This window comes from Dermacentor andersoni, chromosome 5 (genome assembly GCF_023375885.2).
Source record: "Dermacentor andersoni chromosome 5, qqDerAnde1_hic_scaffold, whole genome shotgun sequence".
Lineage (NCBI taxonomy): Eukaryota > Metazoa > Arthropoda > Arachnida > Ixodida > Ixodidae > Dermacentor > Dermacentor andersoni.
The window spans coordinates 95,488,386-95,632,564 of NC_092818.1; the positions used below are offsets into that span (position 1 = coordinate 95,488,386).

The 144,179-nt window shown below is 46.3% G+C and overlaps 1 protein-coding gene across 2 annotated transcripts; it reads right to left on the reverse strand.

Moving 5' to 3' along the window:
• Positions 1–13,967: 13,967 nt before the first annotated feature.
• On the reverse strand, positions 13,968–119,284 carry LOC126530907 (uncharacterized). 2 transcript variants are annotated; one of them, XM_050178233.3, is made up of 8 exons: positions 119,061–119,284; positions 43,904–46,953; positions 40,906–40,937; positions 36,675–36,807; positions 25,314–25,432; positions 23,159–23,338; positions 21,778–21,972; positions 13,968–19,207 (listed from the first exon to the last, which is right to left on the reverse strand). In XM_050178233.3, the coding sequence occupies exons 2-8, from the start codon at positions 46,938–46,940 to the stop codon at positions 19,031–19,033; spliced, it is 3,873 nt and encodes a 1,290-aa protein (XP_050034190.1). In that variant the 5' UTR covers positions 46,941–46,953; positions 119,061–119,284; the 3' UTR covers positions 13,968–19,030. The 2 variants fall into 2 exon arrangements, with proteins under 2 accessions (XP_050034190.1, XP_054926832.1); XM_055070857.2 differs by lacking the exons at positions 13,968–19,207; positions 21,778–21,972; positions 23,159–23,338; positions 25,314–25,432 and having other exon boundaries at positions 36,677–36,807; positions 40,906–40,939; positions 43,905–46,953.
• Positions 119,285–144,179: the final 24,895 nt, after the last annotated feature.

The window sequence follows — 144,179 nt, forward strand, 5'->3', positions numbered from 1 at the left end:
TGGGTTCTTCCTCGGGAACGTACCCCCTCGGTTTTCTACCCCTTCTTCTGTTCTTGAGTACAAGGAGTTCAGACTTATTAGCAGAGCATTTGAGTCCCATGCCTTCTAAAATAGACTCTACCTCATAAATGCTCTTCTGAAGTCTGCTTTCCGCATGTCCCATACTTCCTTCAGCGGTCCATATAGTCACATCGTCTGCATAAATGGTAAAGTGAATGCCCTCTATCCCTTTTAGTCCCTTTGCCACTTTTGACATGGCCAGGTTGAAAAGCATAGGTGACAAGACCGACCCTTGTGGCGTCCCTCTGTCACCGAGATCCATCTTCTTTGATTTAATATCCCCGAATCTAAGCTGAGCTGAACGATTGCCAAGAAAGGTTTTGACCACTTCATAGAGTTTTCTCCCCAATCCCAGTTCGGAAATCACTTCAAGTATTGCTCTATGCTTAATTCTGTCAAAAGCTTTTTCGACAACCAACCCCAAGAGAGCTCGAGTGTTTTTTGGTTTAGCTAATAGCAGTTGATGTTTGATTAACAACATGGCATCTTGTGTGGACAAGCCTGATCTGAAACCAATCAGATTGTACGGTAGGATGTCATTGTCCTCCACATATTTTGTTAACCTGTTCAATATGACATGCTCCATTGTCTTCCCTAGACATGATGTTAACGAAATTGGCCTCAGATTATCCAAGTTGAGTTGCTTGCCCGGCTTTGGTATTAAGATAGTACTGGCCGTCCTCCATGCATAAAAAAGCATTTTGGTAGAAAAGTAAGTGGCACAGCAGGGCATTTTTATCGCAACTTTGATGGCGTATATCTCTAAACGCTCGCCCTCCTCAATATTTGTGGCTAGTGGACATGCCTCGCAAACTAACCGGCTACAATTCGTGAATTGCAATATATGCCGCAAAGTAAGTAGTTAGAAAGTTAATTAGGGAATTTTCATGAATTAGCTGATTATGTGTTCCGATTTCTCGTGCAAGTACTGCGAGTCTATTTGAATATTCCAGCTCAAGGAGTGGAATTATGTTATCTGCCACAAGTGGTTTTTAAGATATCGTAAAACTTAGCAATGATTACGTCGTATACAACTAAGTGTCGTAGGAACGAGAACACGCTATTTGCTCACATCAGTGTGAAACCTCAGCAACAAAGTCCGCGCTTGTTTCTCTACCAAAATGCTAGGTGTTCTTGATGCTTGTGAAAAGCTGCTGGGCTATGGACTCCCGTTTACACTTCTGTGTGCTGCTGTCTTCGATCACTTGTTCCCACTTCTGTTATAGTTCGAAAAGCTCACAGTACGTGGCTCGACCACAAATGGTCCCATTCGAAAACGCGTCTCGGCAAAGCGCTTCTTGAAATGCACATCCCTTTCCGAACGTACAGTGGCGGCGTTCTTCGTACCTTGGTTGCAAAGGGAGTCATCCGTAACATTTTGTGAGCTTAATAGTTTTCGAGCTTTTAGACGGGCGAAATGCTTTTCTCTTGTACATTCGATGTGACCGTTGGCTGTGAATGCTCTCGTTATATAATTAACGGCCGCGGCAATGAAATATATTCTTTTACCACCAAATAAACGCCGTGAACGCTACGGCTGAGATACATAACAGCCTGGCTTGATTTGAAGTGCCGAAATGTCATTAGGTAACAGAAAACTCACCATTTTGTTTGTATTGATTGGACCCAACGTCATAATATAGACACTTACGCGCACTGGCGTCGGCGTATCTGGGGAGAAATAAAGAAATATATATATACAAAAATATTCGGCGTACAATCATGCAAGCCTGTTTGCAGCTTGTGGGTGCGCGCGTGCTGGCCGTCATGAGGATAGTATAGATCAAAGCACGCAGCACCACCACTCGGCCACCTAGTTTAGACGTTAAATGATAGGCGCCCAAGTTTAAAATAGTGCTGGTTGAACTTAGCGGTCAAGTCCCAGCAACACCCCATACCTGCGCCTGGCATATAAAGTGCACGCATATGCATTCATTGCCGCACTACTTCTTCGTTCACCATTCGGTGTAAACAAAATTAGAGTTATTATATGCGACGTTTAGAGCTTTATTAGACGCTTTCGTACTTTATTAGATGCTTTCGCACTTTAGTAGATTGAAAGGCGTTAAGCTAGGCTCAGCTTGCTACATCACAGCGGGGCTTATAAAAGCGTGCACTTGTGCGACCTAAGCCTCTTTTACGTGAACACGGTGTACTGTCGGTCCAGTGAGAGGTCGGGCTAACCCAGACAGATTCGGCTGCGTTTGCGTGCATTTAACTTGAGAAGGGCCAGCGAATCAACCCACTACTCGTCGTCGCGCTGACCTAATTAAGGAGGTCTGAAATAACATTTTATTTTAGAACCTCCTTGACCAAAACTACCCTGTATCTTCCTCAGCCCTACATCAGCGAACGTTCATATTATTGTGAAACAACGCTGCAAATGTCTACTAGACACATAGCAAGCACGCGAGCATTAGCGATGAAGAGCCGTCCCTGCAGTCCACCCCATTTCCCCCTCTCTCTCTTTGCCGTTACGTCCGTCTCGTTACCCCGTTATCTCGGTCGCGGAGTGGCAGGCAGGAGACGTATTCCTCCCACTAAGGCTTCCAACTTACGCACGATTAAACTCCTTTCTCTCTCCCTCTAGCTGGCTATATTTCTCTCAAGATAATTGGATTTCAGCCCGGAAAGCCGACTCATCGCAGTTTCATCGGGTGCACGTAAACATAGCCACAAGGATCGGTCGAGGACGTTGCGCGTCCCTTTACAGAATTGCGGGTAGCAACGGCGCGGCACGTGACAACATAATCCAACGCGTCGAACGTCTGCTGCACCGCACTTTCGAAAGTGAGCAGAACCTTCGTGTTTGCTTTGTTCTGATTAATTTTTATTTCGAGACATTTTAGCTGACGCTTTGAGTTCAACAAATTACGTTAAGCGGCATGATTAAATAACGATTTTTGCTTATCGAAGTCTACTTCATTCACTGAAGAAACTCGCGGTCGCACCTTAACCATTCGAGGTCTGGAATGTTGAAGTAAAACATGGCAGGGGAGATGTTCATTAGACAATGCGGTAACACCGAGGACTGAGTATTACTAACGGTGAAAGCAAAATTTCGTTTTTGTCACATTGGAGGTATTGCACGGTGCAGTGAGGCACTTTCTCGTTTTGTGTCGCATTATCAGTGCATTCACAATAATCTCTAGGAAATGAGCATTTTCTTCTATCACTCACCTTTATTGTACATAGGCCAAGCAGTGGAGTCGTAATCTTCGAAGATTTTGTCAAGATAAGGGAGCCTATAGAGCTTGTCACCCGTTGGCTTGGCTTCTTTGGTGACTTGCCTTTCCTTGTTCCAGAAGTTTTTCGAAACCAGTGCATTGCTGAAACATAAACAAAGAAAGATGCAGCACGCGGCGACGTTTTAGCGCGCTTCGATCATCCTATGCACATGTTGATGTTAATGAAGTTTCAAATGCACGTAGCTCACTGCCTAAATTTACCAGTTATTTAGAAGCCATGCCGGTCGAACGCAATGCTAAAATCTAAATAACGCGATGCTTATTTGAGTTAGCAACGTAGCACCGTTAGCAGATGACACGCACACGGCCGTATTGTCTGTGTAGCTGTTATGAGAGAGAGAGCAAATGATAAGTGAAAGGCAGGGAGGTTAACCAGGACTGAGCCCGGTTGGCTACCCTACACTGGGGAAAGGGAAAGGGGGACGGGAAGATTAAAAGAAGAGAAAGTCCACTGGGGATATCAGTCGGTCACTCAGTCCGGATCACAGACGCTGACTCAATCCGGTAGTTTTCAAATATCACAGCAGCGCTTTTGTGGCCTTTTGTAGCTGCGATATGCGAGACCATGGTCCCAAGACCTTGTTCAAGGTGAACGGCTTTCCATCTAGCTGATTGAGAGCTGTTATGTGTCACCGATAGAGGAAGGAGATGATGTATGATACTTATTGAGAGAAGAATGTTACCGAGAGGTACATGCACATAGAAGTACGACAATGTGCAAATGAATTTATTGAATTGTTTATTTGCTTCCGAAAACAGAAAATAAAGAACAAAAGGCAAAGTTTGATGGTAGTTCCTTGTTTCAAATACACTTCTGTAGGTCTTTAAACTACTGGTGGAAACCTAGCCGTTCTGGACGATGGCTTTAGAATGCACACATACCCGGTGGTAGGCACACACACCCTGGCACATGTCAAAGGTCCAAGAAAGGGGTAGACCAAATATAGTAAGTATAATAGTTATTGTGCACGAGCATGGTAGAACCCGCCGTGGTTGCTCAGTGGCTATGGTGTTAGGCTGCTGAGCACGAGGTCGCGGGATCGAATCCCGGCCACTGCGGCCGCATTTCGATGGGGGCGAAATGCGAAAACACCCGTGTACTTAGATTTAGGTGCACGTTAAAGAACCCCAGGTGGAGTCCTCCACTACGGCGTGCCTCATAATCAGAAAGTGCTTTTGGCACGTAAAACCCCATAATTTAATTATTTTTTGAACATGATAGCCACCATGATTTGAAGAACGCTGCTACTCAGTGAGAGCAGAAAGTACAACGTGCAAGCAACGGACTCGCAGCATTTTTGAATCAACACCAAACTGCGGCTATTTCATTCTCTCCCAAATGGCTTGTGACCTCATAGGCTAACCCATAGCTTGGTTATGACTACGTGCAGTGGGCACTTCTATATGACGAATTTCTTGCCTTCCGACTCTCAGAACGTCCTTTCCGGGTACGATTTATCACATGAATTGGTAGAATATCCAGCGTAAGCACAGTACAATATTTGCCGTGCAACTGCAATGTGACCATAATACTTGCAGTAACAGTGGTGCTATGTCAGTATGCAGGGATCGTACGAGCTCTGCCCACCAAATTCAATGTCTGTTAACAATGCATTAGAAAGCATTCCATACAAGGAATAAAGTAGATGCAGTTGGAACGAGTAATGTACCCGCAAGCGTCATATCTCGCAAATTCTGTGCCATAAATTACTCTAGTTAAATAGAAGCATCATTCCCATCTCCACTCTCCATTGCAACAGCGTAAATATGTATTTGTACACAATAAGAGTGGTTTTAACGGAGTCTTTATAGCGTTGTGTTGTTGGGACTGTTGTGTAAAGGAGCGCATGTCACGTAAACATTCAGTGGATATGTATCATGTTGGTATGTATGGTATGTGATGTCTTTCCGGGAACTGTACCTTTGATATAAAATAATGGCAAAATTACTTCGCTGGAGCAAGAACTTGGTCTGATTTCAATGGTAGTTGGTCATTTTATTTCGGTATTGGCAAAAGAACGAGAAGAAAGCTTGGTAGGACAGCAGTTCCAGTGAAGCAGAGTTAGCAGAACACCGTCAACGGGGATACACCTTTTCTTTTATGCTTCTCTATTGCGAATGCAAAACACGGCAAGCTGATCGGCTTTTGGTACAAAGATCCACGTAACAATGTCATAGTTGCCGATCCACTAATCAGGAAGCAGCCTTACACGAGTGTGCGTACGCGCACAGAATACTTATCAGATTTTTGAAAAGATGTTGAGCTTAGCTTAGTGCATCGTCTTACGAGGGGCACGACAGCGCTGGGGGCTCCGGATTCATTTCGACCGTCTGGCCCCCGCACTTTAACCTTCGCATAAACCTGAGTACAGAAACGTCTTTTTTTCTTTTTTTTTGCATGGTACCTTTTTCGGCAGGCGCCTGGAGCGACGGGGAACCTAACCGTCGCCTTGGCGATGCAGCGTGTTTTGGAACACCAAATGGCTGGCCTCGGCGCAAGTGTCATACGTCTGTAGTGCGCAAACTGTAATGGTGCCTAGTGCTGATAAAATGCTAATTCGAACATCAGTACACTTCATCATAGAAATTAAGTCCATATTTTTACTTTCTTTCTATTGCCGTTGCAAAGCATATAACTTCATCTAGACGGAGGTGACTTCATTAGTGGTCTATTTGGATTCCACATCCGGTACAGGCGCCGTAAATGCAATAAAAAGAAAGGTAATCATTGATAATTTGTTTATTAGTCGACTAACCATAGGAATTGTCGTGCAAGGAGTGCCTGTCTATTCAAGTAATTGAGCTAATGTGACAAATTAGCGCTATTTCCCCCGAAATACATTTAATAACTCTGTTTCCACTGAGAACGTACATTTTCGAGACAAATGTTCTTAGCGAATAGAGATGTGGGTAAGAAATATGCAGTAATCTAAAACACGCAGCGACGCTGAGTTCCAGTTTCGTTAGAAAGCTGGAGGAACTGCGTAAGCTTGATTACTAAATTTGCTTCTTCTGTAAGCTGAACACGTCCCTCAGCGAGAGCTAACAAGTCCAAACCAAGATTCTACTCATCTTTTCTTTTTAGTATACCAGTTGTTGCTAGAAGCTATCCACAGTTTAAAAAGGGAGCGTGGTAGATTGTACTAAGTACTTCAGGCTACGTGCCGGAATGTTTCCATTGAAGGCGATCATTTTCGAGTCCCGTCCATTCAGCAGAAATCTCGAGACCAACCAGCACGGATTTTGGTGTATCCAAATTCACATTATGCCACTTTGGTGTTTCGTGTATGGTAGTGGGGGCATATTATTGCGCAAGGACGGATTTCTGGGGAAATAACGCGTAAAACGTTACTGGGTGCTGCGCTGGTTTCGGTGTCTGATTATTCGTAACCGGCTCTGTCTGTAGTCTCTCAGTTTTCCTAATGGGCATGCCTTGAGCACAGAGCGGTTTCAATTTCACAATTTTGAGCATGTGGCTACGACCATACGTTACAAAGTTAATACAATCTTGATAATTAGCTAAATGCACATAGCGAGTATTCATACAAAGGAAAGTGAACTCAGCCCTATTTACTTGCGGCTCTTTTTTCGAGCCGTCGGCGCTCGTATGATGTTGTCGTAAGGCCTACCGTTGTTCATGTATTCCATCTGAAGTGGCATAATTGCGCAATCTGTTGAAAATAAATATTTAATAGCTTGCTCAGCCCCATCTGCGCGAACAACATACAAGAACAGGTGTTACGTATGGTCCCATGGCTTTCGCGCGTTGTTCACTAATAGTCATCGCAGTTCAGAATTTTCGCCGGCCGACGCACAGAAATGCGCTGATTATGTAATTAATAATCAACGCCGAAAAGCGCACGCAGGTTTACTCATTATACAAAACCGGGAAATGTGACGCCGAGAAAAATATTGCAATGCGGTGGAATAGCGTTTCAACTTTACTCTTACGTGCCGCACCTTCAGCTAATTTAACAAACAAAATTTGCCCATAATGACATTCTACAGCTGTTTTACTGATTGCTTTCGATATGGCGCGGGGAAAGGAAGGGGGGATATTCTAGAACGAGCACTTTTGAGGGCACGATCACTTTCTCGAGATTTCTCCTGACTCGGAGTTCGGCCGCGTCGACGTGTATGGCCGACAGCGTTCCTGGCACTGCGACAAACTCGCTGTCCTGGCACGATGTTGGTCGTATACTTCGACGCGTCTGGTGCCGACTCGCACAAAATCTCGCGGAAGTGATCGCTCAAGACTACCACACCTGCATTGGTCAGCGCACCATGTGGCATGTTAGATTGGCCCCATAGCCGCACTGTTTTCTTGGTTTTCTTGAATAAGCTAGATAGGTTGATGCAATGGAGAAATAAATAAATAAATAAATAAATAAATAAATAAATAAATAAATAAATAAATAAATAAATAAAGTACTCACTAATTGATGCTATTTCCTTCTGTGAGTACCATGGTTGTAAGAAAGGCAAGGACGCCAATGCTAGACCCATGAGGCAGCTGCAGCATCCTAAAGGCGCTTGCCAACGCCAGAACCAATAAATGACTCGCACTACTTGCCACACGTCGTATGTCAAGAAACTGTGAAGTGACGTAGGTTCCATCATCCCCACGTGTCGCTTCTTTATTTGCCTTAACGAGACGTGCATCCTTTGATTGTTTAGCCGCTCAAGGCTAGAAGGGATGTAGGTTAAAAGGCAGTGCGCCTATTCAGAGCGAACTGGAGCGTGTAATCGAGGGCTTTGATCAAGGAAAATCTCAGTTTGCTTGCAAGCGGCATGGGCTTCTTGCCTAAAGTTGTGTCTCAAATGCGCTAGAGGTAACCCAGACGAGCACTTTAACGATAAACCAGCTCAAGAAGACGTAGGCTGAGTAATGTAATTTCGGATATGCGGAATCTCTCATTATAGTAGAGTACTTTAGTTACAAGTTACTGCACGAAAATACATCCATGGAATCCTTTAGACGCACGAAATTGAGTACTTGTAACATCAACAGTAGAGCCCGTTTGCCCCGTCGTTTACGCTGTCTGTTGTACGGTCGTTGAAGACCACGAACCGTGATTTGGTGACAAACGTGATTTGGTGACAAACGCCCGTTCTAAACGGCCCACTTCAAAATTAATTGTGCCCGGGAATTCTACGTTTTGTCTGATCCGTAGATTCGTAAACATTTATCGCAGGTTGTACTTTGGAGGCGCCGTCGTAGATAACCATATTTGTGCAAATTGGGGTTCTCCTCAACGCTTTCTCGACGACTAGGGCGTTTATAGTTTGGGGACTGCTACGCGTATCGGGACAAAACCTAGAAGTAGGAGTAGAAGTTTATTTCATGTGCAATACAGAAAATGAGGAGTGAGAAAAAAAGTTGCTTTTAGGCAGCTTGACGAAGTTCTCACCCTTCTCACCACTGGAGTAAAGCGTGCTTTTGTGGAAACATGCTATAGAAATTTATATGTTGTGTGTGCACTGCGGGTGCTTTAGAACTTTACAAATTGCCTAGGGAGGCTTATTTATTACTTTATGAATTCAGGGGTTTTACGTGCTAGAACCACGATATGATTATGAGGCACGCCGTGGAGGGATACTCCGGATTAATTTTGACCAGCTGGGGTTCTTTAACATGCACCTAAATCTAAGTACACGGGTGTTTTTGCATTTCGCCCGCATCGAAATGCGCCCACCGTGGCCGGGATTTGATCGCTCGACTTTGCGCTTAACAGCGCAACACCAAAGCCACTAAGCAACTGTGTATACGGCCGCGGGAGCCTTGAAAATGCTCCTTGGAACAGTGCTTTATGTTCTAGAACTGATGCTGCAAGCACAAATTCTACAGCCTATTTCTGCTTGAAAACTCTCAACACATATGAAGCAACACTCAACGTACCTCCACTATTAGAATAACTCTTATAGAGAGTGTTTTATTCGAGAGCGTGGATGTAAGCGGTTGCAAGTTTAACGCTCCCGGTGCCTGCTCGACAGCCCTGGTTCGGCGCCGAGCTATAAGAAGGCGAGAAAGGTGCACAAGTGTTGGGGAATATTTTTACTCGAATCTAAATCACCCGCCGTGGTTGCTCAGTGGCTATGGTGTTAGGCTGCTGAGCACGAGGTCGCGGGATCGAATCCCGGCCACGGCGGCCGCATTTCGATGGGGGCGAAATGCGAAAACACCCGTGTACTTAGATTTAGGTGCACGTTAAAGAACCCCAGGTGGTCGAAATTTCTGGAGTCCTCCACTACGGCGTGCCTCATAATCAGAAAGTGGTTTTGGCACGTAAAACCCCATAATTAAAAAAAAAGAAATTAATTAAAAAAAATCTAAATCGCGCATCGGATGAGAAGATTCTGAGAGGTTATATCATTAAGCGTGCCGGGAACCGTTTCGACTTATTATTAAAGATCTCTGCTCCGCTGGAGTTGCAGCTGTCATCCTGAAAGGGTGGCACAATTCTGTTGGTCTTCTTTACTGAGTCAGCAGTTAAGCACCCTAAAGTTGGTTTGCAATGTCTATTCTTATTATTTTTGTTATGCTGACGGCAGTCGTCGTCATCGTTACTTAATGATGTGATATTTTCTCCCAAAGGGCGAAGCGTCTACACTGACAGGAAGGTTTAGCATTGCGCTCGAATGCCTCGGACGGTGTTGTAGATACTCATATATATATATATATATATATATATATATATATATATATATATATATATATATATATATATATATATATATATATATATATATATATATATATATATATATATATATATATATATATATATATATATACGCGGGTGTGACACGTTGGCGTTACGCAGCGGACGGGCAAGTCAACTTCAGAAGGAACGGTGTCGTCGCAGCTACCAGGCGTCCCACAACGTTGGCGCGACGATGAACGCCAGTTGTAGCGGATGCAGGCGTCACAACTTAGAGTGAAAAACTTGCACAGTATACCTGATTAAACCACGCAGGCTAGACTGTTTGTGACTACGCCGTTTCAAAGGCAATGCCAATCAGTCATGATGATCATCATCGAAACCACCCGATGGTGCATGCGAAGAGACCCACCGAAAACAAACCATCAAACCTGCCACCTCGCGCTCGTTAATCAGGTCACTTCCTCATCCTCAGTTTTAGAGACTCGTAGTGCCAAGAAAAGCAAAACTTTGCTCACAGGCAGCTCCTTTGAGATTGAAGCTCATGCCCCAGTGGCAGTGTGCAGTTTGAAGCTGGACTTATTAATGCCTAGTCGTAGTGTTTAGTCATAGTAATTTGTTCAGCGTTTCGTGGTCCACACAGATTATGGGTAGGGTGACGTCTGTATGCGTGTATTTCAGAGGCTACAACAGGTACTTATAGGGAACCAGAAAGATGTCGTGTGCATCGCAATTACGTTTTCGCCCAACGCGCACTCTGTGAATGGTGCTGTTTATGCGTATGGACGACTTGCACTATGTGACGTTATCCTAGCCGCTATGTTGGAGGGCTGGCTCGGTGAGAAGCAGCGCCTGCTGGCACCTCGCGCGGTGGTTTTGCCATGGTTTATACTCCGTTCCATACATGGTATTCAACGCTGTGGAAGCTACGCAAGAGGTTCGGTCAAGAAAAGTTATCACTCCGGGCGCTCCGTCTATGTTTCGAGCATGTACGTGAGGTTCCTCGCGACAGGTTGCAAAAAAAAAAAACCTCAAAATAACAACAAAATGAAAAATGATCTAAAGCAACGCATTATATAGCAGCCGCATACCACAGTGTGTCTGTTTCCAAGGGTTAAATCTTGTTTCATTCAACACTGAGCCTATACAAAAAGAAAAAAAACGTCGAACTATGTCCAAGTGCTTACGAAGCCACTGCAAGAAGTATCTCTAGCCTCCACAACATTGACTGCTATGTGTGGAAGGAGTATAGACACAGAAGGCAGCAGTATTCCGACCGCTTATGTACAAAACTGAAGTAGGTTACCCATGACACTAAATATGGCACACTGAGGTCATCCTAAACGCCATGTTGGAGGACCAACATGGGGAGAAGCTGCGTCTGTGACGTCACGTTCAAGCTACGCATACGTATTTCGGAGGCCACAACAGCCAATATCGCAGCAGCTGATTAAGGCCGTGAATATCGGAGATATGTTTTCGAGGAGATGACAGTGTACGCCGCGAGAGCCTGCTACCGTCGCAGCAAATGAATACCGAGCCGTGTGAATGGCTGAAGTTTACTGTTTTTTTCTACATTAAATGTTATGCTAGGATGAGGCGATATCTTAGTTCGTGCTGATGATTAGGCGGAGGCTAAAGCAACTTGCGATTCGCTGATGATATTGCCTTGCTTAGTAACTCAGGAGACCAATTGCAATGCATGCTCACTGACCTGGAGAGGCAAAGCAGAAGGGTGGGTCTGAAAATTAATCTGCAGAAAACTAAAGTAATGTTTAACAGTCTCGGAAGAGAACAGCAGTTTACGATAGGTAGCGAGGCACTGGAAGTGGTAAGGGAATACATCTACTTAGGGCAGGTAGTGACCACGGATCCGGATCACGAGACTGAAATAACCAGAAGCATAAGAATGGGCTGGGGTGCGTTTGGCAGGCATTCTCAAATCATGAACAGCAGGTTGCCACTATCACTCAAGAGGAAAGTGTATAACAGCTGTTTGTTACCAGTATTCATGTATGGGGCAGAAACCTGGAGGCTTACGAAAAGGGTTCTGCTGAAATTGAGGACGACGCAACGAGCTATGGAAAGAAGAATGAGGGGTGTAACGTTAAGGGATAAGAAAAGAGCAGATTGAGTGAGGGATCAAACGTGGGTAAATGGCATCTTAGTTGAAATCAAGAAAAAGAAATGGGCATGGGCCGGACATGTAATGAGGAGGGAAGATAACCGATGGTCATTAAGGGTTACGGACTGGATTCCAAGGGAAGGGAAGCGTAGCAGGGGGCGGCAGAAAGTTAGATGGGCGGACGACATTAAGACGTTTGCAGGGACAACATCGCCACAATTAGTACATGACCGGGGTAGTTGGAGAAGTATGGGAGAGGCCTTTGCCCTGCAGTGGGCGTAACTAGGCTGCTGCTGCTGATGATGATGACTGTGGCTGAAACTGCGGCCACCGTACATCTGCATGAATTAGTTCTGCTTGGAATGGAGCAGTGGGGAAAGCAGCCGATCAGAAAAAGAAGAAAGAAATGCGCCTTTATCAAACTACTTAAGGTTTTAACTTCACCACCGCGAGCCGAAGGAAGCAGTCTTTGCACATTGGACACGAACACTGCCATAATCGAGTCGCTGCTTGATGCTATAAAAATGCGGTACGTCACAAGGCCACAAGTGCTCCCCTGTGTCGCGTCTGCTGCTCTTCGGTTTTCGCCTTTGTTAAAACCGCAGAGACAGTTTGTTCATTACCTGTATTAATGAAAATTTAAAAAAAAAGTTTCAATCAACCCTGATGCTGGACATATCATTTGTGAAGCTGGTCGATGGCCAATAGCCCTTTCAAATGAAAACATTTACGAGTTTGGCCTCCGGCTTTGCTTGGCTGCTTTACTATATGTAACGTCACTCTCGTCTGAAGAGCACACACGCCCAAGAACTTGCGCACACGAAACAGAAGCACTAGCTTGCTGCTGATTCCATAGACTTTGTGCCCTGCAAGTGGCTGTATGCAGTATGTGGATACTTACACATGACAATGCTGGTGGTGAACAAGCCGCTTCAATGTAGCGAACGTCTTCTGTAAGTATATATTCCCTAAGGAAAGACGCAGATCCAACGCAATGTTGCAATCCAAATGACGCGACGATTGTTTGAGTTAGCGAAGTAGCAGTGGTTGTGGAGGACACGGTCTCGTCGACTGTAAGCGTTAGCCATATGCGTCACGATGAAATTGGAAATATTATCCCTTGTCGCAGAGGAATGTTTGTGTGAGATATGCGGAAGGATATGTATGACACATACCAAAATATGTTTAAGGCTTCTTTACCCCATTTGTCACAGTAGCGTATTTCACTTCTGGTCGTGTGTGTATGTAGGTTTTTTTATTTTTTAAATACTTTTCTTTCTTTCACCTATCGAATTCCTCTGCCCCTACCCCAGTACAGGGTAGCCAACCAGAGTAATCTCTGATTAACCTCCCTGTCTTTCCTTGGTCTTTCTCTCTCTTTCTCTCACTTCTGGTGGATTGTACAGGACTGGACACGTGCCCAGCAGAAGCTACTTAGTGGTCCAAGAATGTAGTAGTTCACATATGAGAAATATCGGGGAAAAAAGAAATGGTGACATATAGGTTGTCTGTTCGGCAAGAAACGCTGCCTATACTTACACTGACAACCCCCGTCCCCCTATTGTGAGGGAGCGGGGAAGAGAGAGAAATAGACGAGGGTATGGAAAGGAAGCGTCACTTTCAATATGGCAGAGGGCTACCTAAAGAACAATTCCGACAGAATCAACGCCACGATGAACGCCACCATTAATGTGATTAACATTAAAGCAATGTAGCGATACCCATATTTCCACCATATAGGCAGTGTGCCTGGTATAAAACCTGGCAGAGAAACTGCGGTATTCTATTAGTGCAAGAGGTACGTTGTTGGTAAAACACAAGCGCAGCTGTACCAGTGATGGTAGTAAAAACACAGACAGCAGATTCGCAGGGATAGGTTAATGCCTATGGTTTATTGGGCCTACAAAATACAGTTCCCGTTTAGAAGCAGGTAGAGTGGTGGTGTACCAACACGTTCGATTTGGCAAACAATGCATAGCATGCCATCAAATTCAAAAACGACCCGATCATCACAAGAGAGCCTGAGTGGCAAATCAAAAGAAGAAGAAAGCACGCCGTGAAACGAGACAGGGGCCAAACTGAAGAGTAGCTTCACTGCCTTTACTTGTGTTAATATTAGACCACGCTGTTGGGGCGCCAAGTTACAAAGGGGCGAAACACATCTTATATGGGGTTGTCGGGGACTGCAGTAGCATCAACCTGATATTCATTATCGTTTTTTTATTACGTGCTTTATTGTATCTTGGCAGTTTTCGTCCATTTGCACTTCTCGCTCTCAAACCGCGGCAAATCTTGGCGACAGTGAACCAGCACAATGATTCGTGCAACAACACTCCATTCCTTAGAACGTAAATGAACAAATGCGCTTGTCACTTACTCGTGCTGCTTTCATCTTGTGATAAAAGCAAGCAAACATGTGACAGTGATAATGCATGCAACGATCGTTTTCAACCAGGGCCTGTATAGACTCTTTGTAGTTATTAAACGAAATAAACATATAACTAAAGTTGGTCGGTAGTTAGGCACAGTGAAGTTAATGCTACATTTGGCTATTTAAAAAGTGTATATCAAGCATGTCTTTTTCTTGGAATTTAGCTAATGCTTTGACGTCACCGAAGAGACAGTCGACAGCATGCGTAAACTACGTATTACCCTGAAATACATTTCCTTGCAAATAAATTAAGCTATACATGAATAAAACGCAACCTTGTCAACAACAGTACTGTCGTGCCCAAGTGAACGCAGGGGAAGCATACTACAGTGCACTGTGCACAATTCTTATAAAAAATTTGGTACAAAATGGCACATGAACTCCGCTGAGGGGCAGACTCTATATGTATATGTATAGTATGGGTATGCTGGTCACTTCAATACATTACGTTCGCTGTTCCATACGTTGCAAAGCACATGACACAAAAGGACGTAGCCTTCTTGTACAAACAGAAACAACTCGAAGCCCATCGTGCAAAGAGTATTGTATTATGAATGCTGCCCTGGACAGCTTAGTTTTGTAGTGTGACTGCAAAGCTGCAGATGCAGAGAACTAAATGAAAGAATTATCACGCAGGCAGCATTTCGCCAGCCGACGCAGAATTGAAGCATTGGTTTGAATTTTAACGAAAAAGACAATATGGCAGTCGCCTTTTCGGCTCATTCTATTGCTCGCTATTGCCGCGTCTTTTGCGACACTTTAGGCTTTTAAGCAGATCATCGAAATTAAACGACTGAGCAGGGCAATGTTCATAATGTTGTCCACCTTGCTCGGTGGGATTCGTGATCCTTTTCCATTACAATTACCATTCGTTTCACTTTCACCTAGTCGCAGAACCGTTTACAAGAATGGCAAAACGTGCCCGCTGCTCTCCGAGAACCAACATGCTTAATGATACGGCCAAAGGAATGTAGCTCGATTTTGGAACAGCCACGACATATAAACGTGTAGCTGTGCTGCGGAGAAATCAGCAACAATGCAGCCTTTCCTTTTTTCTTTTTTTTTTTTTGACATCACACAAGACACAAACAGAAGGGCAGGTTCGCAACTTAGCAGACCGCCAGATCGCACACTTCAACAGGAAAGAGTCACGCTGGTTACATTTACAATATTCTGATAGTGGCAGACAATTTAGGCAGCGTCGGCAGCATTCAGGCGCGCTTACGATTGTGACCTGGGTGAGGGGGAAAATTTTTTTTTTTGCAAGGAGGAGAAGCCCATAATATACTTCGGGTAGATGCTTCCAAGCTGTACGCCCTAAAATATTCGCCAGTGGTTCTTATATTTACAAGCGAATTCGTGCAGCTCTCTTCAATTGCGACACGCGGTGCCAAATAGTGACGTCATAAAAACGTCAAGGAGGTGATATAATAGGGTCACAACTGGTAGAACAGGCCGCATAAGCGTAAGGGAAACGCAAGCGTGATGGGAATCGACGACCGCGCTTTGACGTCGAAAGCGAGCGTCGCACCAAGAGTTACCTCTGCCATTTGCTTAGGGCCGCGTTGTGTCAGCGCGTTTGTCGCGTACGCGTGGCAAGAGGTGGGAGCACGGTCGCGACGTTAGAGCGAGGTGCGATATTTTTTTTCTTTTTTTTTTTGCGAGAGAGATTTGTTTGTCGAGTCTGGTGTTGGAGCAGCACTCGGTTGCAGCTCTTACAGCGAGGAGAGACTGAAGGGCGACATATTACGGGGAGTGAAGAGCCTCTTAGTGTATTCTGTTAACCGAAGGACACTTTAAAATAAAGTAGTAACTCGATAATGTTTGGCGACTCTCGCCATGTTCAGCAGGAACGGCCATTGCACTAAAGCTCTCAACAGATAGCTCATCACGCTAAACGCACACGTGAAGTATAGATAGCAGCGTAGGCGTCAAATAATCTCTTTTATTATCACACCTAGGGGAAAAACAATGCGCGTTACGAAAATAAACAGAGAAAATAGCATGCTTAGTGCTAGGTTGGTTAATGCCCATGTACACTTTCACAATATTTGTTTCCTAGCGACAACGACGCAGTCTTCTATGCCTCAAAAAATCCTCTAGCACGTCCTTTACAGAGCAAGCCACAGCGGTCAGCTAGACTTACACAGGCACTCTTTTCGCAAAACGTATCAGCCGAGCGACCGACTCCATATGCAACCGATCTCTCGTCAAAAGTATCGCTTACCACTGTGAACAAACCAGCAAGCGCCTCGCACTGTTTCCGAAAGTCTGAAGCAGCGCACGTCCTGCCTTCCGACACGTCTAAACGAAAGGACGAAAGGCTACGGGGTCGGGGTTGCCGCTCGACAAGCCACGGGAAAACAAAGCGGGCTCGCGGGCGGCGTTTGAACCCTGGATAACCAACGGGCGCTTAAGCGAGTACCGGTATAAGCTATCATAGAAAGGCAGTCACAGTACAACATCTGTTACGGTATGTTAGTGCTCCAAAAGAGAACAAAGACGAGAAAAAAGAAAGGCAGGACAACTTGTGCTGCATCTTTTACGTCCCGAGTTTCCTACATGTGACGTCATAACTTAACACACAAACTTCCGCTGTCACACGGGACGACGACCTGACGGTATCACCAACAGACCATCTTGCCGCTGTAGCCGTCGCAGTAGCGCCTTCTCCATCTCCAGAGTGCCAACGAGTGGTTTACATTGCCCTAGACAAGTTACTGTGACTATGGTATTTCGGCAACGACTACCTACGTCACAGTTACACAGAATTTGTAGGGAAGGGAGTTTGTAGGGTCTGGGGGCAGGGGGCTGCAATAGGAAAGTACGACACGTTACTAATATGCTTCGTGGAAACGAGTAACCGTTCAAGTAAGCGGGTATCCAGAGGATACGTTGCATTTATCAGGGAACACGAGGAACCACGTGAGGTGTCAAGCCCTTGAAAATTACTGAAAGTCTGAAACTATAGCATGAGACACTCAGTTCATACGAAGCGCCTCTCGGCAAATTACACCGTAGTACACGCTAGGAGTTTCGGCTGCGTTTTCTGCTAATAGTATGCCAGCTCGCCGAAAGCGTGCGCTAGCCGTCATCCGAGTGCACTGTTATATCATCAGGAGGAGGTGAAACAGTATAGCGCTTCCTTTCAATTCTCAAGTATGCAAGCCACACCACCTTTTAACATTACGGCACCTTAAAAAGGTTGTGCACCTTAAAAATCAGGTAAATACAGAACTATTCACGGAAATACAGCAGGAAGAGAAAGAAGAACGCATGTGGAAGCAGTGGGGGAGAAGGTGTTCAAGACCTTGACATACATGGAACACGAAGTTATGTTTCCTATATATAAATACGAGAAATTAGTACCGCTTATCTGACTCATGGAGACGGGGAAAAAATGGTGTACTTTGTTATATAGAATGGCGCTTGTCTGTTCGGCTATGTCCAGCATCCAGTTGCTTATCCAGAAATGCTCGCGGCCACACGTTCTAGGCAGTTTCTTACTTATCTCACTGTTCGTTCGCGCATGGTCATGTCACCATTCTTCGCGTAGTTGTTTTGTTCCCAGTGAATTTGCTAGGCTAAGCATCACAAGAAGCCAGGTGTGCGAATGCAGCGATTAAAAAAAAATCCGGTTCTCTAGGTGGATTAACACTTCGAGAACTCGAAACCATCATGACTACACATACGAACAATGCATGCTTGTTGTAACCTCTACGCTTTTGTTTCGAGAGAATCCTGGCAAACCTTGAAATCCTTCCTGGTCCTGCGTTACCCCCAGTTTTTTACTATGCGACTGTTATAGAGCCCATTCTTGTGAGTTCGAAAGTTATTTTCAGGGCATCTTCCCTAGATACACTGCCACCTTTATTCTCACAGAGGTTCTCACTTAATGTAGCGATGTGCTGCGCGTAGGACGTATACGTTGATGCGCAATATCTATGCAGTAATCCGCCTTCATTCTCACCTACACTCTGAAGGCCAACCGAATTTTGCAGACTTCTCGCCAAGTTGCACTGCAGACCGATGGCCTACAGCCATCAGTACCGGTAGGCATTCGTTCTTTCAGAACAATATTCTCGGCCAATGTCATTTCTTCAACGACGTTTCCTTCGTTCACTCACTTTCAGTATGACCTTCAGCCATACGTGCTCTTCATCAGCAATTGTAACACCATTCTTAATCACTGGGAAAAACGTCGTCGCGACCATTTTCTTACGCCATTCGATTAGTTCCTGCAACGCACTGACAGACAATGGCTGTGCTCGACGCCCGAAAAAGTGCAGCCTGTCGTCGGGTTCGCCCCATGCATTCGCGTGCGAGTAGCTGCTATCCCTAACGTCTGCAACGAGGAGTATCACCTGGCAGAAGGGCTTTGGCAAATGACGGCACGCCTGTTTAGCGAACAATGGTACAGATGGGAAAACCGCTAGCTTCCGTGGCCACGAGCAATTTCCGCGCGGGCTACATAGTCTCCCCCTGCGGGTCACTCGATGGCGGATCAACACTGGGCCACTTCAGGGGGCGGCGCCGTCGCAGGGACGCCACTGGATGGCGCTGCCACTTCATCCTTGGTGGGAGAGATGTCCGACTCGTGGCCATTGGCTGCTGCCGCAACGTCGTCTTCCTGGCTCTGCTGCGACTGCGCCGGGAGGGGACTGGTCAGGTTTGTGGGACTCTGCGGGCGAGAGGAAAGCGCCACTAGTTAGGAAGGTTGCACGCCACGAAACTACACCGAAAAAGAAGAAAAACCTGACGCTCCGATTGTTCAAATACTGGAGGCATTATTGGTAGCACATGACTTCTTTTTCTTCAATTCTGCACGGATTCATTGAGACAGCACAATGCGTTTCTTTTAATGTTGTTTGTGGTTTACGTTTATTTGTTTGGTACTAGCCTCGACATTTACTTGGATGCTTGCCTTTCCAATTTCTTTCACAGACTAGTCGGCACACTTGGAAAAGCTTTAGACATTGTAACTAAGCGCCGACAGTCAAACAAATAAGGCAAACAATACAAAGGCACACCGCAAGGCTGGAGGTAGCGTTGCGTCCAGTTACATTTCTTGTTGTTTTGACCTTCTTACGCTAAACACACACCATGCAACGGGCATCACGCAAGCCTTCCTTACGGAGCGGAATTCACCAGATGCATAACCATCTGCACTGTCTTAGATGTTTAGATTGTACATATAAAAGAAAAATAAAGAAGAAGTTCGCATGGTCGAAGCAGTGCATTTAGTTATATTGGTAATACGTATATGCAGCCCTCGAGGCGATAAGTCCTTTTTCCTAGTTCTTCAGAACAGAGAGAGAAAAAAAAAAGAAAACGTTGATTTTTAATGCTGACAACTCATCTGCTGTTTCAACACAACCATCGCAAGAGGAAAGATAGCGCCCCTCAGAATGTTTATTAGCGCCATAATTAGTTAAAATTTATGAAACCGTAAAAATATTTTTATTCGCTGACAGCACCGCTAAAATCCATATCTAACTCTTTTCCTTGTGAGAAAACCTTGTCATCATTCAATCAAGGCTTCCCTACATCACAGAGTCCCTATATTTAGCTCGGCGTACTTCATGGCTTCAAATGTCGTTCGATTGTATCGAAAATAGAAGGATAATCTCACGCGTGTGGCTGTTTTATACTTCTTGTGGTCTACTGATGTGCTGATGGAACTGGTGATGAAAACTTGTCGCTACGCATTTGTGCAAGAAAAAGTTATTAAAACACCCAGATTGAACGCAGTGTTGGAATCTAATTGACGTAAAGCCTGTACGAACGAGTGAAAGAGGTAGCATCAGTAGATAACACGAGCACTACCGCGTCGCCCGTAGCTGTTAGCAGTATAAACACACATAGACAAATACATTTAAGGCTTCATACCCTCTGTGTCACAGTGGGACATGCATTCTCGGGGATTGACCAAGAATGATACCCTGTGGCACTGACCCACTAACCAAGTTGTTTATTAGTACAGGACAGCAACCAGCAGCACCTTGCTTTCAACGATACGCACCAAACTCCAGGGGCAGAGGTAAATAAATTTTTGCTTTTAAATGTCATTCTATGCAAGAAGTCATCAAACTAATGACAAACTATGGCATCCGATTTTGGTGAATCTGCTGGAGATATTGCGTCTGGTGTATATAAATAAAGACACTTTGTTTTAATGTAGGTGGAAGAGATTTTTTGTCCTAAGTGCCATAATAGCCAGGCATGCCTTTTTTATTTAGTGTACTAACTCTCACGTATTACCTTAGGGCTCTATAATTTTAAACACTTGGGAAGCAACTAGAGCAAATTTGTTTTTCGACTCCCTCCAGGCATACTGTGAGAAAGAAAGACTTAAAACCGCTACTTATGTTCCGACACTACTGGGGCAGTGTGAAAATAGACTACGAGTACGACAGAAGTGAACACTGAAAAGAAACACTCGGTGTATACGGAGTAAAGACTGCTTAAGTTAAGCCGTGATCTGGGGCCGACGTTTACGTAGACCATTTCAGCACTTAGTGAAGAGCATCGGCAGAAATTAAATCCGCTACTCAATCGCTGACAATGATTTGAAAGTGTAAACGAATGCAGTTCTCTGAGAGGTACATCGATAGGAGGTACACCGCACGCCTTTGCATGCGGTGAGCCAGTGGATAGTAGAATGTAATGCAAGCCAGCGCACTGGCGTTTCTCAAACAATACAGTTTACGTCGCCGTAATGATGTAGGTGCCGAGTGAAGGTAATGCGTCCAAAGTAATCTAGCTACCGAGTATTAGTTACTTTGTTCAATAAAAGCGAGTTCAGAAGCCGCAGAAGTTACAGCGTATGTTCGAACTAATTTATCACTTAAGAGAATAACAGCGCAAGCAAAATGAAAGATAAAAAAATAATAAAAGAACATAATAAGCGACACTACGAGGCGTTGCGTAGACATACACGTGGATGTTACTGCGCTTCATAAGTCGCATTAGTCATACAAGCGCCGTCAAGGAATACAGACAAGTGACAGTCACCTGTCATTAGAATACCTGTCAGATTCAATACCGTCTTGTACAGGCAAGCAAGTGATTAATAATAAAGCTTAGTCCTCCGTATGGAGCAGCCAAACCGAAAACAGCAAACCTTCCAGAACTACGATTGGAACATGCACTCGCTCACCAAGGAAAGCTGCTACAAAGCGTTAATGAAAATTTGCCACGTTGCTCACTCGCACTAGGTGGCTGGTATAGAGCGAAATGCAAGGCACGTACTAGCGATTCCGAGCCTCGTGTGCTGCCGGCATCCGAGGCTGGTAAGGAGCCAATCTTCGAAGCTGCCCTTTCCTTGAACTCGAGCTTCTCGGACAAGATCTTTACATTGCCGCCGCCCGCTTTGTGCTTGACGTTGTCCAAGGAGCCAACCTTGGACGACGCCTTGTCCTTGAAGTCCAGCTTCTGGGTCTCCACCTGTACGGTACGACACGCGATAATGGGACAGGTGAAAAAGTGAGGTTTGATGAGAGCCGCACTTTCAATTCTTCAGTTTGGCTGAAATTAGTTTTGCTGCTCGCTGATTGGTCAAAAACCAGTGTAAGTGGACGGGATGCGAGATATTTTGTGAGTGGTAAAAATTTGACATCGGCAATGCTTTCAGTTCAGTGCTTCTTGAGTGAACTGGGGGTGACGTATTCACAGATGATCACTTTCAGAGTTAGTATTACTTTCGCAAGATTTCGCGACAGTCGGTAACTGAACGCATGAGAACAGGAGTCGGTCAACGCGAGACAGAAACTCGCTTTGGGTCTTGTGGACTGAGTTTCGAGAAATATCGCGAAAGTTACGCAATCACCGAAAGTGATCGCTCGAGGTTACCGCCCCTAGTAGGAGAGGTGATGAAAAGATAGGCCGAGCTAACGGACGGGGGATACCACGGCAGTGACGCGTCGTACTGTACGTTACATTGCATAATACTGCGAATGTCACTGACAGTTCTCAACGGAAAGCACCACCGTACATTACTGCGGCATGTGGCTGTCACGTTGGAAACTACGTCGCGAGATGGGGATCGTGGTCGTTTTCAAAACTGCACATCTATACAAAACAGAACCTTACATGTATGTACCGTCGTCCGAGTTTTGTGATGTCGGCATTGGCATCATTCTATGGGTAGTAGTCCATTCTGTATTTGTAAATAAAGGTTAATTCAAAGTTGTTATTACTTTGACGAAGGCTGTGCCACGGCCGAAATGTAAAAAAACGTTACGTTTCTTCAACTACCTATCCACCGGACCTACAGAACATTTCCTTGAATTATATATATATATATATATATATTTATATTAGTCATAAGAAGCCAACGAACACTGACACCAAGGACAACATAGGGGAAATTACTTGTGCTTAATAAATGAAATAAAGAAACATTAAATGAATGGAAAATTAAAGTGGATGAAAAAACAACTTGCCGCAGGTGGGAACCGAACCCACAACCTTCGCATTATACATAGGGGTTTCTTCGAAGTTCAGCACGCAGGATCCGACGTAACGTACGCAGGGAAGAGACGACTTCAAAAAAGTTTGTCGTCTCTTTCCTGCGTATATATTAAATTGACAAGGAGTGGACAGGTTACGCTTCTATCATTCGCAAACTTGCCTTCACTTGGCCACCGGTCGGCTTGTGGTCGACGTTGTCCAGCGACCCGACCTTTGACTGCGCCTTGAAGTCAAGCTTTTGCGAGAGGATCTTCTTGTCTCCGCCTCCAGGCTTGTGTGCCGCGTTGTCCAAGGAGCCCACCTTGGGCGCGGCTCGCCACTCCAGCTTCTGCGTCGTCACCTGGGGTGGGAAGAAGGACCACAACGTGAGGAAACGCGCAGGCGGTTTTCAGGCCGCAATTATTATTTCAGGCTCCTTGCAAGTTCGCAAGAACGTAAAGTGATGGAATACGAAGGAAAATAACGTACGGATAGCTGCCCGACTCACAACTTACTTTATCTTGCAAAAAAACATGAATATATATAGGAATATGCATAAAGAATATAGGTGTACAAATGTATAGAGAGTGCAAAAAGGAAGCTATGAACATCAAATAAAAAACGAAGTTCTAGCATGCGTTGGACAGAGGTGCAAGGTATCACAGTAAAAGCAAGTTAGGTGTTGACAAAATCGCATTTCTTTGCCAGGCCACGCCAGTGATTAGCAAGTTGCTCAACTCTCAGTACTTTGTGTATCGATTTATTATACTAAAAGTTTCATCCGTAAGTTCACGTGTGAAAAGACTTTTGTGAGTGAGCGAAGCTACGCAATTAGAGCTTCTGTCCGTCTCTTCTTTGCCTTCGGTGTAATGCTACTTAGCACGCCAAATTGCACAGGTATACAAATCGGCACCAACACGTCGAACTGGCTGTTCTACTGCTCCCTCGTTGGCGCATGCCGGCACTCAGTCCCGACATTCAGTCCACACTGGCGGTGTCCTTTCAAGTAAGTTTGTTGTTGCTTCCGTAGAAGCTGCGTATAAAATTCCAGAGGACACCGGCGCAACGATGTAGCAGTTAGCTTATAGCTTTCCAGGCACTTCAAAATGTGAAACACAGATTAGGCAAACGTATCTAAATGAGATAAAGACTTTGTAAAATGCAGAGCTTTTCGCTTGTTCCACGTGGCTGCAGCACCGTAAGGGATTTGACTTTCCCCATCCCGTCACATCCTGAAAAAGGCTAATATTATTTGGAAACAAAACAAAATTTGCGCCATTCCGCTGCGAATTCCTTAACCGGTGATGGACATCAAAGCTACCGTTGAAGTATAAGCGGATAAAAAGCAATGAAACTTGCAAAACGTCTTACGGGCTATTTTGTGACCTTTTCAACAGTTGCCCGTAATATTGAATGAATTTCTAAACTTTGTTCATTTATTGGCTACTTTTATTCATGGCTAAACTTTAGTTGATGTCAGCAATGCTAGTTTTGGCTTTAGGCCGCTTTCTGTTTGTTTTGGTGGTTTTCTTAAAGGAAATTGGTTACTGCAGTTAGTTTTCGTACATCCTACCTTTTTTTTTTTTCTCGCCGCGTTCATTTATATTTCCGACATGTTAAGGTTTTCGCTTGAGTTAAGCTTCTAGTTTTAGTGGTAATTATATTACTTTGGGCTTTTCGTGCATTTCCTTATTGCTCTACGATTCCCATGTTGGCGCTGGAGATTTGATTCCCACTGAAATATTCATTGGCTTTTCTTTTTTTCAACGCCTTCGCTCCATCCTATCGATTTTTGTGTATGCGTCGTTGGGAAGCAGATTAATATAGGTTACATACAGAACAACAAATTTACAGACATAAGACGTGCTCCTTTGACATAGGTCAAATTGTATTACAGAGACATCTAGGAGCGCCTTTTCTAGTGTATAGTGGAGCGAAAATAGAGATATTGTTATTTTCAATGTAGCACATGTCGAAATTAACATTAAGTTCCTTGAAGAATGACCGGCTTCGGCTAAGCAATGTGCAGCTTATGCGCAGAAGGTATTTGATAAACATTGAATTAGTAAAATTCGGTTGACTGAGTGGCTCGATGGAGACTGCCACACAATTCTTGGTACTCGATACTGTCAGACGTCTTGGCCACAACAAAAACGCATAATTTTATTTAGAATTTTATAATTTCTTTATAATTCATTATTAATTGAATAAAGTTGTCTCTAAAACACTCGCAATATCTGATAGAGAAATCACAGTTTAGCTGAAGGCAAGACGTCTCTCTGGGCGCGATTCGACAATATTCGCTGCGCAGTAGGGTTGGGAGTGTGTTTTCTCACCTTGACTTCTCCGCCCTTAGGCTTGTGCTTGATGTTGTCCAGAGAGCCGATCTTGGAGCGCACGTTCTTCAGGTCGGGCTTGGGTGCCTGGCCCACAGGAGCCTTGATCGGAGGTAGTTCTGCAGGCACAGAGTAAAATCTCGAGTCGCTGTCACGTTTTTAAGAAGCAGGTGTACAGAGAATTATCAGGAGCAGGTGGTGTGTTTGATTCTCGAAGAGAGAAGAAAAAATTAGAGGAATCTGCGCAGTCTTTTGCGAGACATGCATCAAGAACAACGTCAAAGGGAAATGAGTGCTTGAAGGTCGGCAAGGCACTTCGTCACAGAGGTCTCAAAGATCAGGAGTTTTTATGAAGACTACGTTAACTGAGAGGGTCACCTATTGGGCGCCGTTGCACTCAGTGGCACTCCTATCGTTTGCCTAAATTTTGTCATTTACGAGATTTCAGATTTCATTAGACGGCCTTTAGGACTCTTACCTGCATCTGCAGCTGCTATATATCCTAAATTTCACCTCGATTCTGCAGTTATTATGCTAGTGATGATTAGATGCTAGACGAAAGTTAAGTTTGGTGGCGCCCGAATTGAGACTTCACCGAAGGCGTTTTTTGTCGGCCTGCATTTACCCACTCACGCTTACAGTGCTCCTTGCACATTTATCGGTTAATTGTGGGCACTAGAGTTCTACCACGCTAAAATGAAGGGACTCCTTATTGCTTATTATACTCATCGTCCTTTCACTGTATGCAGAGTTTCAAATCGATACCTTTATCCAGTTTATCCACCTGTCGCTGCGCATTGTTCTCTCTCTGTCTTTGTATTGGAAATAGCCTTTGCATGCACAAAAGACACGTCAGTAAACGCACAGTCGGCGTAAAAAGTTCGCGGACCGCTGCATCTCGGGAAACAATTCTGCAGGTCCAAACCACAAGTTGGAATTTGGGAAGCGAAGCTTGCGTGAAGCCGTTAAATAAATACCACACAACTGATTATATAATTTTTATTCTGCGCAGTGATTTGCACTATAGCGATTACACTTGCCTGCTAATGAAGACAGCAAGACGCGGAGACTCCCCCCCCCCCCAAGTGACCCAAGTGACCGCGCGTTATGCTGTCTCCGGGATTGACTCCCTTGCTATGACACTCTATCGAGAATCGACGCGCCGCGTAGAGTGGGCCGATCCGGGAGCTAGTGCTACGATAAACTGCACTTAAATCGGCGGGAGACCAACCACGCAGTAGCGTCAAACCCCAAATGCTGGGAAAGTAGGCCTGGGAAGGTTTGCTTCGCAGAAGGGTTGAAATCCGGGCCAGTTGGCACATAGTTGAAGAAAAAAAACAAGTAAAAAAACACAAAGGACAAGAGGAGAGGGTCACACCACAGCGACTGGGTTTGCTTCATTTAAACGAAAGTTGGGAACTATAGTGACGGCAGGAAGTATGTCTTAATGCGATTAGCATTCTTAACATACTTCCGCCACTTTATATATATATAGCCTCTTTGAATCGCTTTCTAATCATAAACAACAAAAAAGAAGCTAAAATTTCTCCCGAGCTGGGCGGATTCAAACCCATGTCACACGAGTTCCCCAAACGCCGCAACCCGATGCTTTTGCTCTGCGGGCAGCACCGGTGCACTAGCACGCACCGGTGCACCACCGGTGCACCACCGGCGCACCACCGGCGCAATCTCGCAGGTCAAGCAAAATATGAAAAAAGGGTCTACGCACTCCTGCCGCTAGATGTGACATGGTGTATAGATAGGATAGCTCTGACGTGAAATCGGATTTCTTGTAGGGGTTGGAAGTTAAGCGAACGAAAATCGGTAGGCCGGTTGTCTTTGGGAGCCCACGGTAAAACCACAAATGAGGCAGCGCAAGGTGACATGGGTTTGGGCCTCTTTTTGAAGTCAGAGAAGCGCAGAGCAAGATTAGTTGTGAACAGAGGTTCAGGAACATGGATGAAAAGAAATGGGCGTGGACACAGAATGGAGGAAAAAGTTAAGAAAGTTGACAATCAAGTACAGGGTAATTGAAAGTAGACATCCAGGTGTCATCAAAAAGAAAGTGAGACGACAAACTGGACGCAAAGAATGGAAACAGAAATGACCACGTAGATTTGCGAGAATGGGAAGAAACAAATTAGAAGGGAACCTCTGTACGATAACACAAAAGGCAGTGCCTTGCTATTTGAGGCTCGGGCTGGTTGCTTAAGGATAAAAACATACCGAAGCAAATATTCGCAACAAGACCGGTCATGTGTCTGCTGCAGCAAAAAAAAAAAACGCGGAGACCACTCTGCGCACCCTAACAGAATCCGGAGGTATTCCTTCAACGAGACCCGTAGGCAAAGTACACCATACAGAAGCACTTGGCTTTAAAGTGGGCGTAAGCATCAACCGGCCTGCAGTCCAAATAAGCAACAGTGGTTTAGAATATTGGTGAAAAAGAAAAGCAGGGGAGAGACTAATACAACCGGATCCGTTACGGGAGTACGCAACGGTACAAAGTAGATATAGAAGTTTGGAGGAAGAGAAAATAAAGATTTGTGGGATGCACAAAAATGCTAGAATGAAAAGCATGTATAGCAAACGTGAATAACTCAAGCAGGCTGGGTAACTGTGTGTCACGGCACGGTTTCGAAGGGAATGTAAATAAATCATCATCACCATCATCGAAACGCCAGAAAAGAGGCTGGCTGCAGCAGACGGCTTATAAATGACGCGTTTCAGCAGTGGCAATGCGGTGCGGTGTGTCGCTTGAATGGTAGACGCATTAACGTTGACAGTAATTTTTAGATGACTTCTGCTGAATTTTTAAAAATTAAATTCATCAGGTTTCTTGCAAAATTGTTTTAAATGATTACATTATGTGGTGAACTAAAGTTTTGTTAACTCCGTAAATCAGTGATCATGGTATATTTCTGTAAACTGCACGTATGTGGACATCTGAAGCGAGAAAATATGTCGTATTGCACAGCACTCTGTATTATAACAGTACCTTGAGTAAGACTTGCAAGTCCCTCGTAAATATTCTCACAATTTCACGTAAATTGTGAAATCATATATCGCCTTTGTCCACTTAAGCTGCTCTAACAGATGTAGTTTTACAAAAGCGCGATATCTGGCTTTGGTACAGAGTTACGGTTTCGTAGACGCTATGATCGAATATTTTTAAAACTTACAATTTTTGGCAATTTCTATAAAATATTTGACGCCCTAAATCAAAATTCTGCTCATTAAGGTTGATAGAACTTAACTTTTTTTTCCATGCAATAAAAATTATTCATATCGGTCCATCGGCTTTCTCATATGAGCTTTTCTGCGTTTCACATAAACTTAAATGGGCAAATTCGAGTTCGCCCCGAGCTAAACGTTTCTCTTAAGCAGTAACGTGGTGCGGTTGTCGCAGTTTACATTGGGGTGCATGGTATATCTAAGTCCCATGCGCAGCAATTTTCTGAAGACGCGGGAATCAAGTGCAGAGAAGGCGCAAAGCCACGTAGTGTTTACTGCGGGCACGAAATGTTCATTGACGTGGCGTTTGCACGCGTAATCCGCTGTGAAAATGTTTACACCCTTATAGGTGTTTTCTTGTCGCACTGGCAACGCCTTTACCGTTAGGGCTTTGCAAAAATTTATAGAGACTGACAACGGAGCTCCAACTAGACGTGCGATGACAAAATACTTAGTTGAAAACTATGTCATCATTCTGACAGCTTTGAGCGCACAGAAATATCCGACACAGTAGTCTCATTTCTCTCCCTGTGAAATTTTATTGTCGGATATTTCCGCGCCCAAGGCTGTCAGAATGATTACACAGTTTTCAACTACGCCTTTCATCATCGTACGTCCAGTTAGAGCTCCGATGCCGGCCTCTATAAATTTTTTAAGGCCTTAACGGTAAGGGTGCTACCAGTGCGATAAGAAAACACCCTTAAGGGTGTAAATATTTTTACAGTGTGGCATGACGGACAGACTACCAGCTGTAGTTCTCAGAATACTGGGGACGAATCTCCAGCATCAACACAATATAGTATGGGCCCCCAAGGTTAAGGTGACTAGAGGGAAATGAAGAGACGGATCTCACAGCTCGCGGAATCGTAAACTGAGCGACCCCCCTCCACCCCATCTCTCACTCAAATTCAGGACATCTTGGAACACCAGAGGCTCGAAAGAAGATTATACTCGCCCCCTCATCCGGGTTTAGATGGGAGGCACATGGTAGATTTAAGAAAAAAGTGCTAACAGGGATCTTCCCAAATCTACCAAGGTTACAGGCAATTGCGCCCACCAAATATTAGGATATATGCCCTTGGTGCAATGGAAGGCCGGCTTTAACCCACATTTCGTGGGAGTGCGCTAGTCGTTCTTTTGCAAACGAGCCAACACTAGCACACCGGATTTTCAAAACTGATCAGTGGAGGTTCAGCTGACCTGCCAAGACCGAGAGGAGCAGCTAGCACTTCTCGCCCAGGTCCGGTGGGCGGCAAGGGATATATATATATATATATATATATATATATCAGCAGCCTGGTTACGCCAAAGGCCTCTCCCATACTTCTCTAACTACCCTGGTCATATATATACATATATATAAGAAGAACGTCGAAAGAACAGTAGTAAATGTAGTAAATAATAAAAAAAGGCTAGACCATGACATTTCGTCACTACAAAGCTGCGCGCTAATGTCAAGGTCACTGGGCGTGGCCGCGCGACAGTGAAAGTCCCGTACGGGACCTTCATGGATGTCAAAGGCTTCGTTATTACCCGGCTCTTTAAGCTCCGCATGTAGGGTTTGTCGCACGGCACGCCGCACGACTGTCATTAGCCCCCGAGATCTTTGACATGGAGCCCTCCTGCGTGTGACGTCTGCGGTAAGGTGGGGTGACTTTGCTGCTAAACCAGGCGTGCGCGCTCACTATGTGAAGGCAATGTGACGTTGTCGGCTGATCTGCCCTGCTCTAGTCTTTGAAATATGAGCTTGCAGGTTTGTAAAACAGTATGTACAGAATGTTCCGGAACAGAACACTATTTCTTGCGAGACAGAGTCGCCGTCGTCACCACGGTTAGTGTGGATTGCTCCTGGGGCGCGATCGGAGACCTTTGTTCGATACGCGTTCTGTTCGGTTGCTGGAACGTCGCAAAGTGGCAGTATGCGAAATTTGTGAAAACGGGGTGGAGAGACCAGCCAATCGGCAAGCGGTGAACTCCCCGGAAGTTTCCTCCCGTTCGTCGTCTGCTTGCAGACAGTATACTACAAAACGAGATGTTTCTAGTCTTCCAATGAATGAAATATTTATCTAAAAAATGTTTTCTTTCTCAGGCTTCAAAACGTTTTCAAATAGTAAAACGTGTGACTACTACAATTTTTAACTATTAGTTTCTCTGCGTTGTCCCTAGGTGGTGTCGCGCACAGGGAGAAAAAAAAAGAAAGAGAGAAACGACGGGAACAGTGGCGCACTTTTCAAGAGGCAAGAACAACATTCCAGTGGCTCGATGGCAGCCAATGATAGGGTCGAGTTCGCCGCACAACCAACGCACAATTTGTTTCAAGAAACGAAAGGGACGCCGGAATTCGCTTTCTGCCATTTCTTCTTAGGCGTTTCGCACCTCCACTGCTCTCGTTCCTCCTCAAGCAACGCCAATGCAACAACCGAAGTTCCAATCGCAAGCGCCATTTTCTCGAACTAAACTATGGATTGGATTCTAACGTGCCATTCCGCTGTCGAAGCCACCGTTTGAATCCAATCTAATATACCAGACGCGCTATGCGAAGCCGGTCTTGTAATAAACGTATGATCGCTCCAAACTTCCCAACTCCCGTCACGTTCGGCGCCTAGCAGATGACGTGCTCGTTTGCAAGATGATTGACAGGAGCGTGCCGTCGTTTCGACGTCACCAAAAATGTGGCCGCACCCCGCGGCTGGCGAGGTCAGCGCGGAGTAGGCCAATCGCGCACGCTGGTAACCGAACGAACGCGCCGAACAACGATATCCGATCGCACCCCAGGGGTGCCGTCTCAGGGGTGTCGACAAACGCCGTCGCCGAGCCGAGGATCCCGAGTTTCGAGCCAGAGACAACGAACGCTGCCGACTGAATGCTCGACGCCTCCGGGAATCGGTTCCGGGCCTGCGCGTCACCGAGAACTTCCAATGCCTATAGCCGGCGAATCCATGGGAGGTGCTAAAGGCTGCTTTCAGCGTGAATTCTTCGTCGTAGAGTTCGGGAACAGCTGCCGCGTCTGTGACCAGGTTCGACATCAATCTCTTCACGGTGAGCTCGGTGCGGGACTGAACACAAGAGTCCTGCTTTTCAAGTGCTTCGCGAAACCTTCCCCGACGCCACCGACGACGACGACCACGACGACGGTCGGGCGTCGAGGACAAGGACCGGATCTACGATGATGACGACTGGTACAGAAGCGCTGTACATAATAATTGTGACGCACGTACTGTGACTTGTATGCATGTGACTTGCTGGGGCTTGCGTGGCTTATTGGCCTGGCCATGTATGACCTCGCAAAAACTTGATGGCCCTTAGTATGAGCATAGTTAAGCTATGCATAAACTCGTAAAACTTAGCAAAACCTAGCAACGTTTGGTATCAGCCTAGCCAAGCCATGCATAACCTCGCAAAACTTAGCAAAACCTAGCTATACTTAGCAAAAGGTGGAAATAGCTCCGCTGTGACCCAGCCTTGCACCACTAGTACCAACTGTCCACATTTTTTTTCCTTTTCCGCTAAAACTAAAAAGTTTTGCATTTAAATGAACTTATACTTTGCGACTTATTTTTCTTGCATCACTTAGCAACAAGCTAGCGGCACGCCAGACGTGCCATACGCATACGGCATGCGCCAGACACGCCACCGAAGCGAGCGAAAGCGGCTGCGCATGTGGAGTTCGCCTGTTCAACGACCACTTTCTTTTGGACGTAGGGTGTTTGTTGGGCTCCCGGCGTATTCTTGCATACCTTGTGCCCATCGACACGGCGAACCCGCACTTCTGGACTACATCAAGATGAGGAATTTTGTTTGACAGTCTGCGACGCGTTTCAACCAATTTTAGGCTTACGGCACAGAAGCGAGACTTGTGATGGAGTTAGCGAAAAGCAGTTCGGTCGTCCTGGCGTAGTTAATTTGAGTTAATGACTCGCACTGGGAGATGTCTGCGACGCTTTCTATGAGCCCCAATATTACTTTTTTTTTTGGTAGTTTTTGGGGCACGCTCGCCGCACCCGGCCTTGTGACGCAGTTTCGCGTGTACTGAATCTTACTGGGACAAGTTTTGGCGCTTTCTCTGACCGCCAACATCACTGTAATAATTTCGCTACTTTCGCTGGCACGCCAAGCACGCTTTTGCCAGGCACGCTGACCGCGCCTGGCATTGTGACGCAGTTAGCGAAAAGCAGCTCGGCCGTATGACGCAGTTAGTTTCGCGTGTACTGAATCTTGGTGCATGGGACAAGTTCGTGACGCATTCGCTGACCCCCAACATCATTGCAATTTCGTTACTTTTTCGTATACTTTTGAAGTACGCTTACCGCACCTGGCGTTGTGACGCAGTTAGCGAAAAGCAACTTGGTCGTGGTGAGAAAGTAAATTTGGTCTGGTACTGAATCTCAGTGAAATAGGTTTGCGACAGTTTTTGTGGCCCCGCAACAACAATACCTTCTTTTGGTACTCACGCTTGCAAAAAAGCGACGAGCGATTGCCGGGAGTGATAACACCGGTGTGTGTTGCGTGCGCCGGCAGAACGCGCAAAAGATAACGCCGAGGGGCTCAAAAACCAACAAGTTGAAAATTCAGTCTTCTGAACGACTGAAAACAGGCTTTGCACACACACATTTGTCTTGAGTGCTAGTAGAAGGAATTCTGCGAGCGTATAGCTTGGTCTGGCTGAGAGCCTGTGTTGCCGCCATTTCTGTATACGCAGCTTTTTTTTGCAAACAGGCCAAGTTTTTTGGAAACGCGCAGTCGCCCGCGTATTTGTGCTATTGAAGTGCAGGAAATAATGACCGGGAATGGGGGAATGCTTGAGAATCAGACGTTTTCATATTTTACGGTATTGTTCGGGATGAGTCGGGTATTTTCTACGCCATGTGTACGTAGAAGCGAATTGCTTCGGTTTGTGATGCCACCCATTCGCGACTTTCGCACGCTTCGCCTCTGCACGCAGTAGCCCTTAAAGGTATGAACAGCAAAATGACGCATGTCCGTAAATTTTTGTTCAACTGATGCCGTCTGGTGGGGCTCCGTGCAACTACTATTGCTTACCTGGTGCCGCATCGTTGGGTCAAAGCACAAAAAGAGCCCGAAACGAGCATTCGTATAGAGCAAAATAAACATTTCCTCATCTACAAGGCGTCTTGCGTCTGCTTTATGAAATTGCACGTGGCACAGATTCGATAGAGGCTTGTAAAGATTGTTCGCAATAATTTGTACTAAATAAAACGATTTCGTACCAAGAACACCAGCGCTTGAGCAGCAGAAGCAAAAAAAAAAGAAAGAAAGGAAAAAAAAAATGACGCTCCGATTAGCGCAGCCGGCCCAAGGCGTGCCAGCTAGCGTTGAAAACGTGCGCGGTCAAAACCGAAATTGGAGGATGTTTCTCCCATGCGCTTGTGCGCTTTATGGGAGTGTCCGCTCTAATTGAATGTCGCGTGCTTTGATTAGATGGACACGAAATACCATGATAACGTTTTCTGCGCGTCCCCGTTCGTGCATCACTGACTACTTGCCAGCCTTTTACCCTTCATGTTTACCTCAATGTCGCTGCGTAATCTAGACACCTAAAGTGGCATACAAGTAGCAGAATACTTAGCAATAATTTTGACGTATATTGTATCTATAGACGCAGGAAACTGTTAAATTAGTGTATAGTTAGTAGCAACGGTTCATTTCCAGGCGCTACGCTATAGGCCGAAGGAGTGAAGCACGTCGACTCCAGAATTGTAAGCATGCAGAGATATTTTACTACGGAATGGCGGATTCAGAAAGCATGTTCTTATTTTACGCACTTTCTGCGTTCTCTTAAACAACGGGAAAATAAGTAGGGCCACGACAGTACGCCAGCCTGTCCCTAAGCTCCGCTGAACCAACGGTGGCACGAAAATGCCTTTCGGATGTGTATGCCAATTAAGGCAACGCATACACCAAAGACATCTAACACGTTTTAGGCGTCTTTCCAAATGCTTCGCGATATCCAAACTTTGTGCAGTGACCTGCATTTCTCGTTTGGAAACCACGAATGACATCTTTATTGAAAAGGCTGGCGCTATGTCCTATGATGGGGGGTCTAGGGGAATTCTGGGATAAAATGAGAAGAACGGTAGGTCACGAAAGTACTCATGAAAACAGAATCGACTTCGGCTGAATATTCCAGGCACGATACGGTCAATTCGCGCTCCTCCTATATAGCTGACCTCAGTCGTGGAGATGGTGAAACGCGGCGTAAAAATTCCCCGACAATTACGATACTCCCTAATACGAAATTCGAGCGCAGCTCTATACGTGTTTTCACTTCGCTACATATTGGCTGGCGCGGACAATCTGTCTCGTGCGGCAGGTTTCAAACGGAACGAAGTGTGGCGCGACTGCCTCGCTAAACGGGAGATCGCGAGAGGCAGCCCTTGAAAGGCGCGTGGGCGCGATTTACAGCAACCGCCACTCATGCAGTGCGTTGTTTCCATATATGGTATCGGTGGCGTCTTGTCGGTGAACAGACGATGCGCTAAAGCCCCGTAAAGGGCTTTACGATGCGCGCTACTCTGCCGCCATCTCGTAGCCATCGTCGCCGCAGAGCACTTCTTGCGCGGTACTATACTTTTCTTCTCTCGCGTTCGCTACACCCTCGTCCTCCGCTTTGCGCTTCATAGTTCTGCTGCTCCCTCCTCCGCCGCTTTTTTCCTTGCGTTCTCTTCGCTATCGCCGTCTTTCACCCTCCACTGCACTACGCGTTCGCTCTTTCATCCTTCGCTGTGCTCGTTAACTCGGTTATGCCGAGGGACGCCGACGTCGACGCTCGCCACCGGAACGGGCTCTAAAAACGCTCTAAACGTGCGCTCTAAAAACAAAATTACGGACTACTGGCTAAGATAAACCACGCAACGAAGTTATTGTGTATTCGAATGACGTATATAGGGAAGGTAACTTTTATAGCCAGTGATAATTACGTTCCAAAACAAATTCGAAGCTCGCTATTAGTTGATTGACACTTGATATCGACCACGCTGCCGCACGCCCGTCTTTGACAGCATTCACCATCACCTTACGAAACACAGGGCGGAAACTGCCTTCTAACAGCTTCACTATGGCGCCGAGACGTGCCGCCTAAAGGGTTGCAGAAAATAGCGCCTCTTCCTCTCTCCAGTCACACTCTCTAACAGCGTCGCTTTAAAGTCTCGCTATAAGGATCGATTTGGAGTCAAGCTGAGCGCTGTCCAACGTGTTCCAGTAGGATCAATAAGTCGGCAGTTCAATGCACTGTCCAATGTGTCCAATAGGTTCACATACGTCGGGACTTGTTTGCGCTTCTCTGGCGACACCAATGGAATATGCAGTAAGCTGCCAGTTGTAGGATAATATAATAATACAATCTGGGGCTTTACATGCCGGAACCACATCTGATTATGAGGCACGTCGTATGTGGAAAGTGCCGGATTAATTTCGACCATCTGGGATTCCTTTAACGTGCACCCGATGCACGGAACACGAGTGCTTTTTGCGTTTCTCTGCCATCGAAATGCGGCAGCCGCAGCAGGGAATCGAAACCACCACTTCGTATACTGAACAGCTTGACGCCATAGCCGCTAAGCCACCACAGCAGCTTTCAAGCGGCAGTGCTTGAAAGGCAGTTAATTTCAACTTTCATCGCGATGCAAACTATTTGGTAAATGCAGATTTTTTTCAGTATATATAAAGTCATGCACTATCTATCAGCTGTTCTATAATGTACTCATTATGCTCTCTTTTGTTGCGGTACTTAATTATTCTCAAATTTTTCATTTGTAGATTTGTTTGAAGAATAGCTTCATCTGTGCTATATACGACTGCTTTCTCATTCTTTTTCTTTTTTTTTTGCATATTGTTGCCCATTTTGGCATGGGGAAAATGGGGGAATATGCTGTATTTGTATTCCCCGTATTCCTATGCTGTATTCATTCGTAATAAAGAATTTTCTTCGCATTTTCTCTGTAATCCGCAAGCGCTTCGACATGTGTGATTTATATAATCGGTTACATAAGAAGTCCCACACCAGCCTTGGGCTGTACTGGACCTCTTTCTGTATAGATACTTGCGATGTGCCTATCACTTTGCTGTTATCAATAAATTTCAACGTCAAAACATGGAACCAGCGCTCACTTTTCTGCTCGGAGCCAGGTGTCCTCGCCGTCTTCGACGGGGAGGTGACGCCATTCTTGGTGGGCGCAGTCTTCTTAGGCGACGGTCCGCCTTTTTCGTGAATGCTGCTGGGCTTCTTGGGAGAGCTGGGCGTCTGCAATAGAGTGCCGATGGGTTATTTCAAGCGAACAGTGGTTTCCATAGCTACCGCATGAACGTTCAGCGCTTCTTTCAGGCTTTCCGCCCGGGCCTCGACAATGGGTGTTCGATTATATCGAAGTAGTCCACACGCATTGATTTGGTGGAATGTGTCGATAGGAGCCCCTGAAAGGCCTCTGTATCAGCACATGCCACTTGGAATAGCTCGAGTTAGGGCCCAGAAGACACAATGCGTTTTCGGCCCGCATTTATATGAACAGCATACGCTGGAGCTCTTTCCACGAACACGCATAGGCCAATCAGTTTAGCGAATGCGGGAACGACACGCAGTTCGTATAAACGAAAAAGTACTGCGAAATAGCCATGTCGGAATCAAGAACGTTTTCTAAGACCACAGGGCAGCGTTTTTACATACCCTAGATTCACTGTCTCAGCTCTCTACAGCTCCAACAGTTTCTTAACGGGGTCTTACTTCCTGAACGTACGGCCATGTTTTAATGTACTACGCTGTTGTATAAGGCTACAAAGTACTAATTTCGACCACATTGAGTCATTTCATTGGCGCACAAAATTACTATAATGCAATACCTTGGTTTGGGCGAGCTGGTTCATCTTGACAGTTTTCCTAAATACCCGTTAAAGATGAAAACGAAAGGAACACATACGACAGGCCAGGCGCTGAACTCCCAACTGGTGTTTCCTTCAAGCAATCATCTGCATTACGCACTCTGCATCAGGTACGTCATGCAGGCATTATTACATAAAAGATTGTATGATCAATCAGTCCACCTGCCTAGATACCTCGAAGGAAATGTCACTTCTTTTTCCTGCAACGCCAAAGACAGATAACTGACGCACGTATCATCTGCCTTCCTTACAAAATACGCTTCAGCTATTTCGCGCTGTTTTTTTTTTCTTTGCTGAAGAAAGTTGTGTCGCCAAAGACGGGTGAATGTCGCAAACCGACACAATGCCAATACAGTTTTTTTCAGCACCTTGTAAATTGTAAGCAGGGTGTAACCTTCAAACCAAAAAGCACCAGAAACGCATGCGATGCCATACTAATCGCGGGACCAATTACACCAAATGTACTTCAGATATTGTGTATGAGATACCCTTAGATTGCGGATGCGTTTATATAAGACAAACTGAGTTCTTCAACAGGACTAGACAGCACTAATGACGTTGGAAAAGGATACGGTAGCCACTTGGCTGAACACTGCAAAAAGTGCGCATGCACACCCATGTTTGGTGACACAACTTTCTTCAGGAAAAAAAAAAAAAAGAAAAACAGACCGCGAAATTGTTCAAGCGTATTTTATAAGGAAGGCAGGTGACAAGTGTGTCAGCTGTCCGTCTTTAGCATTGCAAGAAAAAGAAGTGACATTTCTTTTGCGGTATCTAGGCACGGGAACTGACTGAGCATACAATCTTTTATATGATGATGCGTGCGTGATGCACCCGATGCGCAGTGCAGAAAACGGATGATAGTTTGAAATAAACGCCACTTGGAAGTTCAGCGCCCCGTCCTGTCGTATGCGTTCCCTTCGTTTTCGTCTTTAGCGGGTATTTACGAAAACTGTTACTACATTTCGTTTCCACACGGAGTCTTGTAATATGGTATGCGCACCATACATTCTCTAAATTTTCATTTACGCAAGTGTAGCGACTAAGGCACGTGGAATTGTCCGACTTCGTACGGAACGCTTTACTGAAGCATAACGCAAGCGCTTTTTTTTTTCTGCATTCCTGTCATTTCGCTGCTGCTGTGCTCTCCCGTCGTCCTTGAAACTGAAGGACCTCGTCATACGTCCTTCTCCCGCACTTAGAGACGCTACTTTGCGCGTGCCTAATTCGGCTGTTTCGCTTTTCTCGACCCGCGCCGTGCATTTAAACGCGTCGCTTCTCTTTCCTCGAAACGACCATCCGCGGTGGTCCGCGGCTGAGACGTTCCTCAGCTGAGTACGAGGTCGCGCGCGCGAATCCCGATTGCGGCGCCCTCTTGCTATAGGGGCGCTCAATGGGAGAATAGTCATGCGTTTAGATTTAGGTTCACGTTAAACAGAGCCGAATTATCAGAAATGAATTCGGAGCTTCCCGCTTTCATGTGTCCCACAATTCACTGTACAGTCGAACGAAGTTTTAACGAACATACGTATGCGCTAAAGTATTAGCGATATAAAGTATTATCGCTAAAGTATTACCGATATATCGGATGATTCGGTATACCCACATTCAGCCTATCACAAACTTAAATTAGCTTTTTGATGCGTTCGTCATAAGGTGGATTATTATCTCCAGTGGAGAAAAGAAGCACGCAAGGAACCCATTTACTGATAACAAAGCTACACGTGTAACCCAGGTTGTTTTTTCCTGCGTCTTGATCTGCTCCTTCGGGTCAGTGAGAATGGCCTTCCTGGTGAGCGATATTGTGAACGCTTCCGTAGTGCACTTCCCCCAATGACGGCACTACTGGAGCAGCACATCTGATGCAAAAGTGTGCAGCTGCACAAAAGTCACTCTCTCAAGGCTGCGCTTGAGGCATTCAAGCGCCTTAGCTGCGTTGGCAGCGATTCGAGGCCAGGAGTTCGATATAATCAATGTCCAGTTCATTAAGAGGAAGACGCTTCACATGAGTACCGGTCAGTGAATTTCGCATGTTCGATGCAAATAATAATGAATACTTTGCGTTATCCGGGCTCATTATGTTTGGTTTTGTCTGTGCACCAATTCGGAACATAAACCTTTACCAATAATTTCTCAGTACTTGTACTCATACCTGACGCGTACTGCTCGCACTGTTTTTTTTTTTTTCTTGGCGAGCGAGCCCTCGTTAATATTTCTACGCTATTTCTTACTTCAAGGCATACAGGAAGTGACTGCTTTGATCTTTTCACTGCCTCGGAAAAGTCCACTAAAAACTTGCTTCATGAATTATTGCCTGACAGCACGTTGTATGGAAGCATGAGGAAAGAAGGAGACTAAAGAAAAAGTGCTCAGCAAATACAACGGAAAACTATTACCTTGCCGCATGAGGTTCTTTCTGTCGTCTCTTCGTTCAGACGAAACTGCGCTCTTAATTTTAATTAGCAGTACACCACGTATTATCACAGTAGCAGATTCCGCTTAACGCAAAAGTTAAAGCCAACGAGTACAAGGTTATATGGGTTTGATTTGCGAACTTTTTTGGTTAATGTATGCTTGTGAAACAAAATTCTTTAGTGCTTGCTAAAAAAAAAAAAAAAAAGCCTTCGTTGCTAGAGGCATTACTGCTGTTGGCAGGACATTTTCTTTGGAACCTCCATCCACTGACAATGAATTTCACTTGTAATTGGTTCTAAGAAAAATATTTATGTTTAGAAAAATGATTGTAGAATATAAGTGAACTCTAAAACATTTGTGGTCTAATATAGGTGATCGGTAGTGAGGAACACCAATCTATTGTGCAAACGTAAATTTGATAATAGAAAAACATGAGTTTTTTTTTCGGTTGCCCAAAAAGCATGCAGCCCATTTTCTTCTTTACATGAGTTGTTCTTAATAATCCGGGCCCATATTCACGAAAAGATCTTACGTTAGGATTGTTCGCAAGATAAAATTTCAGCCAATCCTGATGCTGGACTTATTATCGGCGAAGGCGACTGGTCAACAACAAGACACTTATTAACGGAACACTTTGTTAATTCGGCCCCTGGTCGCTTGAGCAGTAGTAGTCTTCGAAGGGCCGCATTTTGAGAATGATGAAGTTAATTTAAGAATGTTCGTTCACCTATAAACAAAAATTGCACTGTAAGGCTAACATGTAAGAAGAGAACGTTTGAGTAGAGTCCAGACGTGAAAAGTCAAATGTAAGCGCAGAAGCAGCGACACGCCTCTACGAAACTGTCACCACTTGTCAAGCCTGCCCACATCCATGACGTTAATTAGTTAAAGTTCGTCCAAGCGAGCATAAATTTATAGTTTCCCAAGCGAAGGAGCAGGTGGGAGCCGCTTTCCCGTCAAACGGAAGAAATAATTGTATTCCTCTGGCGTAGCTTCTACTTTCTCTACTCACGCTAGGGGTCGCACAAAAGTACGAAGGAGCAGTACAAACCTTTGCCTTTGCGTCTGCTGCTGCGGAAGTCTCTGCAAAAGTGAGAAAGAAACAAAAACCATATTGTTAGTTTCCGTCTTGCTTCGGATAGCGTAGCGCGCGGCATTCAAGAGTCATTTGGGAATGAGCTCTCTCGCCGAGCTAATGCCTTTCTCCACGTTTCAGTCTCTTGATAACCAAACCAAGAAACGCTTAACTTAATGTGATATTAAGCTTTACGGGAATACAATGCTTGATTACAATCACGGCAAAATTGAAAAGAAGATTGCTTTGATGGCCTAGACGCTCAAACACAAAAAGGATCAGAGCCGCCTCTTCCAGCGAATGCGCCGGAAACGGAATGAAGTAGAGAAAACCGGGAGGTAATCAGAAACATTAACAGGATCTGAAATTTCTGTTTTGTTTCTTGAACTAATCCTTCTCCCTTGTGATGATGCCTAGAAGTGCTTAATGCGAGAACATTTTTTTCTCTTTTCACCTGTTGTCAAAATGAATGAGCGTATTATGCCTCCCAAGGTAAAAGTCTGTCGGCCTAATCGCTTGTGCTTTCAAGTATCATTAGGATGATTCGTTCTAAATATGGTAAAATAAGAAAAAAAGAGAAAGAAACGGGACACCAGAACAGCCAACTGATGCGAATGGTATTGTGGTTATATTTGCACTCTGTACCAGCTTAAAGGAAGTTTTCAAGGGAAGGAACGCGGAATTCCGAGCACATTGAAAGGGAGCGTCCCAGCTGCGAAATAATTAATTTTCCCACGCTGTGTTCCACGAACAGCTGCAAATTTGAACCGGTGAACTGAATGAAAGTGTGATTATAGCAGTAATTAAATCCGCAACAAATTCAAAATGCCGTGCTGTCATATTTTAGGAAGCCGATTGTTTCAAAGACACATAGAAATTTCAGTTCACAAGTGTGCCATCCTGTCTTTGTGAAGTCAAAGTAAACTACAATGGTGAGCTGCGCAACAAAACGAGGAGTGTAGCCGATCACTGAGGTAATATGCCGTAAAAAATGAGTAATGCCAGTAAAACTCTTATTCTTCGCGTATGGAAACTTGGCATATTTCCCTTAGCTGCAATACTTTCTCTTATTCAGTCACTCCGGGCAACGGATTTTTTTGGCCAGTACTGCTGGCAAGTCACGACTTCCTACATGACTTCCATATATAGATAAGCAGAAATACTTGTAGATGTGAGGTAATTTCAAAAAGAGTAATACAGTGCCAATTCCTTGCTGCGCATTGAAATAATTCTTAACAGTATGTCGGGAGAAATAGGATTCTTGAACCAGATACATAGGGTGACCTGCATTACTTTTTCTTTTCAAGATCAACGTTCGCTATAGTGAATTTTAGTTTTGTCAAATACCTTCGCAATGATCTTTGTGGTAATACTGTTCTTCATTAATGAGATATAGAGGTCACTTCACTTAACCTGCAGCCTACCGTAAAGGAATGCTTGGAGGGTGAAGGCGCATGAGATCATCCATGTAGTCTTGCAATAACAAAAAGTCCCTCTTCAAATGCCGTTGCCTTTCAAAATTGGTCAAACCTGATCACGAAAATTTCTAGTATTCACTGAAAGATTCCATGCTGTACTTCCACTTTCGTAGCCGTCATTTAATTTTCCGTATAAATAGCTGGTTTGCAGAAGTTAACGCTCACCACGGGAGTTTTCTTCAGGCTAAGTAAAATTCAGGCTAAATAAAGCTAGCATTTGTGGCAGGTGACCATCTATGACGGCTCTACGCTTAAAGCAATAGATGGAACGTGGATGAGCTTATAGTTAACAGAGAAAAGTATTTTTCCGAAGGTTGATCACCGTAACGGTCGTCTAAACCACAGAGCTCGATTCCCGGCAGTTGAGCGTGCAATGCATACAGCTAAGCCGTTTGACGACGGGCGCCAACAACATTACTCGGCGACTCCTCGCAGTTGCTGTAAACCCTTAAAAAGTTTCTCAAACGACGCGGCAGAAGGTGGAGAAAGCATTCAGGAAAAACAAGTTTGGATCTTCGGAACGAAGCCAAACACTGACCTTTCGTCAGCCATCTTTGAAACGGAAACGCCAGCAAATAGGGCAGTCCACGCGCCGCAGCGTCCTGCATTTTGTTTCCTTTTCCGCTGCACCAATGACCAGCGCCCAGTGAGGAACTTCGCGAGAACTCTCGTCGGTCTCTCGGAGGCACGAGAAGAAAAAGGAAAGTGGCGCAGCGCTGCCGTCGTGTTTACGTGGACCGTACGCAAACGCGGTGCTGGTGCCGGAACACGTGCCGCGCCATTCTCCACCCACGAGCGCGCTTTCTGCTCGGAAGCCAGAACTCGGACGCGTCCGGCACGAGCGAGGACCGCACGTCAAGGGCAAATTCGTGAGCGGGCCGCATTGGCTACGCGTCTGCCACCGGGCGTGACCCTCGCCGCTAACAGAGGCGAGGCCACGCTAAAATTTGTCTTGCAGGCCACGCCCAGTCGAATACAGTCCACGGGAAGAAGCGCTAATATGCCTTTAAGCTTTCACTCACACCGTGTTTCACAGCAGGTACGTGTTTTGGAAGCACCTCCACCCAACAGTGACAGTTTTGCACTGTGTCGAGGGAGTGATTGAAATAATCAGCTGAAACAAGAAATGCCCAACCTATTTTCCTTGTGCATTTTTTCGGTATATAAGCCCGTAAGTTGTACGTGAGCAGTAACCAGCAGTAAAGCGTCCGGCGTTATCGTGTAGTAACGAGAAGACGCAATTGGCTGCCGCTACAATCCTGACGCCTTTCTCCATCGAATCTGGAAGCGTATAGCTGGGGCTGCTACGTAAAGCCTCAGTGCTTTCTTTCTCAGAAATGCCAAAACTGAGGATGTGTCACTGCACCGGCATTGTATGGAGATAACGCACCAGGCATGCCGTAAGCCATCCACGCTGTCTTAGCAGTAGAGTGTACGTTAAGATGTCTAATTACCATTAGCCGAGAATTGGCGAACGGGGTACGGTGTGGGCCCACCTTTTTTGTCAAGAGTCCTGGGCGGACCTTTGCCCGTCGCGCGCTTGGACGGCGACTTTGGCAAGCCGGTTTTCTTTTTCACTGCTTCCGCAGGTGGCGTCGGTTCAAGTTCGGAAGGAGCTGCCCCGTCGGTGGCCTCTTCGGTCTTTTCCTCGGACACTGTTTCGGCCATCGGCTTTTCACTTTCTTCGGCAGCCTCGGAAGCTCTCTTGCTTTCGTCTCCAGCCTCTGGCTCAGCTTCGGCGGCAGTGGCTGCTTCTTCACCACCTTGGTCTTCAGATGCCTGTTCCGCCGTCTCGTCCGCACCCACTGGCATGTCAGTGCCAGGCTCCTCAGCTTCTTTTTGAGCAGCTTCAACCATTGTTGTTGCTTCTTCACTTGCCTTGTCGCCAGACTCAGGTGCTTCGTCTTCTACCTTTTCTGGTGTGGCTTCATCTGTAGGCTCCGGCTGGGCTGCTTCTTCTTTGACTGCTGTGGTAACGGGGACTTCATCTGTCTTTACGACTTCTTCCTCGGACGCTTCCGCTTTGTCTTTGGTTACTTCTGGAACGCTTTCCTGGGGCTCAACTGCGGTGGGGGCTTCTTCTTGAGTAGCCGGTTCTGGAGCGCCGGACACTTCAGAGTCCCCGGGTGGCGCCTTCGACGGCTCTTCTTCAGATTTACTTATTATTTCTTTGTTCTCTGGCTCTGCAACAGCGTCCGAAAGTTTCGGCGCCGCAGTTTCTTCGTTTGTTTTAATTTTGTCTGGCTTTCCTGGCTCCTGAGGAGGGAGCTCTTGAACGTCGAGTTCCTCTGGTCCCCCCTCTGCCTCCTTTGGCACGTTCTGACCCACTTCTTTTTCTTTCGGCAAGGTTTCCTCGGTTGTCTGTGACGGTTCTTTCTCACCGACACCCGGCTCAGGAGAAGCCGCGGCTTTGGACGTATCTTTTGCTGAGTCGACTTCGTGGGTGCGCTCCGCTTCCTTTGACGGCTTGTCACTCTCTGCGGTGACGTCGCGAACTTGCGTGGTTTCTTCCTTAGCCGGTGAAGGCTCGCTGGGTTCCTGCGTCGCGTCGTGAGGGGCAACCTCTTTGGCGTCATCTTCCTTGGCGACACGCTCGACCTTTTCTTCAGTCTTTTCGTCTTGCTTGTTGGGACTGGCGGCAGCTTTCGCCTTCTCGTCCTCTCGTTCTGCACTATCCTCTCGTGGAGCCGTTTCGGCGACCTTGCTTTCTTGTGGAGGACCTTCAGTCTTTACACTTGGCGTCGTGTCCACTTGCTTCTCGAGCTCATCGGCCTTTTCGACTTTGTCAGCTGGTTTCTCTACTTTTTCGGGTGCTTCTGCTTGTTTCGTAGTAGGAGCGGAGGGAGGTGCTTCTTTCGCTACTTTCTCTGGCTTCTCTTCTTTGGTGACCTCTTCGCTAGGTATAGCCGTGTCTTTCTCGGGAACTTGCGCCCCTGGTGGTTCTGCCCGCTCGCCTGCTTTCACATCGGCGTCGAGAACATCCCGCGATTCGTCATGGGCTTCTTCGCGCTCGACGTCCGGCTGCGGCGTTTTGGCACCCGGTTCGAGTTTTGTTTCACTGGAGCTCGGAAGGCCGCTCGCGGCGCTCTTCTCGGTCTCTTTAGCGACAGACTGCGGTTCACTGGCTTCCGGTTCTTTCACTTCTGCCCTTTTCGGTGGAGCCAAGCCCTCCACCTCGGCGGGGTACAACTGCGCCCTGATTGCTTCCTCGTCTAATACGTCGTCTAGCGCGGCGCTGCTGGAATACGCTTCCTTGGGTGCGGACTCCTTTCGTATCGCGTCGGGGCGCACCGTGTCAGTCGTGCCAGTGTGGCACGCCGTAGCTGGCATAATTGATTCGGTCACTTCTTGCAGCCTCGCTGCCTCCACGGGTCCGTTTCCTTTTATCGTTTCCGCCGGTTGTTCGGCCATTTGCGTCTTTTGCTTGTCTTCCTCGGCTTGTTTCGGTTCACCCTTTCCCGAGCTAGTCCGCGATGGCACCTCGTACACTGGCGGTGGCGGAATGGAAGATTTTGGCCTCGTGTCGTCAGGTGTGGGCTGTTTAGCATCTCCAGCGCCATTCGCGGAGGGCTGTAAACTCGCGCCGTCCCCGCCGGGACTCGCGTGTTCCTGCGGAACTTTAGTGCCGGCGTCCGCGACAGATTTACACGTCTCCTGGGGCAACACTGCCCCGTTAGATGGCTTCCCATTCTCCGCTTTGCCTTCGCCAGCCTCAGCAGCGCTCGAGGTTACTTTTGTCGATTCGCTGGGAGCCGCTTCCGAAACTTCGCTACTAGCTTCCTCCGGCCGCTTTTCTTCCCGAGTTGCACCTGCTGTCGGGGAAGCGACTGCGTCGGCAGTTTTGGCACCGGGCTTCTCTTCCGCCATTCCTTGGGGCTCTTGGTCGGTTTGCGTGGACGCGCCCTTCGCGCCACCTTCTTTCGCTGCTTCCACTTCTTTGGCAGGTTGCTTGGCCACGCTGCTATCACTCTCGGGCCGCTGTTGCTGCTGTTTCTCTTGCGAAGGCACTGCACCGTCTCGATCGGCCGCCGGGGCCGACGGAGGCACCTCACGTGATTCCTTTTCTGGTCCCGTTCGTTCTGTCTTGTCCTCCATCACAGGCTTCTTTTCTGGCACTTCGGTGGAGATTCTCTCTGGCTCGGGATATGTGCTCGGGGCGGCGCCGGACGGCTGCTTCTCGTCCGATGGAGGGGGTTGACTCTTCGCGGGAGGCACAGGCTTTTCGCCACCTCCGGCGTCGCTCACTGAGGGCACCGGCGCAGTCCGCTCAGATTCGACGCCGGCCTCCCTTGCTGGCGCGACGCCGCCTTCACGAGGCTTCGCCGGTTCCTGAGTCGCTGAATGTCCGTTTGCGGCGCCGCGCGCCGCAGCAGGGTCCACTGTCTTCGGGAGGAGGTCATGATGTCTCTGTGCTTGGTCGTCCGCAGTCGTCGAAGGCTTGGCACTGGCGTCGGCGGACGCTGTATCGTCGCTTCTCGCTGCTGTCTGGGCGGCACTCGGCTGGGACACTTCCGCGGCGCTAGCCTTGTCCATGCGGCAGTGGTGTCTGCGCGCAATGAGGACACGGGATACTTTTCAGAGCCCGAAGCTGCAAATGACAAACGCGGGACACACTTGGCGGAAGTCGAAGAAAGTGGCACAGGCTTTGCTGTTTTATACAAGAAAAGAAGGAAACATCTGGAAACAGTTTTCTTTTCTATATATAGCGTTTGTTGCTCCGCATACCTCTCTGACAAAATGACAGGTTCTTGGCTACTTGACATGCGTTTCAAAAATGCTCGCTTTCTCTATAGCTCCCCTGTTATCACTTTGAATATATGGTGTTCCTTGTTTTATTTTTGCCTAGACACCGTACGTGACTTTACGGCGTTGAGGTTTGAATTCACCGAATTGGTGATTTTGTAACGCACGCTTGTTGGTTTCGTCTCTACCTCTCTCACTCTTTCACGCTATGGTGATTGACCAGATCGCGTTTCAAGCAGGTTCGCCTCCCCGCACCTATAGAAAGCACGCGGAACGCGTCAAACTCGTTGTAATGAATTAATTGAATTATGAGGCTTTACATGCCAAAACCACGATCTGATTATGAAGCATGCCGTAGTGGGTCACTCTGGAATAATTTAGGCCACCTGGGGTTCCTTAACATGCGCCTAAATCTAAGTACACGGGTGTTCTCGCATTTCGCCCGCCTCGGAAGTCGAACCCATCGTAATAGATCACGACGCAGACGACGATGAAAAGTGTTGTCCAACATTGAGTTCATGCTCGACAAAAATAAAACCTGCTGAAACGCTCTTGAAGAGGCAAGGAATGTTTGCAAATTGCGTTACAATTGTTAGACAGAAAAAAATGAAATCATTGGACCGTATACGGGAAGGTTTCACTAGCTTGTAGACGCTTTTAACCAAAGATTGCACGAAATGCCTTGGCGATTTACTATCCACCAAGCCTCCACGTGTAAGGCTAGTTCGCGACTGAGCGCAGTTCATAGTATCTCGACCCTGATTGCGGAAACATCGCCGATAGTTAACATGGTAGCTACCACTACATAACGAACACTTTTTCCAATTGTAAAGCTGGCCTAATTAAACGGAAGGCATTTTCTACCCACGGCTATGGCGTTGTGGCTGTCGAGCTCAAGGTTGCGGGTTGGATCTCGCCCGTGGTGGCCTCGTTCCAATGTGGGTGGAATGCCAAAACTCCTCATGCACCGTGGATAGGGTGCACGTTAAAGAACTTCAGGTGGTCAGAAATAATTCGGAGTCCCCATCATTGCATGCCTCATAATCATATCGTAGTTTTGGCACGTTTTGGCACACCAGCAGTTAGTTTCTGATTTCCTAAATGACTGACGGTGCAGCCACTTTTTAAACCTAACACACACACTTAATTCGTTGTGTGAGACGGAAAATGTATAGACGTGACTCGAGCTGTAAAATACCGTTCAACATTCAGATGATGATGATAATGCTGACAACGATGAAAACTTCGATGTAATGATAATCATGACGACGATGATGATCACAAAAAAGTGGTATTAAATCACCATATAGGATAGGCCAATAATCAGCTGGCAGTTTGATAATAAGAAGTTGAGTGAACAAAGAAAGAAAACTGATCATTAGTGAAACAAAGGAGTGTGCACGTGACATAGTAGTCAGCCTTGTTAAGCGTAAAATAAAATGTAGAAGTGGGGGGAACTATGAGAAAATATGAGGACAGCATCCCAAATCTTGAGCGCGAATTTTCAATTCGTTTGAGAATTATGATTTCAGAATTTTAGGAAGAGAAAGAACTTATGTGGGATATGATAGGGAGTCATTGAACAGGTAACGTGTGGCAGTTTCCTTGCTTCGCAGAAGTAATCGCAGATGGCTAGGCTAACGTTCCCATGGCCAAAAACCAGTACTGACTGCTAGCATGCACGGTTCAGAAAGTGGTTTCCGGTGATACCGTTAGTAGGACATACTTGTGGCGCAGCGAAGCACACTTAATTTTGGTTAACTCACTCAATTATGCTTCTTGGAGTCTGTGGATTTCTGAGAAAAGGTAATAAAAAACGAACAATAAAACTGTATAAGTTGATAACTTTTTTCCCGTACTCTGCCCTTATAATTAAGGCTCACAAACCAAGTGGTCGAAAATTAGATTAATTCATTGCGAGAGGTTTGGTTGATTTGATATAGCCAGCCCGCCCGGCGGTCCAGCAAGCTACCAGGTGTAACTATTAGGCGTAACGCTGAAGTCGAAAGTTTGACGAAATCGTACATGTTCGGGAAGGATCATAACGAAGACAAAGAAGTCGATCAAGGTGAAGAAATTGTTAAAAAATTAACGTTTCGTTCCTCAAATGGGAGTCTTGTTGTAATCGATGAACGTGGCTCCCTTGTGAGAGCCTAAATATGAAGTTTTTTAATAATTCTTGATCTTAATCAGCGTCCGTTTCGTTTTATTCTTGTTACCCTTACGTTCGCCGTTTATAGTTTTTGGCAACCTGGTTTACGCTCTGACAAATAATTCAGAGTATCTTTAGAGAGCCTGTATATTAAAGAGTGCGGAGGGAGCATAGTGCATGAAAAAATAGCCAAACAAAAGACAAAAAAAAAATAATCATTGATACATAATGTCAAACAGCTGGACTGAGCGATTCATTTTCAGCAGGCGCTCAGCCACGGACTCTCCGAACGTGTTATTGAAGACAAAAGGGATTTACCGACTACAACTTCAAAAAAAGAAAAGAACAGCTGAAAATTTTCACGACTTTCAGGTAGCTAGGTGGCCTTAGATTCCGCATTATATTTATTACCCTTTATAACCATGGCAACTCACACCACCACTCTCATTGCCTTGCAGAAATTTTTGTGAGATCAGAAATATTAAAGCGTTTCGTTCCCCACGAACGCTATAGCAGATTGAAATCAATTCACCGAAACATAGTCGCATAACCTGTAACACACTTGAATCTATTCTTATTGGTGCAGTGTATTGCTCAATTCTTATCAAGAATATGTATCTGTTGACGTCCAGCCTGCTTAGGCTTCGTGTCTGCAGTATTTTATAAATAAATGAATATTAATGATAGAATGAGCGATGAAATTTGAATGTGTTCATGATAAATTTCCAGAGTACCATTTTCCTACGCTTTCCCGCGTATTGAGGCTTTGAATACGCTGTGAAAGAAAATTGGTTCAAGTAACACTAAGAATGGGAACACCGCTCAATGTGTTTCGTCACATAGAATTCTGCGCTCATCCGCAGTTTATCAGGGTCGCACTTCCACACAACCATTTACCCATCTTTATCGAAATTAAATGTGTGCCTTCTGTATTTTTTCTTTTCGTTCGAGTTCACTGCCGACGAGAGATGAAGATACAAGCTTTGATGATATACTGGAGATGTTAGCCTGGCTGTTCGCCTGGGATGCTACTCGAGTTTATATATGAGGTATTCAGATCCACGCCCCTATACGACAATTGCCTAAGGTTGGTAATATCGATCACTGATTAATCGATTAAACGCATCCCGCAGAACGATTAATCTTCATCGACGTCCTCCTTTCATACAATGGGCCTAATCGACTGGACCTGTTCGGCTATTCGTTTTCGAGAATTTGACAGGGCTGGCGCGAAAATTTTGAAATCGTACTGGTGTGGCGGCGTACGAGTGATGACCGTGCGACTGCAGTAGAGCGGCTGTCGACTGCATTTTTTCGAGTCCGGAGTGATGCCGAGCCGAGCGATTCCCCTTTCTTACCCCACACCGCACACACCACCCCGCCGCCCGAAGCCGGAGGCTTAAAATGCCCTCGCTATTCAAGGCGTACTATAGAAACCCAGTCGTTGATCATCGCGCCACTCCCAGTCTACCAAAGATGTGTCCCAATATGCGCTCCGGCTTGAAGTATGTATTTCGCATAGCGATGGAGTTCATGTCGCGCTGTAAGCGTACCCTCTGAAACGTGGCGGTGGATTGCGCCACTAACCTCTTCTTATATTACTTTGCCAAATGTCCCACCTATCTTTAAATAACACCAAGAATTCCCAGCATCACGCTTTTTTAACCACTATTGGGAACTTTGTTTTTGTACGCATCCGTTTCTCGTCTTCACATATTCTACCACCAAATTTCCAATCGCCTCTTACTAATCTCTATTGCGGACATGTTTACTTTCCCTCTGCTATCGCTGAACCCATGGGCTCTTGGGAGGCCAGAGGAGCCTAAACAGATCACTGGGCAGATATATTCAGTTTCTAATAAAACACGTTCCATCGTTTCCCTCGTCGAAGAAATGATCTGATTGTTTTCGGTGTTCCGGCGAGCATTAACGAAACAAGACAGGATATTGAAGAAAACGTGTTGAAGGGAATATTTTCTGATACTCTTGGCGTCACTATTTCATAGGGGGAGCGCATTCACAGGATTGGTCATAAGAAAAAAGAGGGACACAGACCAGTTATTATGAAGTTATATGACTATAATGAAAAAGCAGTCATATTCAAACAATGCAGCAAACTGAAATGGACCAATTACAGTGTCTCTGACGACTACTCTCGGGAAACGGCGCGAAAAAGGACATTGCTTTGGCGGTCAGCGCAAGAAGAAAAGCGCAATGGGGCAAAGATTAAGCTGCTCCGCGATAAACTTTTTATCGATCGTGCCGCTTATACGTGGGATTCGCAGTCTAACACGCGTGTGAGGCTTGCGAGCAACCAAGATGGTGAATCGCTCCACCGGGACAGACGTGACCAGTGTTAGACCAGATTACTGAACGAAAATGCTCGAAGAAAAATACCTTGCCTCACGCTTTTAAATGTGAATTCTCGCAGTTTACTCAACAAAATTGGTAATTTTAACTGGCTTATAGAAACTCACCACCCTTCTATAATTTGTGTGACCGAAACTTGGCTCAATAACTCAATCTTAGATGAAGAATTTGTACCACCTGGTTATTGCGTCTTGAGAAAAGATAGATCGTCCGGTCGCGGTGGCGGTGTGGCCTTATTTATTAAAGACGGCATCGACTTTTCTTTGCTACCCGAGCTTCCAGAAACTGAGTCAGTTTGGTGCAAAGTTAATATTTCCTTCTCAACGTTAGTTATAGGTGTTATATATCGTCCTCCAAATGCCGATTACAATGTGTTTCCTGCTCTGAATGATGATATCGCAGCACATAGATTACATAACTACAAAATGGTCTTGTGTGGGGACTTCAATTTGCCATGCATAAATTGGGCTTCACTCGTATCGACTGGTCACGACAAGGTGCAGTGTGACTTGCTCATTGACATAGTAGTTTCTTTCGATTTCTCACAAGTTGTCCACTCTCCTACGCGTGATGACTCTTTACTGGATCTTGTGCTTTTGAATGAGCAGTTGGTTAAATGTGGGTTCGAATGTGAAGTCGGTGATGGTCTGTCTGATCACAAAGCAGTCGTTCTTAAATTTAATATTGCACCTGAACGCAAAAGACCAGAATACAGGATGATTACTGACATCACTCGTGATACTTGGTGCTTTGGCGTCACATTTTGATGATGATTTATTTAGTAGTGAACACTGTAATATTGACATGTTGGTCGAGCGATATTATAAAGTTGGGCATGACTGTCTGTGTAACTTTGTGCCCAAGAAGTGTGTTAAAAGAAATCCCAAACATATCTGGCACCAGCAGGGAAATTATCCAACTTATCCGTCGCATAAAGAGACTTCGCAAGCGATGTAAGTCACAACATATAAGTGATGGTGCGCTTCTAGTTTCCTTGAAAACGGCTCTACGAACCAAAATGCATGACGCTAGAAAATTTTATTATGAGAACACACTGACAACATTCATGAAAACCAACCCACACAAATTCCGGAAAACAATTACTCCGCATGGTCGCTGTTCTTCATCCTTTGTTGTTAATGGTAAACCATGTTCTAATCCTCCTGTTATCTCTGAAGCTTTTAATAAATATTTTAAATCGGTATTTGACAGCGACAACGACACTAGGCCGGTGTTTAGTCTAGTTACTGAATTGCCATCCCTCCCGAAGTTGGATATAAGTTATAACGAAGTTCTGAATCTTTTGTTACAAATTGACACAACCAAAAGTGCTGGAGCCGATAATAAACCTAACATGTTCCTAAAAAAGTATTCTGAGTGGTGTGCCTGGTACTTGACTGTTATTTTCCAAAAATCCCTCCAAACTGAAACCGTTCCACAAACTTGGAAAATAGCTAATGTAGTACCAGTGTTTAAGTCTGGTAACAAACAAAGCCTCTCCAATTATAGACCGATTTCGTTAATATGCACTTGCTCCAAGGTATTGGAACACGTTATTCATAAACATATTGTCTTGTGCTTGTCTAACAATAATCTTCTGTCTAATAATCAGCATGGTTTTCGGGCTGGGTTTTCTACTCTCACGCAGGTAATTGAATTCACACACGACATTGCATCATGGCTAAATCATCGCGGTCAGATGGACGCCATTTTTATCGACTACTCAACAGCATTCGATTTGGTTTGTCATAGTAAGCTCATTACTAAACTTGGCGCCTTTTTCAAGGGAACTCACGGTGTCCGACTACGAGGCTGGATTAAGGACTACTTGCGATTAAGATCACAGTTTGTCACGTTTATTCACTCTCAATCAACGTCTGTTTATATAACATCTGGCGTCCCGGTGGGATCAGTTCTAGGGCCGCTTTTATTTCTCATTTACATTAATGACGTCGTCCAGATAACTAATAACACGTTTATTAAAATCCGTTTATATGCAGATGACTGCATCCTGTATTCAAATATACATAATGCATGCAACCAGCTTACTCTAAATAATGTGTTTTCTTCTTTCTGTGATTGGAGCAACACATGGCAGATGAGGTTAAATTTTAGCAAAACTGTATCGATGACATTCACTAACAAGAAAAATCCTTATCGTTTTTCGTACACTAACAACACACATCAACTAACGCACGTGAAAGAGTTGAAGTACCTAGGTGTAACGTTCTGTTCAAACTTGAATTGGTCTAAGCATGTAGATTTAACTTGCTCCAAGGAACTCAGGAAACTTGGGTCCTTAAAACGTACATTAAAAGATGCAACCAAAAACTGCCAGCTGACGGTGTACAAATCTTTAATAAGGCCTGTACTTGAATATGCATCGGCGGTCTGGTCGCCGCACTTCGCCAAAGACATCATTAAACTTGAAAATGTGCAGAAAAAAGCAATAAGATTTATATATATGCGTTATGACCGTCACTTCTCTCCCACAGTTCACGCCCGCACGTTATCACTTGACACACTTGAACACAGACGCATATGTGATCGCATTATCCTACTTCACAAGATTATCAACAAGCGTATTTATGTTGACGCCCCCTTTTCTTTTGCCAGTTCTTCAGCACGTGTCACGCGCCGTTCCAACCCGCTTAACATCGTGCCGTTTTTAGACAGCTTAAAATTTTCATATTTTCCTTTCACAGTCGAATTGTGGAACGATTTAGATGGCACATTACGTGAAATGTCTGTTGATCATTTTGTGCGAAAATTGCCAAATCATGTATTTTCTTCATGATACTGTACTGTTTTCTCTGTAAATCTTTGCACTCACGTTTGTAATCATGCACTTTCCTAATATTGTTTATGTATAATCTTCTGTACCACTCCTGCAATGTCCCAACTCATGGGATAGCAGTATTTGTAAATAAATAATAAATAAAATAAATAAATTTACGACAGCAAGCACATGCTTCTTTTTCCTTGTTGTACCTCGCTTTATCAGTACGTGTTCTTAGACATCCTGATCTCGCTACGAATAGTAAAGAGCTTTCCTTTGAGTTACCATGAATTGCTTCTTTCCTGATTTCGTTTTTTTTTCCTCTCTGGTAGTTACTCGTAACAGGTTGCGACTCCATGTAAATACGCGCTGTCTGGCGGCTGCGCCGAGAAACAGCCGATCCAGATTTAGGCCTGAAGCGACAGAGGGTGCCATATCACGGCTCGCGCTGAATGCCTCTTAGTGCTCAAGTCGTCGGGATACCGTCTCGCACAAGCCAGAAAAAAAAAATGGATGCCGAAAGACTTTTGTGGCATACCATTATGCGTGTCAACACGCTGAAAAGAACGCAATGTAGGATTTCATCGTTTCCAGAAAGAAGCAGACGGCGCACACCGGAGACCGACTTGGACAAGAAACTTTCACCACTAGGAAAAAAAGTTACTAATAGTACACATGTTTGTTCGAAACACTGCACTTGGAACTACTTTCTTGCCGGCGAGCAGGCCATTGCTTTCGTTTTATCTGTTTTAGGTATCTTACTGGTGTGTCAAACCGCGGAGTGCACTTTGTTTAGGGAGGTTGCTTTGATAAATCACAGTGACGCACGCTTAGGCTTCACTTCGTTTTCTTCATTTATAGTTTACTGCCTCAGCATTAGCGTTACATAGCACTTTAAGCAGCCAGAATATTCTCGCTAGAGTACTTTTGTCCGCAGGCATGGTAGGAGGAATGATAACTACCTCGGAAGCTCTGAACTTGATCATGACATACGTTTTGCCGGGAGGCGACAAATCGTTTTCAAGCTTTAGGTTCGCAGTGCAAGCATAAGGTCCTGTTTTATCATTGAACGCAGTGAGGCGTAAGTTTATTTGCTCGCAAGAAATTTAGAAGCAACAGTAAACAGCGCTTGTTCCAGCCTTGCAGAGTTCGACCTGTGCACAACGCCGTTAGTTTGCTTTCGGACACTGTGCACACAGCTAAATTCCATTACAGCTGGTTCACTTCGTTTCCGATTCATGCAGTTAGAACAATACAACTGACTTTGCCAAAGGAAAAAACCTCACTAAGTATTGGAACCCTGTTGAAGGAAACTCAACCTGGTCCGTTTGGTTATTAGTTCTCACGTATCACCGGATTTGAGAATTTATACAGGCGGCAGGTGGCCGCTGTGTGTTCCCAAGCCTGGGCTCTACATAGAAAGCGGCGAATTGAGTACACGAACAGGCGCCAGTCATCAGGCACCTTATCCTTATACCGTATCCTTGTCCTTATGCTTATCTTTATCCTTATCCTCATACCTTATCACACAGGTCAGCATATTATGCGAGAGAGGTGCACTCCGACTCACTAATGAAACTCTTATCCCTTTTTATACAAACATACGCTCACCGGGTAACTTAAGTAATTTTATTGGCTCGGTCTATAAGTGCACAATATCTATATTTAGCTTCTGAAAGCACCCCAGACGTTACTGCTTATATATATTGTGGGATGCTACTTTATATTCTGCAGCACGAGTAACGGATTCTGGAGTTGCAAATAGCGTCCGAGCATTTATTCTTGCACGCTGGTAATGTGGCCTTTCCAAGGAGGTGTTGATTTTACCCAAACATACCAGCTATTTGACATTGTTTCGCTTTGTCGAAAAGAGAATGTGGCATAAAAACCTACATAAACAATTTTATTTTGCCTGCGCTGATTGCAATTTCTTGCATATTTCAGTTGTCATTTTTCTTATTTCTTGTTTAACTGTACTGCACAGAGATTCCCTAGTGTCATGTAGCTTATTTTATTCTAAATTAAGTGCCATTTTATAACATGCATTGTTTATCTCTTCAAAAGCCACTAGTGTGGACTGTAATTAGTTTTTAAAATATTAAAGATTATCCTTTATCAAACGTTTGTAACTTGTGTTTTAAACTTGATTTCATCTCTCAAACACGTTAAGTATGGTCCTACAGAAATATATAATTGTGTTTCCACCTTTTTAAAAGACCCCGGCGAAAACTTCTGTTAATCAAGTAATCGACGAAATAATAAAAAAAAAAGAAACCTGCATCGAATGCGATTAATCGATTAAAGGCTAGAATGATGAACGATCAGGCGTTAATCGAATAAAAAAGTTAATCGTCCATCCTTACGATTGCTTCTGAGTGAGAAACAAAACAGATCTCGAAGGCTACGCTTTCTTTTGCAGACTACATGCACCCAAGAAGGTTTCACAGCCGGAAGTGCGTTTTGGCCGCCACGTTTTACACACCACGAGATACGTGCGTTAGCCAGTGCGGACGCCGTGCTGCGCTTTCTCTCCTGCATGCATCGTCGGCTACGCTATCTGTGTATATTTCTCTCCTGCTACGAGAAATTTAAAATTTTTCACGGTGGTTTGATGTGACGTCTATATAGGTGGCACCGGATACTTCCTTTCCCATAACATGATTGCGCAAAAAAGTAATAAACATGAAGTAAAAATATATCCCTATCGGTGATGCGAACTCGCAACAACTGATACGTGTAAATGTATGCGATTTGTTTCAATTTCTGGTGGTTTAGGAGACACGGACGCAAACGGCTTAGCGTACCACAGAAATCTTCTGGCGCCGAAATCATCAAGCCTTTCGTCCGTAAGTGCTTTTTGCCATTAATCTGCTGCCTGCGCTAATAATATCTCCAGCACCTGGATTTATCAGAATTTGCTCCTAAAAGATTGTTTGTTATTACTGGCTCTAGTGATGTACATGCGCGGAAAGCCAACTTTGCTCGGGTCCTCTTGCACGCAGAGCTGACACTACCCGGAGAGTTTGGGCCCACAATATATGTTCCCTGTTATTTTCGGGCAAATTCAACAGCATTACAGGCAGTTTTTTGTTTCATTACGATTATGTAATTATATTGTGTTCTTACTGTGGATGATCACTGAATTAATGCGCCTTTACTGACCACTACGTGTCGCTCGAATGTGTTTTTCTTCTTTATTATTAGTCATCGCATTTATTGAGTGTCTTCTCTTTGAAGATTGCTGTCTTATTTATTGTATAATTTGAATAGGGGCATATGTGACAACGGTGAAGCGCGATAGACGGGACAAAGGAAGACGAAACAGACACGACAAGCGCTACTAACAACTGTTAGTAGTGCTTGCAACCAGTAAAACTGGAATCAGCTAGAGCATAGCCCTCGAGATCTACTATTGTTATCGAGCAGGAGCCACAACTATTTCGATACAACATTTCGATACAAAATTATTTCGATACATAAAAGTGGCGGAAAGCTCAGCGTCACGAATTATCTATTTCTGTTCTTGTGGTCGTAACCAGCAATATGTTGTAGCATATTCTTTTGAAACATTTAAGCAGCTTTTTAGAACACAGTTTTTTTTTCGAAACAGAGAGCTCGGATTAAGACGTAGTCTCTTTACAGTGGAGTAGTTACTTCGCATTACTAATGATCTAAACTTTTTGACAACGTCGGCCAGGCCACTATAACTTTTTTAGACTTAGCAAAAACCTTAGACCACGTGTCAAATTCTAAACTAAAATTAAAACTAACGAATCTCTTTAGGAATGAGCGTATATTGCGTTAGCTTGACTCTTAACGCAACACCATTAGTATGTTCAAAGAGGCGACCCTATGTCATCAATGGCTGCGGTTCTTTCTGGGGTTCCACAGGAATCCGTCCCTGTACCCATACTTTATCATCTGGGCATAAATGGTCTGTTGTTTGAGGCTTACGTACAATGCTGATTCTTGACAAACGACAACGTCGTTTATCGTACGATTTAGTCTAAAGATGGCTACTCGACCTTAATGAGTTTTCTAACATCACTTTCTAGCCGGGGCTAAACCTGGAAGATGAGTTGGTGAATTATATTCCTAAGTGCTGCCAAACAACTATAACAAGAAAAAAGAGCCCCCTGTCGCATGCATACAGAATTAACAACGTTGGGGCCATGTCTGTTGATGCGTCTAAATATCTGGGAATTTAAACAAGTCATGATTTAAAATGGTGTGCGCAAATTAAGTACGTAGTTTTGTCAGCATCTAAAAGACTCTGGTTGCTTCGACGCCCGTCTGAAGCACTGCACAAGTAAAACAAAACTGGCTGGTTATGCATAATTGGTGCGTCCTCTACTTCAATATGGCGATGTTCTTTGGAGCCCTCAGGCAAAGAGATATAAATAAGCTAGAAAAAGCTCAGAATAGAGAACTTAATTGCCTTTAATTATAATTCCCACGAAAGATAAGTATCAATATCTCCTATTTCTTCCCAGTCTGGTCTCTCAATACTGGAGGAACAACATAATTTACAGCCTGTGAAGATTCTCTACACAATAGCAACGACGAACCAAAAGAGAAAGGAACATGCTTCAAATCGAAGTCACCAACATGCACTCGGTCGACTGTTTCCTATACGCTATGGTTTGTCATTTATTAGGGACGTGTGTGATTCCTTTCGTACCACTTGTAATAGCGTCATCTTTTCAAGTCATGTACCGTTGATCTTATCTTCCTACGTGTCCTTTTAAAGCGAAAGCTTTACTAACCACGTCGAGCCGAGTTTCGCCGTGTTACGTTTCGCCTACAACGCGCGGTAATGCCGGCGCGGATGCAACGGACGCCGGGGCTTCGTTCAAAGCGGCGGACATTTTGGCCCGTTCGACGCCGCCGCAACGCCTACCCGCCAAGCGTGTCCAGGCGTGTTTCAGTGCCACGTGTCTTCGTGTGTGCGTGTGTGTGTGTGTGCCCTCGCTTGTCAAAGCGCGGCAGCCGGGGAGCGGAGTTCCCCGAATGAGGAGCCTGGAGGTCTCTCGGCTCAACCGTTCGCGCCGTCGTGTGGGCGGGTTGGCGATGCGTCACTGCACTCGGTTCAGCAGGTCTCTCGGCTCGACCGTGCGCGCCGTCGTGGGCTCATGCTCCGCCGTCCCGTAACCTTCATCCCGTGACCTTCATCCCGTGACCTTCCCTTTTGGACCGCGACGCCGAGAGTATAAGAGCAGCTGCCCCCGGACGCCAGGAGGGAGGCTCCGATTTGTACTGTTGAGTTACGTGCTCTCCCGTCTCTCCACTTCGGTCGACCTGACCGGCCGCTCTTTTGCTATGTTAGAATAAACAAGTTGTTCTGTTACCAGTCTTCTCATGCTTTGCCGGGACCTTCGGACGCTTCCAGTGCCCCAGGCCGCCAGGCCAACGCTACCCTTGGGGCTTGCGACCCATTGGCAATAACGGGCGTCAGCACCGAGACCCCAACAACTCGTGCCAGCGGTGCGATTCCAACATCTGGTTGCCAGCGGTGAGATCGCGACAACGGAGGCCAGCAGCGAAGAGATGCGGTTGACTGTATGCTGAGCAGCACAACGACCATCCGGGAGCAGTGCAACGAGCCCTGTGTGATGACTGGTTGCCTGCAGCGGAACGACTGCGCTGAAGTCTTGGCTGCAAGGTTTGGTGAGTGCGGGACTTTCTTCTTCTGAGTTTTGCCAGGCTTTTGTTAGTGTTAGAAACAGAGCTGGTAATTGTGGTTGTCGTTGCTACCGGGTTAGTTTGCGGCAAGACAATAGTAGGCAGTAGAGAAAGCAGCATTCGGAGCAGCCATGGATTTGAAGTCGTTGCGCAAACCGAAATTGCTGGAGCTTGCGAGAGAGTTGGGTCTGGATGTCTCAGACAAACTCAGAAAACCAGAACTGCTAAGGGCTATTCTTGAGTTAGAAGCTGAGGATGACGAGCTGTCGGAATGCCTTGAGACCATTGAGGAGAGGGAGACGGCAAAAAGACAGGAGCGTGAACTTAAAGAACAGAAAGAGAAAGATGAGCGTGAACTTAAAGAACAGAAAGAGAAAGATGAGCCTGAACGAAAAGAACAGAAAGAAAAAGAAGAGCGCGAACACGCTTTGGAAATGAAGCGTCTCGAGTTAGAGATGGAACGCGCTCGTAATGGAAGTCAGGCACACGGTGCAGGAGAACGAGTATTGTTCAAAACGACTGACCTGATGCGGCCGTTTAAGCTTGGAGAGGACATTGGTTTGTTCCTGGTTAACTTTGAGCGAACGTGCGAGAAGCAGGGGTTCTCTCGGGAAACGTGGCCACAGCGCTTGCTCACTTTGCTACCCGGCGAGGCGGCCGACGTAGTCGCTCGCTTGGAGAGAGAGGAGGCAGAGGATTTCGACAAAGTGAAATCGAGTCTGCTAAAAAAGTACCGGCTGTCAGCGGAGGCGTTCCGTCGGAAGTTTCGGGAAAATGAGAAAGGCAGAAGTGAGTCATATACAGAGTTTGCGTACAGGCTTATGTCAAACATGCAGGAGTGGCTCAAAGAAGAGAAAGCGTTTGGTGACCACGAGAAAGTTCTGCAGTGTTTCGGGCTAGAACAGTTTTATAGTCGGTTACCTGAGAACGTGCGGTACTGGGTCTTAGATAGGCCAGACGTTAGTACGGTGGCTAGAGCCGCTGAGTTAGCCGAGGAGTTTGTGACGCGTCGGGCTCGTGGAGCTAAGGACGGTCAAAAGGGTGAATTTGGCTCCAAGTTTGAGAGGCCAAAGTTCACGCCCATGAGAGCAAAGGGGGACACACGTAGTTCGGATGCGAGTGAAAGCAGTCCGACCGAACGTAAGGAGACGGCGGCAACCGAAGCCGAACGCAGAAAGCGGTTCGAGACGAGGCAAGCGCGCGTTTGTTATACGTGCCAGAAGCCGGGTCACTTTTCGGCGCAGTGCCCAGAAACAAAACCAAAAGTCGTGTTTTTTTCATTAGGCAGCACTGACGAGAACATGAAGCTTCTCGAGCCTTACATGCGAGACCTCCTCGTGAACGGGAAAGAGTGCCGAGTGCTTCGCGATACCGCAGCTACGATGGATGTCGTTCACCCCTCTTACGTAGAACCCGATATGTTCACGGGCGAGTGCGCATGGATCAAGCAAGCAGTGGAAGCTCATAGCGTGTGTCTGCCGGTAGCAAAAGTGCTTATTGAAGGACCTTTCGGAGCACTTGAGACGGAGGCCGCAGTGTCATCTATGCTGCCCCCCCAGTACCCGTACCTATTTTCGAACAGGTCCGATCACCTCCTGCGCGAGAAGGGGCTTTTGTTTGGTGAGGCTAGCGTTCAGGCCTTAACCAGATCGAAGGTTCGGTAGCTCGCTGCAAAGGCGGTAGTTGCGGGGCCGACGTTGTTGAACGATGAAAAAGGGTCAGAGGCGCAGCAAGCTGGTATTCAGGGCACGCCCGAACGGGATAAAATTGAGCCTGTAGCGTTAAAGGCACCAGATACTGGAGAGGAAATTCCCGATGCGGGAAAGTTAGAAGAGCTTCCGGTCGAGCTTCCGGGACTAGGCTCAGTGACGAACAGGAAAGACACCGATCAAGTCATTAGTGACTTAATAAGTAAAGCATCGCTGTCGCCTGAGCAGAAAACCGAACTACACCAGCTCTTACAAGAGTTTCAAGGTCTGTTCTCTGAGAGGCCTGGTAGGACTTCTGTCCTTACTCATGACATAGAACTTACCTCCCCAGAGCCAGTACGATCCAAGGCGTACCGGGTGTCACCCCGCCAGAGCGATATTATGGAGGCTGAGGTAAAGAAAATGCTACAGCTCGGTGTTATTGAAGCGGGTGAGAGTGATTATACCTCCCCTTTGATTTTAGTTGAGGTACCGGGCAAGGAACCTCGTCCTTGCGTCGACTACCGCAGGCTTAATTCCATCACTAAGGATCAAATTTATCCGATCCCTAACATCGAGGAGCGCCTTGAGAGAGTGAGTAGCGCTCAGTTTATTTCCACCCTAGATCTTGTCAGGGGTTATTGGCAGGTTCCACTTACAGAAGAGGCTAGTAGGTATGCGGCGTTCATTTCACCAATGGGGACATTCCGTCCTAAAGTTTTGAGTTTTGGTTTGAAGAACGCGCCATACTGCTTTTCAAGCCTCATGGATAAAGTGTTGCGGGGACAGCAAGAATTCGCTTTACCGTATCTAGACGACGTAGCGATATTCTCCGCATCCTGGCCGGAACATATGGCGCACTTGCGGGCAGTGCTAACCCGCCTGCGCGATGCGGGCTTGACAGTCAAGGCTCCCAAGTGCCAGTTAGCACAGGCCGAGGTTGTCTACCTTGGACACGTGATTGGTCGGGGTCGTCGCCGCCCCTCTGAAATAAAGGTGGCCGCTGTGCGAGACTTCCCGCAACCGCGCACGAAGACCGATATTCGGTCGTTCTTAGGTGTCGCCGGCTACTATCAGAGGTACATCCCCAGGTACTCTGATATCGCGGCTCCCTTGACGGATGCTCTAAGAAAGACAGAGCCGCAAACAGTCGTCTGGGATGAGACGAAGGAAAGAGCTTTTAGCGCCCTAAAGAGCGCCCTAACAAGCCAGCCTGTGCTACGATCGCCCGACTACACAAAAGGGTTCGTTGTTCAGTGTGATGCTAGTGAGCGAGGCATGGGCGTTGTACTGTGCCAACGGGAAAATGGAGAAGTAGAACACCCCGTCCTGTATGCTAGTCGTAAGCTGACGAGTCGTGAGCAGGCGTATAGCGCCACCGAGAAAGAGTGTGCGTGTATCGTGTGGGCCGTTCAGAAATTGTCATGTTACCTAGCTGGCTCGAGGTTTATCATTGAAACGGATCACTGCCCTCTCCAATGGCTGCAGACCATCTCTCCCAAAAATGGCCGCCTCCTGCGCTGGAGCCTCGCTTTGCAACAATATTCCTTTGAGGTGCGTTACAAAAAGGGGAGTCTCAACGGTAACGCCGATGGCTTAAGTCGAAGCCCCTAACGTGGGAATCAGCCTCAAAATTGCTTGTTACTGATGTTTTTCTTCCTGAGGCAGGATTTTTAACTTATTGGTTTTGTGTAGTGTTTCAAAGTGATGATGTGCTTTCTAGTGCAATTTTCCGATTTGTGGACGCGTTCTGAGTGCTGCTAAACTACTGTAAGGAACTAGGCAGCAGTATAAAAGGGGAAAGAGCCTGGCAGGGCTTAGTGAGGGTTGTGCCGTGCTTGCTGACTGAGCGGTTGACTTTCGGCGTAGTTCTAACGCTTGCCGGGAACGAGAACAAAAATGTCAACTCTCCCGAAGTCACATTGCAGTGTCCTGTGTGAACCTGAACGTGAGAACGAGGCCTTCTCTGTGCGCTGCGCTCAAGAAACGCCAAAGGACGCCCGACTTCGGTTATGAGCATCATCGAGCGACATCCCTCCGGACAGCGGATGCAGTCCCCTGACCATCGGGATCTCCTTCCCCCGGCGGGGCGGTCTGTTACGTTTCGCCTACAACGCGCGGTAATGCCGGCGCGGATGCAACGGACGCCGGGGCTTCGTTCAAAGCGGCGGACATTTTGGCCCGTTCGACGCCGCCGCAACGCCTACCCGCCAAGCGTGTCCAGGCGTGTTTCAGTGCCACGTGTCTTCGTGTGTGCGTGTGTGTGTGTGTGCCCTCGCTTGTCAAAGCGCGGCAGCCGGGGAGCGGAGTTCCCCGAATGAGGAGCCTGGAGGTCTCTCGGCTCAACCGTTCGCGCCGTCGTGTGGGCGGGTTGGCGATGCGTCACTGCACTCGGTTCAGCAGGTCTCTCGGCTCGACCGTGCGCGCCGTCGTGGGCTCATGCTCCGCCGTCCCGTGACCTTCATCCCGTGACCTTCATCCCGTGACCTTCATCCCGTGACCTTCCCTTTTGGACCGCGACGCCGAGAGTATAAGAGCAGCTGCTCCCGGACGCCAGGAGGGAGGCTCCGATTTGTACTGTTGAGTTACGTGCTCTCCCGTCTCTCCACTTCGGTCGACCTGACCGGCCGCTCTTTTGCTATGTTAGAATAAACAAGTTGTTCTGTTACCAGTCTTCTCATGCTTTGCCGGGACCTTCGGATGCTTCCAGTGCCCCAGGCCGCCAGGCCAACGCTACCCTTGGGGCTTGCGACCCATTGGCAATAACGGGCGTCAGCACCGAGACCCCAACAACTCGTGCCAGCGGTGCGATTACTACAGCCGTCACACGCAATTTGACATTCATTTGACCGCAGCTGTGCTGTACCCTTGGCAACGCATCACGTGACTCGCCGCGACGAGCTCCGCTGCCACCGCGGGCTTGACGCATGCACTCTCCGCAGCTGGGTCGCCGCCTGACCACGTGACTCGCCGCGCGCCTGTCTAAGAGGAGCGCCGCGCTCGCCTAGTCAGCGCGAGCTGGGGCATGGATGAGGGCGAGGCCGGGCCGTCTTCTCTGAGCGTTGCGCGGAAGCGGGAGGCTTTATAAGCCGTCATCGCCAAGCGGCGTCTGACCACCCCGCGGATATCGGCCGGCGAGCTGCTTCACTGGAGAGCAACAGGCGTCCCACCGTCGAGATCAATGTAGCGACCGCGTTCGTGCCCTGTCCGTTTGTGCTTCGACGCTGCACATGTTCGTGACGTCTCTTTGCATGTGTAGTACTTGCGCTTTCCCTGTGGCACAACAGGCGTCTCACCGTTGAACGATGCGTGTCTACCCAAGCCTAATCACAGTCATGTCTAGCCACCGGCCTAGGCACAGCCGTCATACCTGGCCTAACAATAATGGTGTACCTAAGTATAATAATTACAGCTAAATCAAAGGTTAACCAAGTGAAACCAAGTCTTAACCACGCTAAACCAAGCTTTCGCTTTGCATTTTCAGGGCTAGCTGAGCTAAGCCGCAGCCAATCTTTTGTTTGTTTTATTGAATTGGTTCCATTAGTAACCGTCGCTGTTGTTCTGCGCAGTTGCGTATGTCTCCTAAGTTAGATTCTTTTTTCTTCTTTTCCTTCTTTTTTTCTTTTTGCTGTATTTGAATTGCCTTTCGACATTACTTAACCTAATATTCCTGAATGCCAAGCAATGACATTCTGCATTCGGAAGCGTAAAAATGAAATGCTCCTTGACCACCGTTTTAATCTAACCACCGATCCTGTGAAGCCCTGCAAAGAGGCAGAGCTGAAGATTGACACTGTCGGAGCAACTACAGAACGCCTGTAGATCAATTAACTCCTGTGCAATTATCCACGCTAAAAAAAACATAAGGATAGCTTTAGTGAAGCACAAATTGAGCACAACGCCGGAGTAACACGTTTAGAAGGCAAGAATTTACCGGTATACTTGCAGCAAGGGAAAATGTCGTGCGTGTGTCCTTATTCAGTAGCAAAACGCTATAACCAATAGGGATCGGTGCTGGTACTAAAGGCATGGTTTAAGTGTTCCGCAGTGATTTACTTCACTTGCGAGCGCAAACGATAATCGTTAGAAGGCAGCAAACTGCATCCACACAATGCCCCATCAGCGACGTGACTGAATCTGAGGACGTGCAATGCGGAAGCAAGTTTAGATTAGAGGCAATCAACCGAGCTGAAAGGACAGATTTATGTTCCCAATAGACGGTCTAGACTCTAAAGGATTGCCGAGAAATTGAAATTTGCTGCGGTGTGCGCAACGCCGCAACGGTCTCCTTTCCTTTCCCTTCTTCACGGCCTACGCACATCAGAGAAAGTGTCTACGTCTCCTCTCCGCATCCCTTTACCCCCGTTTCCCACGTGCAGCTACTACGACGCAATTCCATCGGTTTCTTTTATTTATTCTATCGTTTCGCGGCAGAAAGTACTCTGAGCGCCGGCAGCAAAGTTTCGCGCCGACTTAGCGCCTCTCAGGAACGCGCTCGTTAAAGCATGAAAAGCGGTAACGCGACGCGAACTTAACCAGCGCTTTGTGTTTGATGTGCAGGCGTCCCTGGAACTCACGCACGGCATGCGTCGAGTCGCGTACGGCATACGCAACTATGCGTCACCGAACCACGGCAGAGTCATTAGCAAGCGTCAGTGGCGTTAATGGCTGGCTGCACGGCAACGCGACGACCGCAGCGAGGCGCAGGCAGGCGTGTTCGCCCGAGCGTCCATTCTAGGAACGGAGTCAATGCTCGCCACTGAAAGCGTGCCTCGTCTGCAGGTTAACGTCACACGCGGCTTGTGTACGCTCCTCTAAACAATGCAGAAGGCTTTAGGGCGAAGCACCTTAAAGGATTTCATCGAGCGACGTATGGTTAAGGAGTCAGAGTTGTTATGGATGGCGCAAATTCTTGATTTCTTATACAAGGAGCGTCAGAAAGGTTCTTTTTATTCTTGATTTCATGAACACAACAGTAAAGGTGAGCTGAGGACTACAGACCTATGGAAAGGTGGATTGTGGAGCGGTGTGGCAGTAATTCACCGCTTTTCGTTGGCAGTGAACACGTCAGAAGGCAAGCCCCTCACAGGTGCAGTCACGTTTACAGCGTAAGGGTTACTCTTGATTCGCACGGTTTCTACATGAGGTGGTCATTTTGAAGTTTTCCTCCGGAATTTATGAAAAATTACCTGCGGCAGATAGCGTAATTCTTGTTCTTGAGATGGATTAATCGAAGAGGCGGACATCACTAGCACGAGAAAACAAAACAGATGTTCAGCCAATTGACAAACATCTACTATTTTACTTCTCAGTTATCTTACGGCACATATTGCAATTTCCTAATTGTAGCCAGTGAGTTTGCAAAACGTACCCACTTGAAATGAGTCTCCAGGATCCACACAAACACACACACGCACTCGCGCACGCACACGGTAATGGTATAAGCTGTAAAAGGAGGATTAGGTCAGTGCGTATGCGTCAAAGGAATTCTCGGTCGGAGTCTTCTTTCACTTGGAATGCGTGCATTGGGTTTCCAAAGGCCGCCTTTATCGCCGAAAGTCGGCACCTGCCGCCGGCACCGTTCCGGCCTCATAATTATACGAGCGTCGCACTAAGCTACATAGGCGCACTCCTGCATGCTGTCCCCTTCCGAACACGTCATTCGCTTTGCTAGGTGATTCAGGGAAGGCGTCTAAAATTGCTGGTGAAGAGGAGCACGTGCGGCGAAGAAGCGAGGGAGCGCAAGAGAAAGTGGCGAAGCTCAAGTTTTCGCCGCGCTATCGCCAGTGTTTGCAGTCGAGGGCGGCGCCAGCATTGAGGGGCTGGAATTTGCTTAATGAGCTGCTCAGTGCGCATACCTCGCGCACCTCGTAAAAAAAACCTGACGTGCGCCCGGTTTTATGACTGCGCCTCGGGCGCGCGAAAGGCGGCGCATCGCAGACGCGGAGCCGGCGCCGCCGCAAACAGTCTAGCTCGTCTCAGAATAAGGCGCCATTAACGGGTCAGGTGCGCGGACGTGTCCGAGTTCCTCGGCTACATTATCAATGAACCACGGCTCAGGCGCTCCATGCCCCCCCCCCCCTCCCCTCCCCCGTCCCAACCCCTTGAAGCGGCTCGATAACCGTAAAACCGGACTTCTCACGAAGGCGGGTACTTCGTTTTGAGAGATGCCCACGTTTGCGAATGCGCGACGTGCTCCATACTGGAGATTGTCTCTCGAGGCTGTGGCCGCGGGCCTGTTGAAAGTGTGGCGTACACATTTCGGCGAGATTGAAAGCGGCATTCTCGGAGCTCGTAAACTGCTTGTTTGTGGCAGCTCGCGAAATTATTGACGGCTCCGACGATTGTTCGTATTGCTAAGATAATACGAGATGCGTCGTCCCTCATTGTCCTCGCTTGAACAGGTATCTCCTTTTAGAGTGCAAAAGGGAGCATAGTTTGGACAAGTTGACCAGCACAGAAACGGGGTGTCGACAGACCCGAGTGAGTCAGCAAATAGTAGGGAGCAAATGCGCCACTCTCAAGAGCGACGGTAATAAAAACGCACGTAGGAGGCAGACGCAAGGAAACAAAGTCATTGTGACAGCCATAGTGAGATAGGCTCTGTTGATTTATTTAAGTAGAGGTGTCCCCCAGTGGAAACATGTGCAACGGTTTCTCTCAGTGGTGAAATTTTCACGAGCCACTGTCGCAACGCTTGATGAGTACTTTGTTGATTCATGTTCATCACGGATTCACAAAGCTCCTGACTGTAGTTACGTGCTCGTAATGGAAAACGTGGTTTTCTTTTTCTTCTTTTTCTTTCTCTCTCTGCTGTTGAGGCCATGAGTCAAAAGGGAGTTTAACTAGTGTTTCTTTATAATTGAAATGCTTATTTTTAATTTATAAAACTTTTTATTGAAATACACGTAAAACGCTTAAATGCTTTCATTATAAAAGCGTTTGAGCAACTTTAATGTTGAAATTTGTTGCACTTGACAGATAAAGCTAAATTATAATAACTGTAGCACCTCATACATTTTACAAAGATGACTGAATATCTGTAAGGTAAATCGGTCCGCAACTCTGCAACAAAACTAGATGTAGTTTTGTATACTGCATCTGTTCGAGCTTCAAAAGCGGGCAAATTTGATATACACGAGTTTCGCAGCTTATATAAGATTAATACAGTATTTACGCGAGTTTCGAGAAAGTTTTAGTAACTAATTATTGGTACATACGAGAGCGGTGTATATTTCATCAATTTTGTTCGCTGAGCGTCTCAATAAGTTGTTTACAAAACTGTGATATATTTATTTATAACAGAGTTTAATGTTGAAAACTTTGTTCATGAGTTTCCTTTCTTGTTTCATTTTTAACAATTCTTATAAAAACATTACCGTCTTACATAAAAGGAAGTCTTCTTGCGGTTACTGAACTTAAGCTTTTCTTTAACTCCACTAACCCGATCAAATTTGGCGTTGTGTAGGACGAGTAAAACAAAACGATTTCTGCGTTCCCATTTGTTTAGGTCAGAGTTCCCGAGCTAAAACTTCTTCTTAGATGTGCCCAAGAATAATTGACCAATGTCAGTAGGCAGCTGTGTAGCATAGCTGGCGTCCAGCAACATACGTCGTGATTAAGGATTCCAAATGCGTTCCCGAGTTCGGCATCAGTGACCCGTGCCGGTCGATTCAGAGAAGCGACCAGCAGCTCGAATGATGAGTCCTAGTGTGTACACGTATGGCATGTCCCAGTTCGTTGAACGTAGATTCGACGAAGTCCTTGCTAAAGGAGAGGTCGTTAATACTGTTGAGCTGCTGCTAGAATCAGGTTTGGCTAGAACGCGCAAAAAAGAAATATCGAGAAGGTTCTCTGGAAGTTAGCTCAGGATATTGGTTCTTCAAAGTTTCATGTCCGCAGTATCATGTTTTTGCTGAGCTTGTGCTTTCAGCTGTTTTCTTCGTCCCTGCACGGTCTGAGCTCGGTCGATCGTCGGTCTGGTGCTTGAACTCAAGGAGTGTCCACTGTTGCTGAACTATTCAAGCACCACTGATTTGTGCCTCTGCAATCTGTAAGATGACTATTATTAACCATTAGAGTGTAGCGTTGGAAATTAGGCGGATATAGGTTTTGTAGGAGGTGTGTATAGGAGGAGCATTGGATCGTTTTGCAAAGAAGGCGAGGGACTCTCCATAACTTCAGGAGAGCATGTATCATGCAAGATGTCACGTTGTCAATGAAAATGTCATTGTTTAGATTGAGATATGGAGAGAGAGAGAGAGAGAGCGAGAGAGAGAGAAACAGGAAAGGTGAGAACTTTACGGTTGGTGGCAACATGCAATATCAGTGCTTACTTTTATTTGTTTGACGTCTTGTAACAGGCACTAAATGTCACCACGAAGCGTTCCCCTTTGCGACTGAACTGGTACACGTATCCAGAATTGACCATGACAGTCAGAGCATTCGCTTTTTGCGAATCGTTGTCTAAACACACAACGAAAATAAAAGAAAAGAAAGGCCGCGGTGGGGAAGGCCGCGCGGGTTGTCGACCCCGTTCGACCTGGGGTGGGCCTGGGCTCGGTCACGCCGCAGACATCGAGTGCTGCGACCCCCCGAATCACGCCGAAATTGGCCCGCGGGTGGTCGATAGCGAAAGTCCCTCTCAGCCCGAGGTTTCCACAGTGCGCAACGGCCAATCGAAAGCTTTCCTGCTGCGTACGCGGTGGACAACGATTAGTGCGCTGAACGGTGGCACAGTTTTTGCCTCACGAAAACAGTTGAAGTGACGATGCATGTACACAGCCGGCCATAAAGTTTTGCGGGATACGGGTTACACGACAATTTAGAGTTTCTGCTCTGTTAAGGCATGGCGCTTCTCTTGTAATAGTTAAAAGTATATGTCGAATTTTATACCTTGTAACTTTGAATACGAAACTACGGCGCCCAGGGTTCGCAGTAATGCAACGTTTTCGCCGATCCAATGTCCCACAAGCTTTTGTGGCCGACTGTGTACTAAACGTGACATTAGGCCGTTTCGCAAGCGTTACTTCGCAACAGAGGCGACGACAAACAAAAAAAGAATGACAGGCGATTGCGAAGATAAATGGTTATCAAATGTAATATTTAGTTTTGATGTTACTGTTACATCTGTTAATTACTCTGTTACTGTTACATCTTTTTATGCATGTAAGAATTGTGCAATAAAGCCAGTTAAAGTCCAGTGCCTGCTCTGTAATGATCACGTTTTTATCCTCATCCTCCTTTGCCCTGTAACCTTGTTTCGAAATGCCAGTAAACAACTAGCGTAACTTCCAGCATAAGGAACAGTCAAAATCGCACTCTTTCAAACGCGTTTTGTTTTTTTTTGTTCAGTAATGCACAAAGCCGATGACAGTGCAGAAACAGAAATTCAGCCAGAGCCTTATTGAAAATGCCGTAACTTCATCCCTCAGACGACACAACCTATTAAGCTTGAGAAATTCTATCCCTCTAGTTGCAGACTCGTTCGAAACAATGCAGTTGCTTTCTCTTCCCAAAATTGATTATTAACCCAAAATCTTGTAATCAGGACTGTGACAGCTGATTCTCCTTCTCATTGTTGGGCTTCGCTAAACACATTTAAAATCTCGTCACTGTGCGCAGAACATATTACTGTTAGCATTTCATTTTCATTGCGCGCTGCGTAATCTTTTATATAAACGAACATTATATAGTAGACTACTAGCCATTCCATATTTGTAAGGTCCAGGTGTGGCGCATCGCGTTCACTAAGTGAGCTGTATAAGTGTGATGGTCGATGGAACAAAAAAATGTTAGGCGTAACGTTAAGCGAGAGGAAGACAGCGCTTTGAATTGAAGAGCAAGAAGGGCAAGCCGATTTAGTAAGGGAGCTGGGCAGCCCATCTGAAGCGCCGAGAAGGTAACCGCTGGTCTGTTAGAGGCACAGAATGGTTGCCAAGGAAAAGAATGTGGAGATGTGCAGTCCATGATGGCAGAGAATTTGGTGGTGTAATGAAATTAGGGAAATTTCGATGCATAAGATGTGATCAACTGACAAAAGACGGGTAAATGAAGACCGTTGAAAAAGGCCTTCTTCCCGCAGATATGTTAGGCCGATGATTATAATGATGAGTACGTGACTGTTGCCATTAGCGACGTTCTTACTTAATATTGTTGATACCTCGGGCTTGCTCGCCTTGTCCTTACGTTTACTTTACCGAGTCTCGACTTTACCTTCTTCGGTCAGCGGTTCGGCAAAAAAAAAAAAGAAAAAATAAGGCCCCTTCTTGGGCAGCGCACAAGAAAAGCGAGAAAGGAAGCAGGACAATCGCTTGTCTAACAACTGAACATAATTATTTGGAAGAAAAAGATTATATAGGCAGTGATTATAAAAGTCATGTGGGTGACGTGTAACAAACTCGTCACATATTCATGAGCAATTAACGAACGCGATCTCTTCGAATTTGATACGGAATCTGACGGTTGATTTATGCACATGTTCTTGTTCTTGACTGTGTTGTATGCCCCGGCAATTTCACGTATACGTCGACCATGGTGTTTCGGGATGACTGAGGTATCCTCAGAAGAAGGCGCGCGGCCGCAATCCCGAAATTGGCTCAAGAATGGACAATCAAGAATGGATGCCCGCTCAATGGAGTCAATACCGAATATTCATCGCTTCGCATGGATGCCAAACGGACATATGTTAACTAAGGTGCACGTCTCGACTGCTAGAACGCCCCAGAGCTGTTGTATTTGTCAGCATCTCCGTAGCTGAAGTTGTATTCTGTGTCAATTAAACAACTGGGGGCAATGTCCAAGGATCATATATAAACAGTAGCGTGCCGCGATGCTTCAATGTTCAAGACACCGTAACCCGAGAAAGCTGGACTTCGTGTAGCGTGGGTTACTAAAAAGTGCTCGAAATAAGTGCAGAAAGAAAATGTTTTAAAAACGAGGATGTCTGCTCATACCTTCAAACGTTGCCACTTTGCACTGTACACGCGCACTCAAGCGTTCACCATCAATTATAAGTGGTCATAGCAATTTAATTAGCAATTTAATTAATTAATTATCCGGAAGCTTGAACGCTACGGTGTCCGCGGGCGCGCATATTCAAATTGAGTCTAAATTATCGACGGAAAACTGTTAGTGTAAATGGCTTCGTGTCACAAACTTTCCCTGTTCGCTGCGGTGTTCTGCAAGGACGTACCCTCGGTCCTTTTCTTTTCAGTCTTAATAGAAACGACATCGTCAATGTATTTTCCGTCGCAAAATTGATTATATACGCAGATGACACAAGCATATTCTTAGCTGGTGAAAATTCCAATGATTTGATAGATGCAGCAAACTGCATGTTCAAACACCTAGACAAACGAACACACAAAAAGAAATAAATTGAAAAATATACAATGTAAACAAAACAAAAGCAGTTATTTTTTGGGCGCGAAATAAACAAGTTACTTTGAGGAAACAAATATGCTTTAGATCTCATCCGCTGGAAACAGTACCACAGTTAAAAACATTGGCCTTTCTGTTTAACCAGCATATGCCCTGGATTGATCATGTAGCCCACATTACACCTAAGTCGTCGCAAATAATTGGTCTGCTCTATCGCAACCGTGAAATCTTACCGTCTTGTGCTATGTTGTTTATCACTTTGTTCCAGTCTCGCTTTAACTTTTGTAGGCTTATCTGGGGAACTACAACACAGGAAAATCTGAACAAATTACTTGCATTACAAAAAAGAAGGACCTATGAAGATTGTTTAGAAATTACCAAGGTTACATCACACAAGATAAATATTTTTGAACACAAAAATATTGCAGTACCAAAAATATGTGACCATCGCCTACGCCAAACACCTAAACAGGAACATCTCAATAAAATATATTTTGTTCAAAATCTTTCAGGCTTGAAAAGGCGCGAACGAAGCTTCTTCTTTAAAACATATGTACCAGATGCAGCCTTTATGTAACATGTTTATATAACCTTCTTAGTGCAGTGTGATCCATTGCTCCGTCAAGCTGTTGAAAGACTTTTTACTTCGGTTTCCCTGAATCATCATGTATGAAGTGATGGTAAAATAAACTTTTCGTTATTGTTATCATTTTTATCATAGAGGCTGGTGCTTTTCAAGAACCGTAGGAAGCATTTTCTTGGCTTTATACATTTCAGACGCAAGATGCCCCAGTCCCAAGATATCTTCTGCGAAAGGCTTTCCTCCAAGTGCCTTGAAGCTGTCTGATGGGCAATCCTCTCATCCGTTCTAGGGGAACTCAGGCATCGGAGCCAGCAGTCGAGCAAGTAAAGGACAATGTATGTCGGGCAGTCACACAGATGTTTTATTGCTTATTCTGTGCCGCATGTGCTGCAATTGGCACTGTCCGCCGTTTCAATAAGAAATGAGTAGGTGTTCGTGAAATAAACTCCAAGTCGCAGGTGGCATAGTAGCGCTTCTTCCCGACTGGTAAAAGCAGGCTAAAGTTCTAATTTCTTATGTGCGTCCATGACATATAGGCGGCGGTGGCTGAACTCTGGTGTATTTCATTTTCTCAGGGTAATAATGTGGGTATGGCCACTGAGGTGCCGCGCTGCATCCGTTCTCGACAGCGAGGTTGAGATGCTTTCGCATTCTCCATGTGGACTTCTTACTTCTTCTCGTCTTTAGTCATCTTTCGCCCTTCCCCAGTGCAGGGTAGCCTACCGGGCTCAGCCTGGTTAACCTCCCTGCCTTTGTCTTGAGACATCTCTCTCTCTCTCAAACATTGCCCAATTAAAAATAAGATTACAATTAACCAATTGCAGTGGCATTACAAGTGTTCCTCTTGCCATGTTTCATAGCACATCACATCTACCCTCTTAAGTGGTAGTCCCCTTCTCCCAGTTCAAAATTTCCGTTTTTTTAGGAAAGGCGGATATCCTGGCTACGGGCATCTCAGAAAAGCACATGTCACATTTCGCTGCGCTAAAAGAGACTCGCCTCTAGTGTAGCACCCGTTTGGAATGGATCCGCGTTAAACACACGACACAATAAAGGAGTCCGGAGATGCCTCCGCAAACAAGTCGAAAGTACATGCAATGAAGTGGCGTTTTTAAGACTGAGTATTCTCGACTGAAACTTATTTTGCTCTTGGAGCACTCGTCTTGTTTACTTCCCTTGTGTACGCATCTGCTTTGCTGCTTTCCTGTTCACAAGTATGTGTTAGTATGCACTAACATGCACCAAGAAACACTGCCGAACTTATTTTTCTCATCTTCGTGCTCGCTTACGGGCTTTACTTCGTTAACGCAACGTAACTCAATAATTCCAGCTAAATATATTTCTCGGTTTGCAGTCTGGAAAAAACACGTTCATGTGGCTGTTTCTTTTATTGTTCCTAACACGTTTATTCTCTCATCTATATTTAGTTGTCTTTTTCTGTGATATTACACTTTTGTGACCTTATTCATCAAGTTCAGGACCGCCTATGCCTCCTGCTGCAAACTACATTATTCGTTCTTTTCTTTTTTGTTGCCCGTATCAGGTAAGATAACAAAAGAAGCACTCAGGTGGGTGACAGGCACACGAAGTTCGCACTTAGCGAGTTTCCTCGCGCGAGTCGGCAAGAAAGAAAAACAGTAGTCACCACCGGAGAGCTTTTGTGAATTTTTTTCGTTTTGTTTCTGCATGACGGGCTCTTTTCTACCTAGAGAAACTTAATTGACATAACTTTGTGGGGCCTCGCAGCGACTGAGAGAGCCCGGCCTTCGCCCTTGCATATGAGGCGTAACCAAACTGGCCCCTGGTTCTCACCCCTCCGACACCGACGTGTACACCGCTTCAGAAAGGTCTCCTGTGGCGCCATTGTTAATAGGGCGCGGATGGTGATGGGAAGTCGTTCGCGTTATGCGCCCACAATTATACCTCCGAGAGGTAGTTTAATGTGTTCGTGTCTAGGGAGAAAAAAAATAAAGAAGTGAGAGAACAAAATGAAGAACTGGTGCCTGATCACGGCACTCATGCGTAGAGGAAAGTGACAAAGCAAAATTAAATTATGGGGTTTTACGTGCCAAAACCACTATCTGATTATGAGGAACGCTGTAGGATTAATTTTTTTCTACCTGGGGTTCTTTAGCGTGCACCTAAACCTAAGCAGACGGGTGTGTTTTTAATTTGACCCCCATCGAAATGCGGCCGCCGTGGCCGGGATTTGATCCCACGACCTCGTGCTTAGCAGTGCAACACGAAAGCCAATGAGAAACCACGACAGGTGAAAGTGCCAGACCAGAACACCAGTAAAAAAAGCCGCGCTGAGATAAAGTTACACGAACTGCAGCAGCGTACGTGTCACGTGCTTAGTAAAGACAGGGGAGTCCTTAGAACTCGAAGTGCCTTAACCTGAGCATGTCGAGACGGCAAGACGGTGCCTGGATTCGCGAAACTTTCGCTACGTCCTCTAACAACCCTCGATTCTCGTCCGTTTCCGCTTTCGACATTCGTTGTTTATTATCTTCTTCTTTTTTTAAGCTCACTCGTAGTTCTCTGAGCGACGAAAGCAAGCGCCACACCGTGATCCTTGCCGCAGCGTTTCTTGATGACGCGAAGGGTAAGTTTCGCTCGTTAGATAATTGGCCTCGTAATACCCGTTTTAGGCACGCGTTCCTTCAAACATCACCGCATGTGGGGCCGTTGTTGAGAGCTTGCAAAAACATGAACAGCTCTGCCACTGTTTCATTCGTACCAGCGATGTGGTTTTACTTGTGGAGCATCACCCTTGGCTTGTGCCTTGAGCGTTTGTTTTTAGCACTATCAGAACAATGTAACGTTGGCTCGTGAGGGCATAATAGTTGTTTTAGTCTGTAATTGGCATGAATCTCTATTCATTAACGCGGGCGCATATAGTAAGCTTCTTTCGGTTAGTTTATTGCATTGTTGATACTTGCTGTTCTTATCTAGACTTGATACCTTGTTGTGTCTGTGGAATTTGTGCTGTTACTTAATGTATTTTATGGCGTGGTGTAGGGGTAGTTTCAATTTCTCAACTGTGTATGGGATAGCCGGCTTCTACTTCGCCGTTCCCCAATAGAATTTGAAATGAAGTTTATTTTATCACATAAGTACATGAATGAATAGAATTTGTTGATAGGAAAGACAGAGAGGTCGACCTGAGCTAGTGCGCTCTAGTCTGCTACTCTGCACCGGGGAAGAGGGAAGGGGAGTGAAAGTATTGGGATGGATAAGTACAATGATGTACATTAGAGGTGGGGATGGCAGGATAAAAGCTGCACAACGGCAGCTTGAATGGTCTCACTTCGCCGTGAACAACAAGCAGCAACATGGCAACATAGTCGTTGTACATGCTTGTCGCAAGGTAATATATATAGCAAGAGCAGGAATGTCACAACTTTGAAACGACAAGGAAATACTTTTCAAGTGACACACAAAAAATTCACATTCTTAGAAGTATTTGTTGTAATGTGTTCTGGCATATATGACGTATGTTTTCATCACTTTGTGTTTCTTAAGTGTCGATGGAAGATAGTAGGAGAGTGTTTGAAGGCCGTAATTAGTGCGTAAGCGTGGGACTGGACAGTGTTCAGTGTATCAATTTAGACAAAAAGCTGGATTCTGTTGCAATGTTCCTGATATGAGTAGTACCCTTAATCATGTCACATTTAAAAGAACATAGAACTCGATACTCGTAAAGGTGGTCTACTCGTAAAATTTAAAACTTACGGAATACCTCACGCGTACGTACATTGTAAGGCAAGTTTTCAATAACACGTAAGCCATTCTTTTGAAGTGAAACTAAATTACCTAACAATCTCTTAGTACTATTTGACCAAACGAGGTGACAACAGCGCAGGTGAAAAGCAAATAGTGCGTGATAAACCATAAGTTTCTGTGGTATTGGCTATAGTAACCTCTGGCATCTGCGCAACATACCTAGCGGTTTACTAAGTTAATTTCTTAAGTAATCGCTATGGTGGTCCCATAGCATCAGTTCATCAAAGATAACATCCAAAGTTTTTGCTGTAGCGGAAAGTTCTTTTTTCGTCCCATTGAGTGTGAGGCACTGAGTGAGATCACAAAGCATGTACTTCGCTCTAAAGAGGACCGCTTTTGTCTTGGAGCAATTTAACTGGAGAGAGTTCTTTTACCGACCAGTTATGTACTTTGCTGAGTATTTCATTTGTCAAATTTATGAGTTCATCCTCCTTAGTTTCTGAGAAGAATCAACTGGCATCAACTGCGTAAATAATGTAGTTAATCGAATCACCAATATTCCCAATATAAATGATGAATAGAAGTGGTCCCGATATGCTACCTTGAGGCACACCCGGTTTAATATGTTTAAACGAAGCTAATTTTCTATTATTGATACACGTTGCTTTCTCTTGGTTATGCAACTTCTTATTATTCTAAAACTATTCCGCGTGTACCCAAACAATTCCATTTTTCTAATAATGTTCCATGTTCAATTTTGTCGAAAGTTTTTCAGAAATCTAGGAGTACTCCCAATGTTAGTTTACTTGCCTCTGTGGTTTTCAAAATTACTTTCTTTTGTTTAAGAGCAGTTTCAGTTGAGCAGCCTAACCTGAAGCCATATTGAAATGTTGTTAAAATAGAACACGTATTAAAGAAAGTAGTAAGGAGGCAAACTTTTTCTAAACCTGTTGAAAGCAATGGAGGAATTGAAGTTGATGTGTAGTTACTTAAATTGTCTCTTTCTCCGCCTTTGTGCACAGCAGTCACCCTTGCAATTTTTCGTAAGCTGAGGAAACATGCCAGAATTTAAATATGTTGCAGATGTAAGTGAGGCAGGTGGTGAGCAGGTCAATAACAAAAAGAATTGGTTGTATTTTTAATCCGTGCACATCCTCACTTTTGGTTCGCGTAAAATTTTTGAACACATTGAAAACTTCAATGTCACCAATTCCATTAAGATACAAAGAATGTGTAAGGGGACCAGGCAACTACATCAAGGAATCCTGATCATAGGGGATTTCAAGTAGAAATGCAAAGTAGTTGTTAAATTTGTTAGCTAGCGCTTCATCTTTAGGAACCTCGTTACCCGCATTGAGCTATTTAATAATACTGACGGGTCTCCGTGATGATATAACAGAGTTCAGCTTATTCCATGTCTGCTTTGCATCAACGATACCATCAAATATAGAGTATTAATAACCGTGTTTAGCTTGTTTTTGTAATTTAGTCAGGTTATTTCGGTATGTTTTAAACTCGTTCAAGAAGTCTGGGTCACGGCTGTTCAAAAACACATGGTACAGCCTCTTCTTTTTTTATCATTTTGATAATAGCTTAGAAAAAGAGCCATGGTTTGCGAGCATGTTTAGGTTTTTTAGATGCCTGTAAGGAAAATGTTTTTGGTATACTCAGCACAAAATGTTAATGAAATGGTCGTACGCCTTATCAGGTGATGAACAGCTGAGTATGTCATCTAACTCAGCGATCTTATTTCTTCACGAAAGTAAGATAAAGAATGTAAATTTATGTCTTGGAAATAAGTGTCTGATTTAATTGGGTGTATCTGTTTAATTTCTACTGTAGTAATTAGGCGAATTGGCAAATGAACACTAATCGTGACACTTATCGTACCATGGTGTAGTAAGTTATTACAATTTGTTATAAATAGATTTATCAAGGTTGCTGTAGTAGCTGTAATGGAAGTAGGGGTAGGTATAATGTTTGAAAGGCCATGCGAAAGAAGTTAATTGGACAGGCCAGTTTGTGTTTGCGAGCATGTCAATTTTCAGATCACGTCCGTGTACTAATGTATAATTGTTGTATAATTGCACTAATGTATAATACTTGTTTAGAAAAACAAAGGTGGATAGGGAGCTAAAGGTCAGTGGTTTCTGAGGCGGTTGGGCAAGTCTCCTGCAAGTGCTAATACTGCGTGTATCTGGTGGAAGGTGGATAACCGGGCACTCAGTGGCAGAGGGGTAGTCAATGGAGTAGACGCGGAAGGGTAGTTCCCCTTCCCCGTAGTCACTAAGGTAAATGATTGGCGCTGTTTGTTTTGAGAAAGTCTGCTCGCTTATTTCAAAGGCTATTTTTGGCGGTAGCTGGAGCTGCTTCAGTATGAGTACCACTTTCTTTAGGAAGGCTCTCCGACAGCTGTAAGCCCACAAATCAGACAAAACTAGAGGTGTAGTCTTCAATCTGTGCAACGCGTCATTGCGTGGCGAAAGCCCCGAAATTAATAAGTATATTGGAACATCAAAAGCTACATACATATGTCAGCATTGCCATTTGTTGGGCGTGTTGGTAAACTGACTTGGAAAGCATATTTAGCACCAGCGTACAAGGACAGTAGGAAGACGACACCACAGTGCGCTCCCGTTACGTTCCCGTTACGTACGTTTTCCCGGCAACAACGTTCTCAGTTGAGAACACAATACATATATATGTATTGACTTCCTCTTCTTCTTCTCTCGATCGCCGTGCTGCCCTGTGCGTTTAATTTTTATACACTTTGTCACGCTGCGTCTTTCCGGCGATGTTTTATAGTACCACCATCTTCTCGCCTTCGATATTTTCTTTCCGCAATAGCTGAGCAACGCTGTACAAGTTTCTTTGTCTTTCAAAAGGCTGACTGCTGCGCAGAACATTTCGATCCATTCACCAAACTACACCCACGAAGAGTGTGTGTCGTAGCATTGCTTTCCGGCTCCGTCATCACCGTCGCCTCTGCCACGGTACTGACTGTGGACAGAGCCGGTCTGTTGCAACGGTTCGCAAAAGAGGTTGCGAACCGTTGCACACCACAATCTGGGGAAGTGGCGAGACTGCAGTGCAATGTCCGCGTGCACTATAGGCAAGCGTGAACTTATCACAGTTTAATCTGGTGTGGCGCTATCGTCACTCGAATCTGCGATATCCTCCAGTGGGAGTCGTGGGTCTTTAGGACTAGATAGGGAGTGCTGCGATGCAGTGGGCCTCAGATGAGCATCAGCTGGAGAAACATGTAGCGCCGCTGTGGTAGGCACCGCGTGCGGCCACAGGCGGATCCGATGCATTGGCGCTAGATCCAAGATCTACCGCTGGAAATGCTTTGAGCATTCAGTATTTCAAATCCTTTAGGATTTCCTGTGCACTGAATCTTAACAATATATATATTATGGGTTTGACAGTTCTTTCAGTGGCATGGTGACATTTCTTAATTCATTTCTTTTATCTATGGTGCGATGAAGACAATCCAGAACCGCCTCAGGGAGCAGCGTGTTTACGACCAGTCAGGGAGACATTTTTGTGCCTTTCCGTGTATCTTGCGTCCGCCACTTTCATACGGCCACCCTGCGTTTCCTAAAGCGCAGCACACTGGTAGACGGGAGAAAGGTAAAGAGCCTAGGGGTTAAGCTATTTCAAACTTGCGAGTACGTTCAACGAAATTCGGCAGCCACCCGTTTTTTTTTTTTAACTTTCTATGCCTCCACGAGACAATAGCGGAAACATGAAAAAATGGTCCCTGGAGGCATAAGCCCACTTCCCCACTGTTTGGCCTCCTCATCTTCGAGGGTAAGTATGCGACTTCGCAACCAACGCCGTGAGCGGGCATACATGGAGGCCTCCCAAAGCACGCAACCTAGAAAACCACCATGAGGCCGAAATTTCCTTTCGGGTCGGGTACGCAAGGTCTCCCCAGTCCTCCACTCCAGCTGCGCCGTGCTGCACGTCCTCTTCGCCGGCAGTGTCAGAAGCAACTCTGGCCGGGGGCGAGGGACCACGCATGCGAGCACAGACAACGAGGCTCACAAACGGCCGCCGTATCGATCCTGCGAGTTCCTGCCTCGCTCGCCGCATTTCTTTTAACGTGTGTTTTTTCGCGGACATAAATAATGGAAAGTGGCGTCGCGGCTTGCCCGCTGCAGCTGAGCGGCGCGCCAGTTGGCTGTACGATGGAACGCGCTCGCCGTCTCGGTGGCAACGCGGATGCGGATCGCCGGCAGCGGGAGAGGAGTGGGGGGGGGGGACTGACACTCCCTATGTGCGCGCTTCACAGGCTCCGATCGGATGCGGTGTTTTGGACGAGTGCACGCGTGGTGTCGCCCGTGGCCGCCGCCGGCGCATCTCGATTGCAGCTGCCTCGGATAAACGGCCGCTTATTTCCGCGCGGAATTCAATATTTTACCCGCTCTCCGGTGCCGTCCCGGAAAAAGCAGTTCCCGCCTGTTTTCCCGGGGTTTCACTTTTTGCTTTCTTGTGACGCGTTTCTTCTTGTATACGGCGCATGCGGGATTGCTAAAATCGTGAGGGGATATCCGTGAGAGACGCCCGCGAGGTAGTTGAGGCCACCACCAAAGCGGGAAAGGATCTACCTCGTTTGCACATTCATTCATTCATTCATTCATTCATTCATTCATTCATTCATTCATTCATTCATTCATTCATTCATTCATTCATTCATTCATTCATTCAGTTACTTCCTAAATGGCTTAGGGATAAAAGAAAAGACATATTCAGTGAGAATACTGGGCCTCCGTTCGTTTTATACATTATCAAGGCACGAACTTGATGACGGTAAGCCTCCCTGGTGCGGTAAGCCTCCCAGTGCAGAGGACGTTTTGGTTTGAAAAAAGGCATTGTGGGTTGTTTCTGGATGAAACCGGTTGCAGTGGGAGTACACGCAAGCAGACTAATAAAGCGATATCACTGGGCTACCTTCGATGAAATGCATTCGTACAAACAGTGGATTCTACAGACCTGACATTCAAGTCTATAATGACCGTTTTACGAACTGTCATCATGATATTAATATTGTTACGTAGGAAGACGCAGACGAAAAGCTATGTACAAATATATTTACAAGGAAAATACGCTGCGCTTGGCCAAGAGGCAACAGCCCGCGCTAGCTTCCAATCGTCGTCGTCGTCTTCACACTGCTGGCCTTTCGTGATCGCGCATATTGTGCCGTAGCACTACCCCCGGCTGCAAAAGCGCCGTCCCGGAGCGACTAAAGATCGGACTCGGAAGCAGTGTAGTAGGCCTTGAGCCTACTGACGTGTACGACATCACTAGATGCCACAGGAGAGGACGAGGTTGAGGCCACAGGAGCAATTTCGTAAGTCACAGGCGTCACCTGGCGCAGCACGCGGTAGGGCCCGGTGTATCGCGAAAGGAGCTTCTCTGAAAGTCCGACGTGACGAGAGGGCGACCACAGGAGCACGAGCGCACCAGGTGAAAACTGTACGTCACGATGGCGGGCGTTGTACTGACACTGCTGAGTGGTCTGTGAGGCCGTCAGTCGAGCACGGGCAAGCTGGCGTGCATGGTCAGCGAGGGCGATGGCGTCGCGCGCATACTCGCTTGTTGAGACCGCAGCAGGAGGAAGTGCCGTGTCTAGGGGCAAGGTAGGTTCGCGACCGTACAGTAGATAAAAGGGAGAAAATCCGGCGGTGTCGTGCCGGGAAGAATTGTACGCAAATGTTACGTAAGGAAGGGCAATGTCCCAGTCGTGGTGGTCCTTGGAAACGTACTTGGCCAGCATATCGGTAAGAGTACGGTTTAACCGCTCTGTCAGGCCATTGGTTTGAGGATGGTATGAAGTAGTCAGTTTGTGTTGAATGGAGCAAGAACGCACAATGTCAGCGATAACTTTCGAGAGGAAGTTTCGACCACGGTCAGTAAGCAGCTGTCGCGGGGCGCCATGAAGCAAGATAATGTCACGCAAGAGAAAGTCCGCGACGTCAGTGGCGCAGCTGGTAGGGAGAGCCCGAGTGATAGCGTATCGGGTGGCGTAATCAGTCGCGACGGCTACCCATTTGTTCCCAGAAGATGACGTGGGAAAGGGACCGAGCAGGTCTAATCCAACACGAAAGAACGGTTCCACAGGGACGGTGATCGGCTGGAGATGACCGGCAGGTAGCACCTGAGGTGTCTTCCGACGCTGGCAGGGATCACAGGCAGCAACATAGCGTCGAACGGAGCGAGCGAGACCAGGCCAATAGAAGCGGCGGCGGACGCGGTCGTACGTGCGGGTTACCCCAAGATGTCCTGAAGTGGGTGCGTCATGCATCTCAAAGAGCACAGTCTGTCGTAGCTGTTTTGGCACGACAAGAAGAAGGTCAGAGCCGTCAGGGAGGAAGTTCCTTCGATACAGAATGCCACCCTGGAGGACATATCGGCGAACGGATGCGTCGGTAGGTGTAGAGCGCAGACGCTCGATAAGTGCTCGCAGCGATAGGTCTCGGTACTGCTCATCGGCGATGTTACCGAAGGCAGAGACAGAGAAAATGCCGTTGGGGCTACTACTGTCGGCGTCGTCAGGCTCGTCGACCGGGTAGCGAGACAGGCAGTCAGCGTCCTTGTGTAGTCGGCCAGATTTATAGGTGACAGTATACGAATATTCTTGGAGGCGTAAGGCCCAGCGACCAAGTCTTCCTGTAGGATCTTTCAGTGAGCATAACCAGCAAAGCGCGTGATGGTCTGTGACAACGGAAAAGGATCGGCCATATAAGTATGGGCGGAATTTCGCAACCGCCCAAACTAGGGCCAGACACTCACGCTCAGTGATGGAATAGTTGCGCTCCGCGGGTGAGAGGAGCCTGCTGGCGTAAGCGATAACACGGTCGTGGCCACGCTGGCGTTGTGCCAGTACTGCTCCAATTCCGTGACCGCTGGCATCAGTACGGACTTCGGTAGGCGCAGAAGGATCGAAATGGGCCAAAACGGGAGGCGTTGTGAGAATGTCGATTAGATGAGAGAATGCAGAGGCCTCGTTATCGCCCCACTGGAAAGGAGCGTCTTTTTTCAAAAGGTCGGTTAGTGGTCGTGCTATGGCGGCGAAATTTCTCACGAAACGGCGGAAGTACGAACAAAGGCCGATGAAGCTGCGCACATCCTTGACACACTTCGGAACAGGGAAGTGCGTAACAGCATGGATCTTGCCTGGGTCCGGTTGCACTCCGTTCGCGTCAACGAGATGTCCAAGGACGGTAATCTGGCGACGGCCGAATTGGCACTTCGATGCGTTGAGTTGCAGACCGGCTCGCCGAAAAACGTCCAGGACTGCTGAGAGGCGCTCGAGGTGCGTAGCGAACGTTGGGGAGAATACGATAACGTCGTCCAAGTAGCACAGGCACGTGGACCACTTGAAACCGTGAAGAAGGGAGTCCATCATGCGTTCAAAAGTGGCAGGGGCGTTACATAGACCGAACGGCATCACTTTGAATTGATAAAGACCGTCGGGTGTGACAAAAGCAGTCTTCTCGCGGTCGAGATCGTCCACGGCAATCTGCCAGTAGCCGGAGCGAAGGTCAATAGAAGAGAAATAGCGAGCACCGTGGAGGCAGTCAAGGGCGTCATCAATCCGAGGTAGGGGATACACGTCCTTTTTGGTAACCCTGTTAAGGTGCCGATAATCCACGCAAAAGCGCCATGAGCCATCCTTCTTTTTGACCAGTACTACAGGTGACGCCCATGGACTATATGATGGTTCAATAATGTTCTTGGCAAGCATTTTGCGAACTTCTGCGTGAATAACTTGACGTTCAGCTGGTGACACTCGATACGGGCGGCGATGAATAGGAGGGGCATCGCCGGTATTAATGCGATGTTTGACAGCTGTAGTTTGGGCTAAAGGACGATCGTTAAAGTCAAAAATATCGTGGTAGGAAAACAGAACGCGGTAGAGTTCACGAGCGTGCTCGGAGGGCAAGTCGGGGGCAATCATTTTCCGTAAGTCAGCGATGGTACAATTTGCCGACTGCGATGGTAGAGGAGTATCGGATGAAGTGTCGTCTACTGCAATGGATGCTACTGAGTGATCCTCGAATGAACAAAGCTGGGCCAAAGACATCCCACGTGGCAGCACTTGTGTCGTTAAGCCAAAGTTGACCACTGGCAGGCAGACGCAATTCGCCGTAATAGATAAAACTGTATGGGGTACTGTGATCCCATGTGTAAGGAGGACGTCTTGCATAGGAGCCGCGATGTAGTGACCGTCGGGGACTGGTGGGGATGACACTAGGTCAACGTAGGTCAGTGCCGAAGGTGGCAAGCGAACGAAGTCGGCGGAACTGAGGCGACTGGGGTGTGGTTCAGCAGGATCCAGAACAGGCAGGTCAAGGCGGAGAGTACTGGCGGAACAATCGATGAGGGCAGAATGTGCGGAAAGGAAGTCTAAGCCGAGGATGATGTCGTGGGGACAGTGGGCGATGACTGTGAATAGCACGATTGTTGAGCGATCGGCGAAGGAGACGCGGGCGGTACACATACCAATTACGGGGGCTGTTCCGCCATCGGCGACACGGACAACAGGCGTCGTGGCGGGCGTGATAATTTTCTTGAGCCGGTTACGAAGGTCAGCGCTCATTACGGACAAATGCGCCCCAGTGTCTATGAGAGCAGACACAGAAACACCGTCGACTTGCACGTCAAGAAGGTTCAGATGAGTGGGCAAAGTCAGTAGAGGATTTGGCGGCGTAGGGAGCAATGCAGCGTCACCTCGAGGCGCTGCATCGTCTAGTTTTCCGGCTGGGAGCGGCGTCCGAAGGGAGTCGGCGAATAGGCGCGACGGGGCTGGGGAGAGCGAGATTGTCGTCGTTGGGGCGAAGGCGAACGAGAATAGGGGCGGTTCGTTGCAGGAGAATCAGTGGCGGCATTATCGGAGCGTGCGGCATAGGGACGAGAAGGGCCACCTGAGGGGCGAGAGTAGGCAGTATAAGTAGGCCGGCTCGGGGAACTCCAGCGACTACGACAGTGCCGAGAAATGTGCCCGATTCGATGGCAGTGGAAACAAATAGGCTTGTCGTCAGCAGTGCGCCATTCAGATGGGTTGCGGAAACGTGGTGGGTAAGAAGATGCGGGACGGGGCGAAATCGAAGAAGCCGGGCGGGTATTAGGGCGATGGGCCGAGCAGATGGTGTGAAGACCCATGTTTTCAAACTCCTGGCGGACAACTGCCTGGATCAGTGAGACCGTGACTGCAGATGTGTTGGTGGGACTGGAGTCGAAGGCAGCCGGATAGGCGGCCTCGATCTCACGCCGGACGATCCTGGTAACATCGGCAGTGTTGTTGGGACGAGGAGCGTCGGCACAGGAAGATGTCGCTGGGGTGTTGGGCAGACGGGCAAACTGCTGGTCAATACGTCGGCTTTTGGCGAGTTCCAGGCGGCGGCACTCTCTTATAACAGCATCCACCGTCGCTACGTTGTTGCAAACGAGCAAGTTGAAGGCGTCATCGGCAATGCCTTTGAGGATGTGGGAAACCTTGTCTGACTCAGTCATGTGGGTGTCAACTTTGCGGCACAGAGCCAAGACGTCCTGAATGTACGTGACATAGGGCTCTGTTGACGTCTGCACACGGCCGGAAAGCGCCTTCTGCGCGGCAAGTTGTTGACCGTAGGGGTTGCCGAACAAGTCTCGAAGCTGTGTCTTAAGTGAATCCCAACTGGTGAGCTCATCTTCGTGCGTGCGATACCAAACTCGAGGTGTGCCACCGAGGTAAAAGACTACGTTGGCGAGCATAATAGTAGGGTCCCACCGGTTATTGCGGCTGACGTGTTCATACAGGCTGATCCAGTCATCGACGTCTTCCCCATCCTGGCCCGAGAATACGCCAGGATCACGGGGAGCGGGGAGAGTGATGTAGGTCGTCGAAGTGGCAGCAGGTGTCGGAGCCGGCGGAGTCGGGTTGTCGTCGCCGGGAGCCATGAAGGAAGGCTCGACGTACCGTCCACTGCGAAGCTCCGTGACGAGGTACAGGGAACGTCCACCTCCACCAGATATGTTACGTAGGAAGACGCAGACGAAAAGCTATGTACAAATATATTTACAAGGAAAATACGCTGCGCTTGGCCAAGAGGCAACAGCCCGCGCTAGCTTCCAATCGTCGTCGTCGTCTTCACACTGCTGGCCTTTCGTGATCGCGCATATTGTGCCGTAGCAATATGTTATACGAACATCATTACATCAACAGTTTTACGCTTTTGATCGTTACCATGCGCTTCATGCGGCAGCAGTCCTCTGAAAAAGTAAGCGCATTGCGAGCTGTGATATGGGCAGAAAAGCACAAGTAACAAGGTTAACAATGTTACTTTAATACTGCAGCACTAAAACCATGAAGATGCCATGAGTGATTCCAGGCGTGGTAGGGCGCGGTGAACCCAGGCGTGATATTGATTTCTTGCAAGTAGCAGGCATTACTGTGGATGCTGGACGCAGACACACTTTCTTTTCTGAGGGTCGTTTATTTTGATACCATGTTTAATTTTTTAACGCCTCTGTTGTGGTGCCAAGAAGTGAGGAGTTACCTTGGAAAGAGAAGGCGAAACAATACATAGGAACGTTTGAACATGAACCAGAGAAACTAGTCGGCTATTCATAAAGGGGAGTGGAAGAAATACATCAACAACAGCCACCCGATGTATAAAGTGGGACATATCTAATTAAATACAAATGCACTTAGACGCAAAATAAAGTTCAGCTCAAGATCATTAATGATGGCCAGTGTTCTCCACTACATTCTTGCAGATGCATTACCACGCTTTCTTTTTGTTGTTGTTGTTAGCGAAAGGGGTACTGGGGGAAGGAGTTGTAGGGAGATAACTTGGGTATGTCACCATTATTATGCATATGACACTGAGGCAGCATTCAATGACGGCTGCAATAGGCGCAATTCCTGCCACCACATAGACAAAGCAGCCGCATGGCGCACGAAATAGGTCAACGAGGCGCTCCCTAGGGTCCATAAATTCAAATAAATGCGCCGCACATGCTCGTTCGCCATCGCTAATGTCGAAATGCCTCAGTATATTTGATATCCGCACGCATTTCCTATCATGCGTCTGAAAGATTGTTCTCGGGCTAAAGCGAAAACCGATGTATAAGAGAGAGAGAGAGAGAGAGAGAGAGGGAGAGAGAGAAGACTCATGCATTTCTGAGGAACAGAAGCCATGAGCAAACGAAGCCCCCTGACGATAAACGAAATGAACAGCGCGCATCCACAAGAAGCAGCAGCGAATCGCTGGAAACGCACCAGGGAGGCAACATAAATGCAACATTGACTGCAAGAAGCAACGAAAAAGAAACTAAAGAAATGGGACAAAGCGGGAAAACTATATGCTGTCTCGGCAGTTGCCCCGAACAATGGGATCTCAGCGAGATCGCTAAAAAAGCCCCGCGTGCATATTCTTGTGCGTGGTTGAGGGTGCAGTGAACCCGTATTAAAGACGCAGACTTTCTGTGTTTCTCCCTTCCGCTCTCTCTCACTTTTTATCCCCTATACTCCTTCCACCGTGAAGGGTAGCCAACCAGAACTTCCTCTGGTTAATGTCCCTCTGCATTTCTATCAAAAAAAAAAGGCGTAAGGAGAAAGAAATGTTACCCTGTAGAATGTCAGTCAGGAGAAGCTTTCTTTCCTGACATTGATGTGGGTTTTAGCAAAGATGAGGAACGGAAACCGCACCATCGATGCTCTCGCAAAGGCTCAAATCAGGATTTCCTACTGTGAAAACATTGTGACCGAACAAGAAAGCCAATAAACTTCAACCGTTCATGTAGAGAGTTATATTGTGAATTGTTTTATTCTTAGTCGAATATGTTCAGTATTTTCTTTCAGTACATAACTACATTTATTGCTCTTCGTACGTCTGTGTTTTGTCGATCGCGTTGCGTGCGTGAAGTCATACCGCCATATGTAACACAAGGATTGAGGGTCCTTCAAGACGCGTCCGTGCGAAATTTTCCTCAACATCTTCCTTTATTTTTTTCTGTGTTGTAAGTGGAAGCCGATATCTAGAGAAAGAGAAGAAAGAAATATGTATTTTCGGCACCTGTACATTTGCTTCATATTTTTTAAATATTAAAGTTTTACCAAAAAACACAAGAAAGTTTCATTGATGTTTCTCGCAGCGTTCGCCTTGTCTTGCACTAAATTCAGGTGTCCACTGAGCCGTCCAACGACAACAGCGAATGCCGAACCTTCTTTGATATTTATTTCGCACTTCTTTTCGGTTGTTTGCAGGCTGCCTTCGCCGGCGGGGCATTGTATCACTAAAACTGTGCAGTGTTGTAGGAGCCGGAGCCTTCCTGCGGCTGCGGCTGTAAACTGAATAAGCTGTAGTATACATAAAGGCTGCATGCATCGGTAGCCACGTGTCCCACTGGCTGTTACAAAGCTTCTTTTCCATTTATTAAAGACCTGTCGACTCGCAAACAATGCTAAAAGCTGTTGGGAATACCTCGCCACGATCGCCACACACGTACATCGCTCTGGAGCTGATTTCCTTCCTGTCGCGCGTTCATATAGTAGTCCTGCAACGTTTTGTGGTCTCCCGTATCAGAACCGTCACGGAACTGTAACGCACCGGAGCAGGTGTCGAAGAAAGGACGTTTGTTCTACCTCTATCCCTTGCTTCTGCAAACGCGCAGGGTTGAGTGATTTACAGTGCTTTGAGGATTGTTCCTTACAAGTTGTCGAATGCGTTAATGACGTGTGGAAATTCTTGCAGCATTCAATTAACCGTACATCAACCCTAGTAGACCGAACTCCGGCCACGAATGCTCAAAGACCCTGAAACGCAGTTTGCGTTTTAAAGGCACTCTCATTCGCAGGTCACTTTTGATGTTGGTTAGTTTCGGTGCCCCATGAAAGGCCTCTGATTGAACCCCTATCAACCATGTTTAAAAAATGCTCAAATTAACAGGAAGACCTAAGTCTTAAATATGCGACCAAGTGAGTTAAAAGGGCACTGGCAACAACCTGTGCCAGCAGGAACTACTCTACAGTGGCTGGTTCAACTCGCGCGCAAGCAGGGCGACGATCGATGATGCAAGCGTCCGGCAGCCTCTTCCGCAGCAGGTGCGTCGGAGGTAATGACATTAGCTTTGACCGAACGCTGTCACTACGAATACGGAAGTCTTAGTGTACGAAGGTTACAAAAGGAACGCATTATTTACTTATCGATGACGACGTGTGCCTTGCTCACAGAAGCCCATTGAGCATGTCTTTGGCGCATCGCGATACGTGCAAAAGAAAAGAAGGAATGCTGCCAGAGTGAAACGTTACACGACCATCAAGACAGGAGCGGATTGACTAAGCTAAACGGTGGGTGGGAAAGCACATGGCATACACCGAGCGTGACAGGCGGGCATATTGTACTGGAGCGTGTTGGTGTGGTATGATCGATAGGTACAGCGAAGGAACGCGGTACAAACAGGGAAACGACGCGTGTAGTCCTGTCTGCCTGTCTTGTGCTGCGTTCCGGTGTTGCATGTACAGATCGATTGTGACTCGCGGAGTATTTACCCGAGATCCCGTGAGCCGACACGACGTGGAAACAAACAGAGCCACAGGCTAGAAAATTAGCAGGATATCTGGAGCGGGCCCTCCACACGCACACTAGAACGATCGCTGGCATCGTAACACAAATAGCGGAAACACAGTTTCGTTGTTTATTTGACGTGTGGAGGTTGGAAGCATTTGCTTTCGCTTTTCCCGTCTCACCTCTGTATGGACTGAGGCGCCAAGACAACAGAGAGACGAAAGGAGGAAGGAAGGGAGGTCAGTGAGAACACAACATCAGATGTGCAACCATTTAGGGGAGGGGAAAAAAAACCTAGAAAGATAAGAACAGCGGAGAGAGAAACCACGCGCGCATGCACATGATAACAGCTGTATACACAAGCTAGCTTGAAGAAGTATAGGTTATCCTTGAAGAATTGTAAAGTACCTTCGTCATCCTTCACAGCGATGGCTGACGAGAACAAGTTTGTTCTTAAGAGACCGGCAGCTCAGCCACTTTAGCCTCTTCTGTCCGATTGCACCCAATGAGGTACGTAGCTTTTTATTCCTTTTCAAGATTACTTCAGTCGCAGTTACGTAAAATACCCAACCCCGATTTAAAGTCTGAGGGATGTGGAACTGTGTGATATTGGTTCAGCCGTATTACTGCTGTAAGCTTTTGTGAAAATTCCCCACCAATTCGGCCTAGGCCGTCGGGTCGTCAAAAACGACAAATGTAAACCACCAAGTACCTCTCGATTACTGCGAGTTGATACAAAAATAGAGGACATTGGCATCAGCAAGCCAACATACTACGCGGTATTAGATGTGCATCTAACTTTTTGGCGAATAAAAACGGTCTTTATGACAACAACCGTAAGAAGACGAGAATCATAAGAATCACGAGGCAGCATCTCCATTTACATGGAAATGCTGCCATTAGCATCTAACCGGCGTCTTCAAACGAAAAATTTCTTTTTCACGTTCGTAATATACTAGCCGGTAGTAAGAGCCGGCTTCAAAAGTTATTACATCCCTAAGCGGCCTTCGAGTCAGAGGAAGCCATTCCACTCGTCACGTCGTCGAAAATGGCTTCCACGTTGCTTTGTCGTATCGCCGTTGTTCAGCAATTACTCCGAGCTGCAACCACTTTGTTTCCCATTGCGCTCTTCATATTTGACGAGTGGCTGCATGCCCGTGTTGTGATTATTTTGTCATTTATGAGCTGTGCACGATCCACGATGGAGACTCCGCCACGTAAGTTTCACATACTATGTGATCTGCCACAACCGCGAAACTCGATATGGCTCTGGACAGGAGCGGCAACGCTTCTAGACTTGCATTGGAAGTGTTTTTTTTTTTTTATCGTAAAGAACGGAGATCGCTGTGTAAGCGAGCCGTTATTCGCACTTCTTAACTCAGAGTATGACTTCTTGCGCAACCGTCTTTGACTTGCACGCGCTCTTCCTGCGATGTTCCCGTATTTTTATTGTGTGCATGCGTGACAAGATGATATGTCAAATCCTTTTCGCTATTAAAAGGTTGCGAGTACTGCTTCTCTTTGTCTTCTTTTCCTGCCTGCGTTGTCGTTCTGTTGCTCTATTTTTCCTCGTAAACAACGGTATGTCACGTGAAGAAAAGTATACGCGTGCTAGTGCGTCGTAACAATTAGGACATTGGGCTGCTGCGCTGGGAGACGCAGCTTTGAGCCCAATACCGGAAAGTTTCATTTCTTTTATTGAAAAGCCCGAAACGAGCCGAGACAGGAACCTACCACGAAGTGGCTGGGATGAACCAAAGAATGCTTCGCACTAATATTGGAAGTCTATAAATGAAATTTGCACTCTTCATCAGTCACTGGAAAGAAATTTGTTTCGTGCGCTACATATTGTATTCAAATTTGTTCACTGGTGGCCTGGCAGTATTGAAGTTCTAGACTCCTCGTGCAACGTGTATCGCAGTCTGGACCGAGCTGGAGCTTCCTGCTGATGACCGAAAATTCGTAAAAGAAAGCTTTACCATGAAAAAGGAGGTGCGGTCTCTATTGACAGCTGGAAAAAGGCAACGTTACGTTGGGAGGGTCAATCAAAATACAAGAAAAGTGAGAAATTGTTCTGCTGGGCATCAGCTACGCCGAATTGTGTGCGTGTTTTTTTTTTTATTTAAAAGAAAATGCTAAAATCTGCTGACTGCAGCAAGTAGACCTTTTAGTTAAGCCTCTCTTCAGTGCGAAGTTTTTAACACCGCAACTCAGTGACATTAAAGACATCACAGTTCTGTAAATTGCACCTATTATGATTAAAAGAGGCTTTTAAATAAACATGTAATTCGTGAGCAGGACTTCGGAGAAACCCTCGTAAGCATTGTAACAACTTGAAGTAAACAATCATGTACAGTCATGTGCAGTGAGCTGCAACACGGTTCCCGTGTTTGAAGGGGCCTCAAGACTGCGTGCGTGCCCCAACATATGAAAAATTTCAGACCTAAGCACCATTTAGATTATGCACAGATTCTTGGGAGTCGTAATTGACAGAGACCTGTCTTGGACTCCGCACGTCAATTACGTGAAAAAGCGGCTGACTGCTATCTGTCACCTGTTCAGGTTCCTTGCAGGAAACAGTTGGGGAGTATCTATACACGCTATGTTACAGCTGTACATGGCGTTGTTCGTTGGATTCCTGCGATACAGCCTGCCTGCAATATCCAACACCTGCAAGACTAACCTGCGTATGATTCAGAGTATTCAAGCCCAAGCCCTTAAGATATGTCTTGGCTTACCACGCAGTGCATCAACGGCTGAAACCATTGCCCTTGCGCAGGATTACCCCATCACGACGCACGTTACCGTTGAGACAATGCGTATGCATCTCAGGCATTATGCTAGGACCCCTTCCCACCACTTCGCGAGCCTCACTGCTGCAAGGCCCTGCTCGACATTTAGCGGTATTGTCAGTGCACATCGTGCGTCGTTTACTTCAGGGTACGCACCTGCGGCCAAGCCAGCGTTTCCTCCGTGGTGTTTGAGCCGTCCACAAGTACATATCATGATTCCGGGACTACAGAAGAAGACAGATCTACCGGCCCCTGCTCTAAAACAGCTGAGCTTACTTCTTCTGCATGAAAAATACAGCAACCACGTACACATCTATACCGATGGATCGACTACGTCGAGCAGTTCTTCTGGTACCGTGGTTATACCAACGCGAGGAATGACACTGTGGTTCAAGACATCGCAGGTCACGACCTCAACGGCGGCAGAACTAACGGCTCTGCGTCGAGCACTGGAATTCATTGATTCTGAAAGACCTAGAAAATGGGCTGTGTTCTGCGATTCAAAACCGGCATTACAGTGCACGCAGTCAGTTCTCCGACATGAATGTCATGACCAATTGACATACAAAGTCGTGAAACTTTATCATGATGTCCAACAAAAAGGTCACGAGGTCGTTTTTCAATGGATACCTGGTCACTGTGGAATCAGTGGCAATGATTCCGCCGATAACGCTGCTCGCACAGCACATCAAGGAGAGCACAGCGTTTCAATTCCGCTTTCGAGGACTGACGCTGCAAAGCAGCTTCGATACCTGGCACGCAGTCTCACAGTGACCGAGTGGAACTCACCAAACTTACGACTCACGCGACTGCATCGACTAAACCCCTCCCTGCAACTCCGACCTCCACTCGGACTTCCTCGACGTGAAGCTGCGCTTCTCTGCCGCCTTTGGTTAGGAGTGGCCTTCACAAAGGCATACTCTACATTAATTGGAGTGACTGACAGTGCAGCATGCGAGGTCTGTGGCACCGAAGAAAACATCGACCACCTGCTGTGCCACTGTCCAAGATATGCCCCAGAGAGACAAGAACTTGTCAAAGCTTTCCAAAAACTGGACAATCGGCCACTTTCTGTGCAAGTGCTGCGGGAACACCGCCCCCATCGCCCGTCGGCCCATAAAGCGGTGAAGGCGCTTTTGTGTTTCTTAAGGACGACGGGTTTGTGCGACCATCTGTGAATTTTAATGCAATTTCTTTAAGACTACACGCGTCAGCGAACTTGCCGCAATTTCCTTCTTTCCTTCCCTCCTCTCTCTCCCTGTGATCTTTGTTTTCCCCTTTCCCATTCCCCCGGTGTAGGGTAGCCAACCGGACGTTATTCTGGTTAACCTCCCTGCCTTCTACTTTTCTCTTGCCTCCTTGCTATTTATGAAACCAATTTCCCGTATGCCGGCGTTGCCGTATAGTCTTGGAGCACCTCCGACCTCGGGCACCGTGTTTCAGCTCATATTAGACACGAGTGTACAATCAATACGTTGATATACGATCATTATCACGACATGTATGCCTTGGCGTGCGATAATTAGGTAAGTAGTGGCTACCCAGTCGGGCATTAAAGCATTTGTGCTTGAGCAGGTTGGTAAAACTAGTTGGATGTGAAGTGGAATAAAATAATGATAATGATGATCATGATGACGATGATGGCGAAAATAAAGGTGCAAAATCATATACCAAATTTGTACGCTTTAGATTCTCTGACTGATGAAGTCGACAGAACTGTAGTATCTTCTTTTAGCGCAGAGTTATTGAATTGTAAATTGAATTCTTTGGTTTTAGGTGCCAAAAGCACGATTTGATTATGAGGCACGCCGTAGTGGGGGACTTCGGGTGAATTTTGACCAGCAGGGTATCTTTAACCTGCCTCCGGGGCACGGGACACGGGCGTTCTTGCATTTAGCCCCCATCGAACTGCGGCCGCAGTGACCGGGATTTGATCCCACGGCTGGAGTTGTAAATGTTGTGCTTGAATTACTTTTTTGTACCTACCAATTTTCGGCAACTTGTATAAAATAAAAAGTGCTAAACCAAAATTCTCCCACCTAGAGTTGTTACATTTAAGTTTCTCTTTCAAGTCCAACATATTTTATTAAAATTGGTCCAGCGCTTCGCTCATGGGACCATTTCTGCGTTTTAGCTGTGCTTAAATAGAGGATATTGAAGATGACCCTAAGACAAAGCTTCTTTCTACGCGAAAAAAATAATTGCCAGGTTTGCGCGAATGCCGCAGCCGCAATTTGTTGCGTAAACAAGGTGATAATGAACCGACAAACGTAATCTCAGATTGCTCTAATGAAACAACTGACAGACTGGTTCATCCCTCAAATAAACTTATTTAAACATCAGATATCAACGAGTCCATAAGCCAATAAGTTGAACACTCCATAAATGAATAAATTCAATGAATGCAGAATGGTAGAGCCTATCTATGGCTTTCAACTTCTATGTGTCTGTTTTCAATTTACTCGTGACATGAGAGGCCTAATATGCATACATTATTATTACACCAGAAACTGCATGCAGATTTCCATCACCTTAATGTAACCGCTGTTATCCGCTGCTCGCCTAACCGCTGTTCGAAAGGCTCGTGTACCGGTCAGTTAGAAGAGGTCAGCTCCAATCCACGACATGAAATGTTTGATGAGAGCTGTTACTAACCTGTCAGTAAAGAAAGGAACAAATCATTGAGCTTTATGCAATTCAAGCACCTATAAAGCTCGTCGGCCTGTGTACACGCTAGCAGAGACCGGCTGCTTCCAGGTGACCAAGCCGCACTCAGGAAATTAAGGATACAGCGTTTACTGTTACGAAACAGCGGCCTGCTCTCAAGATTATATGCGTCGTAACACCTGCGTGTCTACACGAGATAGAAGACGTGACGTCTGGTTCTGACAGACAACGTAAATATGGGAGGAGAAGGCGCTTTTCCTAGTAAAGAGCATGAAGATAAAAAAAAAAAAAACATTCGGCACTGAGTCATCTCGGTCGTTCGCTACTGATGACACCCACGAGAAGCAATCGCGCTGGCGGTTGCCGTGGCAACGGGCGAGCGTGCAGACGAGAGGAATTTTTTGTCTGGACAGCGAAAGGGAAATAATGGGACCTGCCAGGGGGAGCTTGTCACCAAACACCGGTTGCTCGCTAGCGGTCTGTCCGACACACCCGTCGATTTTAAAGCTCACGAGGGCAACGTACGCAGGAATAAAGTCAGTCGTTCTTGAACATCGATCTTAGTAACGTAAAGGTGGGCACACAGAGAGAGTGAAAAAATACGCACAGAAGTTCTCACTTTTGATTACGAGGCTATATAAGTAACATATTGAACTTTTGAAGTTTGAAGTTCATTCGGATAAAAAAGCATATACAAAGTTGGGTACGATATTGTACAGAAGGAGGTCCCATAGTGAAAACACTATAGGGGGAACTCCTAGGGCATCTTAAATGAAATGGAAAACTGCTGAAGAGCAAAAAAAAGTAATAAGAACATTTGCAATAAAATACAACAAGAAACAACATTATAATAAAATAATTAGGCAAGTGCAATAATTTCAGTGATTAAGCTATCCTAGTCAATGAATACGCAGTCATTATTAAGCAAAATAAACGATAAAGGACATGTTATTTCATTTGCCATATTGTGTTGTTGGTTAAGAATAAAATCCTGAAGCAAACGTTTAAATGGTGGCAAGGAAACAGCAGCTTTAGTAGTATAAGGCAAAGAATTCCACGATTTAATTAAGACAAAACCAACTCTTTGACTACCGTAGTTAGTGCGGACTTTTGAAGTAAAAAATTGTTGTTTAGAAAAAAACGTGTGTCATTTGTATTGGTAAGTCCTTGTATATGAAATCAGATTTAAGAAGATCTTTACTTACTCGATATGCGAATATATAAACATGGAATTTCACAAGATTAGTAATGCAGAGTATGTTAAGATCGCGGTACAGCTCCGTAACGTGTGATCGGCGATTACTCTTTGTAATAATACGGATGACTTGATTTTCCACATGTTGTAAGGGCGAAAGATGAGAATGATATATGTTTGACCCCAGGAAATTATGCAATAGTTTAAATGGCTATTAGTGAAAGCGTAATATAGAGAAACCCGAGTATGTCAATCAAAATAACGCCTAGCTTTGAGTAGAATTCTAAACTAGTAGGAAATTTTTCTTTGTAGTTCATACATAGGTAAGTTAAATTTTAAGCGTCAGTCAAGTTCGACACCAAGGAATGAAGAATGGTTGCAGGGATAAATAACATACAAATATATACAAATTCGAAGAACTTGCACATTATTATTGGATCTGGAACTGAAGATCACGAATTTAGTTTTGCAAGGATTAATTAGAAGTTTGTCTTTAGCACACCAAGTAGAGATCTTTATAAGATCAGCATTAAAGGTCATAATAAGATTGTTCGAACAGTTACCCAAAGATAAAAGAGTGGTGTCATCGGCATATAGATGCATTATGTCGGTGAAGTTAGACATTAGGTAGATCGTTATTATATATAACAAAAATAAAAGTATAACGTAACAACATATAACAAACAAACGTGCATAGTACATACGTACTATTTTCTGCTGAATTCTTTATACACTGAATTCTTTATACAAACAAAAAATCTTTCAATTTATGAGGCACATTTTGAAAGCGATAAGCACTATTCTTTGTTTCGCAGTTGTTCGCAATAAGTGCTTTCTTTCTTTTGTTTTTGCAAGATAAATATGTTGCCATCTAAAAAATAAACACGCCTCCGTGTTCGCGTCGTAGTAGCTCAAGGACTCAGCGGACTTGCAACTTACTGTATTGCAGAAAATGCAACGACGGAGATGATGCAACACAGTTAAACAATTTCTGTTCCTTTTCAGATGTGAAGGAATGTAGAAATTAAAATCAGGATTAACGAACAATAATTCCGAGCAGTACGACAATTTATCAAGTTTGTTCCTGCTATGTCGACGGGAAATCTCTCTTAGCGACATGTTGCTAAAAAAAGTTGCTAAGAAACGTTGCTAAGAAAGCACTGCTTATACATAAAGAAGGCAATAAATTACACGTGGAGGCATACATACTAATATCACTAACCAGTTAATGCTGTAAATTAATGCAACACAAATCAAATAAAGCCGTCATAACGTACTTAGAAGGAAATAACGTATCATATAGTATGTAACTCGGTTTTAGAAAAGGGTTGTCAACTATAGCACTGTTATTAGAGAGCGAGTGAGTGAAACAACTTTATTCGGTTCACTGTTATTAGAGATAAGACATGATTTTGCATCAATAATTAACTCCAAATTTCAAGCCGATGCCAATCTTGAAAGGCCTATGATCGTGTCTTGCACTCTAATCTAATCGTGTAAATAAGGACTATAGGAATGTAACACAGTTTAATAGAATGAATAGCAGCATATCTGTCAAACAGAACCCAGTATGGTGACATAAATAATTAAGGCTCTTACCAACTCGAAGTTTCAGAGGTGCCACTAGGGGTGCGTATTGGGATCATTATTATTACGGGTGTACGTTAACGACATCGCTGGTTGCGCAGAAAACGAAGCGTAATTTCGGCGTTTCGCCGATGACTTGGTATTTTACGCTTGTGTGCGAGGAATCGGTGATCAGCTTAAGTTAACTACTACGTTAAACAATATAGCTCGTTGGTGTGACATGTGAGGAATAGAAATTATTCTTAATATATATTAACAGAACTCATTGAAAGACGATCTTTAAATTTAATTATAGATTAATAGGGAATGATTTAATACATATTGACGCAATAAAATATTCAGGCGTGACCTTTACAAGTGCGTTGAAATGGAATACTCATGTTGATAACATTTGTACAAAGGCCTTCCGAAAACTCGGTTCTTTTGCGAAGGAAATTAACTGCAGCACCATACTACGTGAAACCAACAGCCTATAAAACTTTAGTAAGGCCGATTCTTGAGTAAAGTAGCATAGTGTGGAAAGCGTACCAGAAAAGACTGACACAGAAATTTGACAACATCCAAAATTAAGCATTGAGGTTGATATACTCTAAATCTCGACACGGTATCGTAAGTGCTCTTAGAAACTAAGCAGCACTGCCTACCTTTGTTTTCCGGCGTCGTGTTGCTGCAATGAAGTTTCTTTTTATGCTATATCATGACAATAATAATATAAGTAAGCGAGGTTACATGCTGCCACCGCATCGACACTCCGTCAGAACCTGTCATCAAAAACCCATCAGGCACTTTCTCACACACTGCGGCACGTTGAACTATTAATTTTTTTTTTTTCCGTGGGCAATCCAAATCTGGAATGCGTTGCCGAAGGAAATTGTTGAATAATTTGCTGTGGATGGCTCTCTTGCAAAATTGGAGCGACATTTTATTTGCGCATGAGAATTTTTGGGTGCGTACTTCACAATAGAATGCGCAGGATGAATGCTTGGGCAATGGTACACGTGTATTTGTATGCTATAGTGCATGATTTATGATGCAATGATTGCAATGCACTGAAACGTGGTAGTTTATTGAACCCTCCGTAACTGCAATAGTTTCACGCAACTAATATTGTAAATGTTCTAGGCAACTTTTATTATTCCTTCTTGATTCACTGCAAACAAAACAAACTTTCTTGTTGTGTTGAGTGGCATTGTTGTTGCATACCAGCGTTTTGTTTTCTCCTTCTTCCGCTTATTCTTTTCTTTTCCTGGTAGTCCCATGCTCATGTACATTTCTACAACCCACTTCCTCTTTGGACCTGTACGAAAGTCTCAAAGTACCTTTAAATAAAATAAACAAATAGCAGTAAATGTGACTTCACAATACGCGCAAAAGCGATCGCCGATGTTTCACCAGTTACGTGCGCTTTTCTTCCAGCCGAATTGATCGCAATATTTCCATATATATTGCAGATGTCTTGACATCCACTGAAACACTATGGCGCGATCCGGTGCGCCTGCTTTTGTGCTTTCCTTGAGGAGCTCATGCAGTAAGTTTGGGCTCAACGCCTGAACCTGTTTGTTCCTGTTGCCGTTGTTCTCACGGGATTTTGTTATTGCTGGCTGAAAACAATACCAGACAAATGTAGGAAAAAGAGTACTGGTGCGATAGAGAGAATGGAAGTGCGAGAGGGCGCAAGGATAGGAAATCTCTTAGAGAGGTCGCATCAGATGAGCGTGCGGTTTGCTACCGTACACAGGGGATCAGCCAAAAAAAGGGAACTGACCAGGAAATGAGCGAGCAAGCGAGCTTACGCTGCGTACGCGCAGGTGGATGCAAAATAGCACTGTAATCGGTTACTCAGGCTGGTTCACCTCAATAACTACAGTAGTTCGCGAATAGCGTTCCGCTACAATCACAGATTCGTCCACGGTCTAGCAATTTTGGTATCAGAAGATGATCTGGCATCTATCTGTTTGAGTGTGATTCGTATATTGAGATGCACTGGATGCTCGCACTGAGGACACGCGCGGAACAAGTGCTCGATTAATTTATTCACACGCATAAGTGTCGCGCATTTAGGTGTGTCGGGCATTCCAGCGCGGTAAGCACAAGCATTTGTGAATGCCCCTCCCAGAGATACATGCGGCGGAGTAACATTTCATCGCGCGGCAGAGGCTAGGGCTGTCACTCGCAGCCGTAACAAAGGTTCCGTGGTGCGCATCTGGCACTTAGAGAGACGCTCGGAGAACAAATGGCATTCCGGTTGTTGTAGCAGTGTTTCGGGTTGACACAGCCAACTGCTATAGCCAGATTAATATTCGAAGTTGAGGCGATATTTCGGGTTTTTCGGAACACGACGAAATAAGCAAGTGAAGTGCTAACGAGACGAGCACAATGAAGGGGACGCAGGCGAAAGCGCAACATTTAGCGAATGATTTGTTGGAAAACTTGCAATTTATTTGGAAGAAAAGAAGAATGACTGAAGTCCACTCTCGGAGCACTCTAGAATTTATCTGTGACGCATTACAATGAGGTTTCAAATGTTTCATTTCGCAATTAAAAGAATGCACAGCAAGTTATGTATTACTAATGGTTATTCTTGCGCAATATATGCATTTGTGCGTAGTCTTAAGACCACTCATAATTGTATCGGTACAGACATGCAGTGATCACTACAGGTATATGCATCCATAAACTGAAGGGACAACCCAGGACCTCGCATTTACCTGCGATTGGAATTCGGGCCGTTAAGTTTTGCTCGTATGACCTCTTATCGCTAATTCATTAAGCCCACCTGCACGTGCTCGGGAGCGCACAACATAAATGACGTTTTCGTCTCACAAATTTCGAATACACATATCACTCTATACAAACATCTCGCAGTTACTTAAAGAAAGAAAAAGACAGAAACTAAAGAAAAGCGAACGCGGCGTACAAACCGACGCTAAGCATATACTGAATGGCAAGTAGAAAAATAAAAGAAAAAAAAAACGACTCTGTCCACCTTTCACGTCGCTGTATCCGACCCGCCACGTCAGCACTGCGTTAGCGCTCATTAAACACTGGTCTTCGTGTATGCCGCGTGCTATAGTTAGACACACACTGGCAAAAACTTAATCAAACGGGCTCCTTCTATGTTATTAAACATATAACTTGCTGGCGTTTCACATTATGCGCGGGCCGCAACATATATGCAAGAAATCGAGAAACGTTTCAGTATTGTTTCAAGCTTCTTTCTTCTTTCTCAGCAGCAAAGGGTCTTCTACGTACTTTCATTCTAATGTGTTTCCTTGGAAGTTGAAACACGAAGGACGCAATTTACGCTGCGAAACGAGCTAGAGCGTTTTCGCGAGACCCTTACATTGCAATCTGTATCGTTCATATTGCCTCCGCTTATTCTGCAAGCTATTCGTTCTTACTTTGCCTTGCAGGCTCGGTATAAGTTTTCTCGACCCACGTGAAAGCGATGCCGAATATGACTTTTTTCTTGTCCTTCGTTGCTCTGGGCAGCTCGTTTGCGTTGTGCGTCTGCAAGCACACGAATATTTGCAAAAGCATTGAACGTAGTTTTTTTTTTTTTTTCGTGGAACGACTTCTCCTGGCCGCGTCTTGTAATATGAATTCTCTGAAGATGGAAGGCTCTCGGCTGTGTGTAATAAAAATAAAACGACGGATAGAGCCAATGCGCGCGCACATGCTGAGAACTGCCATTAGATGTTCTTGTGTCACTATTATTTTATTTTATTTTATTTTTCGTCCCCTGCGTGTTCTTTTATATTAGGTTCTTTTTATAACTTGGTATATTTTGTTTCCCTGGTTGAACGGATTCTCTGTTTTCTTTTCATTATTTTCCTATTCCGTAAGCCTGTTAGTACAGTGTTTTGTTCTTTGACTGCATTTTAGTTTTTCTTGAGCGAGAATTTAGCACAACTCGCTCTTTTAGAGGCCAAACATTCGATCTTTGGTTGCTAATAAAGCACAAGATGCTAGATTCACTAGTTTTTATTCTCGAATCATGGAACTGTGCTTCTGAAGTGGCATTTCTGAACTAAGCTATATCGCAAAATTGTGCATTATTTTTCCAACTCCTCATGCTAAGATTAAGCGTGACACAGAACTCTATTCGATAGGCTTGTTGGAAAAGAGATGCTGACCAACTTTTGATTTGTTCTGTGTTCGGAGAGAAGAGAAATAGAGAGAAAAGTCATAAGAGACCAGGCTGGGCCTGGTAGGCTGCCCTTCTGCATTCAGTGCGATAATTTATGGCATGGGGATGCTAATGCTTTCTTGAGAAAGACGCACGTTTATTATGTTTAAATGAGGGTAATACCTAGTTATAGGGTTAATCGATTAAGGAGTGAACTATTACGGTGCAATACACGTAGTCACTACGAAAAGTTCACCCTTGACGTTGGGAATCTACCTGTGGAGTCAGTTATAGGTATCCGCTTGTTTTTACGAACGCTTTCTCAGTCTCCTAAGCTGGGAAGATTAATATAGATGGTTAGAAACTTTTGAAGAGAAATTGCCGCATGAACAAGAGAGAGAGAATACAAGGAAAGGAAACACAGAGAAGTCAACCAGACGAGCGTCTGGTTTGCCACCCTACGCAGGGGGTAAGGGAAAGGGGAAAAGAGAGAGGAAAAGAGGAAGGAGAGAAAGATCCTTGAGTGCACGCGGAAGGATGCAATGGAGCACAAGCTGTCTCTATCGTGGCTAACCAAGCGGCTCGCTGATTAAGACGGAAGCACGATCTACAGTAACTGCGACGTGTAGAAGCAACGAAATAGCACCGCACGCGTCGACAGAAATTCAAATGTAGAGGCGTTGTGAGCGCGAATATCTTATATTTTTATGTGCCGCCGCATTCTTGTTTGGATATGTTTGATACTCTCATTATTCTCATATGCATGGCTTTGATCATCGGCTCTGACCGGACGTGCGCCTAGTTGACCTCCCCGCCTTTCCTTCTTCTTTTTCTTGTATATATCTCTACAAATCTGCGCATTTATCATGACGTCTTCGTAAATGATCGCTATAGATATGCGTCTAGAGCAGTGGGACGTACTTAAACCATGTGCTCATCTTCCATTAAAAAAATGGTTCTTAAATTTCTGATTACATGTTTCTGATGATGCATTAGACTGTTATCATAACCTTCACAGCTTATGACTTCTAACATCAAATTGGCAGTTGTCACTCAGCATAGAATGCACATCACGATTTTTGCAGACAAACCTAGGCGGATATTTAGCTTATATGTCTGGTTTTTAAAACACTAGATACATTAACATCAAGTTTACAGCAGCCACTATATTATATATATATATATATATATATTACCTTAAGGAACTGTCCTTATGGGTGCTTTTCGTTTATACCTTTCCATTCACTATTACTTACGGCCGCGCACACCCGCCAGGGCGGCGCACGTATACATGCATATACGTATATGGGACGACGTTGCACGTGTATTAGTCTTATTGAAACAAGTGGATCATTCAGAAGCCGCGTTTCTGCTGACGTACCGCGGCACGAGCGAATAGAATGAGCGATAAGCGAGTACCAGTGTCAAACCTCTGACCCGAACGGGAGCTGCGATAGGAGAAGTGTTCAACTCGGCACCAGCGTCTGTGGTCGCCAATGCACAGCGAGACAAGCCCGCGCTAGCCCACGGGTGACACAAACATCGTTTCGCAAAGTACCTTCCGCTTGGTGAACAAGAAATAAAAATCATGGGGCATTACGTGCCAAAAATACGATCAGATTATGAGGGACGCCGTACTGAGAGACTCCGGAATAATTTGGACCACCCGGGGTTCTTTAACGTACACCTAAATCTAAGTACACGGGTGTTCTCGCATTTCGCCCAGTCGAAATATGCAGCCGCCGTGGCCGGGATTTGATCCGGCGACCTCGTGCTTAGCAGCCCAACGCCATAGCCACTGAACAACAGCGGCGGGTATTCCGCCAGATGAAATGAAGCCCAAATCGTACATTTCATGAAAACCGATGCCTACCGTCAAGCATGCACCCAGCGGCAGCGCACGGCTACCTACGGTGCACAGTGAATTGGCGCAGCTGTGCAGGTATCGCAGTCGACAGCGCCGTCACTATCAGCGTGTTTTCTTCTTTGTGGGAAATTATTGCGAGGAGATGGTAAAAGTGGCAACAACAGGAACAATATATTGCGGCTGGTGACCGTCGGTGGTGCGTTGCGAAGCGCCGTGAGCTTTGTATGGCGTCGAAGTGAACCGGAAAATACCGAGCGACGATGTCGGTGCCGCCGAGCATTCAACGGTGCTCAAGGCTGCCAGTGATGTGACCGATTGACCGCTCCTCTGTCGCCGATTAACCAAGTCGCTGTGTGGCTGCCGCAGGAATTGATGGACTCATCCTTTGCCGTTAGCTGGCAAAACAGCCACCGAATGGCGAAGCGCGAACGGCAAACGGCGTGCGGCAAGCTGTCGTGGCCAACGTGGATGCACCTGCATACACCGCGAGCCGGCTCGCGCACGTACCGCTTCGCGGTGGTTTACGGTCGCCGCCGCATAGCAGCCGGTTTTTAAAGCGAAAGCTGTACTGGCCGCGAACTTGCGATTGTGGTGCTTGTGGTGCTCCGAGGAGGCACATGACGTCACAACGCGCGCCTTAACCGCGGATATTTCTCTCTCTCTCTCTCTCGCTTCGTAGTCACTACTGCGCATGTGCCACTAGTAGCACCGAGCCACAGTTGTTCCGCCGCTGCGTAGCGCCGCGCCCTTCACCCGCCGCCGTTTGGTATGACGTCACACCGCGTTCCTCGTCGTTGCGTTCGCCTCCGCTCGCTTCGCCAGCTGCGTCGCAGGCCTGATAACGTGTCGGAGGATTGAAAAGGAGAGCTAACGTGCGCCGCGACCACAGTTGAGGTGGCAGTATGGACGACGACAATTTTTCATTTCTGTACGAAATTAGGCAAGAAAATTTTCAAGCGATCTCAACAGTATGCATTTCCTAAACGCCACCAGTATTATTTTGAAGCACCATCCATCCGCGACTTCAGAGAGGCTCAGGTCATCGTCGCGACCATGCCAATAATTAGACGTCAATTTAAATGTACGCATATATTGGGGTTTTGTAGTAACCTGTATGTGTTCGGCTGGTGTGCCTACTAGCTCACTGTATTGTAACAAACATTCTGTAGAGCTTTACAGCTCATTCAGGTAGAAAAGAGACGCTCTCTTTGGCACCATGCTGGTGGTTAAAACACCATGGCTATAAATGCAGCTTGGCTGATATGCTTTGTGTGGGCAACTCAAGCAGCGTTTGTGTGGAAGTGTACTGTATGCATGTATTTTCTCTGTTAGGTTTACTTTGTGCTTAGGAGTGTGTACGTTGAAATGACACGCGTGGTCATGCTGTAATTTCCGTTGTCTCATGCTGCTGTAACAGGAGAAAAACGCTTTTTTTTTAAGTGAGGTCTATTGGCTTATGCAGCAACTGCTACCTGTTGTGATTCTTGGTTGTAAGCATCTCCAAGACCCTGTAGAAACAAGAATGCACCATAAATGGAGCAATCAAGAACGCACCAGAAACGCGGTGGCCAAATACACGCAGAAAGTTATCAAGCACGCGTCACAAAGACGGATAGTAATGTAACCGCACTTTCTGGTAGCTTTGATGACAATCGTGCAGTTATTATTCAGACTTGCAGCAAACATTTTTTAAGGGATGCCTCTGCTTTGAGCACTGCGAAGGCGCATCCAGAGCGTTCCTGCGGAATGCAGGTCTCGGCCAATCTGTAAATTACATGCAAGTTCGGACACTAGTGGGCATCGCGTGTGTGATAGTATGTACTTTCTTCAGTCCGCCATCGTAAATTACGTACGAAGCAGCGTATCACGCTTTCAACAGTAGGCTAACCTCTCTAGCTAGCATTAAACGCTTTCTATCTCCTTATTTAAGAAAAGATAAACAACGAATAAGTCAGTTCACTGTGGAATTATTTCACATTTTTGATTGCGAGCAATATTTTGGCAACGAGCATCCGTCAGAATTTTAATTTGCCCGCGTAACATAACGCAGCTCACGCGGACACAGCTCACGCAGCAGCACGAGAGACTCGCGTCACGTGGTCGGCCAACGACAGGCTCACCGGCTCAGACTGCGCGTTTATAGCTGGCGTGCATCCTCGACTATTTTTGGCACCGATCTCTTCGTGCTCGCCAGTAAAGGCACCCTGTCACTGAACATGTTCTGATGGTTTGCAACATCCAACATACTTATTTTTTTATCTGTTTTCTGTATTCATGCTCTGATATAACTGTTAATTTTTTTTTTTGCTCGTGTATTCATTTATATATATTTTCAAATATGTATACTATAAACTTGCTCACCATACCTGCATTCATCGTGCGAGTGTCTCAATACTCCCATACTTTTGTAACTGATACTTACTTTGCAGACTCAGTTTTTTTTTTCTTCAGTTGCTTGCTTTATTTGCCTGAACATGTCGGCGCAGACTGCTTTCGGTGCGTCGTCGCAGGCACTAGATTGCACATCGATTCAGGCACGTTGGTGCTAAGTGTTAGTTATAGTGTGTAACGTGCATGTATTATTATTTGCTCATTTCTTCGTGCCTTTTCCGAATATGAATTAAATGACCAAAGGTCGTGGAAAAAAACAGCAGGGCAAAAGTTGAAAACATATCCAACATCACCGAATCATTTAGTCAATCAATTAGTTATTAAATCAACCGGTATACTGATGCAGTCTTGGGTTCGGACGGTTCTTAAGTAAAGTCGCTGCGTTTGCCCTGCTTATTCATTGTCGCAGCTGTCGGGGTGCAATGTACAGTCGCCATCAATATGAAAGAGAAGAGATTTTTCTTTGGTGATATTTGTGATGCACGGGTTCAAATCTAATAATTTGTAACGTAACAAGTTTTCCTGTTGAACTTTTAGTCTCATTCAACACTTTTATGGAGAGCATTTGTGTTTAGCTCCTACGGGTGTTTGAAGAAAAAAAATTAGGTGTTCAATTTCACGTTGAAGACGTCTGTGCACTCGCACGTATGGTATCAGAACCACCACCTTCGACTTGAACGCGTTAAAGAAGGATGCACGCCGCGCTCGGAAGAAACACGTGGACTGGAGTGGGTGTCGACGAAGTATACGCTCCGTTTTCGTCTCGACCCGCGAGACCAGGCGAACTGCCAAGAGTGCCGCAGCTCCCCCGTCTCGTCTCTCACGCCCGACGGGGGTGGGCGCTGGTGACGTCACCCACTTGCGCTCGTAAAAACTGGAACAGGAAGCACGTTATTTCGTGGCGCGTGGGCTTCACCAGCTAACCAGGAGGGGACCGAGCCTGGAATGCGGACACGCGCTGCTCCAAAGCTTGGAAATAAGTATACAGTATAGCCCTATACACGAGTCGCGCGTAGGAATAGACTACTCGGCCCTCTGACGTTCGCGCAGAAAGTAAAGGCGCGAGAACGTCGGAAACGCGTCTTACTCGACGAGTGAAACAACTTATAGTCGCGGACATTTACATATGGCATTTACCAGCACCGGCCGCCGCAGTAGGTACCTTATGCGTTGATCTGTAATAACGGAATATAATGTGCGAGAGTACGTCAACGACGAAAGAGGCGAAGTTTTCATTCGCTTCTGCAGCCGTTGATTCACCACTGACTCCTTTATGTCTATCTCTCTCTCTCTCTCTGTCTGTCTCTCTCTCTGTCTGTCTGTCTGTCTGTCTCTCTCTCTCTCTCTCTCTCTCTCTCTCTCTCTCTCTCATTTTACCCGAACAGAGGACAGCTTCATTTTACAGACATGACCCTTTGCGCTTGTAGGGTGAAACGGCAGCGACAGTGGAAAAAAAAAAAAGAAATACGAAGTCTATTTAGCACCCACTTAAAGTCGATGAAAGACAGTGTCTTCATGTGCGAGTTAAGGTTGAGAATGGTGTGTACGAACCCTATAATTTAATGTGAGAGCCGCGCTCAAGCGACAACGTTTGATCGACGCCAACTAGAGGTTAAATCGCATTCCAACGCTTTCTCATAACACTCGTCATCGTCATAATTGCCATCATCATCATCATAATTATCATCGTCGTCTAAATCAGCATCAGCATCATAGAAAGTGACATGCCCAGTTGCACATGCCCAAGCTGGCTTCGAAGAGGTTCACTGAAGAGCGGCACATACAGAGTGACACATTTCAGTGTCGCATCTCGAGTCGCAAACACGCAATAATGCCAGGGACACATAGCTCGTAGCACATACCCCATGGCCTCAGTGTGAGCTTACGCTTAGGCCTAACTACCTTCTGGCCGGGCCCACGAAATAGGACTGAAACAGCTGTCAGAAAAGAAGGTACCACATACAGAATTGTCTTCAAAAACCTTCTAAAGGAATTAGATAAAGCACGCCTATCGCCTCTGCTTGGGTCTAGACGTGTGCTTGATTCATATAAACGACAACGCCTTTACGGTATTACGCACGCTTGTCACCGAAAGGTTTCAGTGTTAAAGCAAGCTCTCGGGTTGGTCATTCACTACGAGCAGTTTCTTCTCTGGATGCATGCCACGTACGCAATATTTATCGCTTTAACTCATGCAGAAACATTTGCCCCGATTAATGTGATTAAACGCTCTCAGATAAGTTGAGGTTGTTTAGTCCCATTTTTTTTCCTTCTGTCATAAACCAGGCTTACCAGGGATGCTAGCAAGCAGGTTTCGTATGTTCCAAGGATTCCTGTGTTGTCATTCTATTCCATTTTTTATCATCCTCCGTTCAGGGCCACCTGCTCCTGGCGCCATTTGTACCTCTGACGTAGCGCGAAAAGGAAAAGAATTAGAATATGAGTTTTATATTATTCCGGCCCAGCACACTGAGTGTCTGGCTTTTTTTTTCTGCTGAACACCAGGTAATGCGTTCAGTCCCTGACCACAACGATGGCGCAGTACAAAAGGCACTGGTGTATAGAACTTTGAGCGCACGTCAAATGATCACATATTGTCAAATTTAATCGGGCGTTTCTCATAGCCCAACGCCAGATGATTTGGGACGCTGAATCCAATCATTCAAAGGCATTCGAGGATGCTGCGCTTGAAAACTATCCACGGCGCTTCACGTAACCTGTAAAAAGGGATGCATTGTTTTTCACGTCTTTTATTTTCTTCCTTTATGCACTTTAGCCTTTGTGCATTCCGGTTAAATTACAATCTGGGCAGTAGTGAGCAGCGTGACAGTTTGGGAAAATATGCCGAACGAGGTCGATATGGCATTCAACCGAGCTAGTTCGTTCATGGTGAAGACCAGTCCGTACGGCTGAACGGGGACACGCGACAAATGCGATTTCGATGGCGCATCGGCCGCCTTTGCGTGGCCGTTACGAGGCACGAACACTGTATCTGTTTGTAGCGTTTGCACGAGCGCTCCTATATATGTAGCCGCATGAACGAAAATAACATCAGTTGACAGTTCGGCGACGCCCTTTTCGGTCTCCATTTGTTCCGTGTTTTTGAGGTCAGCTGTTCAATGGGAGGTCCCATTATACAACAATATTTTCGTACGTCTCATAAACAACGCATATGCACGAGTTATATCATAATATACCCACATCAGTTTGCAGAATTCAATACAGCAGGAGCTAATTAATTTGAAGCGGTGTGTAATTTGAATAGTAGTGACCATGCATCGACGATGGGCACAAAATTAGAAAAGCCTCTCACGCACAGTAGAGAAGGAGCTCGCAGTTTATACTGGCGGAAAAAGAAAGAAATGTGGATAACATAATCCGGAATCAGTTACGAGAGATCAGGCTGGCATGAAGGCAAGCCAAATATTGAAAACAAAGTGCTGCCCTAAATAGTACCACCGCATAAGAGCAAAATTTAATTTATATAAAAATATAATTATAATAACTATTATTTATATTAATATTATTATTATTGTTGCTGTTGCTGCTACTGAAACAGTAGTAGTATTTCAGAAGAGAATACAAGTATTGTTTATGGCATTTCACTCACTTGCGTGGCGCTCTTTGGCAATACCTGGCCCTTGCGCCAATAAAAACCACACATTCATTCATTCATTCATTCAGGGCACTTTAGCTACAATGGAGTTAAAATTCAGTGGCCAACATATTGCTGACACTACTACACGAAGACAACATATTTAGCTATGATTTTGGGATAGCGGGCACTTTAGTAGCCAAACTTACTATTTCGTGGCAGTTAGAAATACAACACCGCTGCGGAAACATAAGCGCGCGAAATGATGAAATATGACAAGTCCGTGACGTCAGACGTCTGTAAAAAAAAAAAGAAAAGAAAGAAAGAAAAAAAGTAAAGTAAGGAAACGTTCTTGTGTACTGCGAACAATATCCCACCTGGGTTTTTCTGTACGGAATACGAGTTCTTTATGTTCTTTCATTTTATTACTTGATGTGACTCTCACATGTGTGAACGAATCAAGCCGCAGCTTGAACGTTACGACAGTTGTCCAGGCAGCGATAAAAGGCTCATAATCCCATTGACTAACACGTCTCGACAACCCGGCTGTATTCACGCTATACACGGTGCGAGTGTCAACGCAAGCGCTTTACATTAGGCTTGCTGAATGCCTAGAGGGTCTTACAAAAATTACTAGAGGAAACTTCGGCTCTGCAGTTGTTACGCTGCTATGGGAATGATGGTTAACGCATGAACTTTTATAATGTTCGTGCTTTGTGACTTCAAATGTTGTTGTAAGGGTTATTATTACTTTCTATCTTTCTAAATTTCCAAGCACTTATATTTTTTCTTAGCACTGCAAGGCAATTACTCTCTCTGCGCATGCGCGTCTATTGCGAATCATTGTAGTAATAACGCAATAATTTGTTCGTACGGACGAATTGGTAATGCCACAAGTTCGTTACAAATCAGTACAAGGCTTAGGCAAACCCGTGTACTTGGCAAATCAGTTCCGTGGATGTGCGCAAGGTGGAGGTAAGTTTATGAAATGGAAAAAGTTGTCATTCACCCGTCTTTTAGTCTGAAGCTGCAAATTAAAACCCGTATAGGTTGTCTCTGAAAGAAAGCTTCGGAGTCGAAGAAAAATGAAACGGTTTTCCTTAATCTAAGTTAGTCCCGGGTTCGAACAACACCACGAATTTCTTTTCAACTGCGAGGCTGTCGGAGAAACAAGTGCATGCGCTTCCTTTGTAGGTTCGTGCATACTACAAGTCAAGTGGACGACAACTTTTTTTCCCTGTCAAATTCATGTAGTAATCGTCATTCCCATGCTGACAGAATCTCCATTCTTGCAGCTCCTCCAGACACTAGCGCCAAAGTTCCCTCTGGTGAATTTTGTAGGAACCTCCTTGGCTGAATGGCGCGCAGTCGGCGGCACCTATATACTGACTAGGACAAGGCCTGCGTGGCTGGAGCCTTCACATCACGGGCCGCCAGCCCGACACAGTCCATATTCATTAAGAAGACGACGCCTGGAACTATCACGATATTTTCAGGGTATCTTCAGGGATATGTATCCCTGAAGATACATACCGGTTGCAGTAGGACCATTGTCTTATCCGAGCGACGTCACAGTCAGAGACTTCCCACTTTTTTTTTATCCAGAAGGCGCTGAGAAGACATGGTTACTCACAGGCAGTCATGGGTGCGCTTTTTCACGTTGATCTTCAGTCTTGAAGTTGTGAATGTGATTTACATGTAAGTGCCAGTAGCGGTCAAAATTATGCCGCAGCTATCCCTACGGCTGCATATAGAGTACATAGTTGGAGCTTTGGGACCTAATATTTTGTGTCGGTTAGGCTTTTCCCGCCGCTTCTCAGGTTTTCGCAGCGTCACAGTTTTGAGTTCATTATTTGTGGGATAAGGCGAGAAGTGAGAAAGTTATATTTTGGTGTCACGTGCTTATTATTTATTCATAACATCGCTGCCATATGCAGTTGGCGAATTAACGATATAACTATGTATCGCTATTTCGCATTTTAAAAACAAAGCTCCGCGCATGGTATTCCGAACGAGAATGAACAGTGCAAGGAAACAACGCGCATCGGTCCATTCGTGTTTACATATGTCAAGTTTGGTCCCCGCCCAATTGTTTCCTAAGGTGCGATAACATGCGAGCCTGTTCGGTTCCCCAGGTGCAAAAGCACCCAGAGAAGAAAAAAAAAAAAAAAGAACACGGCAAGCAGGCTTCTTTCCCACGCTGTACTCCCGTTCCGGGCTTTCGTAGCGCCCATATAAATTTAACTAAATAAATTCTGGGGTTTTACGTGCCAAAACCAGGATCTGATTATCAGGTATATTATTCTGTTATATTACTGAATACATAGATTTGTTTCATTTATTCTGTTAGATGCGATGCTTTCTTATCACAGCTTTTCATGTCTCATTATTATATGACAATCAGTGCTTTTTTTATTCACTGGTTACGTTTCAGTCCCTGTTTTTGTTCATGTCATAGGCAGTGCTATTTTTTCTCTGTAGCGCGTAATGAATCTCGAACTGTAATTCTATTGTTTTGTTGTGTATAATTCCAAACTGCTGCTGATAGCTCTAATTTTTTTTAATATGTCAGCATTTCCATGCTTACCCAACATGAAAAGCCGTCCATCCGTTCGTACCGCAAAACGATCGCTTTCAAGACAGCACTCGCAGCAGCCCGCGAATTCACCTTCGCGCTGCCTTTCGCTCCAACGTGAGCTACGGAGCGAGAACACAGAGCACACGAAGCTATCAGCAGTCGGTGCTCTTTGTCCCCATGGCAGATCGCTTTCAAGATACGGCCCTCGCAGCCGCGCCAGACGAAGCCGCCGTCAGTGTACGCCGATTCACGGTTCGTAATGGTTCGACGCGGATGGATAAGGCGCCAAAGAGCGATAACGGCTGGTAACGATTGGAACGTTATCAGCCCACCTGGCGCCGCCAGCTGCAGTAGTTTGCTTTCGTCATCAATTAACCATGCGCCGCTGTCGGCAGCAGTTCGTTCGGCAGCAGCGCTGTTGTTTGTACTGTTAAGGGTCGTTTATAGTCCGACGTAACGCCCGCGCGCGCGCACGCTACGTCACGTCGGCGAAAACGACTCATCTATAGTCGGGCGCACCGGCGCAGCCAACGTAACCGGCGGCTTCCGACGCGCCCCGACGGGCCCGGCGCCGATATGGCTCCTGAGCCATTCGCGCGTCGGAGTCGGCGGAACTCTCGCACCACAATGCATTGCGCGCGAAGAAAAAGGCGCGAACACACGGCGCGAACACAACTCCGTAGACGGCTTTTGCGGACGGCGCGCGACTTGGCGAACCTTCTGCGCATGCTCCGAAGCAAGCAGCCTACGGCGCGCGCGTTAAAGTATAGAGGGGATGGCATCTCGGCTGGCGCAGCGCAACCGACGTAGCGTGACTGACCGCGAACGACGCTCGCCTGCACGCCGATAACGTCGCACTATAAACGTGCCTTTAGGATCAAATTTCATAACATTGAAAACACCGGGCTAAGTGGAGATGAGCGAGTGGCGCAATGCTTACGCATACTTAGACAACTCCCAGAAGAGTTTCTGCGTAAAGTGTTTTTCCCTGTGTGTTCTGTTCAAGCTTTTGTCAATGATATAATGCTGCTAATAATATAGCTGTGTGTCTAAGTGATAAGTTGTATCAGTTCTGCCCCCCCCCCCTTCCCCCCACACACGTTATACCCTCATTCGAGGGCTTTACGGTCATTCCTGAATGAATGAATGAATGAATTTATGAATGAATACACCTTCATTCACTTTAAATAACCAAGCCTCAAAAATGTGAGGTTTCAAGAGAACAACGACCATTCATTCTAGATCGCCACCACACACAGCGGCACCCTACTGAAGTTGGGCCACCCTTGAAATTTAAAAGCTCTCCTTGTCCTGTGCGGCACATGTACCACAATGCATGCGCGCGAGATGGGGAAGCGGGTGCAGCAGCGGCGGTCGTTACTTCACTGTCGACGTCATCTTATCGACCTGACCCCAATTTAGCTCGCGTCAGAGAGCGCAGCAGTCGAAGCGGTGGTCTGTCGACGATGCCATATCCGAATGCACGGTCGCGGTCGGCCCGGCTTTTAGATGTCGCCACGCCGCCAAAGTTAACCCCCCGAACACTGAGCGGCCGCTCGGAACGGGCAGCGACAACAGGCTCCGTTACGAAGGACGATCGATATTGGGTGGTCACGCCTATTCCAGACTGCGCATGTTTATATATATATATATAGATATATGTATGCATTGCAACGCCACTCAAATCATAAAAATTATGACAACTTGGGGCATATTACGGTTGCCAGTAAAACCACGCGACAATATTGATGGTCATGTATGTTTCTTTTTTTTTTTTTTCGAGAGCTTGTGCTCCGGCCTTTGATGTTGGGCTTGGGTTCAATTTTGCATCAACTGTCAGAATTAATAAACATCAGAGAAAGTACAAAGCAGCATGACTATTGCTTATTCTATTATGAAGGTATGGACGGTAGGGAAGCACAAGGGAGCAATAATTGCTAGCTCTAACATAAGCAGCATTACTCAAATAAGTGAACTGCAGAAGTGTTTAATACTGCAACAGCCTTACCGCGAATGAATTCAAGCAGTCTAGAAATCGAAGTCCATACTTAACTTCCACCATAATGCTTCGGTAATATAAAAGACAATAATAAAAATAGCTATATTGCCGGAGGTAAAACACGAAACACGACAAAAGTCGTAGAATTATGACTTCTCATTATTATGGTATTAATAAGACAATATATCCAGTTGAGCCAGTCGTCGAGAAACACCCTGAGGTGAGACGAGATGGCATATCTGTACTCTTGGTTTAATTTTTTCATTTTTCATAAGTATGGCTACAGCGACGCTGCCGAAATATTTAGCAGCAACCCAGAGAAATGCAAAGTACAGATGGCAAAAGCAAGAAGCAAGCTTCGGAAATGTAGATGAAACCATAATGCGCAGAAAATGTTGCTGAATGTTCGTTTAAGTTGTTTCGCAATATATATATATATATATATATATATATATATATATATATATATATATATATATATATATATATATATATATATATATGATAACGCGATGTACTTTCATGGCAAACATCGCTTTTTTCTTTGACTGATGAATATCAGTTCAAACCAAAGATACAAAAAAGTACATTACATCCAGCATCAGGAGCACAAATCGCGTTGTCGCAAGATCTGTCAAGCATATCTAAATACCGCGAATAATAACCCACAAAGTGAGAGAGGTAGAGGTACCATGATAGATACAAACGACTCTTCTACTGCTGTTTGATAACGCGCTCCGTTCTTTCCGTAATATGCAGTATTCGGTACAAAACATTTTTGCTATTGCACACTGCTATCGGAAAACACAAGCCTGTGCCACTTTCTTCTACTTCCGTCGAATATCGTTCATGCGTTCACGTCACGTTCACAACACACATTTCGCATGCATAACAAAAGACGTAAAAAAGGCATATAGCTTTCGCAAAACAACGAGAAGGACACACCGCGGTTGCCTAATTCTACATTTGATGGCCTTTTGTTTCTTTGGAAAAGAAATTGTAATAATAAGCACGACGTCACGGAAGTAAGTGATACCGCACTACCAATTAGCGTAATGGGTCTGATCGATGTTCAACAGCACAAGAAAAACGAGACGCTTCGCCGACCGCCGCTTGGCACCGCTACTTGAGAGCTTCCTTCGTGACGCTGCAGTGTCACGGTTTGAAGAGCACCGGAGGATAACAACGAGTCCGTCTACGTAGAGCCGTGCGCTTCAAGAGTGCGAGACAGCACTGTCTAATCACCCAGTGCCTCATTACTGAGCACTTGTATCTCAATTCACTGCGCGCGAACCTATCCTAAACACACTCTCTGTAAAACAGGGCCTAGAAAGACAGAAATAACTGTTGTGAATTTAGGGTACTGTTGAAATTTTTATTCGCACTTTCGAACACTGTACACAGTGAAAGAAGGCAGACATGTACACAGGAGAAGAGAACCAGACAACACAAACGCGTTTGTGTTGTCTGGTCCTCTTCTCTTTTGTCCGTGTCTGCACGCCTTACTTTCTTTCACGATGAATTCCTTCTAGCTGGCTAAACTTTCCCTGTGTTCTATGCCGCACGCAGATTCGTGTTTTCGTAGTCCCGATGAGAACAATTAAGAAAATTGATGTTTTGCTCCGCCACACACTTCGTCATACGCTTTTGCAATGATTAGATGAATTAAGTACTAACATTGTAATGAGGATGGAATAATTGCGTGCCATATATTTTTGGCGCTGAAGCTCGAGCGCAACGAGAGGGATAACCAGCGAAAGCAATGTTATGGATGTTTTTTCGCGAGTTATGCACGAACGGGTATTGCCCTGAAAATGGTGGCAGGTTGACACCAACTTGGAGCGACGACGGCAACACCTAACTGCGGCACCGCTGGCTGAAGTCCAAGTAGCGCGGATGGCATGTAGAGTGTTTTGCAGATAGCAAATGTACCTAAAATTGTGCGTTCAGTACGGGCCCATTTTGAAAGCATAACACCGCGCTATTCTTTTTTTTTTTCGGCACTTACTATCTACACTGTTGTTGCACGATTACACTGTGTCAGTTCTTACACTCAACCATTTATAAGTTAATAGAAGTGCATTAATTTATACGTGTCCGAGAATCGCTGAGACTTTTTAAATTGTAGAACTATAGGCATTGTACTGCAAGTAATTTGCCATCAACTTCATATTACGGGACTGTGTACCGGCTTCATGCCTATTGAAGTTATTGTTGTGATTGGCCTTTTTGGAGACAACTATGATTGACATGTGGCGCGAAAATTCAGTTTCCGATTAATTTATGCTCTAATGAGTTGCAATGGGCGGCAGTAAAGTACCCTACAGAGATAACACTAGTCTTGTTGGTGTGAAGACACGTAATTTCTTTTGCTGCTGATTCTGCACTATTAGCGAGACTCTAACGTCTGTGGTTCTTGAACAACCAAATTGCGTCTAGAAAGGCTAAAGTTACTCGAAAACTGCGTGACATTGGTAGGGAAACAAAACGAGCGCGAAGTAAATGCCCACGGCACTGTGCTCACTGCGCTCACGCTGACGAGCTAAACAAAGAAAGCAACGGTTTTAATCGCAAGATACACTAAGGCCTGACTGTCACTTTAGAGACCAGCCGAAAGGTACGACCGAAGGATAACCACGAGCGAAGGTGTTCAGCAAGCAGTAACCAGCTACCTTACCTGTCTCGTGCCACGAAGCGGTGTCAACGGCGTACCAGCCACCGGCAGAGCCGGGCCGAACGGCTATTCAAACCTCACACTGCGAACACGGCCGATGACATGACACAATTTTCGCACCCGCCGGCGTTGCTCTGAGATGGCCAATTAGTCCTCGCCGATCGCCGATCGGAAATCCCGGAAAGGAGCTTGGACGGTCGCCAAAAAGCAGCGACAGCTGCTCCTCGGGCATCGGCACACAGTGTCGGCCACCGACGTGGCGACGCAGCGTGGCCTGTACGGAAACTGCTCCGTAGAGACACTTCCGAAAGTGAATGAATCAAACGTTCTGTGCCCAAGCGGCGGTCGGCGTGCGTTCTTGTCGCCAGCCGCACCCGATATCGGCCGGCGTGCGACGAAGGGGGAAGGGGGAGAGAGAACAAAAAAGATCGAGTGGGTAGGGGAGGGGTTGGCAAGCCGGTGGACCCTTGCTCCAAGCAAGCCGGGCGTTGTCGGCGCCGGTGTCTGCGACTCACCGACCGCCGAGAGCGAGCTGGTGTTCGCCGCCGGTGTCCGCCGGTCCCGACTATGCAGTTGTGACGCCGCCGCTCTCTATGTTTTTTTTTTCGAGGAGGGGGTGGCCGGTCGCGCCTTCTTCTGCTTCTTCCTCTTGCTTTCCGCGCAACGAAAAAACGAAAAAAATAAAGCACGGGAAGCAGCGCGGCGTGGCCTAACCCCTCCTGCAGTGCCGCTTTGGAATGCCGCAGTGGCCCTTTGCCGTTGGCGGCCAATCACAGGGGCGCCGGGGGCGCCGCGTTCGCGAGAGCGGGAGCCGGCAGAACTAATCGAGCTCGCGGTGCGCCCCCCCCCCCTCTCCACCCCTCCTCCCGTGCCACCGGCCGGGCTCTGGCTCCGGCCGCTTCTCCTTGGTTTCGTCTGCCTGGGACGGAAAGGCTTTTCCACCCTTCGAACTCGCTCGCTTTCGAGGGTCGCGCGCGCGTGGTGACACTGCGAGAGGCGTGCCGCAAGCTTCGGAAATGGTTCTAAAAAAGCACGTGGCGTGTGCGATTGGCAACGTCTTCAGTGCGATAGAGTTTGAGGTAGAAATAAAAATACAGTTGCTTAGGATGGGGCAATCAAACAAAAAGTGATAGAGGTTCAAAGTGGTTTAGTGCGTCTCAAATCAATATATTTAGTGGAAGGGGAGTCGAAATAAAGCTCAACACGTTCTGCAATCGATTTAAGTTACAAACGTTTGCAAAATAAACCGCCCAACGAAATGTCAGTGGCTTACGCGTCTTGCTGCGTTTCGCATGAATGAATTGGGCGGAAAGGGGAGTCGAAATAAAGCTTGCAATGTTCTGCACTCACACGCACACTCGCAAAGACAGGCAGTGTAGCAGTCAACTTTTACAGTTGTTGTGCCATGTTGAGTTTATTTTCCTGGCAACAAATTATGGGCTGCCTATTATCTTTTTCAAAAAGGCTGATTCTTGGGCTAGTTGGTACGGTTTACTCATAATGGCAAATCCTTTAGCGCAATTAAACAAGACAGGGACGTGACAGTCCTGTGTCTCTGTCACGTCCCTGTCTTCCTGAATTGCGCTAAAGGCTTTGCCATTATGAGTATTATTTTGTGTTGATTAATTTTGTACTGGATTAACATTAACTGTGTAGTGCAGGGCTCTCTATTTATTTTGACCTCCTAACGTTGTTAAACGTTCTCCTAAATCTAACTTCACTAGCGTTTTTGAATTTACCCTCGATAAGTATGCGGCAACGAGGAGTCAAACCCACTATATAGTGAGCAGCAGCAGCAGAATACCGCAGCCAGTCAGCCTTCGCGGTTGGCGACGTGAACTGCATTTATAATTCCCCTGGAAATTTGAATGCGGTGCATAGACAAATTGGTCGCATTACCGAGACGAAAGCGTGCCTACAGCGCCACAACGAAAACTACACGTGTCAGGCTGCCACTGCTCATCTTCCTTCGTGCATATAATTTAGGCACGTCTACTATTTTCCTTTCTCTTACGTTACACCATACGTCAACGGAATCCGATCAGCGATATTACCTTTGGAATGAGAGACGACAACCGTCCGTGTAGCGAACAAGAGCGTACAAAGGTAGCGAACGTGCGAAGCGTGGTACTGAGGGTATGTCGTGGCACACACCTTTCAGAATTTGCTGCTTGCGATACTCGCAGTGTCCTTCCATTTCTTCTTCTTCTTCTTCGGTTTCCTTTTTTTCTTTTTTTTTGACGTATGACACGGTGTGTTGGTGACAGAGTGGCGCATCAATAATTTAGGCCTGAGGAAACATGTACAACTGCTCCCCGAGTACCCTCATTATAATTTTTCTTTCGAAGCGTCGCAGCCAGAAGACCAGGGTAATAATGCACAATATTCCAGAAATGAAACATGTTGGTCAGTTTAACGAGTTTATGCTGGCTGGAAAAGAGTTCGCATGTTTTTGAAGGGCCTGGAATATTTCGTGACGCGTGCTGGCTTCATAATGTTTATCTTTTTGTTCTTCACACGCTTCTGTGACAGTACATGTATCGCGTTTGCTCCGTAAGGCTTGGATTGTCAGCTCGCATATTGCTCGTTCTTTTTCGTATACACCAGTAAGCGTTTTTATCCATACTTGCACTGAGAAGGCTTAACAGTTCCCCCAAAATTAAGCCGAATAAAACTTGAGCGGGAAAGATCAGATGTTACTCTGGAGCACATTGCAGCTTCGCTATATGTTGGACTAGCAAGAATACTATGGTACTACAAAACTCTGCATGACAAATAACATCACAGGCTTCGCACCTATATTTCGCACTGTGCTTGGAGGGACCTGTGTTTTTTTTTACACTTCCTTCCCTTTTATATTTTTGTCGACCACATTGAACACCGATACCTTAAAATCACAAAGCGATATGACTGCTAAATAAGACAACACGTTCCTTGGGCGAAGGAAAGCGGAGCTCAGAGGAAAGAGAAGCTGTCTTTACAAACTCTTTATTTTTTTGCGACATGTTTCGCTACTCTAAGATTGGTTGATAAGAATACTTTGACGGTTTATTTTTTTGTAAGACTCGTAAAGAAGTACACAGATTCATTACTGATGAATAAGGCGCATACGGAGAGGTAATATAATCGTATAAACGTAATTTTCCGTTTACCGTTTTATTATTATTATTATTATTATTATTATTATTATTATTATTATTATTATTATTATTATTATTATTATTATTATTATTATTATTATTATTATTATTATTATATATGCACGTTACAGGAAAGGGCAAGCGAGGAGCACGGTGGCAACTGCCACCGGAAGGGGCACAACGTCTGCTTCAGAAAGGAGAAGACGGAGACATAGAAATGGAAGATAGAAAGAAAGGGAGGGAAGAGGAAAGAAAGTGAAAGGTGACAAATTTAAAAAAATTAAGCAGAACACACGCCGTGCAGGTTACACATAGTAGGGCTGGTCATTGCAGGTCACGCCACTAAAGAATGCCGAAATTGAAGAAATAGTTTGAGGTCCCATCACCAGAGAGCATAAATAGGCTACAAACGTGAACCTAAGTTAGTTTCTTTTAGAAAAATAAGTAGAGCGCGGTGAGTCTGATCACGTCGAGACGCACAACCACTGGGGTACAAACATTCGTCAAGTGTCGTGCACCGCAGGCCAAGGAGGTGATAGTCCGTCACTACCGGCGTGCACTGCGCAGTGAAAGCGGGATACTCAAATATAAGGTGCTGAAGTATCTCGCAGCATCCGCAAGACATACACGATGGATGGGCACACGTCCTTTCTGGTATAAACGTTCGCACACGTTTACAAAATTGTGCTCTAGCGCGACGAGACAAGCTTCGACCGCGAACACGGGGCAGGAACGTTCCGTTTGCGACGCCTTGGTCTGGATGCTGCTTGAGTAGGTGTGGAGGAATTAGCAGAAGAGCGTGATCATGATTACACAAACTTTCAGTGCAGAAACAGCCGTTGTGAGCGCAAGATGAAGGACGCCGATCAGCTTCTTCATTTCTGGTGATCCCTTCATCTGACAGTATCCATTGGGCGACAACAGATGCCCCATGTGATGCGAATTTATTGGTAGAGTCAGTAATGCTGCGCACCACTGGACAATGCATAACGCACAACGCACAATGCACTGGACTGCGTTGCAACCTGCTAAGAGCAGTGCGGGAGTCCGTAAAGATGGCAATATTCTATGCGGTTAACTCCTCTTGCAAACATTTCAGTGCAGCGCCAATTGCTGCTAGCTCCGCAGTTGCTGAAGAAGATGGATGGCGTATATGAAATATACGCCGTGATTACGTCGAAGGGCAGAAAAAAGCTGCAGAAGTGCCTTGACTGTCGCTGTGTACAGGTGCTTCCGTAAATACTTGAAGATAATCTTGAAATATTTCGTATATGTGCGACTGAGTCAATAGGAATATTGCCGAAACAGGCATATGATACTTTCGTATATTTTAAGGAATGTAAGATAAACGGGGAATGCGTATTCAGTGATGTCTTTCGGAGGCTGAAGCGTAATTTAATCAGCAAGTTCAGAAATACCAGCAATGTTCATAAATAATGTCGCCATTTTTCCCATGCGAGAAAACTGGTGGTGAATGAGACGTTCAAGGAGTGACTGACCATTCAATGCACGATGCAGATGCTCAATGTAATAGAGAGCCCTCTGGTCTGCTTGCAGCCTCAAGGGCAACTGATGAGCTTCAATTTTATAAATAATTGCTAATTGAGACATTCCTAAGAGGGCGGTTGTACGCGTGGGAGGTGTATATTGCTCCACACTTTCACTGCAACACTTTAAAAGTGACATGAGATATAACGTGCTTAATAAATGGCTAATTAAAATTGTTGTGGGGAACGTTTCTTGGGACACCGGAGCAAAATATATAATATGCGTGGTTTGTAAAGTGCGCCTTACTGCCTGCACAGTAACTCCGCGGCGAAGCACGCTTTACAGGCTAAGGCTTTCGAACGCGATTACGCGGAACGCATGACACATACTCGCAGATAAACATTGCGGGACACTGCATGCAGATGTTCGGGAAAAAAATCATTCCTTGGTGCGCAAGGTAATTGTGAAACGCATGTCCACTTTTTCCCCCAAATAACAGCACTGGTGGCTTGAGTGGGCGGTTGCGGATTTCGTGACGTTTTCGTGGGCGGTGCTTCGACGTACAATAGGCCTAGACGAGTCATGTGTTTTGTTTTTTTTTATTCTGGGGTTTTGCGAAGCAACACCACGGTATTCTTATAAAGCATGCAATCGTGGAGGACTCAGTAATAATTTAGACCATTTGGAGTTCATCAACCTGCATGGAGTGCAGGTCGATGAACTCCAATGTTGAACTGAATTAACTCCACTCAGGTTGATGAAACGCCCAGTACATGGGCGTCTCTTGCATTTCACCCCCGTCGAAATGCGGCCGCCACGGCCGGGATTTGATCCCGCGCCTCCGGGCTTAGAGCACGACCCCAAAGCCACTACGCCCCCACTTCGGCTAGCCTATCAATTCGCTGTCTCGATTTAGACACAAGAAGTTATTATTCGACCCACTTCAACATGTTTGTATTCCATCAAAGCGATGTGCGAGGCTTTGGTATTGCCCTTAGCTTTTTCAACGAGTGCTATACTCTACTAAATGGATCTGGGACGTGGCATTCCTCCTTTTAATTATCTTTATCCTTATAGGAATAACCATTTATTTACTTTATTTATTTATCGCTTTTCATCTCTATTAAAATAACGCAAAATAATTCATAAACATGGGAAGAACACCCTTAGAACTTATTGGTCGGCCGACAGCACCCGTAAAAATTAAAGAGAAGTATCTCTTCTGAAAGGTGGGAAAGGAGTCTGTTATTGAAGGCCCTTTCCTTACTGATCTGTTAACGTAAAAAGTATTTAAATGCCACTTCTGTTAACGGGTTAGGGACTAATGGGAATATCTCGGCAACCTGTCATCGGCAGATGACGTCCTCGTTGGCAAAATTGCAGCTGAATTGCAATAAATGATCGGTGAAATAAATGGCAAAGCGTGAAGTGTAAGTTTACGATTAACTTACAAACGACTTAGGTAACGTTGACTAGGCTGGCTGGTAGTAGGAGGTCATTATTGGTGACCAGCCTCTGAAAGCTTTCCAGGAGTACGTTCAAGCCAAGTAGCCTCCGAGGACGCGGACCGCGATAACAAAGTCTCCAGGTAAATAAAATTTCGTTGAAGTGCATGCGAAAGATGTTCTCAAGTCATAATCGGCAGCTGACCATTGTCATTGGACAGAAAGGTACACAATCGGTGCATTCTCACAGTGCTGCCTCGAGGAGATAAAACTAGCAGGAGACCTAAGAAAGCTAAGAAACTAAGGATCGCCGAAGCAACGATGCAGTCGAAAATGGCAGGTTTCATGTTATGAGACGGGAAGTGAGTTGCACTAATTAAAGCGAAAGGCCTGTAGCTGATACTGAAGTTGGGAACCTGAGGAAGAAGTTGGATTGGATAAGTCATGCAATGCTTAGAAAAGAGAACCGGAAGTCTATTATAGTAAAGTAAGGGGTGCCAAAGGAAAGTAAACGCGATTGGGATAGCAAATAATTAGCTGCTGTGATGAGATTTAAAAATTTCTCAGCATTCTAAGTGGTTGGTTGACGTAATACATGTGTAATCAAGCGTCACTGAAAGAGGCCTTCGTCCTGCGAAGGGCATGATGTGTATACGTGTACGCATGCATACCGATGAACACGGTGACCTATCGTCCAATATGATCTACAGGGCTGCTTCTACTTTGTTGTAGTGCCAGCAGAACACAGGGGCACAGAGGAAGGCACACTAGACAACACAGTGCGTTAGCCAGTGCCTGACGCAGCACTGCGTCAGACACAGCCTACGTCATTAGGTCGTTGCCGGCACGGGGCACGCGAATCCGTTGCTCTGCTTATCCGAGCGAACCAACGACGTCAGAGCTGCGATGGACGCGAATATTAGTTTCCTCGGCCGACTACGTCAATCACTGATAGTAGCATGATGCGAACTTGTGTAGCATATGAAGCAGATCGACCGCGCGGGCGCTGATAGGAAATTATTCACGTACTGCTTAACACGCTACATTGTGGATGGACACCAAAAAGCAGTTGCATTCGGCATATATGTTAATGTAATTTAGGTTTAAAAGGTTACTCCTCCGTTTGAACGCTAAGAAACTGCCATAGCAAATCCGTTATATATTTAGGGAACATACGTACAGAAACACGAATACGTATGAGTAGCACGGAGCTGCGCGGTTATCGTAAGGCGTCTCCATGGCTGCTGAACTTTCGCGCATGAGCATAAAAATGAAAATTGTGTGTTGGAAGCCCACTTTTAAAGCTTTCACTGATTGTGCAAAGTCCCCTTAGATGCACAAATATGAGCATGAATACGGAAGTATAGAACCAAATGACGGAATGCTGGAGCTCTGATAGATACCAGCACGATACAACATCGCGGTGGAGGTGGAGGGGGGGGGGCTGTTACATATATATGATAATGTTTCTTATGAGAATTGGAAAAAAGTTCGTGACGCAGGTAGTCTAAAAATATAGTGAACTTATAATGACTGTCAGAGAACAGCAGCTTTGCATACCGGAGCCCTGGCATATTCACGCTTATAATAATATTGCTACGGCACAATATGCGCGATCACGAAAGGCCAGCAGTGTGAAGACGACGACGACGATAAGAAGCTAGCGCGGGCTGTTGCCTCTTGGCCAAGCGCAGCGTATTTTCCTTGTAAATATACTTGTTCATAGCTTTTCTTCTGCGTCTTCCTACGTAACATATCTGGTGGAGGTGGACGTTCCCTGTACCTCGTCACGGAGCTTCGCAGTGGACGGTACGTCGAGCCTTCCTTCATGGCTCCCGGCGACGACAACCCGACTCCGCCGGCTCCGACACCTGCTGCCACTTCGACGACCTACATCACTCTCCCCGCTCCCCGTGATCCTGGCGTATTCTCGGGCCAAGATGGGGAAGACGTCGATGACTGGATCAGCCTGTATGAACACGTCAGCCGCAATAACCGGTGGGACCCTACTATTATGCTCGCCAACGTAGTCTTTTACCTCGGTGGCACACCTCGAGTTTGGTATCGCACGCACGAAGATGAGCTCACCAGTTGGGATTCACTTAAGACACAGCTTCGAGACTTGTTCGGCAACCCCTACGGTCAACAACTTGCCGCGCAGAAGGCGCTTTCCGGCCGTGTGCAGACGTCAACAGAGCCCTATGTCACGTACATTCAGGACGTCTTGGCTCTGTGCCGCAAAGTTGACACCCACATGACTGAGTCAGACAAGGTTTCCCACATCCTCAAAGGCATTGCCGATGACGCCTTCAACTTGCTCGTTTGCAACAACGTAGCGACGGTGGATGCTGTTATAAGAGAGTGCCGCCGCCTGGAACTCGCCAAAAGCCGACGTATTGACCAGCAGTTTGCCCGTCTGCCCAACACCCCAGCGACATCTTCCTGTGCCGACGCTCCTCGTCCCAACAACACTGCCGATGTTACCAGGATCGTCCGGCGTGAGATCGAGGCCGCCTATCCGGCTGCCTTCGACTCCAGTCCCACCAACACATCTGCAGTCACGGTCTCACTGATCCAGGCAGTTGTCCGCCAGGAGTTTGAAAACATGGGTCTTCACACCCTCTGCTCGGCCCATCGCCCTAATACCCGCCCGGCTTCTTCGATTTCGCCCCGTCCCGCATCTTCTTACCCACCACGTTTCCGCAACCCATCTGAATGGCGCACTGCTGACGACAAGCCTATTTGTTTCCACTGCCATCGAATCGGGCACATTTCTCGGCACTGTCGTAGTCGCTGGAGTTCCCCGAGCCGGTCTACTTATACTGCCTACTCTCGCCCCTCAGGTGGCCCTTCTCGTCCCTATGCCGCACGCTCCGATAATGCCGCCACTGATTCTCCTGCAACGAACCGCCCCTATTCTCGTTCGCCTTCGCCCCAACGACGACAATCTCGCTCTCCCCAGCCCCGTCGCTCCTATTCGCCGACTCCCTTCGGACGCCGCTCCCAGCCGGAAAACTAGACGATGCAGCGCCTCGAGGTGACGCTGCATTGCTCCCTACGCCGCCAAATCCTCTACTGACTTTGCCCACTCATCTGAACCTTCTTGACGTGCAAGTCGACGGTGTTTCTGTGTCTGCTCTCATAGACACTGGGGCGCATTTGTCCGTAATGAGCGCTGACCTTCGTAACCGGCTCAAGAAAATTATCACGCCCGCCACGACGCCTGTTGTCCGTGTCGCCGATGGCGGAACAGCCCCCGTAATTGGTATGTGTACCGCCCGCGTCTCCTTCGCCGATCGCTCAACAATCGTGCTATTCACAGTCATCGCCCACTGTCCCCACGACATCATCCTCGGCTTAGACTTCCTTTCCGCACATTCTGCTCTCATCGATTGTTCCGCCAGTACTCTCCGCCTTGACCTGCCTGTTCTGGATCCTGCTGAACCACACCCCAGTCGCCTCAGTTCCGCCGACTTCGTTCGCTTACCACCTTCGGCACTGACCTACGTTGACCTAGTGTCATCCCCACCAGTCCCCGACGGTCACTACATCGTGGCTCCTATGCAAGACGTCCTCCTTACACACGGGATCACAGTACCCCATACAGTTTTATCTATTACGGCGAATTGCGTCTGCCTGCCAGTGGTCAACTTTGGCTTGACGACACAAGTGCTGCCACGTGGGATGTCTTTGGCCCAGCTTTGTTCATTCGAGGATCACTCAGTAGCATCCATTGCAGTAGACGACACTTCATCCGATACCCCTCTACCATCGCAGTCGGCAAATTGTACTATCGCTGACTTACGGAAAATGATTGCCCCCGACTTGCCCTCCGAGCACGCTCGTGAACTCTACCGCGTTCTGTTTTCCTACCACGATATTTTTGACTTTAACGATCGTCCTTTAGCCCAAACTACAGCTGTCAAACATCGCATTAATACCGGCGATGCCCCTCCTATTCATCGCCGCCCGTATCGAGTGTCACCAGCTGAGCGTCAAGTTATTCACGCAGAAGTTCGCAAAATGCTTGCCAAGAACATTATTGAACCATCATATAGTCCATGGGCGTCACCTGTAGTACTGGTCAAAAAGAAGGATGGCTCATGGCGCTTTTGCGTGGATTATCGGCACCTTAACAGGGTTACCAAAAAGGACGTGTATCCCCTACCTCGGATTGATGACGCCCTTGACTGCCTCCACGGTGCTCGCTATTTCTCTTCTATTGACCTTCGCTCCGGCTACTGGCAGATTGCCGTGGACGATCTCGACCGCGAGAAGACTGCTTTTGTCACACCCGACGGTCTTTATCAATTCAAAGTGATGCCGTTCGGTCTATGTAACGCCCCTGCCACTTTTGAACGCATGATGGACTCCCTTCTTCACGGTTTCAAATGGTCCACGTGCCTGTGCTACTTGGACGACGTTATCGTATTCTCCCCAACGTTCGCTACGCACCTCGAGCGCCTCTCAGCAGTCCTGGACGTTTTTCGGCGAGCCGGTCTGCAACTCAACGCATCGAAGTGCCAATTTGGCCGTCGCCAGATTACCGTCCTTGGACATCTCGTTGACGCGAACGGAGTGCAACCGGACCCAGGCAAGATCCATGCTGTTACGCACTTCCCTGTTCCGAAGTGTGTCAAGGATGTGCGCAGCTTCATCGGCCTTTGTTCGTACTTCCGCCGTTTCGTGAGAAATTTCGCCGCCATAGCACGACCACTAACCGACCTTTTGAAAAAAGACGCTCCTTTCCAGTGGGGCGATAACGAGGCCTCTGCATTCTCTCATCTAATCGACATTCTCACAACGCCTCCCGTTTTGGCCCATTTCGATCCTTCTGCGCCTACCGAAGTCCGTACTGATGCCAGCGGTCACGGAATTGGAGCAGTACTGGCACAACGCCAGCGTGGCCACGACCGTGTTATCGCTTACGCCAGCAGGCTCCTCTCACCCGCGGAGCGCAACTATTCCATCACTGAGCGTGAGTGCCTGGCCCTAGTTTGGGCGGTTGCGAAATTCCGCCCATACTTATATGGCCGATCCTTTTCCGTTGTCACAGACCATCACGCGCTTTGCTGGTTATGCTCACTGAAAGATCCTACAGGAAGACTTGGTCGCTGGGCCTTACGCCTCCAAGAATATTCGTATACTGTAACCTATAAATCTGGCCGACTACACAAGGACGCTGACTGCCTGTCTCGCTACCCGGTCGACGAGCCTGACGACGCCGACAGTAGTAGCGCCAACGGCATTTTCTCTGTCTCTGCCTTCGGTAACATCGCCGATGAGCAGTACCGAGACCTATCGCTGCGAGCACTTATCGAGCGTCTGCGCTCCACACCTACCGACGCATCCGTTCGCCGATATGTCCTCCAGGGTGGCATTCTGTATCGAAGGAACTTCCTCCCTGACGGCTCTGACCTTCTTCTTGTCGTGCCAAAACAGCTACGACAGACTGTGCTCTTTGAGATGCATGACGCACCCACTTCAGGACATCTTGGGGTAACCCGCACGTACGACCGCGTCCGCCGCCGCTTCTATTGGCCTGGTCTCGCTCGCTCCGTTCGACGCTATGTTGCTGCCTGTGATCCCTGCCAGCGTCGGAAGACACCTCAGGTGCTACCTGCCGGTCATCTCCAGCCGATCACCGTCCCTGTGGAACCGTTCTTTCGTGTTGGATTAGACCTGCTCGGTCCCTTTCCCACGTCATCTTCTGGGAACAAATGGGTAGCCGTCGCGACTGATTACGCCACCCGATACGCTATCACTCGGGCTCTCCCTACCAGCTGCGCCACTGACGTCGCGGACTTTCTCTTGCGTGACATTATCTTGCTTCATGGCGCCCCGCGACAGCTGCTTACTGACCGTGGTCGAAACTTCCTCTCGAAAGTTATCGCTGACATTGTGCGTTCCTGCTCCATTCAACACAAACTGACTACTTCATACCATCCTCAAACCAATGGCCTGACAGAGCGGTTAAACCGTACTCTTACCGATATGCTGGCCAAGTACGTTTCCAAGGACCACCACGACTGGGACATTGCCCTTCCTTACGTAACATTTGCGTACAATTCTTCCCGGCACGACACCGCCGGATTTTCTCCCTTTTATCTACTGTACGGTCGCGAACCTACCTTGCCCCTAGACACGGCACTTCCTCCTGCTGCGGTCTCAACAAGCGAGTATGCGCGCGACGCCATCGCCCTCGCCGACCATGCACGCCAGCTTGCCCGTGCTCGACTGACGGCCTCACAGACCACTCAGCAGTGTCAGTACAACGCCCGCCATCGTGACGTACAGTTTTCACCTGGTGCGCTCGTGCTCTTGTGGTCGCCCTCTCGTCACGTCGGACTTTCAGAGAAGCTCCTTTCGCGATACACAGGGCCCTACCGCGTGCTGCGCCAGGTGACGCCTGTGACTTACGAAATTGCTCCTGTGGCCTCAACCTCGACCTCTCCTGTGGCATCTAGTGATGTCGTACACGTCAGTAGGCTCAAGGCCTACTACACTGCTTCCGAGTCCGATCTTTAGTCGCTCCGGGACGGCGCTTTTGCAGCCGGGGGTAGTGCTACGGCACAATATGCGCGATCACGAAAGGCCAGCAGTGTGAAGACGACGACGACGATAAGAAGCTAGCGCGGGCTGTTGCCTCTTGGCCAAGCGCAGCGTATTTTCCTTGTAAATATACTTGTTCATAGCTTTTCCTCTGCGTCTTCCTACGTAACAATATGATAGATCACCTAAAGTTCAACTATCATGTGCTCCTGCTCTTACCTAGCTGCAGCCTGCAAGTTGCGCACTTCTTTTCCATTGAATACTACGCTGCTGATGTTGAAGGAACTGGCACCTATCCGAGGCAGGTTCATTAACCAAAAGTTGTGCTTACGCCTGAAAGACTGCGTGCGACAGCTTCCTAAGAGCGGAAAAAAAAATGCCGTGTCCCAAGTACCCCTCAGTCGGTTTCCCAACGTTTGTATTGGTAGAAATCTGTTTAGGGCACATAACATGCGGAGACACTCCCGACCTCGTTCCAGAATCACTGAACACGGGTCCTCCTGTTCCGTCGCCTGACAAAACGAGAAGGAGGAGAAGGGGGAGGGGTATGTAATTCATTAAAAGCCTATCTCCGCCGACCTCGGCCGTTTCGTTGCCACCTCCCCCACCCATCTCCCCGCTTTTCTTCTCCCTCCCCTTCTTCCCTCTCTTGGGAGACAGCGCTCCGAGCTTCAACTGAATGAAACGCCAACCGCCCAGCAATTGCGGGCGGCCCTCTACAGCGCTCGCTTGGAGAGCTCCGCACCGCACTCGGAAGACATTTGAGCCCTCCTTTCATCGATCAAAAATTCTCGACGTGCGGCATTATCTAACACACTCTCATACTCTCCCACAATCTCGTCGGCTTCATGTACTGCCCTCGCCCTAATGAGAGTCTCCGTTACGCGTGGCCTGCAATTAGTATCGCGCCAACGGCAGCTGGCACGAAGGCAACGCTGACGATCCCTGCGTTGAAAGGGCCATGAATATACCGGAATTTCACTTTCCTTGTGTACCATTCTTTCTTTTCACATTCTCCTCTCTCGCGTTGCCATCTTTCATTTTCCTCATTTTCCGAGTGCGGGTGTTCGCTGAGCCGAACGCTGATGTTAAATAGCTCGAAACGCTCTCGGTTTTGCTCTCTTTCGAGTAGAGACCGCGTCACTCGTTATACAAATTAGACGGGCTTCTCTGACATCTTGGAAGTACCGTCACAGCGCGCGTGACAGGAACATGGTCACGCGCTCTTTAGTTTTTGTCCACATTTTAAAGAAATGTAAGGAAGATATGTATATTTCTTGATGATGGCTTGCACCGTGGTCTTATCCTTTACACGTGTGCTGTGTCATCTGTGTTGAGTACGAGTTGAAGGAATGCTTTGCTGTATCTGTTACTGTGTACCAGCGACCACATAGCGTAACGTAGTACTGAGGCCAAGGCCGGCTTGAAGAAGGCAGGAGCTTTGGGGTCGTAACAGCTTTACTCCAAAACAAACGAGTAGCGTCTACTTCCGTCACTCGAACGGCACAGCTGTGACATGTTGCGCCCATATCAGGTGAATTCATTCCTACAATATATTTCCTTTTTCCACAATCAGCGTTTTCAATCACCGAAATATTATGCTTTAACTTCTTTTTCTAAGTGGTACTTTAACTACCTAAGTGAAATAATTTCCTAAACGCATCAATCAAAGAAACAATTATAGGGCAGTTGCTCATGGGCGATAACTTTGCTAAGCCATTACTGTAGCTCCTACATCCAGATGGCCTCCAAGCTTTTAATTAGGCACGCATCTATGCTGCATGGAAACTTGTAATAAAGAAAGAAAACTATGTTGCTGCTGTTTTTCTGTTCATCGTGTGCAGATTTACCTGTATAGACTTAGTGCTTCATCAATAATTTCCTGGTGCGCTACACTTGCAGACCATTTTTTTCCACTTAAACCTACAGAGCCGCTTCGCACTTCTTTATTCCGTACGGCGATCACAAGCTCAATGACGCTCTCATTTGAGGATCGGCCATGTCGGAAGCAGGCCTTGGCGTTAGGGCATGGTTTATAATGCCAGCAATCCTGCTCTGGGTGCGTCAGCAGCATCGTATTCGTAAGCTCACGATAATCTACCAGCGACAACGTAAAAAAAAAAAAAAATGTTCATGTTGGCGTAACTGCGACACAGACAATAGGACAGAACAAAATTGGGCGGCTACATGTTATGCGCTATACGCCGTTGCGAACAGTGCCCATCTTGCCCAGCTTAGTACATTACTTTGAAGGAAAGACGTAGCTGTGTACCGCTCGTAGTCGGGTTTAACTCCATCTAAATTCTGCCTTCGTTCTTACGGGGAGTCGTTGAGTGTTGGTTTGAGATTAACGTGTCACTTTTCCTTCGCCTTTTTTTTTCGTTGTGCGTACGCTGCTTGTCCTAAGCAGCTCTTTCACACAGCCTGCGCAGAAATTTCCTTCAAGCTCAAGAAACATTACGAAGTCACCCTACGTTCGGTGCCTCCTTTAACACTACGGAAGGAAACGCGCGTTTTCAATTTCACATGACTGGTATGAGAGCGCGAGCGAAGAAGCAGGCGTGTAGAGGCATACCCAAAATAAGGAACAGCTTATTTTTTTTTTATCTCTCTTTCCCTCGCACACGTTCGAGGGCCTCTCTAAACAGGCGCCGTAACGACGCCCTAGAGAGGAAGATTACGGAGTCGGCCAGCATTGAGGAGCTCGCACTTTCTTCCAGCCGAGGAAGTTCCAGAGAGAGCACTCATCGTAGCTTCCATACGTGACGTCGTTCTCCGGAGCGTAAATCAAATTCAGGCTCCGATAAGAGCTCGCGCTGTGGCGGGCGGGTCACGTGCTCTGGCGCCGCTCGCTGCCACCTCATGTCCGGTGGCCAGCCTCGTTTACGCTGCGGTCGTATCGGGATATAAACTCAATTTAGAACTTGTAGCTCGCGTTTATTTTTCTATTCCCCCCCTTTTTAAAGTGAAAGTAAATGGCCATCTTGAGTAGCCTTTCGTAGCGCAGCTTGAGAAATTCAGCGGCGTTTGAGCTATGTCTACTCGGTGTTATATTTGCACTGAGGAACGTGCGTAAGGTATAGGTGACATGGGTGGAGTGAGCCCTTCTTTATTATTTTTTTATAGATACACTGAGACGTTTTTCTAAAGTATCAAGTTCTGACTGCATCTCCACTTGATTTAGGGAAGGAAAGCGCCAAGTGCGGAGATATAAACCGTAGGTGTACGTGTACGCTTATTACACACCGCAGTGGATGTGGCCTTATCCACCGAGTACAAGGTTAATGGTTCCATTACAAGCCCCGGCCGCCGCACTTTTACGGTGTAAGAATATGTGCAAGGACTTTGCTTCACAGGAACGAACCAAAAACAATAAAAGTGAACTTGGAACGTCTCTCATAGCTCCTCTGGATGTCGGGCTGCTGAACCCATACGAATCAATCAGGCATGTTCATCGTACTGCATGGGCACGCTCTCACTGCCAATGCGAATGCAAGGCACACCGCCTGGCACCTTCCTCACAAATTTCAACAGGGGCTTTAGGTGCGCGCAATTGCAGTGACAGTGGCCGCGCATATCACCTTCGTACTTTTGTGCCGGCAATGTACATAATAAGAGGGGGCTCAAAAAACAGCGACAGGTCGTTCTTGTTCTTGTTCCTAGTGAAATGACAGAACCCTCTCTGGGGGATACGCCATGAATAGGACGGTGGAAAAACTGTTATAAATTTCATCATTCAAACAACTTTATTGAGTGTCCTGCGATTTGGTGGGGTGCGCCTGGACGCCGCCTAGGTTTCGGTGAAGGGTAATTAAAAAAATAAATTAAGGTAGGTCTAGGAGCCATCGTCATCTTCCTCGGGCCGCCTTTTATATAAGGCGCGCTCCGGCGCGTGCGTCTCGTGTCTCCTGCTGCAAGCTGTACATTACAAAAAAAAAAGGAAAGGTAGCAGAATAAAAGAAAGTTCCTTCTGCTCCTGCTGTTGGTCGGAACAGTTCTCAGGTCTTTCGCACGTCGGCTCACTCATTGTTGTAGTTGACCTAACCTCGGTCCCTATAGTAGGTAATGAAGATGGTGCTGGAGAAGACGGCACGCCATATGTGTTATACCAACACTGACAACTCCTTCCATGAAATGGAGTGAGGCTCGCTCCAGGAATGCAATGGGATACCATTAATCAAGCTTTTTCGTGTAGCAGATGTTAGCGGGGCACCAAAATAATGATACTGCCTTCTCTAATGGGATCATCACCGACGTCAAAAACATTACCCCTAAGGGTCATTCACCGCGTATAAGTATGTTTAGGGGAGTAATAATAAAAAAGACATATCATAAAACGAATACTTTAATTAGCAGTGCAGCAATAATTTTGAATGCAGGCACTTGAATAAAAAGACAGTACAATAAAGAAGAGAACATCACTTGTTATTGTCACCCAATGTAAACTGCGTACAGGTGCAGCAGTATATGAGTGGGGGGGGGGAGTCGCACAAAAACGGTCATCGCCCCGTTTTTGCTTCTTTCTCTAATTTTCCAAAGCAGCGTAGCGTTCTTAAGTACGAAACAGACCGAAACAACTACCATATTCTAAAGCAGACATCGTGGTTTACCTGAAGATGAACTGCGAACTACGAGAGACCAATTTAATTTCGGGCGTACAAAACAATGCTGCATTCACTCAACTCCAGGATGGCTCCGTTTCTAAGCCGAGCCCTCAAATTCTGACCATACGAAAAGAAAACAAGTAGAAAAAAAAAGAGAACACATTTCTCTAATGCAAGTCGACCAAAATAAAAAGTAAAATGGCGACAGTCACAAAAACTAAATGACCTTTATTACCTATGCCCAACGCCTTGGCTCACTGTACTGACAGCGCGGGCTCGGTACTAGTGTCTCGCTAAAGGCGAACTTTGAAGAAAAAAACGAAAAAAGAAAACAGACTGTGCCCGCACTGCAGGCATTCAATGCGGACAAAATGGCGTCCCATTACAGTGAACTGCAGTACTCTGCTGCTGTGGCGAGGGATATCGTAATGACTGCACTGCTGTCTTTAGGCGCTGGCGTTAACGGCATGCCATTTTTTTCAGTTCCAACGGCCCCCGACAAAATCTTCGAACCTAAGGCGCCCTAGAAGCTTCCTAACTTACGTTTAAAGAAGACTATCGGCCTAGACAAATTACGATGGACACCTTGCATTCGTTTTGTAGTGTTAGGCAATAGCGCGTATCCGTGGCGCCTTCGTACCACAAATGAAGCCAGTGCATTTGTTCCGATTAGCCAACCATAACAGCCTTCGTTGTGTACTTTGCAGGTACCATTTGCAATGCCACATTTCAGACAATACTTTGGGTACCGGCATTTTGTTTTAACGCGGGCGTGCCACGTTTAATAACAAAACGGTTGCCGACATTCGGGCATGGCTTTAACATCTTCATATCGCCGCAGTGTTGTCCTTTCCGCAATGAGGTATGTGGGCAAATATGGATGCACAATTATGCATACATGAAGGAATTGATGTTTGCTTTCCCCGTGTGATAGATGACTGCCCCAGGTACGGGACAGTGTGCTTGCTCTGCTGGGACCCGTGTTGACACTGTACTAATGTCAATACAAGCTTGTTGATGTTTCATTCTTGGCTTCTCTGACTTTCTTTATTCCAACATGAGAAGTGCAGTTGAGATTTTGGAAAAGCCAACCCTAGGGAGATATACCTCGTGATTTTTCTGCATTTATAGTAACAATAAACATAAAATTTCTGCTTTCTCTTTGGCATTGTTGCTGTTTGAATATGTACACACATTTGCAATAATACACATGCCACATACGAACAAACATGCTAGCCGCGCGCAAAATATGAAAGAACCACCTTTCCTTTTTTTTCTGTCTGGACAGAGTGGCGCTGAATGGTGTGTGACGGTGGTGGGGACATGAAGGTGAGAGGAAATATTTTTGGCTCGGGGTTGTGGTGGAATTAGAGAAAATACGACAACTCGGCTTAACCGCGAGTGAACTGCACATTCCCTGCCTTTCAGCGTGCTTGTCCCTTTTGCTGCCAGCTGTTCCTTCTGTAACATTTCTGCCTTTTCTTTCCCCTTTTCTCGCTCTCGGTTCACATGAGATCGGCAAGGGCGAGTATTGCGCTTCTTCTCATTTTTTCTATTCCCCAATGTCCAGCATTTCTGGCTTAGTTGTGGCAGACCATTTGTTTGACGACATCAACGTTTTGACACCGACAATTTCAACTCACGTCTCTCTCTCTCTCTCTATCTATCTATCTATCTATCTATCTATCTATCTATCTATCTATCTATCTATCTATCTATCTATCTATCTATCTATCTATCTATCTAGCTATCTATCTATCTATCTATCTATCTATCTATCTATCTATCTATCTATCTATCTATCTATCTATCTATCTATCTATCTATCTATCTATCTATCTATCTATCTATCTATCTATCTATCTATCTATCTATCTATCTATCTATCTGTCTCTGTCTGTCTGTCTGTCTGTCTGTCTGTCTGTCTGTCTGTCTGTCTGTCTGTCTGTCTGTCTGTCTGTCTGTCTGTATGCCTGTCTGTCTTAATTATTGCCGTCATTGGCGACAATTTTACACAGCTGTTCGAACTACGCTCCCCGCTTCGGCAGTTTCTGTGTTACATCTGAGCATTGTTAGTCTAGTGTGCCTGCTTACGGAAGCTCCGCCCAGCAACGCTTGTAGCGAAATTTTATGGCTCACAAACGAACGAACGAACGAACGAACAAACAAACAAACAAACAAACAAACAAACAAACAAACAAACAAACAAACAAACAAACAAACAAGCAAAAGACAAACAAACGAATACTAACACGAGATCCTCTGGCCGCAAACAACCAAACATGAATAACTAGACAAACGGAGGCCACCAAGGGCAGATCATTTTTACTCCTTTCATTTACGCTTACCCGCGCTTTCCTTTTCTGCAGCCTTTCTGCAATCTGAATCGTTTTTGGTTTAATACACGCATTTAATTCTCTAAGTGCCGTCCGCCACCACCATCCTTGCTATCTTCTAAATTCTCCCTCTTCCGGTGTCTTTCACCGCATCTATCTTTCTCTTTTTTTAATAGGAAACTTCGAGTTATTAATCTGGGCGAGCATGCACTGAGACGACTCGTTTCGAGACCTTGTACCCCCGCATCGACTTTCGCACTCCTGAAGCAATCTACATTATTAATAACGTAATAAAATTAAGCACGAAGAGCTCGGACAGCCTCCTTACGCAGGATTCTTTTTTCCCTCAGAACCAATTAATTGGACATTTTTGCCTCGCACGAAGAACCGGAGACTTGTTTCGAGGTATCCTACTGGCTGCAGTTAGAAATAGATAAATGTGCGCTACAAAAGAATAAAACTTGACCACACTTAGCCAGATCGGGAAAAATTTGAATAAACGACTGATTTTAAACAGTCTGAGTGACCCAGCAATCGCCAGCTGGCGCCACTAATTCGAAAACATATCACTACCAGTGCACGGGGTCGCTAAACCTACACTTTTTCCGGAGCGCTACTGTGTCTTCTTAAACAATGAATGGGGGAAAATTGGCTTCATCTGGGATTACAGCAGTGTTAAAGGAGCGAGTAAATTTATAACCTGAGGACACCTAAGCACTTCTTATGAGTTGCGAATGCGAAAGCATTAATGTCCAATTTAACGCCACTGAGCGGTCTTTCGATTGTCGCGAGCGCTTTGAGTCGCTCAAACTCGGCTTTTCAGCGGCGGTTCGTAGGCTCGAAACTCACTACGGCCAATTATTTTTCCTTTCGAACTCATTCTGTGTTTTCAAACATAATTACGTTAGAGCGATTGCCCAGACAAAGCTAGAACTCAGGCGATAGCTTGCGCGGACGAAGAACGGGCGGATAACACAGCCTTCCGAGAGCGAGGATGACGTGGCGTCGCGGCGATGCCCTCTCCCCTCACGCAAAACCTGGCGCACAAGCGTGCCAGCAGATGTTCCACTTCGCCCGGTCTGCTCCGTCGAGGCACGCACGTGTCGTGGCGTCGCAACCAATGGGAATTTGGGAGACATTTTGCTCGTACAGACGCCGGCCTTTTCGCCCAGTGGGCCATTTGATATTTTCGCATAAAAATAAAAGATTTCTCAGGTGCACTATGAATTCTAAAGATTTAAGACGATAGAAGTCGACAAGATGACAAAGCTGCCGGAGGCAGAAGGAAGGAACGGGGCATACAATGAAGAGAGATAGTTACGCTCATGAATGCTGCCAGCACACGTCAGTGGACTCGCGCCTCGTTCCTACAGCGTTAAGACTGAAGCGCTAACCACATGCACGCGTTTGTTACAATACGGCACACGTCCACTTGCCTGCGTCTGTCGTTAGCGGCGGAGCAGCAGAATAATTCAGTTAATTCCAGTCGGTGCACACGATGACCTTAGGGGCTGACAATGAGGATGAAAGAGAGTGAGTGCCGTCATTTTTCAACTGATTTTTTAAACCTCGCCGTGCTTATTGGTGCGGTGTGACCAACAGCTCTGTAGGCGCTTGACGGCGCTTGTGAATTGCCACTAGGTGTGACAAGCCGGCGCCTCAGAAAGGACTGGTGGAGGTGCTGGGTAACAGCAAAGCAACGTTACAAGACAAGATATAGGAAGAAAGAGAAAGTAACTGCGCTCTGTGGATGGTGTGTCTCCTTCTTATCTCGTCCCGTCTTCTAGCGCTGTTTTTCTGTGATCGCGAACCAACTCGCCCGCCTGTCAATTCTGGCTGGGTAACAAAGTTTGAGCGTGACGTCGCTTTCATGAAGTGGAACGACGCGGCCAAACTGGGACACCAAACACCTCTACCAGTTTTTGACGTACTAGACTCAAGACTGTTTTCACAGGCCAAAATTCGTGGACCATGGACGCGCTCGTCGCTGGCGTAGAAAGCAACGAAGGCGCTGTTACAATCCTTGAAGTGGACAGGTCTCTGCGAGCGTTTGTAGAGTTTGTATGCTCTTTCGAGTCTGCGCGCGATTACCCCTTTCTCCTGTTCCAGGTAGCAAAACCGGACTTGCGTCTAGTTCACCTCCCCGCCTTTGCCTCCCCAAATCGCTCTCCTCTTTTTCACAAACTGCGTCAAACAGCGAGAAAATGGGCCTTCCAGTCCTAAACTTCTTTGGGTGGATGGATGGATGGATGCTGTGAGGACCCCTCTTGAAACACACACACACACACGCGCACACACAACACACACACACACACACACACACACACACACACACACACACACACACACACACACACACACACACACACACACACACACACACACACACACACACACACACACACACACACACACACACACACACACACACGCACGCACGCACGCACGCACACAAACACACACACACACACACACACACACACACACACGCACACACGCAGAGAGAATTCTTGGCATACGCCTCCATTGTTTGTGGTCTCCATACTTTTCTGCCACCCAACTTCCAATCACCTCATGCTAATCTTTATTGCGGACAAGCTTACATTCCCCCTGCTATCACTGAACCCAAGGGCTTCAATGAATCCAGAGGAGCCTTAACCTTCACATTCTAATACAACAGGTCCCAACGTTTCCCTGGCTTTTCCGCAGTAAGTACATGCTTGTTCTTCCTCGATGTACCTCGCATTCTGAGTCCCAGGTTGTGACGCCTAGCGGCGATACGGCGGCTGGCTTTTTTGATGCACATTCAAGGAGTTGTATAAAGGCAGCTCGCGTTTCCTAAATGTAATAAGTTCTCAGTAGACATGAAAGACGGGAAACACCTATATACATTAGTCTGATGATGATTACAGAAGGAACATTCTGCAAGAAACAATATTGGGGGCGAGCTCCACCACTGGAAAAGCTGGCGCCACCGTCGGCGTGACGTGGCATGAGGGATCACGTGAACACAGCGGCCGCGTCGTCTGCTTCAGAAGCGCCGAAGCGAGCAGAAAACTAAAGTTTAAAGTCTTACCTGCCCTGCGGTTCTGATTAGGTGGTGAGGCTTTCTCGCCTTGGGTGTCTGCTGGACAAATTTGAAATCACTATTGAAATCACTATATTAGGTAGTGGCTGCCTTTGGAGGCGTGCAGCATGATAGGCTACTGCTCGGTGCCGCAGTGTCGGACGTACGCAACGAAGCCTGGTGTCAGCCTTATTCACACGTAGCCGCATGACAAGAAGCTCCGTGAAGCTTGGCTTGCGAAACTTAGAACCGGCAAACAGCCATCGGCTACAACTCGGGTATGCAGCAAGCACTGATGCGAGGAATATTTCTGCTACGGCGTTGGGACTGCGATGTTCGGTGAGCAGCAGAAAACGCGCACTGAGACGTTCGCCCGCGCTCCCTGCCCGGCTAATGTCATGACGGTTTAGTCTATGAACTTGTTGATGCAAGACACTGGCAAGTTCACTGGAATGGAAAGGGAGCGGTAAGAAGCACATTAAATAAAGGCATGGCATATGGTCAAGTTTGTGTTATGAATTAACGCACTGCATTACGAAAAAGAAGCAGTGCGACATCGCCCGCTGACTGCATACAGTGCGACGCAACTTTAGAAATAATATTCAAGCGTCCAAGGATATAGAAGAAAAACAATATTGAATCGTCGCGACGGCACATCACAGTCGCCGTAGGCGTCGAAGTGCCTTATTGTTAAAACGAAATTGTGTTTGAACAGCTCTGATAACGTCCACGCAACAATGGTTGCCTGTGGACTGTTAGATGCTCATATGCTGCAGCCTAAAGCTCACAGCACGGTGCGAAAACGCTCTCAGTGAAAGCGAAACATTGTGTGCGGACATGCATGAAGACGAGTAGTCGGTCGCCGCAAACCCTTGTGATCGCTGCATGCATTGAGGCTTCGTTCTGTTATGCGCCGTTTGGTTATACAGACCACCAACTATAAGAACATATTTCACATAGTGCTCAGCGACTGCCGACCTTTCAGGCAAGAAGCCAGTTCGGGAGACTCCATCGCGGCGACCGCGCGCAGTGGCTTTCACTGTACGTATTCGGTAAAGAGATAGCGTTTGTAAACGATTCTGTGCTTTGAGTCTGTCCAATATTATTGTTTTGACAGTAATAAAGTTCCCTCGTTTTGAGAGTACTTACAGAAATGTACAGGAAGGCTGCCGCGTGGCGTTTTTATTAAGCGCCGTAAGCCAAACCTATGAGGAGCGCGCCGCGTGATCCCTCATACTACGAAAGGGAGGCGCTTCCGACAGATGGCGACTCCGTAAGTCCTCGCCTCCAATATCGGTGAAACGGGACAATCAATGAACGTCAGATTAAACGGACATCGCGCGGACACAGCTAAAAAGCTTCCCAAAGCCGTCGCCGAGCATTTCAACCAACCAGGTCATAACTTTGATGAACTTAAATTTCACATCTTACAATTAATTAAATTAAATTAAATTATGGGGCTTTACGTGCCAAAACCACTTTCTGATTATGAGGCACGCCGTAGTGGAGGACTCCGGAAATTTCGACCACCTGGGGTTCTTTAACACATCTTACAATCGAATTTCCGTTCTGAACGAGAGAGAAAATACAGAGAATCATACCTTATCCTTAAGTTCAAGACACTGCAACCAATAGGCATAAACGTTTCAAAGGGAGCTTTAGAATCTATTCGCTATGCTAAATTGCAAGCTATAGGCAACAACACTGCGTTTGGTTTCTTAGCGTTTATTTTCTCTTTTTTTCTCCTTCTTGTTTCCGTTTTTTCCCCTTTTACTTATTGATTTATTCCATTTCAGTATTTACTTTCTCCCGCCCCCCCCCCTTTTTTTTTTTCACGAGCACCTGTTTCTACCGCTCCTTCTGTTATCTCTGTCAGAGACACGATAGCCCACGACCACCAGCGAAACAGGTAATAAGGGCTGCTGTGCACGTTGATGACACACCGGCTGACACACGGGCGTTGACAGGTGATTGACAGACGGCCGTGTCTCTGGCCTTGTGCACTGCACTCCTTTACTCTCAATTTTACGCCCTCGCCGCTAACACACCTTCGCTCGTTGGCGCACCCACCCTCGTTGCGCCCTCTCCGCTTTAGAAGAATCCCACCTATAGACTGCTTTTCGATGGGCGCCACCCTGGATGGATGGATGGATGGATGGATGTTATGAGCGTCCCCTTTGGAACGGGGCGGTGGGTTGCGCCACCCAGCTCTTGCTATTGTACTGCCTAATGTCCTACCTAAGTTAAACAATAAAAAAACACGCTATGAGCTCCCACAACCAAATTTTCTGACCACCACATTGGACACCATATTGCTACGCATTGGCGCCATCTATGGGCAGTATGCATGCAGGCTTGGGCGAGCGCTCCCTCTTGTGTGGCAGGTGTACGCTCGGCAGTAGTTTGTGGCGTTTGTTTTCGCGATAGTGCGGTCTGTTTAGTATGACGTGGTATCTTCTACGTGGAAAACGGTTCTGTGAGACGTACCGAAGTGGTTTAAGTCGGTATGACCGAACTTTCTGCTGGCGTTGAGGCGGACGGAGCACGCAGCGCGATGTGTGCGCGCATGTTTGAGCCTACAATCAGCATCGGAGATCAATTGTATAATTGTGAAAGTTCCATTCACTAATGTGATCTTATTGCAGTATTATCCTCTAGTTCTAAGCTGCGGTTTAGGAGCAGTTAAACATACCCGACGATCGTAACAGCGTGGGTACCGTTCTGCTGCGATAGGAGCTGTGCTGTTATATTTTGACAAGCGGTCCTCTCTGCATTTCGTGTGATTAAACTTCTCTCTCTCTCTTGACAAGCGTTCAAGCTGTTACCTGCAGATTGTGTTGCGTGACTACTTGGTTCGGTGGATAAGGTTTCCACCGATGAACAAAATAGTTTTGGTTAGTAAAAACAGCATACGTTACAGTGTGAACTATACTTGTCCAGCAAAGCGACCGTTTACAATCTGCACGAGCATCCAAGCAGTGGTAGGTGCTGGATTACAGATA

Coding starts and splice junctions, on each gene's coding strand:
- LOC126530907 (XM_050178233.3), bottom strand. CDS start 46,940: ATGGACAAGGCTAGCGCCGCGGAAGTGTCCCAGCCGAGTGCCGCCCAG. Junction 25,433..36,674: donor ACCTGGCTCCGAGCAGAAAA/GTGAGCGCTGGT, acceptor CTGTGCCTGCAG/AACTACCTCCGATCAAGGCT. Junction 23,339..25,313: donor CTAAGGGCGGAGAAGTCAAG/GTGAGAAAACAC, acceptor TTCCCACCCCAG/GTGACGACGCAGAAGCTGGA.